Consider the following 138,062-nt stretch of genomic DNA (forward strand, 5'->3'; position numbering starts at 1 on the left):
GCATGAAGCAGCCAGAGCCGTCAGTCTGCCAGGATCAGCCAGTCAGCCAGACTCTTCCAGATCTGCCAGTCAGCCAGACTCTTCCAGATCTGCCAGTCAGCCAGACTCTTCCAGATCTGCCAGTCTGCCAGACTCTTCCAGATCTGCCAGTCAGCCAGACTCTTCCAGATCTGCCAGTCAGCCAGACTCTTCCAGATCTGCCAGTCAGCCAGACTCTTCCAGATCTGCCAGTCAGCCAGACTCTTCCAGATCTGCCAGTCAACCAGACTCTTCCAGATCTGCCAGTCAACCAGACTCTTCCAGATCTGCCAGTCAACCAGACTCTTCCAGATCTGCTAGTCAACCAGACTCTTCCAGATCCGCTAGTCAACCAGACTCTTCCAGATCCGCCAGTCAGCCAGGATCTGCAGGATTCAACTGCCTGGCTGGGCTTCATCTCAGTACTGGGCTTCCTCTCAGTACTGGGCTTCCTCTCAGTGCTGGGCTTTCTCTCAGTACTGGGCTGCCCCTCAGTCCCGAGCTACCCCTCAGTCCCGAGCTGCCCCTCAGTCCCGAGCTGCCCCTCAGTCCCGAGCTGCCCCTCAGTTCCGAGCTTCCCCTCAGTCCCGAGCTGCCTCAGTCCCGAGCTGCCCCTCAGTCACGAGCTGCTCCTCAGTTCAGTGGGGTTCTGGGTGAGGACTATTAGGCCATGGTCGGCGGCGAGAGTGGATCATCCCAGGACACGAAGGGGAGGAACTATGACATTTATGGAGTGGGGTCCACGTCCCGAGCTGGAACCGCCACCATGGACAGACGCCCACCCGGACCCTCCCTATGGTTTTGAGGTGCGTCCGGGAGTCCGCACCTTAGGGGGGTTCTGTCACGCCTTGGTCTTAGTATTTTGTGTTTTCGTTAATTAGTTGGTCAGGCCAGGGTGTGACATGGGTTTATGTTGTTGTATTTCGTAGTGGGGTTTTTTAGTTATTGGGATTGCGGCTGAGTAGGGGTGTTGCATAGGTTTGGCTGCCTGAGGCGGTTCTCATTCAGAGTCAGGTGATTCTCGTTGTCTCTGATTGGGAACCGTATTTAGGTAGCCTGGGTTTCACTTTGTATTTCGTGGGTGATTGTTCCTGTCTCTGTGTAGTTTCACCAGATAGGCTGTATTTATGTTTCACGTTCCGTTTTGTTGTTTTTGTATTTGTCTCAGTGTTTTTATGTAATCGTCATTTTGTTTTCATTAAAAAACATGAGTAACCAACACGCTGCATTTCGGTCCGACTTTCTTGCGACAAACGAAGAACGCCGTTACACTACCGCGCTAGGTTACTCTAATTGACTCAGCAGCTAAGGTAATTTAGTAGTTCTAGCAATGGCAAACCAAATGTCGATCGCTAGGTATTTTTTTTAAAAGACATCTGGAGGAAAAGGAGAGTGTGTCAGAATGTAATTCGGACCAATCTACCGATAGCTTCCAGAATGAGACATTAACAGGTGGTGCCAGGATAGAAACAACCGCAATCGCCATCCCAACCGCCAATGACACGTTGAGCCAGGCATGCTTGCCTACCCTACCGTCTCTTCTCGTTCTTAATGCTGGGGGTGAACCTGCAGTAGGTCCACCGACAGATTTGTCTGCCGTTGATGAACCAGCATGTCAACCAAAGCTAGCAAAGTTCCCTTCAAGTATGATAAATGGCAAATCACGCTGCTTCTCTTCAAGGTGGTATAACCAGTTCGTGTGGATTGAGTTTAGTAAAGTAAAATATGCAATTTATTGTAACTTTTGTAGGCACTTTCCTGGGGCAAATGTCGAATTCAGATTTGTACGAGATGGATTTAAAAACTGGAAACTCACAAGAAATATTTTCTGCAAACACGAGAATAGCAAATGATATGCTCGTGCTCTTGCGAAATGTGAATCCTACAAGGCAACCCATGGGCCTAGACATTGTGGGACTGTGTTGAACAAAATACATGGTGATGCAAACATGGATTTTATAGAATGAAACCGTGCACATGTTAAAGTGGTCATAGATATTGTTCTAATGTGTGCAGAGCAGGATATTCAACTCAGAGGGCATAGCGAAACCGAAGAGGCAACCAACAAAGGTAACTTTTTAGAAATCTTCAACTCAAAGCCTCGCCGTCTGCGCCTTGTGATGTAGGTCAGGCCTTATGATACATCTACTAAAGGTAAGGTACCTTTTTATAGTACTACTGCCCGCCGTGGTATAAACGGTAACATCAAATACAGGCTTGTTTGCCCATCGAGATTAAAGTGCACCTGAAGATGAGTTTTATGTTGTTGGCAACTGCTGGACTAAAGTTACTGTCTTATTTTAATATGCTGGGATTGGTAAATATTTTCTTCTTCTTGAACTGCACTGTTGGTTAAGGGCTTGTAAGTCAGCATTTCACGGTAAAGTACACACTTGTTGTATTTGGCTCATGTGGCAAATAAAGCTTGATTTGATAGTCATTTAGTTTAGTTACCTTTTCTTTCTTGGGCACAGGAACAATGGTGGACATATTGAAGCATGTGGGGACAACAGACTGGGATAGGGAGAGATTGAATATGTCCGTAAACACTTCAGCCAGCTGGTCTGCGCATGCTCTGAGGATGCGGCTAGGGATCTCGTTTGGGCTGGCAGCCTTGCGAGGGTTAACACGTCTTACTTACGTCGGCCATGGAGAAGGAGAGCCCACAGTCCTTTGTAGCGGGCCGCGTTGGTGGCACTGTGTTATCCTCAAAGCAAACGAAGAAGGTGTTTAGCTTGTCCGGTAGCACGACGTCGGTGTCTGCGACGTGGCTGGTATTCCCGTTGTAGTTCGTGATTGTCTGTCAAACCTGCCACATGGGTCTTGTGTCTGAGCTGTTGAACTGTGATTCCACTTTGTCTCTATACTGACGTTTTTCCTGTTTGTTTGCCTTACAGAGGGAATAACTACACAGTTTGTATTCGGCCATATTCCCAGTCACCTTGCAATGGTTAAATGCGGTGGTTCGTGCTTTCAGTTTTGAGGGAATGCTTCCATCTATCCACGATTTCTGGTTAGGGTAGGTTTTAATAGTCACAGTGGGTACAACATCTCCTATAGCCTTCCTGATAACCTCAGTCACTGTATTAGTATATTCGTTTACGTTTCTCTGAGGCCACCCGGAACATATCCCAGTCCGCGTGATCAAAACAATCTTGAAGCGTGGATTCTGATTGGTCAGACCAGCGTTGAATTGTCCTTAGCACGGGTACTTCCTGTTTGAGTCTCTGCTTGTAGGAAGGGAGGAGCAAAATCGAGTGTGATCAGATTTGCAGAAGGGCGCACGGGAGAGGGCCTTGTAGGCATCGCGGAAGTTGGAGTAGCAGTGGTCGAGTATTTTAGCAGCGCGTGTACTATAGTCAATGTGTTGATAAGAATTCGGTAACGTTTTCCTCAAATTTGCTTTGTTAAAATCGCCAGCTACAAGAAATTCTGCCTCAGCATATGTGGTTTCCAGTTTGCATAAAGTCCAGTGAAATTCTTTGAGGGCCGTCGTGGTATCGGCTTGAGGGGCTATATACATGGCTATGACTATAACCGAAGAGAATTCTCTTGGGAGGTAATTCGGTCGGCATTTGATTGTGAGGTATTCTAGGTCAGGTGAACAAAAGGACTTGAGTTCCTGTATGTTATCACAATCACACCATGAGTAGATAATCATGGAACTCACCCCTGCCCTTCTTCCCGGAGAGATATTTATTTCTGTCTGCTCGATGAACTGAGAACCCAACTGGCTGAACAGACTCAGACAGTGTGTCAGCGCCGTGTGTATAGGTGGCAGGGAAGTCAGGCGCAGGAGAGTTGAAATGGAGTGTAAATGGAGTTTTTTAATAAATCTCCACAGAACATGCTCCATAACACTAAAATGTACAGACATGAAAAAAAACATGGGTACGAGGACCAACACAACAACTAAACAACACTAACAATAAAACAATCTCTGACAAAGACATGAGGGGAAACAGAGGGTTAAATACACAACAGGTAATGAATGGGATTGAAAACAGGTGTGTGGGAAGACAAGACAAAACCAATGGAAAATGAAAAATGGATCAATGATGGCTGGAAGACCGGTGACGTCGAACGCCGAGCACCGCCCAAACAAGGAAAGGCAATGACTTCGGCAGAAGTCGTGACACAGTGTATCCGAGTAACAAACATTTCTGGGATCTTTTATTTCAGCCCCTGAAACATGGGGCCAACACTTTACATGCTGCGTTTATATTTTTCTTCAGTGTATAATGACCATTTGCAGTGCTTGAATTACAGCAACTGGTAACCAGTTATGGATGCATTATCTAAATAGTGAGAAAAGAGTGTAGTAGTAGTGGGGGCCACCTCTGGCTTCTGGAGGTCTCAAAAAGTTCCATCATGTTTGATGACACACAGGTCCACATTACTTCCAGAGCCAAGGTTGTTCATGATGCCAGCTGGTTGATGATGCCAGATGTTATGACTTCCCGCACAAACTGCGTGGCCACCTCCTGCTAACAAAATAAACACAGGCACAAAAGGAGTTAGTTGGCCTACATTTGCACTATTAATTTTATTCTACCGTGAATAGATATAGGTAAAGTTACGTTCATATTAGGTTTATAACGATCTTCGAAAACAACCAATACTGCAAGGTCACCAGATCCTGAACTGGAAAAAAATCATACTAACCATACGAACATATCCAGACATGTTCTTTTATCTTTCATCTTCCAAGATGTTCTCACTCTTTCCTCTACAATTGTCTTCATACAAACTCAGACACAGGGAGCGCAGCGGAGGAGGGAATTATGTTTACACACTACATTATGTAAAACACAATACCATCTTCGTGTATCTAACAACTCCTCAATGTCACAGGGAAAGCATACAAATGTATAAAAAAATAGTGAAGATTAATACAAACCCATGGTGGTGAATGGGGCCTTGTTGACTGAGCCAAAGGGGCCCACTGTGAAGATATGTGGGCTGGTGCAGTCTACCCCACCAAAAGCAGCATGGCACTGTTCTGACCGCTGTGCTGGCACTCCAAAATAGACTGACATGGTTAAAAAGCCTAATAGATAAATTGTTTTAACTCTCCTGTTCTTTTAGTGAATGGTAGACAAGGAACCGTGTATCACAGTATATTTTGAACCCAAATACAACATTTTCAACAGCAGCCAGAGGCGTACACTTCTGTAAATGGAAGCTGACTCAAATCAATTAGCAATAAACACTGCATAACAATAACACCCACTGGTGCGTTCAGAGGTCCATTTTGTCCCTTCGCTAATAAGATCAACCTCTGTCAGACAAAACATTATTATGTAGACTAGAAGGTCACCTGAAAGTAAAGTCCCGTAACATGCAGCATCCGTTGATTGCAGAGCCGGATACTGTATCAATTGTCTTCTCTATACCAGCTGCAGTGCCAGTTTCACAGGTCAGTGTGCTGCTAATAGTTACCCTCCCCGCTGTCTAACTGCTGGCTTGAACCAAGGTTCTGCGTCGCAGCACATGTGGCCACCCTGCTTGACAACGTTACCAACTGATTGAGCCACTTAAGATGTCCTTCTTGAGTGGCCCCAGCCGAGACATTTGAAGCGTGCTGTAGAGTGAGCTTTTTTCCCCCTCTGTTACACTAGCTCCACAGCATCTGTGGGAGAGGGAACCTCTCTCTGGGTTTCAGGGACACCAACGGTCACAAACCAACACAACAGAGCAAGACAGGTTCTAAGCTTGCCTTAATTAGGTTCAATCATATACACTGCTGATTTGAAGGTAGGACAGTGATGTATTTCAGTGTGGACTGATGGTAGTCGCAGTCTTCAGCCTCTACTTTTTGCCAACTGAATTGTCTTGAAACGTTTGTGCAAGGGGACTTATGCATGTTGTATGTGTATGCATGGCATGCACCTCCTGTATGTGAGAGAGCATTTCCCTCTTTGTTCCCTCCCTCCCTCTCTCCCTGCTCCCTCCCTCATTGTTGGTACCGATATAGTCAGTTGGTACGTGGATTGTTGTCGATAAGTCACCAAACTTATGAGACAGGTGAGGGGACAACACTGTATCTCTAACTGACAATGCAAACTTGAGAGAATATACATTTTAGATATATATTACATAAAGAATATACTTAACAAAAATATAAACGCAACATGTAAAGTGTTGGTCCCATGTTTCATGAGCTGAAATAAAAGATCCCAGAAGTGTTCCATATGCACAAACAGCTTATTTCTCTCAAGTTTTGTATACAAATTTGTTTACATCCGTGTTAGTGAGCAGTTCTCCTTTGCTAAGATAATACATCCACCTGACAGGTGTGGCATATCAAGAAGCTGATTAAGCAGCATGATCCTTACACATGTGCAAGTTGTGGTGGGGACAATAAAAGGCCACTTTAAAAAGTGCAGTTTTGTCACACAACACAATGCCACAGATGTCTCAAGTTTTGAGGGAGCATGCAAAACTGAGTAGTATTTCTGTCTGTAATAAAGCCCTTCTGATTGGCTGGGCCTGGCTCCCAAATGGGTGGGCATGGCTGCACCTCTGCTCAGTCATGTGAAATCCATAGTTTAAGGCCTAATTTATTTATTTATATTGACTGATTTCCTTATAAGAACAGTAACTCAGTAAAATCGTTGAAATTGATGAATGTGGCTACATCACAGTTATCTCACGAATGTCATGTATCTCATGATTGTTACACTTCCAATATCAATATACTGTATAAGTATTATTGGATATTAAAATGGACTTTGGCTGCTGCATGTACAACAAATTCAGTAAATGGTACAGTCTAGTCTAAGAGTCTAGTCTAATCTGCCTAGTTTGGTTTGGTGTGTGCCACCTCTGTGTCTGCAAACTGGTTACTCTAGTTTCACCTTTCCTAACAGTTTACCTCTGCTATTTGATTATTACCACCAGTATGTTTGATATCCTCTTCTCTGTCAGGTCTACATGGTGACTCACCATCAACATGTGTTACCTAAGGTGATGCTGGCGATGAGGCTAGGAAGTTGTGCTTCATTTGCTAAGACTATTCTCAAATAACTACACCAGAGCAAGTCGGTGTACAACCAGATAAGGTGTCTTTGGTTCAACCAGATAAGCAGTCACAAGACCCGGGGCTTGGCTTGGTTTTTCTTGGTGATGTGTACTAATGTGAAAGAGAAAGCAAAGGCAGAAGGGACTTACAAACGTGGTGTGATTGTAAGCCAACTGATTCGGTATGGAGTGGTTACACAATTGCCACTTCACCCATGTCAGATTTAGATCAAGATGTCGGCCATTTTGGGATGCCAGGAGGTCTTGAGATGAAATTGCTGCTGGTATTTCCCCATTGTGCTCTCCCTCCCTCCTTGGCAGTGGGTAGGTGGATTGTTGTTAATAAGTCACCAACCTAAAGGGACAGGAGAGGAGACAATACTGTATGTCTAACTGACAATTCAAAGACACTAACTAAGTGAATACTTGAAAACACCTGCAAGTGTTTTCCAGATTGGTGTTAAGGATTCTCTAAAGGAAATGTTCAATATTGGTATGAGACTTGACTGTGGCCATTTCGTGGTGATGTGTACTAGTCACAGATCTGTTCATAAAATGGTTGCCAGTATCGCCTAAGGTCTATGTGTTATTAGCCTCTGGTAGGGGGAGGTGGAGTACTGACATCTTGTTGTGGCTTTGACCATGGTGGAGCCAGGCAGACTGCCAAAAACATCTGAAAAAATAAAAAGGGACGGGCCTCTAGGGACTTTCCAAGACTTTGCGCTCTGTGTGGTGAAATAACAAATATTCATCCCATACCACAATAAAATGTGCTTATATACACACTCATGTGGATCAGACAGCCCACAAAAAGAAGACAAAAGCTCATGCACAATAAAAATGCCAGCAAACATTTTATCTCTAAACCAATGCTTAGGTTGCACTTCGCCACAAAATGGCTGCCGGTAAGTCTGTCGCACTGATACTACACTTAGACAAAAGCATTCACAACAATGGATATGGATGTGTACAGGAGTGTCAAATTAAATTAGAGGGGGTTTAGTGAGAGGTTAAAATGTTTAATAGATTACTTCTTCTCTTGGATAGGCAGTATAATAAACCTTTGCTCCAGAACATCATGTTTTCATAACGAGGGTCACTCACTGCCCCTCAATTTATTAATCAAACTTTTTCTTTTCTTTTTTTTTTTACAAAATCAAATAAAGTGAAGGGAAGAAAGAGACAATAAAATGAAATCAAAACAACTCAAAATATCACCAACAGAAGTGCCCATCTTTTATGAAAAAGACAATCTATAACGATATCCAATATTTCCATTGAATTGCAATTTACAGTACATTAGGAGGTAGTGAGTATTGGTCAGAGTGAGAGTGAGAAAATGACATCACTATTTACAGTTCAAACATTAGCATTGTTTTGGGCAATGTGACATGTCGTCTTCCGTGAACAGTCTCTCTCTTAGTTTGTAGTAGCTCCCCTTCCTGTCCATCAACTCCTGGTGAGTGCCCTGCTCCTGGACAGTCCCCTGGTCAATCAGAATGATCTGATCTGCCCTCTCAATGGTCTTCAGCCTATGAGCAATCACCAGCAGGGTCTGGGAGGGGCAGCTAGACAGGGCCTCCTGGACCTGAGAGAGTGAATTGAGTGAAACTGCTAGCTAGCGCTAACCCTATTGAGAATGTAAATGCTAGCTATATCTACGTAGTATGTACGTGAAACCAATAGCACTAACCATATTGAGAGTATGAACGATGGAAGGCTAAAGCTATATGGTTCATGTGAGGAGGGATGCAGTACCATGTGTTCACTCTCCGTGTCCAGTGCACTGGTGACCTCGTCCAGGATGAGGACCTGTGGCTCTCTGATCAGAGCTCTGGCGATGGCGATACGCTGCTTCTCACCGCCGGACAGCTGACCACCCCGCTCTCCTACATCTAATAGATGGACAGACAGACAATACATTTATCGAGTCTCTCCTTGTGGTCATCCAGCAGTGATATACAGTACCAGTCAAAAGTTTGGACACACCTACTCATTTGAGTTTTTCTTATTTTCACTATTTTCTACATTGTATAATAATAGTGAAGACATCAAAACTATGAAATAACACATATGGAATAATGTAGTAACCAAAAAAAGTGTTAAACAAATCTAAATATATTTTATATATGAGATTCTTCAAAGTAGTCACCCTTTGCCTTGAGGACAGCTTTGCACTCTTGGCATTCTCTCAACCAGCTTCATGAGGTAGTCATCTGGAATGCATTTTTTTCAATTCACAGGTGTACCTTGTTAAAAGTTCATTTGTGGGATTTCTTTCCTTGTTAAGTGTTTGAGCCAATCAGTTGTGTTGTGACAAGGTAGGGGTGGTATACAGAAGATAGGCCTATTTGGTAAAGACCCAGTACATATTATGGCAAGAACTGCTCAAATAAGCAAAGTGAAACGACAGTCCGTCATTACTTTAAGACATGAAGGTCAGTCAATCTGGAAAAAGTCAAGAAATTTGAAAGTTTCTTCAATTGCTGTCGCAAAAACCGCCAAGCGCTATGATTAAATTTGTTTTTATGACTGGCTCGCCACAGGAAAGGGAGACCCAGAGTTACCTCTGCTGCAGAGGATAAGGTCATTAGTTGCACCTCAGATTGCAGCCCAAATAAATGCTTCACATAGTTCAAGTAACAGACACATCTCAACATCAACTGTTCAGAGGAGACTGTGTGAACCAGGTCTTCATGGTCAAATTGCTGCAGAGAAACCACTACTAAAGGGCACCAATAAGAAAAAAGAGACTTGCTTGGGACAAGAAACACAAGCAATGGACATTAGACCGGTGGAAATCTGTCCTTTTGGCCTGATGAGTTCAAATTTGAGATTTTTGGTTCCAACCGCTGTGTCTTTGTGAGACGCAGAGTAGGTGAACGGATGATTGCCGCATGTGTGGTTTCCACCGTGAAGAATGGAGGAGGAGGTGTGATGGTGCTTTGCTGGTGACACTAACAGTGATTTATTTAGAATTCAAGGCACATAACCAACATGGCTACCACAGTATTCTGCACCGATCCCATCTGGTTTGCTCTTAGTGGGACTATCATTTGTTTTTCAACAGCACAATTACCCAACACACCTCCTGGCTGTGTAAAGTCTATTTGACCAAGAAGGAGAGTGATGTATCAGATAACCTGGCCTCCACAATCACCCGACCTCAACCCAATTGAGATTGTTTGGGATGAGTTGGACCGCAGAGTGAAGGAAAAGCAGCCAACAACTACTCAGAATATGTAGGAACTAATTTAAGACAGCTGGAAAAGCATTCCAGGTGAAGCTGGTTGAGAGAATGCCAAGAGTGTGCAAAGCTGTCATTAAGGCAAAGGGTGGCTACTTTGAAGAATCTAAAATCTGAAATATATTTTCATTTGTTTAACACCTTTTGGTTACTACATGATTCCATATGTGTTATTTCATAGTTTTGATGTCTTCACTATTATTCTACAATGTACAAAATAGTAAAACAAAGAAAAACCCTTGAATGAATCGGTGTGTCCAAACTTTGACTGGTACTGTATGTAATATTCCTATTTGTCATTGATCATGGACCAGTGTACCTGTGTCGTAACCTTTCTCCAGGTGGCTGATGAAGCTGTGGGCATTGGCTCTGCGAGCCGCTTCCTGTACCCTCTCCAGAGAGCAGTCAGCCAGACCATAGACAATGTTGTCCTTAATGGACCCAGAGAACAGAACAGGTTCCTGGCCCACCATGGCCACCTGGTAAGGCAAAACCAATCACCAACCGGCCAATCAACACAAATGCAGTGTTTCATCTCCTGCAAAAATTCTTGTAAAGTTGGCAGCCATAAAGGCACAGTAAAGTAAGTTATGTTGACTGCTATGCTTTCTCTAGAGATGTAAAAGTGGCTATATCTGTGTAGGTATAGTCTTATGACTTTGCTGTTCAGGTGTGTTGCTAGTGGTGCTGGTTGCTGTCTATATTACCTTCCTGTGTAGGTAGTGGTGCTGGTAACTCTGCAGTGGCAGTCCGTCCAATAGGATCTCTCCCTGCTGAGGCTGGTAGAACCTCTCCAGCAGACTGACACAGGTGCTCTTCCCCCCTCCTGATGGCCCCACCAGAGCAGTCAGCTGACCCGGCCTCAGCTCCAGAGAGAAGCCCTAACACAAGCAGATAGCCAATGACACATTAACTCAGCAATGGCACAAGGAAAGGCAAAAATGTGGTGATGATGAAACTGCCCGGTAGGATTGCCTTGTGTTTTACCCTCCTCCAAGGTGAGCTTTACCTGCAGTACTTTACGTTCCTGGCGAGTGGGGTAGGAGAAGGAGAGGTTGTTGAAGTGGACGTGTCCAGTCAAGGTCTCTGGTTGGAGGGTCCCCTTGGTGCTGACCTGGGGCTCTCTGTCCAGATACTCAAACACCTTACCAGCTGCCCCCACTGAATTCAGCATGTCGCCAAAAATGTAAATCAAAGTCTGAGAGGGCAGAGGGCAGATTTATTGTACATAATTGTGTCATCATAACTCAATACATGTTGGTCTTTGGACTAACAGTTTCTACACTATTAAAAATATGTGTTTTGTATTCCCTAACATTGATATTTCTCATCTCTATTGCAACTTTTACATGATGTACTTAGTAATAAATGCACTGCCATTAAACTTGTAATATTTATTCACCTCTTAATGGTCGATGGAACATTAATGGTTGTTGATAAGACATTTGCCTCGCTGGGGCTGAGACACATAGATAAAGTAGCATTAGCGTACCCTGATATTGTCTGCCAGATCAGACTGGTAGAGGATGAAAGAGACCAGGTTGCCAGTGCTCATCTGACCTCGCTGAATAAACAGTCTGCCATAGTACAGCATGGCCACCTGCATTACCAGCGCTGTTAGCTGTAACACACAAATACACAGTACGCGCACAGAAGATCACAAGAACTGTTGACCGGCAGTTTGCCTTATTCTTGATCAAATAAGAAGCATTTAAGTCTTCTGAGCATAAGGGGACAGGGAGTGATCCCTGCATACTCACTCTTCTCAGGAGCAGGTAGACTGCCATAACGGTGTCCCGCCTGGTCTTGAGATTGTGGGTGTCCATCAACCTGTCGTTATAGCGACCAGCCTCATGCTGCTCAGTTTTGAAGCTTCGTACGGTCCGGATTCCGCCAACTGTTTCCCCCGCTGTCTCGTTCGCCCTGGCTATAGAGTCCTGAACCTCCTTAGAGAGCCTCTGAGAAACAGTCAATCCTCAATAACATTTACTAGACTCTATTTTATACAGTTACCCAGTACATTTAGCAGTCACCATCTCATGTACTTTACCAAAAATGGCAGGGTCTTCTGAATTAGATAATTTCAGCAAATCATTGCAGGGACCAGTATATCATTTCAGGACCTTCTGATTTGGACACAAACAACTCTTAGAGAAAAGGATTCCTAAATGGTTCTTCTGCTGTCCCCGTAGAATAACCCTTTTTGGTTCCAGGTAGAACCCTTTTCAGTTCCAGGTAGAACCTCCGTAGAAAAGGTTCTACCTGGAACCAAAGGTGTTCTAAAAGGAACTAAAAAGGGTTCTTCAAATGGTTCTCCTATGGCAACAGCCGAATAACCCTTTTAGGTTCTAGATACAGTGTACCATACCAGGTAATAGTTGTCATGGACACTTTGCAACAGGCCGGTGACAGGCGTCTCCATCAGCATGAGCAGAGTGAGCTTCCAGGACAGGCTCATCATGAGCGACAGCATACCCACGGTCTTAATGAGGGTCCTCAGTAGGACATTGACATTTAGGGCTACCGCCCGGGCCATCAGAGTTGTGTCTGTGGACAGCCTGGACGTGATGTCACCTACGAGAGTTCAGATATGAAAGTTGCAACTCTATTGAATAACCAAGGCACATAGAATAACAAACAGGTGGGGTCTTCAAGAGACATACAGCCACGCATCAGAGTACAGTCCATTGGACGACAAAAGAAGTTAAATAGAAAGTGCATTTCAATTACAGTAATTTCATGAATAAACAAGGGTGCCACACATTCAAGCAAGACATCAGATTGCATACTAATCATTAGTTACTGTTTGGGATAATAATACACATGTTTCTACCTGTCTTGATGGTCTCAAAAAAGCCAATGTCCTGCTTCACCAGGGCCCCAAACAGTTCTACTTTCATTCGAGAGGTGAAGCTGTTGATGGCACACATGAAGAGGCCTCCTCGACAACCAGCACTGAAAGAGCTGACACAAACATACACCGTAAGCTACAGCAGTGTTTAAATAATGTTAACTTGCAGCAGCGAAATCAGTGTATTCAATAACCTTTACATACATGCATTATACATACTACAATATGCAATGTGCAAAATTGATAAAGACCTTGGCGTAGTGGTGAAAAACAGAAGCTCTCTGTTGTGTCTGCTTACCTTCCCAAAGAGTAAAGCCCCATGAGGATGATAGCTGTGAGAAAGTTATTCCACTTGTACTGGGTACCCAAGATGTCAATCACCTTTCCAGTGTAGAATGGGATGAACATCTCACCTGAAAACACACACCACCACCACCATCATTATCATTGAAATCTTCATAATCACCATCATCATCTTCTTCATACTCACCATCATCATATAATACTCAGTAATTTTCTCAAAACAACAATGAAATACTTACAAAGGACTGCCAGTGACAGGAATATAAATGCCCCAACCAAAAGGAGGATGTCAGGTCTGTAGAAGTGGAGGACTCTCATGAACAGCACTCGTGCCTTCTGCGTCTTCTGTTTCCCGTTACTTTCTCCATTGCTGTCAGGGAAGGTTGTCTCCCAAAATAAGGCTGCTGCAGCTGCTGCCACGGTACACAATGGCCACAAACTTGGACCCCCCAACGATCCACACGCGCTCTCCGGTGAACCTCCATACAGTATCAGTCGCCCTGTCTCATAGACCGGGGCAAGGAAACAGTGCACCGCTAACCAGCGCTTGAATACGAGTTTTATCGATCCTAGTGTGAGTAGCGATAAACCGAGTAGTAGAACTAATCGAATCCCCGATAAAACCCATAGACGCACCACATTTCCGAAAGTATCAAATGTTGTTGGTCCAGTTTTGGAAATAGATTCGCCAAAACCCGGTGCGCAAAATGTGGTTATGTCAATGCATAGACCTACAGCCATAGCGAACGCGCACGTTCGAAGCATCATTTTTATAGTCTAAAATGTGTTTTAACCTATGAATTAAAAAGTTAGAGATGGCAAGTCCCCGAATTCGTGAAGATCCTTTCCGTTTTAGTTTCAGTTTCCGATATGCCCTTTTTTTTAACCTTTATTTAACCAGGAAGTCAGTTAAGAACAAAATCTTATTTTCAATGACGGCCTAGGAACAGTGGGTTAACTGCCTGTTCAGGGGCAGAACAAAAGATTTGTACCTTGTCAGCTCGGGGGTTTGAACTTGCAACCTTCCGGTCACTAGTCCAACGCTCTAACACCTAGGCTACCCTGCCGCCCTAACCATGCTATTCCACGATATTATGCACTTTTCCATTTAGCTTGTATTCTGTGCCATAATAAATGCCAGACAATAATGCTCACACACTTAGCTTTATCCTACACTCTTAAAAAAAAGTGTGATCTATAATCTAAAAGGACTCTCCCCATAGGTGAACCCTTCTAAGAAACTTTTTTGGTTCCAGGTGAAAACATTTTGGGTAGATTGTAGATTCCTTTCCACAGAGGATTTTTCCTGGGACCAAAAAAGGTTATACCTGGAACCAAAAAGGGTTATCCTATGGGAACAACCGAAGAACCCATTTGGAATTAAAAAAATTCTAAGAGTGTATACATGTGGTCTCCTGACAGCTCCCCATTTTGGCGCAATTTGGTGTTCAGGTGAGGTAACAGTTCCCACAGTCCACAGATATATTTGGCCATGTCTGTGACCTGATTAACACCGTAGTTTTGGCTGATATATTGTCTATTATTTGATCTTGACCACTAACTAGGAGACCCTAAGTAGGTTAATGTAGGTCTGTCATAGACGAGACCCTAAATGTCCAATTTTAATGAACACAAAAGTCAACAATGAGTTGATAAATGAATGCTTCTGGCTTCATATCCACTTGGTAACTGATGACTCATGATCACCTAAACTGAATACAATTTGCTACAAATATTTCCATGGCCTTACCTGTGCATGGCTTATATACGGGTAATAACAAATATTACCATAACTTTTGATGATGGCAGAAAACTTCTTGAATAGTTGTTTTGGGATTGAAAAAAACATACGGAGAAATATCCAAGGAAAGTTGAATTGAGAGATGGTTTATTGACTTGTGAATCACCCAAAGACACAGTCCAGCATGAGGTCCCCAGCTACCCAAAATAAAACCAGTGTCTTCAACATAGGGCTTAACTATTATGAATAATTTTGAAATTGTATGTGTAGTGATGTGGGGATGAAAATATTTAACATTGTGCCAGCATGATTCATACCCCTATCCAAACTTTCTATTTCCTGTGTAGATTGAATAGTACTGTTTGTTCGTACGGTGGCCATATGTTCATTCACTGTTTCATAACTACAACAACTTGAGTGTTACTGTTTTCACAACCCAGTTTTCACTGATCATAAAAAGTAGGCAACTCATTGCCCAGAATGCATTTCTCCTCTGCACCCTTTTCATCGATAGTGACAAGGTAGGCCACACCTCCACTGGAACCATCTCGACTCATAGCCAATGAAAGTGCTAAGCGAGAGGAGATATGAAGAAAGAGGGAGAGTATATTATTGACAAATGACACAACATCTTAATAGCGTCTAATTCATGCTGTTTAGGTCATACAGGTATATCAATACATATAAGTATTTTAAAAGTGCAACGTCACTCACTGTTGAGAACAAACTGTTGGCAGTCCTCTTTGCTCATGGCCTTCCGGTACTCTGCATCAACAAACCCATAGACGTAGGAGCTTCCAGAGCCGCCGACCGCAAAGGGTTGTCTGGACAAAAGGCCATTCAGGGTCACATACACCTGGGAGGGGACAATGAGTGGGGAATGCTTGAGCACAGTAACCTTGCCAACTCTGAAGTAGGAAAAATACTATGCAAATTAGTGAACAACTGTGAGTTTGATTATGTACTAATTGTACTAAAAAATAATTTGAGCATACACTCAAAACTATTACAAAATGGTCCATTTAATTCAAAATGACCTCTTCTGAGCTTCAGGGATCAGTTAAAATGTTCCAGATACAAGAGCATTTTCTGAAATAAACACAATACAGAAAGAAATACAGATTTCTTTAAATTGAACCTTTATTTAACTAGGCAAGTAAGAGCAAATTCTTATTTACAATTGACGGCCTACACCCAGACGACGTTGGGCCAATTGTGCACCACCCTACTGGACTCCCAATCACAGCCGGATGTGATTCAGCCTGGATTTGACCCACAGACTCCATTGACACCTCTTGCATACGAGATGCAGTGGCTTAGATCACTGCGCCACTAGTGTTTATAGATGTGGCATTTCTATGTAATGACTGACCTGTCCACCTCCTCTCTTGTCCCACCCGGCAACAATGAGATGCGCTGACAGCTCTTCTTTGTACTTGTATGAGATGTTTTTCACCAGAGTGGCAGCTGAACGAACTTGAGGATCCTCTCCAACCTCAATGCTGAGTTAAAGAGGTCACAAGTCACATAAGCCAAAGCTTAATAGCAGAATTCTTTAACTGCATCTACTGTATAAAGGTAAACCCCCATGAGAACATGAGAAAATGCACAGTGAAGGCCTATTAACCTTTTCCATACATTTAACTCAACTTAATGTGTTATACATAGGACTAGAGCTATTGTCGACCACAATAAATAGCCATGCAGCAGGTAACACGGGTAATACCTGTGCACATCCAGCTGGTAGTTAACCATCTCAGCGATGGTCTGGGCGTCCGCAGCCGAGCCTGACAGGGCGCAGTAGATCTTGTCATGAAGGAGAGAGAGCTTGTTCATCACCCGGTTCACCACAGTCTCCCTGTGAGGGATGGAGAGAAGAGGGAGGATGGAGGAAAAACGGAGGGTTGAGGGAGGACCATCACTTTTTGAATGTTCATCGTAAATGATTGGCTTTCAAAGACTTGGTACAGCGACTTACCCAGCAGACACTCGAGAGTCAGAGCCCAGCACCACCCCTCCATCAAACTCAATGGCAATGATGGTGGTCTGATAGGAAAACAGACACAATTTTGATTAAGCCTTTCCAAACTGTCTTGAGGGCATAATTAAATGACTCAATTGAATGACTTAACACAGCTAAATTCACGTTGAGACTGACTCACGTTTGGAAAAGGCAATAGATTTATATTTATACATTCATAAAAATAAATAAGCAAAAACAGAATGAACACCCCAACATTATAGACTGATATGATTTCCACCTCCATACATGTCATCAAATGATACTCACCCCGGTTTTTACTTGTTCAGATAGCCACCCTGGCTCTGATGATTCATCTAACATCTTGAAGCACTTTATTTTTGCGCTAGATAGATAATAAGTGGCTGGTCGCGTTGATACCTGTTCAGTGCGCACGGTGTTTGAGAAGCCTATTGACTCAACGCGAAATGGAAAGAGAAAGAAAACATGCAATTTAAAACCAAACGACGCCTCATTTAGGACATACGCAAACGAATGCTATTAAACTACAATGTTGTATTAAGAATGAACTACTAAAGATATTTGAGAAAGGAGCCGCCATACCTTTCTGTCTGGTCCACCATTTTCCAGAAGAAAATGAAAATGAAAGTTAGATTGTCAGTGAGAGGCTGAAATCATTTCCCAAGAAACATACAGAGCTCCAAAAGTACAGGGTCAGAGACAATATTTTGTTGTTGTTTTGGCTCTGTACTCCAACACTTTGAAATTGAAATTATACTATGACTATGAGGTTGAAATGTAGACTTTCCGCTTTAATTTAAGGGTATTTTCATCCATATCATGTGAACCATTTAGAAATTACAGCACTTTGTGTACATAGTCCCCCCCACCCATTTTAGGGGACCAGAAGTATTGGGACAGATTTGTAGTAGAGAAGTCTAAAATTAAGTAGTGTGGTCCCATATTCCTAGCACGCAATAACTGCATCAACCTTGTGATTCTACAAACTTGTTGGATGTATTTTGTGTTTGTTTTGGTTGTGTTTCAGATTATTTTGTTCCCAATAGAAATGAATGGTAAATAATGTATTGTGTCATTTTGGAGTCACTTTTATTTTAAATAAGAATAGAATATGTTTCTAAACACTTCTACATTAAATGTGGATTCTACCATGATTACTGATAGTCTTGAATGAATCGTGAATAATGACGAGTGAGAAAGTTACAGAGGCATAAATATAAAACCATAATCTCCCGTTGTTGTAATGGTGAGAGGTTAGCAAATCTTGGGGGTATCATGTTGAGTTATGCGCCTGTAACTTTCTCACTCATATAACAGTTTTAAATTGTACCAATATTTACTAATTGTAATGATATGTATGTTGCTGTCAGGTAAACACAGGTTTAAGTACGCATTAGTTATAACAGGCTCACTTTACCCCTACCTACGTGTACATATTACCTCAATTACCTCGACTAACCTGTAGCTCTGTACATTGACTCGGTACTGGCACCCCCTCGCTATTGTTATTGTATTGTTGCTCTTTTATTTACATTTTTTACACATGTTTATTTAGTAAATATTTTCTTAACTCTTATTTTTCTTAAAACTGCAATGTTGGTTAAAGGCTTGTAAGCATTTCACTGTAAGGTCTACTACACCTGTTGTATTCGGCGCATGTGACAAATAAAATTTGATTTTAACATATTTACTAATCTATTGCCAATGATGCCTCTAAGTAAATGGGGCGTATTCCCTCAGAAATAGCCTAATCAATTATAGTGGGGACTGTCAGATTGGCACATTTCTAATCAAACACACTTACCCACAGTGTAAAGATATTTTTCACTTTGATTTTATTGATTCCATACAAAGGTCATTAGATAAACAGATATATAAAGCACAGAAACAAAAATTAACACAGTGTGGATTAGAAAACACATAGGCAGGAGCAGAGAAGATTCTCACATTGGACTCTTGGAAATCATGAGTGTTTATTTCTAACCACAGTCCTAAAACTGATGTGCATATTTAGGCCTATGAACACCAAATGCTGCATGTACAGTATGAACAACAGTGATTGGTTGGGTGAAGGTTCCAAATTCCTCTCACAGAGTGTTACAGCTGATTGGCTGATTGAAGTGTCACTACTCGTCGTGGAACTTGGGCAGCTTGTCTCCAGGGATGACAATATGCTCCACCCCCTCCTCCGTGATCACTACCAGGTGTGCCACACCCCCGCTGACATTGTCTCTGCCCATAGCCAGGGCAAGAGCTAGGTGGGGTGAAAAGAAAAAGAAGGGGGAGGGAGGGAGGGAAGAGAGGAAAATAGGTCAGATGGCAGCCAGAGATGGGTATGGAACCATATCCTTCCACATTTTCAGGAAACAGGTCTGTTGTGTTCCAGTGCCAATAATCCCATCGCAAACCCATCCTACAATCACTCTCCTGTCCCACTCCACTGGAAGATTTAAAAAAAAATTTAAATAGAAAAATAATTCAATATCTGACGTCTTTTATCCTGTATAAAAACAGTGCCATCCGGATAAAACAAGGAAGCCTAAAGGGAAAATCAACTTTTACCATTTGTAGCAAACTGCAGGCACTCCTCTTTGCTCATGTCAGGTTTGTATTTGGCGTCGGCGTAACCGTAGATGTATGTGCTGCCTGATCCTCCGATGGTGAACGGCTGACTGAGTAACATACCGCCCAGGGCCACTGTGTAAACCTATAGGTGAGATAACAGTCAGAAATGGTGTGTGTGTTCTATTCTTTTGTGTTCCATTCTATTTGTCTGTTTGACTGTTTGTTATGCCCCAGTGCTTCACCTGTGGCCCTTTCTTCCTGTCCCAGCCTGCAGTGATGAACCCGGCCTGCAGCTCCTCCTTGTTGTTGTAGCACAGCTCCTTCAACACGGACGCTGCTGCCTTCACCAGAGGAGGGGACTCCATCTGAATACTTACCACACAGGGCAGACACAGAGAAGACATGGGTGTCATCATTTAGTATCAGGATTATTCCACAGTTTATTTCTATGTCTATTGTAGTTCAAGAGGCAGTAGGCTGCACATTACTACTAGAACCACGTCTAAAATGGAGGTCTCCCTATTGGTAATAATAATTCAAATCAATCAAGCCCAATTAGTTTGATTTAAACCATCATGAGATATGTTGAGCCAGCCAGGACCAGAGGGAAAGGGTGGTCCATACCTGTGGAAGGAGATCTGGAACTTGGCAGCCTTGGTGACGGCCTGAGCGTCTGCCAGGGAGCCGGCGATGCAGCAGAATATCCTGTCATGAACCTGGATCAGCTTGTTGATGGTCTTAGAGGACACGTAGTACCTGTGGGGGAAGTGGAGATAGAGACACATTAGACAGACTCCTGGTGACACGTTCCAATGTACAGTTGAAGTCGGAGGTTTACATGCACCATAGGCAAATACATTTAAACTCAGTTTTTCACAACTCCTGACATTTAATCTTAGTAAAATTCCCTGTCAGGTCAGTTAGCATCACCACTTTATTTTAAGAATGTGAAATGTCAGAATAATAGTAGAGAGAATGATTAATTTCAGCTTTTATTTCTTTCATCACATTCCCAGTGGGTCAGAAGTTTACATACACTCAATTAGTATTTGATAGCATTGCCTTTAAATTGTTTAACTTGGGTCAAACGTTTTGGGTAGCCTTCCACAAGCTTCCCTCAATAAATTGGGTGAATTTTGGCCCATTCCTCCTGACAGAGCTGGTGTAACTGAGTCAGGTTTGTAGGCCTCCTTGCTTGCACAGTTCTGCCCACAACTGTTCTATAGGATTGAGGTAAGGGCTTTGTGATGGTCACTCCAGTACCTTGAATTTGCTGTCCTTAAGCCATTTTTCTACAACTTTAGAAGTATGCTTGGGGTCATTGTCCATTTGGAAGACGCATTTGCGACCAAGCTTTAACTTCCTGACTGGTGTCTTGAGATGTTGCTTCAATATATCCACATAATTCTCCATCCTCATGATGCCATCTATTTTGTGAAGAGCACCAGTTCCTCCTGCAGCAAAGCACCCCCACAACATGATGCTGCCACCCCCATGCTTCACGGTTGGGATGGTGTCTTTGGCTTGCAAGCCTGCCCCTTTTTGCTCCAAACATAATGATGGTCATTATGGCCAAACAGTTCTCTTTTTATTTCATCAGACCAGAGGACATTTCTCCAAAAAGTATGATCTTTGTCCCCGTGTACAGTTGCAAACCGTAGTCTGGCATTTTTTATGGCTTTTTTGGAGCAGTGGCTTCTTCCTTGCTGTGCGGCCTTTCAGGTTATGTCGATATAGGACTCGTTTTACTGTGGATATAGATACTCTTGTCCCTCTTTACTCCAGCATCTTCACAAGGTCTTTTGCTGTTCATCTATAGGAGACAGAACACGTCTCCTTCCTGCGTGGTCCCATGATGTTTATACTTGCATACTATTGTTTGTACAGATCAACGTAGTACCTTCAGGCGTTTGGAAATTGCTCCCAAGGATGAACCAGAGTTGTGGAGGTCTACAAAACATTTTCTGAGGTCTTGGCTGATTTCTTTTGTTTTCCCACGATGTCAAGTAAAGAGGCACTGAGTTTGAAGGTAGGCCTTGAAATAAATCCACAGGTTTTATTGAATTTTTATATCACCTTTATTTAACCAGGTAGGCCAGTTGAGAACAAGTTCTAATTTGCAACTGCGACCTGGCCAAGATAAAGCATAGCAATTCGACACATACAACAACACAGAGTTACACATGGAGTAAACAAAACATACAGTCAATAATACAGTAGAAAAAAATATAACAAAAAGTGCAAATGAGGTAAGATAAGGGAGTTAAGGCAATAAATAGGCCATGGTGGCGAAGTAATTACAATATAGCAATTATACACTGGAATGGTAGATGTGCAGAAGATGAATGTGCAAGTAGAGACACTGGGGTGCAAAGGAGCAAGATAAACAAATAAATACAGCATGGGGATGAGGTAGATAGATGGGCTGTTTACAGATGGGCTATGTATAGGTGCAGTGATCTGTGAGCTGCTCTGACAGATGGTGCTTAAAGCTAGTGAGTCTCCAACTTCAGTGATTTTTGCAGTTCGTTCCAGTCATTGGCAGCAGAGAACTGGAAGGAAAGGCGACCAAAGTAGGAATTGGCTTTGGGGGTGACAAGTGAGATATACCTGCTGGAGCACGTGCTACGAGTGGGTGCAGCTATGGTGACCAGTGAGCTGAGATAAGGCGGGCTTTACCTAGCAGAGACTTGTAGATAACCTGTAGCCGGTGGGTTTGGTGACGAGTATGAAGCGAGGGCCAACCAATGAGAGCGTACAGGTCGCAGTGGTGGGTAGTATATGGGGCTTTGGTGACAAAATGGATGGCATTGTGATAGACTGCATACAATTTGTTGAGTAGAGTGTTGGAGGCTATTTTATAGGTGACATCGCCGAAGTCGAGGATCGGTAGAATGGTCAGTTTAACGAGAGTATGTTTGGCAGCATGAGTGAAGGATACTTTGTTGCGACATAGGAAACCGATTCTAGATTTAATTTTGGATTGGAGATGCTTAATGTGAGTCTGGAAGCAGAGCTTACAGTCTAACCAGACACCTAGGTATTTGTAGTGGTTCATATATTCTAAGTCAGAGCCGTCCAGAGTAGTGATGCTGGACGGGCGGGCAGGTGCGTGCAGTGATTGATTGAATAGCATGCATTTAGTTTTACTTGCATTTAAGAGCAGTTGGAGGCCACGGAAGGAGAGTTGTAATGGCATTGAAGCTCATCTGGAGGTTAGTTAACACAGTGTCCAAAGAGGAGCCAGAAGTATACAGAATGGTGTCGTAGAGGTGGATCAGAGAATCACCAGCAGCCAGAGCGACATCATTAATGTATACAGAGAAGAGAGTCGGTCTGAGAATTGAACTCTGTGGCATCCCCATAGAGACTGCCAGAGGTACGGACAACAGGTCCTCCGATTTGACACACTGAACTCTATCAGAGAAGTAGTTGGTAAACCAGGCGAGGCAATCATTTGAGAAACCAAGGCTGTCGAGTCTGCCAATAAGAATGTGGTGATTGACAGAGTCAAAAGCCTTGGCAAGGTCGATGAATACGGATGCACAGTAATGTCTCTTATCGATGGCAGTTATGATGTCGTTTAGGACCTTGTGCATGGCTGAGGTGCACCCACAACCAGCTCTAAAAACAGATTGCATAGCGGAGAAGGTAAGGTGGGATTCGAAATGGTCGGTAATCTGTTTGTTAACTTGGCTTTTGAAGACCGTATAAAGACAGGGTAGGATAGATATGGGTCTGTAGCAGTTTGGGGCTAGAGTGTCACCCCCTTTGAAGAGGGGGATGACCGCAGCAGCTTTCCAATCTTTGGGAATCTCAGACGATACGAAAGAGAGATGGAACAGGCTAGTAATAGGGGTTGCAACAATTTCGGCAGATCATTTTAGAAAGAGAGGGTCCAAATTGTCTAGCCCGGCTGATTTGTAGGGGTCCAGATTGTGCACCTCTTTCAGAACATCAGCTATCTGGATTTGGGTGAAGGAGAAATGGTGGGGGCTTTGGAGGGTGCCACGGGTTGCTGTGGAGGGTGCCAGGCTGTTGACCGGGGTAGGGGTAGCCAGGTGAAAAACATGGCCAGCCGTAGATAAATGCTTATTGAAATTCTCAATTATAGTGGATTTATCGGTGGTAAGTGTTTCATAGCCTCCCAGCAGTGGGCAGCTGGGAGGAGGTGCTCTTATTCTCCATGGACTTTATAGTGTCCCAGAACTTTTTAGAGTTTGGTACACCTCCAATTGACTCAAATTATGTCAATTAGCCTATCAGAAGCTTCTAAAGCCATGACATAATTTTCTGGAATTTTCCAAGCTGTTTAAAGGCACAGTCAACTTAGTGTATGTAAACTTCTGACCCACTGGAATTGTGATACAGTGAATTATAAGTGAAATAATCTGTCTGTAAACAATTGTTGTAATGACTCCAACCTAAGTGTATGTAAACTTCTGAATTCAACTGTATATATTGCAATAATATTATTTATATATATATATATATTTACCTTTATTTACTATGCAAGTCAGTTAAGAAGAAATTCTTCTACACCTGTATTGTTTGCTGTTTGGGGTTTTAGGCTGGGTTTCTGTACAGCACTTTGAGATATCAGCTGATGTACGAAGGGCTATATAAATACATTTGATTTTAATTGTTTACAATGACGGCCATATATATTGCTATATTGCTGATTTATTTCATATGCTGCGTGTCACAGACTTGTATTTGACAGTAGAACTATCATAAAGACATGTCTAGAGGAAAGAACGGGTAATATGATTAACTTGATTCCAGGTGTTGAAGCTACTCACCCTCCAATGGACGCCCTGGAATCTGAGCCGATGATAACCCCTCCATTGAATGTCACCGCCAAGATGGTGGTCTGTAGGTGATAACATGCAGAGCATCAAAACCTATCAATAAATGTATCATCATTTAAGATAGGGATAGAACAAACAATATAATATATAGCTAATATAATATATTTATATTATAATGCACTTATTACTTTTTTATTATATATTATCTGAGGTCAGTGTTTCCTCCTTATGAATATGGTTGGGATTTGGGGAGGCTAAACTGATTTTGGATCAGTGGCAAAGTGTCTTCTACCCTGAGCTTGAGGTCCACATGAATGACTCGAAAACGAAAGTAAATTCAGCCCTTTGTTCGTAGGAAATGTACGAAGTAAAGTTCTCATTATTAATATCAACTTAAATGTCTAAACGTTTCCCTTAATTTCAGCTCTAGGCTTTAATTCATTAACATCAAGACAGGCTAACGTTATAATTAAAATCAATCACACATTAAATGCAGGTAAATTGGTCGTAAAATGCATTGTCTATCACAGCTTCAATTTAGAAATAAAGTTGTAACAATATCGGGTACAAAATATGAAAAACAAATTACTTACGCCTGTACTAACTCCTTTGATTTGAGAGTCCATAAAACGTTTTTCCATTATTGGAAAACACAGATGACAAAATGAGAGATAAAACTGCGTCCCTCAGTTACAAACATAAGATCAAGAAAATAGCGACCTCAAGCGATTTGAAAGACAGAATCGATGGGAAGTCAAAATCTCACGAGTCCTAAGTAACCGTCTCCAGATATGGCGCTATCAAATGTTGTAGAAACACCTGCATCGGGATTTAATTTTGAGAACGTCTGCAGGTATGATTTTCCTTGAATCTTTTAGCAGAATAATAATGTTGTTATTTCTTGTAAATAGTGAAACTTCGCAATAATTTATCAGTTCTACCAAGCCTATATCGAAAGTGAAAGTAATTCTCTCTCGGAAAGTCTAAATATATAAACTTTTGTCAATGCAGCTATATTGTTTTAAATAGGCTACCTTCATTCAAATGAAAGTATATGTGTTTTTCAGCTGATTGCATTTTTTATTTATCTGTTCTAGTGATGCTGTTAGTACTGACATTGTATTTCAGTGTGTATGATAAATCAATTTAATATGGGCTTTATCACTTAGAAATGTTGCTCTAGGGGGTCTGCTTCAGGGAGGACAGACCAAGGCACCTAAACCGATGAAGACTGGGACCACCATAGCTGGAGTTTTGTGTAAGGTAAAAATTATTCACATTGACGATGGGATAATGGTCTCATTTAATGTATTCTGCTTAAATTTTTATTCAATTGTTATAATTAATATCCGTATTGTGTCTGCAATAATGGGTGAAGTGTATTCTAATTACACTGAACCAAAATATAAATGCAACATGTAAAGTGTTGGTTCCATGTTTTCTTGAACTGAAATAAAAGATCCCATAAATGTCCATATGTGCAAAAAGCTTATTCCTCTCAAATTTTGTGCACAAATTTGTTTGCATCCCTGTTAGTGAGCATTTCTCCTTTGCAAAGATAATCCATACACCTGACAGGTGTGACTTATCAAGAAGCTGATGAAACAGCATGATCATTACACAGGTGCACCTTGTGCTGGAGACAATAGAAGGGCCACTCTAAAAGGTGCAGTTTTGTCACACAACACAATGCCACAGGTGTCTTAAGTTTAATTTCTCTACCATAAGCTGCCTCCAACGTCATTTAGAGAATTTTACAGTACGTCCAACCGGCCTCACAACAACAGACCATGTATGTGTATGGCGGCATGTGGGCAAATGGTTTGCTGATGTCAACGTTGTGAACAGACTGCCTCACGGTGGCGGTGGGGTTATGGTATAGCCAGGCATAAGCTACGGACAATGTACACAATTGCATTTTATTTATGGCAATTTAAATGCACAGAGATACCGTGAACCGATCCTGATAATGCACGGCCCCATGTCGCAAGGATCTGTACACAATTTCTGGAAGCTGAAAATGTTCCAGTTCTTCCACGGCCTGCATACTCACCAGACATGTTATCCATTGAGCATGTTTGGTATGCTCTGGATCAACATGTACGACAGCATGTTCCAGTTCTCGCCAATATCCAGCAACTTCGCACAGCCATTGAAGAGGAGTGGGACAACATTCCACAGGCCACAATTAACAGCCTGATCAACTCTATACTGCATGAGGCAAATGGTCACACCAGATACTGACTGTTTTTGTTATCCATGCCTCGACAGTTTTTTAAAAGTATCTGCGACCAACAGATGCAAATCTGTATTCCCAGTCATGTGAAATCTATAGATTAGGGCCTAATTAATTAATTAAAATTGACTGATTTCCTTATATGAACTGTAACTCAGTAAAATCTTTAAATTGTTGCATGTTGCGTTTATATTATTGTTCAGTATATTTATGTGTATGCTGTTCATTTGTGCAGAATGGAGTGGTACTGGGAGCAGACACACGAGCCACCTCTGGTGAAGTAGTGGCTGATAAGATGTGTGCCAAGATCCACTACATCTCCCCCAATATATAGTGAGTAGGCCTACACCTGTAATGGGTAGTGTGGTGTGGCTTAGTTGTGGAACACAATTGGTTGTAAGAAACAAGTGAATGATAAGTACAAAATTGGGGGCTTTTCCTACAACACAAACTGTCACTTCTATTTGAGATATTCATAGCTGGATCAATTTTCCGTCCTCTCTCCTGCCTACTCCCTCTGTCAGCTGCTGTGGTGCAGGAACTGCAGCGGATACAGAGAAGACAACCGACCTGCTCTCCTCCAACCTCACCATCTTTTCTATGAACAGCGGCAGGAACCCACGTGTCGTGATGGCAGTAAACATACTGCAGGACATGCTTTTCAGGTGTGTGTGGTGACAGAGGATGAATGCATTTTCACTAGCTACATTCTATGGGGAAAATTCATTTGATTCAAAATATGTGGTTATAATGTCTCATATGTCTCTCATAGGTACCGGGGTCAGATAGGGGCCAGTCTAATCCTAGGAGGGGTGGACTGCACTGGTAATCACCTCTACAAAGTGGGGCCCTATGGGAGCATAGACAATGTGCCATACCTTGCAATGGGTGAGTGACTGCTACTGTGTCAAGCATACATAAGCATTCACCATATACTGTTATAGTTTGGACCATTTTAGTCAATAACTCAAATAATTACATAATTACATTTAGTTGATTCCTATTTGTTTTTGACATTGAATTGTGTTTTGTGTAGGGTCTGGTGACTTGGCTGCTTTGGGGATTCTGGAGGACAGGTTCAAACCTAATATGGAGGTAAGAGACTTCCTTAGGCAGGCTATGGGTTGTCATACATTTAGTTTATATGCCTTCGCATCAATAAAGTTCAAGTCTAAAGAGTTAAGTCATTGGACTCCTCATAAAGAAGGCATCATATTTGTTTACATTAAGCTGTATGTGTTGTAGACCTACCTCCCCATCCCAGTCCCTTCACTCACTCCCCATTCCTGTGACCTACTAGATGGAGGAGGCTAAGGAGCTGGTCCGGGATGCCATCCACTCTGGCATCATGAGTGACCTGGGCTCAGGAAACAACATAGATATATGTGTCATCACTAAACAGGGGGTGGACTACATCAGGCCGTACCAGGAGTCAGAGTACAAAGATAAGAGGTAAATTATGTCACCATCTTCAGCTTCTGCTAGTATTAGTCTAGACAGCATATTTTCAAAAATGATTGTTCTTTGACAGAACAGTGATTCATTTATCTTCTCTCTCTCTCTTGTTGTTATTGTCTCTCTCGTTTCTCTTTCTTTCGCTCAGGCAGAGGAGATACAAGTATCGCCCAGGTACAACGTCTATTTTGACAGAGAAAATAGTCCCCCTGGAGCTGGAGGTAGTTCAGGAGACAGTCCAGCGGATGGATACGGCCTGAACCTGACCACTCCCAAACGACAAAGAAACAGTCACACAGAGGCTTATCACAATATTCAGACATAAAATCAATTAATACAATACACTTAATCATGTAAAGACTTGACTACAAGGTGACACTACAATGCAAAGCCATAAAAACCTTGTGACATAAAGATTTTAGTTGAATGAACTGTAGTCAGTGATACATTTTGAACGGGTATAGAAGGCCTAGGCTAGTGGGTGAAATATTGGAAATATGTGATTGATTGAATAAAAAGTCTAATTCTTTTTCATGAACAATGTTTTGAGTTTTCCCTCCTCACTTTCAGCTTTCTCTTTTAACACAGTTTCAGCTCACAGCATCTTCATTTTTAAATATGTTTTTATGTTCTTTCCATGGTTCACCGTGCCTGCTATTACATTCCAGGGGATTTAGATATTTAAAATGTAATCGAGCATAACATTTAGTACTCTCCCTGTGACTCCTTGTGAGTGATTGATCATTGATCATGTGGAACCTCAGCAGGTTAATATCTTCATATTTACTGATGACATAACAAATTATGCTCTGTGATTGGACAAGCGTGTGATAGCTTTTCAGTCAATTTACTGTATATTGTTGTGATAAACTATGTAAAACCTTAATGACTATTAACAATTGTTTATCCATATGATTACGCGTGGCTATGCTATTGTCAAATAGTATTCTGAATGCGTATTTACGCATATAAGAAACAGATGGTTACTTTATCGATCGCAAATGAAAAGTTAGCTTTCCTTATCCAAAGCGATTTACAGTCATGCTGTGCATACATTTTACATATGGGTGGTGCCGGGAATGAAACTTACTACCCTGGCATTACAAGCACCATGCTCTACCATCTAAGCTATAAAGGATCTCTAACATAATACTGTTACTTCTATAACTGCCTACTGTATTGTGAGTACTAAAACAACTCTACAAGTGGTGTTTGTAAGAACATCCATTTTGATGTGATTTACCTTGGAAGGTTGATGTGATCAGCTTTGAGTTGGTCCATTAGAGTTCTGTTCCAGAAGCAGTCGTAGACACTTCTGACACCACCAGATGTAGAATTAATGTCAGTCCCCCAGAGATCTATTGGTATTTATATTTATTAAGGATCCCCCATTAGCTGCCAAGGCAGCAGCTACTCTTCCTGGGGTCCAGCAACATTAAGGCAGTTAATATACAATTTAAAATATTACATGACATTACATTTCATAACACTTTACACAACACATGAAGTGTGTTCCCTCAGGACACTACTCCACTATCACATATTTACAATACAACATCCATGTGTACGTGTGTGTAGAGTGCGTGTCTTATCATGTGTATGTGTGTCTGTGCCTGTGTCTCTTCACAGTCTCGCCGTTCCATAAAGCGTATATCTGTTTTTTAAAATCTGACTCTACTGCTTGCATCAGTTACCTGATGTGGAATAGAGTTCCATGTAGTCATGGCTCTATGTAGTACTGTGCGCCTCCCATAGTCTGTTCTGGACTTGGGGATTGTGAAGAGACGTCTGGTGGCATGTCTTGTGGGGTATGCATGGGTGTCCGAGCTGTGTGCCAGTAGTTTAAAACAGATGCCTCGGTGCATTCAGCATGTCAACACTTCTTACAAAAACAAGTAGCGATGTAGTCAATCTCTCCTCCACTTTGAGCCATGAGAGATTGACATGCCTATAACCAAACATAAAGCAATCATTCTCTAACCCCTTTGCCATGCATTTATCTTTCCATGTAGTGTCAAAGGAGGCTAACAAGGTGATAGAAATCAACCCTTACCTGCTGGGGACCATGTCCAGATGTCTCTGTGGGATTGAGTCCCGCTATACAGTTACATGGTGTTAATATCAAAGTCATCAATGCCTGTCTGTGTAAGTCAGGTTTATGGGAATGGGTTGGATGAAATGAAAATGTACAAATGAGTTTCCTTACACACTAAACAAATGCATGGGACATAAAGTTGTCACCTTAAAACCATATCGGTATCAACCATTGACTTTGTGGTTACCCTCTCCCTATCTTAGTCTTCTTGGTCTGCTTCTAAGCCATATTAATGCCTTGGCCCTTTACGTATCTGGGGTGTTAAAATGTATCTGGAAGTAAACCAGTGTGTTAACAAACGGACTGTCTTGTCTCATACAGTGACTGACCCTCCATCTCTTTGTGTCTCAGGCTGTACAAACTGAGGAACAAGTAAAGGATCTCAGTGTCTGCAGCCTCTAAGCTGCTGTGTAACATGATGCTGGGCTACAGGGGCATGGGCCTCTCCATGGGCAGCATGATCGTTGGCTGGGACAATAAGGTACAGGGTGGGTGGAAGTGAAGAGTGGAATGTGCGTGTATGTGTGGTATGTGCGCGTGTGTGGTATGTGCGTGTGTGTGGTATGTGCGTGTGTGTGTGTGGTACGTGCGTGTGTGCGAGAGCCTGCATGTGTATTAGAAGGCCTCCGTTTTCATCCTTATGGTACCCAACATGTTTGAGTGCCTCCAATTGTCACGTCTGTTGATGAGTTTCAATTTAGTTGTGTCTTGCTGTCCAGGGCCCTGGTTTGTACTATGTGGATGACAAAGCCACACGTCTCTCTGGTCGCATGTTCTCTACTGGTTGTGGTAGCAGCTATGCGTACGGAGTGATTGACAGCGGCTACCGTGAGGACATGACGGAAGAGGAGGCGTACGAGCTGGGCCGCCGCGGTATCACCCACACCACACACAGAGACGCCTACTCCGGAGGAGTGGTCAACCGTGAGTGACCTTGTTCTAAACCTAACCTATACTATGTGACTATTTTGATTTGATTTGACTTGACTTAGTAATTTCTTGTGTGACCATGTGAATCATAAGATAGGTGTTTGTTGTGTAAATTCCAGGTGTGAATTCCATGTAAGAGGGTAGAACTAAATGTTCAATTATAATCTTATCTCATAACCATTTATTATATGCTGAAGCCAAAGGAAAATAAAATGTAAACAATAGCTTTAAATTAATTTATGTATTTTTAAATGCGTGTATATATAAACTGTCTGTGTGTTTGTCCAGTGTACCACATGCAGGAGGACGGCTGGATAAAGGTGTGTAAAGAAGACGTTTCAGAGCTGATCCACCGCTACAGGAAAGGCATGTTCTGATCCCAGATCAGTTTCCACACCCACACAGACACACTGTGTTCTCTCTCAACTGATCCCAACACTGCTCCAAATAAAGACGGTTTTCAAACTGTATACTCTGGCCTCTATTGTTTAACCTGGAGATCTTACATGCCTAACAATGTTTATGTCAAGTAAATTGTCACAGGCCTCTCGAGTGGTGCAGTGGTCTAAGGTACTGCATCTACATCGCAGTGCTGGCTGTGCCACTAGAGATCCTGGTTCAAGTTTTGGCTCTGTCGCAGCTGGCCGTGACCGGGAAACCCATCAGGCGGTGCACAATTGGCCCAGCGTCATCTGGGTTAGGGGAGGGTTTGGCCGGACAGGATGTCCTTGTCCCATCGCGCTCTAGCGAGTCCTGTCGCGGGCTGGGTGCTGACAGAGTTGCCAGATGTAGTGTTTTCTCTGATACATTGGTGTGGCTGGCATCTGGGTTAAGCAGGCAATGTGGCTTGGTTGTGTTTTGGAGGACGCACAGCTCTCGATCTTCGCCTCTCCTGAGTCCGTACGAGAGTTGCAGTGATGGGACAAGACTGTAACTACCAATTGGATATCATGAGATTGGGTAGAAAAAGGTTTTAAAAAAACATTTGGCACAACTTGTTGCATCTGTTACCAGTCTGAGTTGAATGTACAGTATATGACTAGATTTTTTCTGAAGGGGGCTGCAAATTGACCGGACATACTGTATATTTGACTATAACATAATCATTTCAGACCACATACACTGAGTTCAGAAAACATGGCCAGGTGAAAGCTATGATCACTTATTGATGCCATGTGTTGAATCCACTTCAGTGTGGATCAGTGTAGATCCAGTGTAGATGAAGGGGAGGAGACAGGTTAAAGAATCATTTTTAAGCCTTAATACAATTGAGACATGGATTGTGTATGTGCCATTCATAGGGTGAATGGGCAAGACAAAATATTTAGTTGCCTTTGAATGGGGTATGATAGTAGGTGCAAGGCACACCTGTTTGTGTCAACTGCAATGCCGCTGGGATGTTCTTGTTTCCCGTTTGTATCAAGTAGTTCCACCACCCAAAGGACATCCAGGCAACTTGACACAACTGTGGGAAGCATTGGAGTCAACATGGGCCAGCATCCCTGTGGAATTGCTTTCGACACCTTGTAGAGTCCATTCCCCGATGAATAGATTTCTTTTTTTCTTGCAACTCAATATTAGGAAGGTGTTCCTAGATTTTTGTACACTCAGTGTATCTATATTTATGCGTGGGAATACGTTGGAACAAATTTCCCAAATTAGAATCACTTGGAGCTGATTTGCTGGTGTTTTTCAAGTATTTTATGTCCAAAAATCACCCTCGGGCCACCAGTTGGGGAACCCTGGTATATGAGAATCGACCAGTTGTTTCCCAGTGCCAGTCATACAAAGCTGGATTTGTATTTTCTCAGTAGTCTGTTGAGACTTGTGAAATACACGTTAAATAAATTGTGACTTGACAACTTTGTGACTTGAAGAGGTTGAATCAAGTATTTTAGCATGCAAAAGGGTCAAATAACATAACCTCATAACCAACCATTGAAGGAGTCGGATGTGTTCACGCAGTTGCTTTTGGTTGGCACCATTCTGTAAATGTCCACCTTAGTGTAGGAGTACACTGTACAAATCAAACATTACAAACACAATGTGCTATCAAAGGACGCTTTTAATTAATGGAATGAATTTGCCATAACATCTGAAGTAGGCTATTTCTCCCATATTATGTTAATTTTCTCAGCTTGATAAACGAGTCACTGTGGATATGAATAGTGGAATAGTGTGTGCAGTCATTACATGGGGAGTATACTGTAGGTCCCAACATGTTATGATAAAAAGTGAATTACATCCCTTATAGCAACTACATTCCATAAAAGTCTACCAACATGGATGTCATCTGTTGCCAGGCAGGATTCTGTGCAACAGGTCTTGGTGAATACCCTATGATAGGCTACTCAATTTCAGCATGGAAGAGTACAGAAGTACTGCTACAGCTGATATGTTCTCCTTGGCAGTTTATTGATCAATAAATATCATTCATTCATTGGCCAGAGTTCACTTACAGTTGAGGTCGGAAGTTTACATACACCTTAGGCAAATGCATTTAAACTCAGTTTTTCACAATTCCTGACATTTTAATCAGGGTAAAAAGTCCCTGTTTTAGGTCAGTTAGGATCACCACTTTAAGAAGGCTAAATGTCAGAATAATAGTAGAGAGAATGATTTATTTCAGCTTTTATTTATTTCATCACATTCCCAGTGGGTCAGAAGTTTACATACACTCAATTAGTATTTGGTAGCATTGCATTTAAATTTTTTAACTTGGGACGAATGTTTTGGGTAGCCTTTCACAAGCTTCCCACAATAAGTTGGGTGAATTTTGGCCCATTCCTCCTGACAGAGCTGGTGTAATTGAGTTTCGATTGTAGGCCTCCTTGCTTGCACACATTTTTTCAGTTCTGCCCACAAATTTTCTGTGGGATTGTCACGTTCTGACCTTAGTTCCTTTTTTATGTCTTTATTTTAGTTGTCAGGGCGTGAGTTGGGTTGGGCATTCTATGTTGTTTTTCTATGTTTTGTTCTGTTGTTATATTTCTATGTGTTTGGCCTAGTATGGTTCTCAATCAGAGGCAGGTGTCAGTCGTTGTCTCTGATTGGGAGCCATATTTAGGTAGCCTGCTTTCTATTGTGTTTTGTGGGTGGTTGTATCCTGTGTTAGTGTTTTCACCATACGGGACTGTTTTGGTTGTTTGTAATTTTGTTCCGTTTTTTGTTGATTTTTAAATATATCATTATGGACACTATACCACGCTGCACATTGGTCTGATCCTTGCTACTCTTCCTCTGAAGAAGAGGAATTCCGTTACAAGGATTGAGGTCAGGGCTTTGTGATGGCCACTCCGATACCTTGACGTCACAAGAAATTCGATCTCAATGTTCTAAATGAACAATTATATATCTCTTTCTAATTCCTGAAGGTTGTAAATCTCCAGTTCAAAGAAATAGACACCCTCAGCCTGCAATAGATCAATACTTTATTCAGAGAGCGCTCTGCCCCTCAAATGCAGAGCCAGTCTTTTATAGCACACACACACAAATTAACTCACATCAGTAGAAACTCCACCTCTCTTTAGGTGGGCTGTATTTTTCCAAAGTTCACACACATTGTTTATCACACTTCTGCAACATGTATCATCATCTTCACAAGCCTAGCCGTTCTAACAGTTTTTTTCCTCCCGAGGGTGGAGAGTTCTCTTTCCAGTTATTAGTTTCACCGTTATCACAAGTCGACAGTTCAGATGTCCTTGAATGTCTCAACTATACCCTGCTCATATTGTGAAATAGTAACACAATGGTCTAGTCACACACATTATTGGATTATGACTAACACATTTCATACAATTATATGGTTTGAGGGTGGAATACTTTAGTCATTATCTTAAACATACAAAATCTTCTATCACTTGACTTTGTTGTCCGACACAACTTTGTTGACTTTTGACACAACATTGGAAGTATGCTTGGGGTCATTGTCCATTTTGAAGTCCCATTTGCGACCAAGCTTTAACTTCCTGACTGCTGTCTTGAGATGTTGCTTCAATATATCCACATAATTTTCATACCTCATGATGCCATCTATTCTGTGAAGTGCACCAGTCCCTGCTGCAGCAAAGCACCCCCACAAAATGATGCTGCCACCCCCGTGCTTCACAGTTGGGATGGTGTGCTTCGGTTTGCAAGCCTCCCCCTTTTTCCTCCGAACATAACGATGGCCATTATGGCCAAACAGTTCTATTTTTGCTTCATCATACCAGAGGACAAAGATCGTACTATTTTGGAGAAATGTCCTCTGGTCTAATGAAGCAAAAATAGATACCAGGCCAAACACAGAAATCCCAAATTATAGAAAAAAGAACATAGACTGCCCACCCAACTCACGCCCTGACCATACTAAAACAAAGATGAAACAAAGGAACTAAGGTCAGAACGTGACAGTTTGTGCTATCAGAGGATGTCTTCGAATAAGGCACTTTAATTATTGGAATGAATTTGCCTTAAAACCTGAAGTAGCCTGGTTCTCCCATATTATGTGCATTTTCTCAGGTTGATAAATGAGTCACTGTGGATATGAATATTGTGTGCAGTAGTTACATGGGGAGTATAGTATAGGTCCCAGTGTGTTATACAGTAGTTACATGGGGAGTATAGTACAGTATAGGTCCCAGTGTGTTATATAGTAGTGACATGGGGAGTATAGTATAGTATAGTATAGTATAGGTTCCAGTGTGTTATACAGTAGTTACATGGGGAGTATAGTATAGGTCCCAGTGTGTTATACAGTAGTTACATGGGGAGTATAGTATAGTATAGGTCCCAGTGCATTATACAGTAGTTACTTGGGGAGTATAGTACAGTATATGTCCCAGTGTGGTATACAGTAGTTACATGGGGAGTATAGTATAGGTCCCAGTGTGTTATATAGTAGTTGCATGGGGAGTATAGTATAGGTCCCAGTGTGTTATACAGTAGTTACATGGGGAGTATAGAATAGGTCCCAGTGTGTTATACAGTAGTTCCATGGGGAGTATAGTATAGTATAGGTCCCAGTGTGTTATACAGTAGTTACATGGAGAGTATAGTATAGGTCCCAGTGTGTTATACAGTAGTTCCATGGGGAGTATAGTATAGGTCCCAGTGTGTTATACAGTAGTTACATGGGGAGTATAGTATAGCATAGGTCCCAGTGTGTTATACAGTAGTTACATGGAGAGTATAGTATAGGTCCCAGTGTGTTATACAGTAGTTACACGGAGAGTATAGTATAGGTCCCAGTGTGTTATACAGTCGTTACATGGGGAGTATAGGATAGGTCCCAGTGTGTTATATAGTAGTTACATGGGGAGTATAGTATAGGTCCCAGTGTGTTATACAGTAGTTACATGGGGAGTATAGTATAGGTCCCAGTGTGTTATACAGTCGTTACATGGGGAGTATAGTATAGGTCCCAGTGTGTTATACCGTCGTTACATGGGGAGTATAGTATAGTATAGGTCCCAGTGTATTATACAGTAGTTACATGGAGAGTATAGTATAGGTCCCAGTGTATTATACAGTAGTTACATGGAGAGTATAGTATAGGTCCCAGTGTGTTATACCGTCGTTACATGGGGAGTATAGTATAGTATAGGTCCCAGTGTATTATACAGTAGTTACATGGAGAGTATAATATAGGTCCCAGTGTGTTATACAGTAGTTACATGGGGAGTATAGTATAGGTCCCAGTGTGTTATACAGTAGTTACATGGGGAGTATAGTATAGGTCCCAGTGTGTTATACAGTAGTTACATGGGGAGTATAGTATAGTATAGGTCCCAGTGTATTATACAGTAGTTACATGGGGAGTATAGTACAGTATATGTCCCAGTGTGGTATACAGTAGTTACATGGGGAGTATAGTATAGTATAGGTCCCAGTGTGTTATACAGTAGTTACATGGGGAGTATAGTATAGGTCCCAGTGTGTTATACAGTAGTTACATGGAGAGTATAGTATAGGTCCCAGTGTATTATACAGTAGTTACATGGAGAGTATAGTATAGGTCCCAGTGTGTTATACCGTCGTTACATGGGGAGTATAGTATAGTATAGGTCCCAGTGTATTATACAGTAGTTACATGGAGAGTATAATATAGGTCCCAGTGTGTTATACAGTAGTTACATGGGGAGTATAGTATAGGTCCCAGTGTGTTATACAGTAGTTACATGGGGAGTATAGTACAGGTCCCAGTGTGTTATACAGTACTTACATGGGGAGTATAGTATAGTATAGGTCCCAGTGTGTTATACAGTAGTTACATGGGGAGTATAGTATAGGACGCAGTGTGTTATACAGTAGTTACATGGGGAGTATAGTACAGTATAGGTCCCAGTGTGTTATATAGTAGTGACATGGGGAGTATAGTATAGTATAGTATAGGTTCCAGTGTGTTATACAGTAGTTACATGGGGAGTATAGTATAGGTCCCAGTGTGTTATACAGTAGTTACATGGGGAGTATAGTATAGTATAGGTCCCAGTGCATTATACAGTAGTTACTTGGGGAGTATAGTACAGTATATGTCCCAGTGTGGTATACAGTAGTTACATGGGGAGTATAGTATAGGTCCCAGTGTGTTATATAGTAGTTACATGGGGAGTATAGTATAGGTCCCAGTGTGTTATACAGTAGTTACATGGGGAGTATAGTATAGGTCCCAGTGTGTTATACAGTAGTTCCATGGGGAGTATAGTATAGTATAGGTCCCAGTGTGTTATACAGTAGTTACATGGAGAGTATAGTATAGGTCCCAGTGTGTTATACAGTAGTTCCATGGGGAGTATAGTATAGGTCCCAGTGTGTTATACAGTAGTTACATGGGGAGTATAGTATAGCATAGGTCCCAGTGTGTTATACAGTAGTTACATGGAGAGTATAGTATAGGTCCCAGTGTGTTATACAGTAGTTCCATGGTGAGTATAGTATAGGTCCCAGTGTGTTATACAGTAGTTACATGGGGAGTATAGTATAGTATAGGTCCCAGTGTGTTATACAGTAGTTACATGGAGAGTATAGTATAGGTCCCAGTGTGTTATACAGTAGTTACATGGAGAGTATAGTATAGGTCCCAGTGTGTTATACAGTCGTTACATGGGGAGTATAGTATAGGTCCCAGTGTGTTATATAGTAGTTACATGGGGAGTATAGTATAGGTCCCAGTGTGTTATACAGTAGTTACATGGGGAGTATAGTATAGGTCCCAGTGTGTTATACAGTCGTTACATGGGGAGTATAGTATAGGTCCCAGTGTGTTATACCGTCGTTACATGGGGAGTATAGTATAGTATAGGTCCCAGTGTATTATACAGTAGTTACATGGAGAGTATAGTATAGGTCCCAGTGTATTATACAGTAGTTACATGGAGAGTATAGTATAGGTCCCAGTGTGTTATACCGTCGTTACATGGGGAGTATAGTATAGTATAGGTCCCAGTGTATTATACAGTAGTTACATGGAGAGTATAATATAGGTCCCAGTGTGTTATACAGTAGTTACATGGGGAGTATAGTATAGGTCCCAGTGTGTTATACAGTAGTTACATGGGGAGTATAGTATAGGTCCCAGTGTGTTATACAGTAGTTACATGGGGAGTATAGTATAGTATAGGTCCCAGTGTATTATACAGTAGTTACATGGGGAGTATAGTACAGTATATGTCCCAGTGTGGTATACAGTAGTTACATGGGGAGTATAGTATAGTATAGGTCCCAGTGTGTTATACAGTAGTTACATGGGGAGTATAGTATAGGTCCCAGTGTGTTATACAGTAGTTACATGGAGAGTATAGTAGAGGTCCCAGTGTATTATACAGTAGTTACATGGAGAGTATAGTATAGGTCCCAGTGTGTTATACCGTCGTTACATGGGGAGTATAGTATAGTATAGGTCCCAGTGTATTATACAGTAGTTACATGGAGAGTATAATATAGGTCCCAGTGTGTTATACAGTAGTTACATGGGGAGTATAGTATAGGTCCCAGTGTGTTATACAGTAGTTACATGGGGAGTATAGTATAGGTCCCAGTGTGTTATACAGTAGTTACATGGGGAGTATAGTATAGTATACTATAGGTCCCAGTGTATTATACAGTAGTTACATGGGGAGTATAGTACAGTATATGTCCCAGTGTGGTATACAGTAGTTACATGGGGAGTATAGTATAGTATAGGTCCCAGTGTGTTATACAGTAGTTACATGGGGAGTATAGTATAGGTCCCAGTGTGTTATACAGTAGTTACATGGGGAGTATAGTACAGGTCCCAGTGTGTTATACAGTACTTACATGGGGAGTATAGTATAGTATAGGTCCCAGTGTGTTATACAGTAGTTACATGGGGAGTATAGTATAGGACGCAGTGTGTTATACAGTAGTTACATGGGGAGTATAGTATAGGTCCCAGTGTGTTATACAGTAGTTACATGGGGAGTATAGTACAGGTCCCAGTGTGTTATACAGTACTTACATGGGGAGTATAGTATAGGTCCCAGTGTGTTATACAGTAGTTACATGGGGAGTATAGTATAGGTCCCAGTGTGTTATACAGTAGTTACATGGGGAGTATAGTATAGTATAGTATAGGTCCCAGTGTATTATACAGTAGTTACATGGGGAGTATAGTACAGTATATGTCCCAGTGTGGTATACAGTAGTTACATGGGGAGTATAGTATAGTATAGGTCCCAGTGTGTTATACAGTAGTTACATGGGGAGTATAGTATAGGTCCCAGTGTGTTATACAGTAGTTACATGGGGAGTATAGTACAGGTCCCAGTGTGTTATACAGTACTTACATGGGGAGTATAGTATAGTATAGGTCCCAGTGTGTTATACAGTAGTTACATGGGGAGTATAGTATAGGTCCCAGTGTGTTATACAGTAGTTACATGGGGAGTATAGTATAGTATAGGTCCCGGTGTGTTATACAGTAGTTACATGGGGAGTATAGTGTAGGTACCAGTGTGTTATATAGTAGTTACATGGGGAGTATAGTATAGGTCCCAGTGTGTTATACAGTAGTTACATGGGGAGTATAGTATAGGTCCCAGTGTGTTATACAGTAGTTACATGGGGAGTATAGTATAGGTCCCAGTGTGTTATACAGTACTTATATGGGGAGTATAGTATAGTGTAGGTCCCAGTGTGTTATACAGTAGTTACATGGGGAGTATAGTATAGGTCCCAGTGTGTTATACAGTAGTTACACGGGGAGTATAGTATAGTATAGGTCCCGGTGTGTTATACAGTAGTTACATGGGGAGTATAGTATAGGTCCCAGTGTGTTATATAGTAGTTACATGGGGAGTATAGTATAGGTCCCAGTGTGTTATACAGTAGTTACATGGGGAGTATATTATAGGTCCCAGTGTGTTATACAGTAGTTACATGGAGAGTATAGTATAGGTCCCAGTGTGTTATACAGTAGTTACATGGGGAGTATAGTATAGTATAGGTCCCAGTGTGTTATACAGTAGTTCCATGGGGAGTATAGTATAGGTCCCAGTGTGTTATACAGTAGTTACATGGGGAGTATAGTATAGTATAGGTCCCGGTGTGTTATACAGTAGTTACATGGGGAGTATAGTATAGGTCCCAGTGTGTTATATAGTAGTTACATGGGGAGTATAGTATAGGTCCCAGTGTGTTATACAGTAGTTACATGGGGAGTATAGTACAGGTCCCAGTGTGTTATACAGTACTTACATGGGGAGTATAGTATAGTGTAGGTCCCAGTGTGTTATACAGTAGTTACATGGGGAGTATAGTATAGGTCCCAGTGTGTTATACAGTAGTTACATGGGGAGTATAGTACAGGTCCCAGTGTGTTATACAGTAGTTACATGGGGAGTATAGTATAGGTCCCAGTGTGTTATATAGTAGTTACATGGGGAGTATAGTATAGTATAGGTCCCGGTGTGTTATACAGTAGTTACATGGGGAGTATAGTATAGGTCCCAGTGTGTTATACAGTAGTTACATGGGGAGTATAGTATAGGTCCCAGTGTGTTATACAGTACTTACATGGGGAGTATAGTATAGTGTAGGTCCCAGTGTGTTATACAGTAGTTACATGGGGAGTATAGTATAGGTCCCAGTGTGTTATACAGTAGTTACACGGGGAGTATAGTATAGTATAGGTCCCAGTGTGTTATACAGTAGTTACATGGGGAGTATAGTATAGGTCCCAGTGTGTTATATAGTAGTTACATGGGGAGTATAGTATAGGTCCCAGTGTGTTATACAGTAGTTACATGGGGAGTATAGTATAGGTCCCAGTGTGTTATACAGTAGTTACATGGAGAGTATAGTATAGGTCCCAGTGTGTTATACAGTAGTTACATGGGGAGTATAGTATAGTATAGGTCCCAGTGTGTTATACAGTAGTTCCATGGGGAGTATAGTATAGGTCCCAGTGTGTTATACAGTAGTTACATGGGGAGTATAGTATAGTATAGGTCCCGGTGTGTTATACAGTAGTTACATGGGGAGTATAGTATAGGTCCCAGTGTGTTATATAGTTGTTACATGGGGAGTATAGTATAGGTCCCAGTGTGTTATACAGTAGTTACATGGGGAGTATAGTATAGGTCCCAGTGTGTTATACAGTACTTACATGGGGAGTATAGTATAGTGTAGGCCCCAGTGTGTTATACATTAGTTACATGGGGAGTATAGTATAGGTCCCAGTGTGTTATACAGTAGTTACATGGAGAGTATAGTATAGGTCCCAGTGTGTTATACAGTTGTTACATGGGGAGTATAGTATAGGTCCCAGTGTGTTATATAGTAGTTACATGGGGAGTATAGTATAGGTCCCAGTGTGTTATACAGTAGTTACATGGGGAGTATAGTATAGGTCCCAGTGTGTTATACAGTCGTTACATGGGGAGTATAGTATAGGTCCCAGTGTGTTATACCGTCGTTACATGGGGAGTATAGTATAGTATAGGTCCCAGTGTATTATACAGTAGTTACATGGGGAGTATAGTATAGGTCCCAGTGTGTTATACAGTAGTTACATGGAGAGTATAGTATAGGTCCCAGTGTGTTATACAGTAGTTACATGGAGAGTATAGTATAGGTCCCAGTGTGTTATACAGTAGTTACATGGGGAGTATAGTATAGTATAGGTCCCAGTGTATTATACAGTAGTTACATGGGGAGTATAGTACAGTATATGTCCCAGTGTGGTATACAGTAGTTACATGGGGAGTATAGTATAGTATAGGTCCCAGTGTGTTATACAGTAGTTACATGGGGAGTATAGTATAGGTCCCAGTGTGTTATACAGTAGTTACATGGAGAGTATAGTATAGGTCCCAGTGTATTATACAGTAGTTACATGGAGAGTATAGTATAGGTCCCAGTGTGTTATACCGTCGTTACATGGGGAGTATAGTATAGTATAGGTCCCAGTGTATTATACAGTAGTTACATGGAGAGTATAATATAGGTCCCAGTGTGTTATACAGTAGTTACATGGGGAGTATAGTATAGGTCCCAGTGTGTTATACAGTAGTTACATGGGGAGTATAGTATAGGTCCCAGTGTGTTATACAGTAGTTACATGGGGAGTATAGTATAGTATAGGTCCCAGTGTGTTATACAGTAGTTACATGGGGAGTATAGTATAGGTCCCAGTGTGTTATACAGTAGTTACATGGGGAGTATAGTATAGGTCCCAGTGTGTTATACAGTAGTTACATGGGGAGTATAGTATAGGTCCCAGTGTGTTATACAGTAGTTACATGGGGAGTATAGTATAGGTCCCAGTGTGTTATACAGTAGTTACATAGGGAGTATAGTATAGTATAGTATAGGTCCCAGTGTATTATACAGTAGTTACATGGGGAGTATAGTATAGTATAGGTCCCAGTGTGTTATACAGTAGTTACATGGGGAGTATAGTATAGGTCCCAGTGTGTTATACAGTAGTTACATGGGGAGTATAGTACAGGTCCCAGTGTGTTATACAGTACTTACATGGGGAGTATAGTATAGTATAGGTCCCAGTGTGTTATACAGTAGTTACATGGGGAGTATAGTATAGGTCCCAGTGTGTTATACAGTAGTTACATGGGGAGTATAGTATAGGTCCCAGTGTGTTATACAGTAGTTACATGGGGAGTATAGTATAGGTCCCAGTGTGTTATACAGTAGTTACATGGGGAGTATAGTATAGGTCCCAGTGTGTTATACAGTAGTTACATAGGGAGTATAGTATAGTATAGTATAGGTCCCAGTGTATTATACAGTAGTTACATGGGGAGTATAGTACAGTATATGTCCCAGTGTGGTATACAGTAGTTACATGGGGAGTATAGTACAGGTCCCAGTGTGTTATACAGTACTTACATGGGGAGTATGGTATAGTATAGGTCCCAGTGTGTTATACAGTAGTTACATGGGGAGTATAGTATAGGAGATGTCCTGCTTCTCTGTCTGGCTGTTTATTGATCAATACATATCACTGATTCAATGGCCAAAGTTCACTCACCTGGTTTTCCAGGTCTGACCCAGTCCCTGATCAGAAGATAATGAAGAGAATGAAAACCAGCAGTGATTTATCCTAATCTGTACCATATGGTAATGTTCAGGACAAAATAAACAGTGTTGATTATCCCCCTTTTTTAAGAAGTATTTTATTCAAACATTTATATTTGACATTTTAGTCATCAGATGCTGTTACCCAGAGCAATTTACAGGAGCAATAGGGGTTAAGTGTCTTGCTCAAGGGCAGACAGATTTTTACCTAGTCGGCTAGTGGCCCAACACTCTTCACCACTAGCCTACCTGCCACCCCATCATCTTTCATACAGATCATCAAAATATATATTACTTCTTCTTAAACCCATATACAAAATGATATTTGTTTCACTTCAAATCCTTTGCTGTTTAGAACATATCTTACTCCAAACATTATTAAAAGGCAGAGTATGACACTTTGATTAAAATTTTGTAGACTTTATTGAAAAGTGTAAGAGCATTATGACAGAACGCATGAATTTGGTCTCTAATTTGTGGTTTCACTGCTTCATTATCTATCTCTTAAATGGATCAAATTTGCCATGCTGTTTTCTGGACTTGCATTAGATTTGGTCGATCATTGCTTTGTGTGGAGCATCCATCATGTACAAAGCACAAACATTTGCAATAAAATAATTGTTCAACTTGCCCCATCACCAACTTATTTCTACAGAACTAACTACACCCCCCCCCAAAAAAATATCAGAAATCAAACGTATCATAAAAACTACAGCAATAAAGCCACTTTCGTTAAAAGAGAAACATTTACAAATGGAACATGTTGATGATAAGCCTTGTCTGATTTATGGCCATACAATTAAACAAGACAGGGAGCAAAGTTCGAATATGTCGCACAATTACTCTGTTATCCCACTAAAACCTACACATGTGCAGCTACACACACAAAGTCATTTATTTTTTTCCGGTTTACAGCAATGTCTTTTAAATGTGGTTGTTTTGATGGCTTCGGTTAAAAGAAAATCAAACAAATGTGTGTTTTATCTGTAGAACAATTTAAGTTCAAATCTTAATTTAACACCTCACAACAATGATTCTAGTATACCTGTAAGAATGAGATCACAGTGGCAATATAACATTTAACAATGAAAAACACATAACAATACATAACAAAGCCAAACCATAGATTAAATGAAAGTAGAACTGTTCAAATGAAAATCACCAAATAATATTTTTGACAGCAGATTTTTGTCGTTGATGTATGGATCTGTGTTTACAGTGTGTGTGTCACAGGAGGCTTCTGAAGGGGAGGACAGCTCATAACAATGGCTGGAACGGAGTAGATCAAACCATGTGTTTGATGTATTTGGTACCATTCCACTCTAGCAATTACCACAAGCCCGCTCTACCCAATTAAGGTGACACCAACCTCCTGTGTTGTGTGTGCGTGTGTGTGCGTGCAAGTATAAGTGTGTTATGTTCTTGAGAAGTTCCTCTTCAGCACCTTCCTGAAACACATAAGAAGAGAGAAGTCACACAAACACAGTATACACAGTCAGACTGTACCAGTGTGGTAATGGTGGTATCAGTTTGCTCATTAATACGAGGGGACCTTAAGTGACTTACTCTGGTGTTACAGAAGTGCAGAGGTCTCTCAAATCTGCGGGGCAGCTCTCCCAGAGTTTTCAGAGTCCGTTTCGGAAGCTAAAACAGAAATTAAACCCCAATATTAGAAAAAAAGACTGATTGAAAGATCATCCATGAGTTCAGGTTCATTCACAAGATCCTAACAGATCCTAACTTATTTCTATTGCTTTTTAATCTTTTTAATGAATTTATCTTATTAACACTTTGTTCCAGCTAGCTATTTGTGTAGGTAGCTATCAAGTAAACACAATGCTAGTATAGTATAGTAAATGCAGCCATATTAACTAGGTAGCTACATCAATTGACATCTAAGTTTGAACCAGCATTAGAATCTACATGGAAAAAACAGCCATACTCTAAAATGGATATCATACAGTCCAACACAACACAAATCAGTGATCTTTTCAAAATAGAAAACAACATGAAGGAAGGCACTTACTGCTGGCCGGAACAAAGCCTGAAACACAGAGATGAACGTGACGTTATTATTGACTCTGACAGCTTAGTTTGGTGGAATAAGAGAGCATCAGTTTGAGAATATTCTGAATCCTGTATTTCTACTGCATATCCTACCTGCAGACACCACATACAACATTCCTCTTTATTTACATGAATCCAATTCAATCAAACATTCCTCTACCATCACTAACTACAACACTTGACTGTAAACTACTTCTAAGCTAACTAAAACACTGCTGATAATATCTAAGATGACAATGTCGCCTACATAGGAAAATAGAAAGGGTCGTTCTCTCCTCACTCACCTTTCTTGCTCCTCTTCTTCCAAACGACGACCCCAACGACAACAGCAACGACGACCAGGAGGAGAGCTACCATCCCTCCAATGATGGGGACAACGTTGGCGGCATCTGTAATCATCAGAACAGAGCATTCAGACTATAGTACTAGATGGTACATTTGTCAAAAATGAACTGTAAGCAGCATCCTTGTCAATGTCAATAAAAGGTCAGGAGGTCAAGGAGAACATGCAGTCAGAAAGGCAGCGCCCCTAAACATATGAGTGAACTTAGAAATTAAGAATATTGGGCACATTCCGTAGGAAGGTTGGGTATAGCGTATATTTGAATCTCTCCCTCTTACCCAGGTCAGGCAGAACCTCGATGAAGTCCTCCTGGATACCCTTGACTTGAACCACACACTGATACTTGTTGTTCTTCCTGTCCTCAGGTGTCACTGTCAGGTGGGAGCTTTTCTGGAAGGTTCCATCATCGTTTTGGAGGATCTCTCCGTACTCCACATCCTCATGGTGATCTTGTCCGTCTTTCTGCCAGGACACCATGACATCCCTGGGGTAGAAACCTGTCGCGTGGCAGGTCACTGGAGAGGAGGAGGTCTTCTGGAACAGAGACATTGACGGAGGGACTGGAGAGAAGGGGATGGGGAGGGAATAAATAGAGGGAATAGTCAGACACATGGAGATGGAGAGAGAAAATGACAGAGCGGGTGGCAGAAAAAAAGAGGGAATATGAGTTAAAAAGAAGAGGGTGGAAGAGAAAGAGAGAGAGCGTAGTGTTAGAAATGGAGAGGGGAATAGACAGACGGGAGAGAAAAGAGATGGGAGAGAAAATAACAGAGATCATTGTGGACGCAAGGTTAATGACAAAAAAACGATTAAATTACAAAATGATTAAGATAATAATTTTGTTCTTCAAAAGTACAATTTGATATGACTTAAATACAAAACATTATGATATTATATCCTGCAACATCACAGAGTTACATCATGTCATGTGTCTCTGTACCTGTCCTCATCAGAGTGCTCTTCCCATAGTCCACATACTTCTTCAGCCAATCAATGCACTCCTGGGTGTAGTAGTTTTTCATCTGCTCATTTCGAGCTGTGTTACTGTCCCACTTGTGTTTGGTGATGACTGCCTGTGGCGTTGGAGCGATCCATTTCGTTGTTTTCAGGTCAAATGCTATGAAATCCTCTCCATCATATCCATACTGTTCAAACCCCTCTGTGGCTCCATTCTCATCATCCCACTCACAACCGTACATCACCTGGAAAACGTGCACACCTGAGAAAGAGTGGAAGAGAGAGAGACAGAGAATGATCAACTCTGTGCATTCTTCTGGCTGCTCTCCAGATTCAGTCTGACGGTGAGACCTCCGTTATCATTTATTATTAGTTCTTTAAACAGAAAACAAAACGATTTAACCAGACCTTAATAAAAACAGAAAGAGAACCAGCTCAGAACCCTACTGTGTGATGATGTCACACCTTCACCACCGAGACAGAGGAAGTTACAGTAATGGGCGGCAGATCGCCTACAGTGCGGCAGGTTAAGAGTGTTGGGCCAGGAACCGAAAGATTGCTAGTTCAAAACCCTGAGCTGACCGGGTGAAAAATCTGTCTATCTGCTCTTGAGCAAGACACTTAACCCTAATTGCTCCAGGATAGCTGTCAATGGCTGATCCCTGGCTCTAACTCAGGGGGAGTGTAAAAAACATACTTCCAGTTCACAAATATAAGCACCACATTTGACTATTTAATGTGGAGACTTGGTGTGTGTATATTTTTTATTTTACCTTTATTTAACTAGGCAAGTCAGTTAAGAAAAAATTCTTATTTTCAATGATGGCCAAGGAACAGTGGGTTAACTGCCTGTTCAGGGGCAGAACGACAGATTTTGTACCTTGTCAGCTTGGGGGTTTGAACTTGCAACCTTCCGGTTACTAGTCCAACGCTCTAACCACTAGGCTACCCTGCCACCCCAAGTATCTAGTCTACACCAGCTTATGTTGGGTAGTGTAACACTAGATAAAATATATATTTCTTTAGTTTACGGCACCTGGTATTCCCAGGTGGTCTCCCGTCCCAGTAATAACCAGGCCTGACCCTCAACAGTGGGCTTGGAAGAGGCAAAGGCTGAGTCATGCACCCTCAGAAAACATGGCACGCCTACGTCTTACCCCGGACGTCAGCCGCACCAATGTGTCGGAGGAAACACTGTTCGACTGACACACGACGTCAGCTTGCACTGGGCCAATTGTGCGCTGTCCTATGGGGCTCCCGGTCACGGCCGGTTGTGACACAGCCTGGGATCGAACCCAAGGCTGTAGTGGCGCCTCAGACTGTCCTCTAGTGATGATGCCAGAGATAGAGGAAGTGAGAGAGGATCCTCTGTTCAGTCAGGAACAGAAGAGAGATGGAGAGACTCACATGAGGAAGATTATCTCAATAATGTCAGCCTATTGGAGCTATATGTGTGTGTGATCCCAGATCCTGAGGGTGACAGGTGAGTGTATAGAGTTCCCCATAGAGGCCTGATCAGCTCCAGCAGCAGAGTCCACAGGGAGTCACTGGGAGCTTTGGTCCATTAGAGCAGAGAAGACCATACCCACATCACCATCGTCATCACTATCACCATCATCATCACTATCCTCATCATGTTCTGCTCCTCTGCTTCTCTCTACTGTCCCATCAGATCAGAGAGTCACTCAGGGAGGCTGAGGAGACTACAGCTCTACTGTGGGGGACAGAGGGGGAGCACATAGCTGGGCAGTGTGGATAACACACACACACACACACACACACACACACACACACACACACACACACACACACACACACACACACACACACACACACACACACACACACACACACACACAGTAAATCAATGGCTCCATCTGTCCTCCAGATTCAGTCTGCCAGTGGGATCTATATCATCATGTGTTACTTGTTCAACCAGACTGGAATAAAACAGATCAGCTCAGACCTCTACAGTGTGATGATGATGTCACACATTCACCACGGAGACTGAGAGAGTTGATGAGGAGACTCAGAGAGTGTGGATCTATTCTACACCAGCTGATGTTGGCTTGGTTCTATCTACTGTGTTGAAGATGCACGTCGTGTTCAGTACAGTAGTGTTATTCTAACTAATGGATGTTGTTGTATAAGACTGTAGATTTCAGTGAGGTGTGTCAATGAATAAAACCCTGTTGATAAATGAAGACTGTCCTCTAGTGATGATGTCAGAGATAAATAGAGGAAGTGAGAGAGGATCCTCTGTTCAGTCAGGAACAACAGGAGAGAGAGATGGAGAGACTCACATGAGGAAGATTAACGGTTACTAATTCCCTGCTGGTGACTGTTATCAGCACCTCACAACCTGGAGCTGCACACTCCTCTACCCATCCCCCCAGGACTGGAGCCTGACAGTCTAGAGCAGTGGTCCTGAACTGGGGGGTCGTGACCCCCATGGGAAGATTAAGGGGTCGTGAGACTTATTATGCAAGAGTATAATAAAATAAGAAAACATTATTTTGAAAGGTAACCGCCGCACCAAAAGCTTTATTTTGAAAGGTAACCGCTGCACCAAAAGCTTTATTTTGAAAGGTAACCGCTGCACCAAAAGCTTTATTTTGAAAGGTAACCGCTGCACCAAAAGCTTTATTTTGACAGGATACCGCTGCACCGCTTATTGTTGCTGACTTAACAGACGCAGTGCGTCCACAGTGGTGAAACTGTGACTCAGAGGGTTTTCGCGCTGCACTCACTCACTGACCAATACAATAACGTTCTCGCCCCACACACACTGATCCAATGAAATTACAGATTTCTCAACGCACACACGCACAAGCATTTCGCTACACGCCCAATAACATCTGCTAAATACGTGTATGTGACCAATAAACATTTGACTTGACACACTGATCCAATAAAAATGTCATTCTGCAACATTGTTTAGTTTTAAATGTGACCCGTCCAATCAGATAATACTGATCTGTGTTCTGCAGGCATTGCACATGTGGATAGTCAGCTGTCATTCAACTCATGTCGGCTTGCTGTCAGAGTAACATTTTAAAAACGCGCAGCTCTCCTCTTCATCTACTGCTGCTTCCAACGTCAACCAACAAGGCAGACAACACCGGTCCCCGTCAGAAGAGAGAACGCCGCCCCCGACTTCATCAAATATGGTTTTACATATATAGAAGACAGTCAGGGTGAGTGTAGACCGCAGATGATCCTATGCAAACAGCTGTTAGCTAATGAGAGCATGAAACCCTCCAAAATGAAAAGGCATCTGCGCACCAAGATAAAAGCCACAAAGATAAGACAGCTGACTTTTTTTTTTTTAAAGGAAATGTCAGTATCCGGAGCCTTGAACACGATTCATTGAACAACGTCTGAACGGTAGAAGAAAAGCCACTTTGCACCTTCATACCTTGTCGTCCAGCGTATTGCTAAGTGCAACAAAAAACCCACACCAGCGCAGAGGATCTCATTCTCCCTGCTGCGATTGATATGTGCACTGAACCCTTAGGAGTGTCAGCCGCCAACACACTTCAAACCACACCCCCTATCCAATGACACCGCGAGGAGGAGAATCCTGGACGTGTATGAGGACAAAACACGCCAGACATCAGAGAGCATCAGTGCAAATGGCCATTACGCACTGCAGACGGATGAATCCACAGATGTGGCTAACCGTGCCATTCTAATGGTCTATGTCAGACCAGTTCCTTTTTAGTGCTGATTTGCCCACCACCACCACCACTGCAGAGGCTGTCTTTAGCACAGTGGACATGTACCTGGGCTCCGTGGGACTGGCCAGAGGCTGTCTTTAACACAGTGGACATGTACCTGGGCTCCGTGGGACTGGCCAGAGGCTGTCTTTAGCACAGTGGACATGTACCTGGGCTCCGTGGGACTGGCCAGAGGCTGTCTTTAGCACAGTGGACATGTACCTGGGCTCCGTGGGACTGGCCAGAGGCTGTCTTTAACACAGTGGACATGTACCTGGGCTCCGTGGGACTGGCCAGAGGCTGTCTTTAACACAGTGGACATGTACCTGGGCTCCGTGGGACTGGCCAGAGGCTGTCTTTAACACAGTGGACATGTACCTGGGCTCCGTGGGACTGGCCAGAGGCTGTCTTTAACACAGTGGATATGTACCTGGGCTCCGTGGGACTGGCCAGAGGCTGTCTTTAGCACAGTGGACATGTACTTGGGCTCCGTGGGACTGGGCTGGGATGGGTGCGTAGTTGTAACCACTGATGGGGCAGCTGCCATGACGGGACAGCACTCCGGGGTAGTAAAGCGGATCCTGGACAGAGCACCGAGTGAGATGTTTAACCACTGCTTCCTACACAGGGAGGCTTTGGCAGCGAAGGACATGGTGCCTGAGCTCCACACCACCCTCCACAATGTGATCAAGTGTGTCAACTATATCAAAAAGAGTTCCAGGTTAAGAAGGTGTTTCCAGGCCTTCTGCAGGGATATGAGGAGCGAGCACCAGCAGGTGCTTTATCATGCAGGGGTCCGCTGGCCCTCCAGGGGTAAACTGTTGAGTTGCTTTTATGAGCTTCGGACATTTCCATTGTGAGGAACATTTCCATTGTGAGGAACGGCTCGCGCAGGTCGCCTGCCTGGCGGATATTTCTGATCATCTGAATTCTCTCAACGTGTCAATGCAAGGGAGGGGGCGCAATCGATTTGAACAGAGGAACAAAGTGGATGCCTTCAAGATGAAGCTTACCGTTTGGGCAAATCATGTTTCCCAATGCTGATGTAGAGATTCAGAATCCGATCAACATAGCGCACCGCGTCACACTGAAGAAAAACCCTTAAACATCATCTTGATCAAGCTGCTGGGAAAGTTTTGCGACCACTTCCCGGAGGAGAGTGACCACTTCCCGTAGGAGAACAGGGGACTAGATGACTGGACAGGTAACCCCTTTCGAGTGGAGATGGGAAGCGTCACGTTGCCAGGCAACGAAAATGATCTGCTGATGGTGCTGTCATTTGATGGAGGACCGAGCATGCGCTTCCCGGGAAATGACACCGCCACAGTTCTGCTGCAGCGTAATGGGAGAGTATCCTGCTCTCGCCTGTCATGAGTCATGCTACCGTTCAGCACTACCTGTCTGTGTGAAAGTGGCTCCTCTGCTATGGCCGTGCTGAAAACTAAAAGCAGAAACAAACTGGGCAGCAGGCATGACCTCCAAGTTGGCCAGTCAACCATCTCCTCAGACTTCAGTGAACTTATCAAACTGCAGAACCCCCCCCCCCCCCCGATAGGTCTCGGACACACAATAAACAAACAGATGAATTAGTTGTTGTTCACTATGTTAATTATTATGGTTAATAAGCTCTGACATTCATATGACATTTTATTGAACGGGTTAAAAACTTACACCTTTAAAAAGACATTTCACGCTTGTGAAACTATTCCCATGGTAATTGAGGATTAGGAATTCCTAATGATTGTTGTTTTCTCTACTTTAAACACTGGTATGTGTTACTGTTCATTGACATTATTGAACTGGTTTTGATGTTCTGAGTCTGATCATGTATTACACCCCACTCCTGAACTGGCCTCCTAATTAAATGACTGTCTCTTAACTGATAATAAATGTCTTCCTTAACATGGCTGTGTAATGACTTTCTTTACCACCATAACTGAGACAGAGTCTATTTTGCAAGTAAAGCTTTCCCAGGAAGGCAGCTGCAACACAACATTACAAAAGGTAATCATCGACAGTCCATAATTGTCATGTCTTGTTATGTCTGTTCCTGTCCTTTCTCTTCATTCTCTCTCTCTGCTGGTCTTTTTAGGTTACCTTCTCTGTCTCTCATTCTTCAGCTGTTCTACATCTCCTCTAACTAGCTCATTCACTCTTTCACACCTGTTCTCTCTTCCCCCTCTGATTAGGTCTCTATTTCTTTCTCTGTTCCTGCTACTTTCAGTGTCTGATTCTTGTTTGTGTTTTTTGATGCCAGAAGCAAGCTGTCGTCTCGTTTGCTTCCACCTTGTCCTGTCCTGTCGGAGTCTGCCTGGCAGGAGCATCCTGCACTATACTAACGTTCTTTTTGTTCCGCTGACAACGTTGGAAGAGGATTTATGCCATTCCTGTATTTTCATTAAAGAACTCTGTTTTCTGTTAAGACCGCTTTTGGGTCTTCACTCAAGTTCATAACAGAAGAATCAGACCAAGAATGGACCCAGCGGCTCCGGACCCTTTTCACTCCGCCGTCGAGATCCAGGGAGCGATGCTAGGCAGACACGAGGAGGAATTGTCTGCTGCTCAACATGCCGTTGAGACCCTGGCCGTCCAAGTCTCCGACCTCACAAGACAGGTTCACCAACTCCACCTCGATCCACCGCCCACTTCCAGGGTTTCCGAGTCTCCGGAGCCCAGGATCAACAACCCGCCGTGTTACTCTGGGGAGCCCACTGAGTGCCGCTCATTCCTCACTCAGTGTGATGTGGTGTTCTCTCTCCAGCCCAACACTTACTCCAGGAGCGCAGCCCGCATCGCCTACGTCATTTCTCTCCTTACCGGACGGGCGCGTGAGTGGGGCACGGCAGTCTGGGAGGCGAGGGCTGAGTGTATTAACCAGTATCAGGACTTTAAGGAGGAGATGATACGGGTTTTTGACCGTTCTGTTTTTGGCGAGGAGGCTTCCAGGGCCCTGTCTTCCCTATGTCAGGGGAATAGATCCATAACGGATTATTCTATTGAGTTTCGCACTCTCGCTGCCTCTAGTGACTGGAACGAGCCGGCTTTGCTCGCTCGTTTTCTGGAGGGTCTCCACGTCGAGGTTAAGGATGAGATCCTCTCCCGGGAGGTTCCTTCCAGTCTGGACTCCTTAATAGCTCTCGCTATTCGCATAGAGCGACGGTTTGATCTTCGTCGCCGAGCTCGTGGAAAGGAGCTCACGTTCTCCGTTGCTCCCCTCTCCACATCACTGCCGCCACCTGCCGCATCACTGCCACCCTCCTCCGCCGGCTCGGATGCTGAGCCTATGCAGCTGGGGGTATTCGCATCTCGGCCAAGGAGAGGGAACGGAGAATCACCAATCGCCTCTGTCTCTACTGCGGCTCCGCTGGTCATTTTGTCACCTCATGTCCAGTAAAAGCCAGAGCTCATCAGTAAGAGGAGGGCTACTGGTGAGCGCAACTACTCAGGCCTCTCCTTCTGGATCACGCACTACCTTTCCGGTCCATCTCCGCTGGCCCGGTTCATCTGCTTCCTGCAGTGCCTTGATAGACTCTGGGGCGGAGGGCTGTTTTATGGACGAGACCTGGGCTCGGGAACATGACATTCCTCTCAGACAGTTAGGGGAGCCCAGGGCCTTGTTCGCTTTAGATGGTAGTTCTCTCCCCAAGATTCAGCGTGAGACGCTGCCTTTAACCCTCACTGTCTCTGGTAATCATAGCGAAACCATTTCTTTTTTAATTTTTCGTTCACCTTTTACACCTGTTGTTTTGGGTCATCCCTGGCTAGTGCGCCATAACCCTTCTATTAATTGGTCTAGTAATACTATCCTATCCTGGAATGTTTCTTGTCATGTAACCTGTTTAATGTCTGCTATCCCTCCTGTTTCCTCTGTCTCTTCTTCACAGGAGGAGCCTGGCGATTTGACAGGGGTGCCGGAGGAGTATCACGATCTGCGCACGGTGTTCAGTCGTTCCAAGGCCACTTCTCTCCCTCCACACCGGTCGTATGACTGTAGTATTGATCTCCTTCCGGGAACTACTCCCCCCGGGGTAGATTATACTCTCTGTCGGCTCCCGAACGTAAGGCTCTCGAGGATTATTTGTCGGTTTCGCTCGACGCCGGTACCATAGTCTCCTCCTCCTCCCCCGCCGGAGCGGGGGTTTTTTTGTTCAGAAGAAGGACGGGTCCCTGCGCCCATGCGTGGATTATCGAGGGCTGAATGACATAACAGTTAAGAATCGTTATCCGCTTCCTCTTATGTCTTCAGCCTTCGAGATCCTGCAGGGAGCCAGGTTTTTCACCAAATTGGACCTTCGTAACGCCTACCATCTCGTGCGCATCAGGGAGGGGGACGAGTGGAAGACGGCGTTTAACACTCCGTTAGGGCACTTTGAATACCGGGTTCTTCCTTTCGGCCTCGTTAACGCTCCAGCTGTTTTTCAGGCACTAGTTAACGACGTCCTGAGAGACATGCTGAACATTTTTGTTTTCGTTTACATGGACGATATCCTGATTTTTTCACCGTCTCTCTCGATTCATGTTCAGCACGTGCGACGCGTCCTCCAGCGCCTTTTGGAGAACTGTCTTTATGTGAAGGCTGAGAAGTGCACTTTTCATGCCGCCTCTGTCCCTTTTCTCGGTTCCGTTATTTCCGCTGAGGGCATTAAGATGGATCCCGCTAAGGTCCAGGCTGTCATTGATTGGCCCGTTCCTAAGTCACGCGTCGAGCTGCAGCGCTTTCTGGGCTTCGCTAATTTCTACCGTCGTTTCATCCGTAATTTCGGTCAGGTGGCAGCTCCTCTCACAGCCCTTACTTCTGTTAAGACGTGCTTTAAGTGGTCCGTTTCCGCCCAGGGAGCTTTTGATCTTCTTAAGAATCGTTTTACATCCGCACCTATTCTTGTTACACCTGACATCTCTAGACAGTTTGTTGTTGAGGTTGACGCGTCAGAGGTGGGCGTGGGAGCCATTCTTTCTCAGCGCTCTCTCTCTGACGGCAAGGTCCATCCTTGCGCGTTTTTCTCTCATCGCTTATCGCCGTCAGAACGTAACTATGATGTTGGTAATCGCGAACTGCTCGCCATCCGCTTAGCCCTAGGCGAATGGCGACAGTGGTTGGAGGGGGCGACCGTTCCTTTTGTCGTTTGGACTGACCATAGGAACCTTGAGTACATCCGTTCAGCCAAACGACTTAATGCGCGTCAGGCTCGTTGGGCTCTGTTTTTCGCTCGTTTCGAGTTTGTTATTTCTTATCGTCCGGGCTCAAAGAACACCAAACCTGATGCTTTATCTCGTCTCTTCAGTTCTTCTGAGGTCTCCACCAACCCCGATGGGATTCTCCCTGAGGGGCGTGTTGTCGGGTTGACTGTCTGGGGAATTGAGAGGCAGGTAAAGCAAGCACTCGCTCACACTCCGTCGCCGCGAGCTTGTCCTAGGAACCTTCTGTTCGTTCCCGTTCCTACTCGTCCGGCCGTTCTTCAGTGGGCCCACTCTGCCAAGTTAGCCGGCCACCCCGGCGTTCGGGTACGCTCGCTTCCATTCGCCAGCGTTTCTGGTGGCCCACTCGGGAACGTGACGCGCGTCGATTTGTCGCCGCTTGTTCGGTCTGCGCGCAGACTAAATCTGGGAACTCTCCTCCTGCCGGCCGTCTCAGACCGCTTCCCATTCCCTCTCGACCGTGGTCTCACATCGCTTTAGATTTTATCACCGGACTGCCTTCATCAGCGGGGAAGACAGTTATTCTTACGGTTGTCGATAGATTCTCTAAGGCGGCTCATTTCATTCCTCTCGATAAGCTCCCTTCTGCTAAGGAGACGGCTCAGATCATTATCGAGAATGTTTTCCGAATTCATGGCCTTCCGTCTGACGTCGTTTCCGACAGAGGCCCGCAGTTCACGTCTCAATTTTGGAGGGAGTTTTGCCGTTTGATTGGGGCTTCCGTCAGTCTCTCGTCCGGCTTTCATCCCCAGTCTAACGGTCAAGCCGAACGGGCCAATCAGACTGTTGGTCGCATTTTACGCAGTCTTTCTTTTCGTAACCCTGCGTCTTGGTCAGAACAGCTCCCCTGGGCAGAGTACGCCCACAACTCGCTTCCCTCGTCTGCTACCGGTCTATCCCCTTTTCAGTGTAGCCTCGGGTACCAGCCTCCGCTGTTCTCATCTCAGCTCGCGGAGTCCTGCGTCCCCTCCGCTCAGGCTTTTGTCCAGCGTTGCGAGCGCACCTGGAAGGGGGTCAGGTCGGCACTTTGCCGTAATAGGGCGCAGACTGTGAGGGCCGCTAATAAGCGTAGGACCAAGAGTCCTAGATATTGTTGCGGTCAGAGAGTATGGCTCTCCACTCAGAACCTTCCCCTTAAGACAGCTTCTCGCAAGTTGGCCCCGCGGTTCATTGGTCCGTTCCGTATTTCCCAGGTCATTAATCCTGTCGCAGTGCGACTTCTTCTCCCGCGCTATCTTCGTCGCGTTCACCCGGTCTTCCATGTCTCCTGTGTTAAGCCCGTTCTTCGCGCCCCCGCTCGTCCCTCCCCCCCCCATCCTTGTCGAGGGCGCACCCATCTACAGGGTTCGTAAGATTTTGGACATGCGCCCTCGGGGCCGTGGTCATCAGTACCTAGTGGATTGGGAGGGGTACGGTCCTGAGGAGAGGAGTTGGGTTCCCTCTCGGGACGTGCTGGACCGTTCGCTGATCGATGATTTCCTCCGTTGCCGCCAGGTTTCCTCCTCGAGTGCGCCAGGAGGCGCTCGGTGAGTGGGGGGGTACTGTCATGTCTTGTTATGTCTGTTCCTGTCCTTTCTCTTCATTCTCTCTCTCTGCTGGTCTTTTTAGGTTACCTTCTCTGTCTCTCATTCTTCAGCTGTTCTACATCTCCTCTAACTAGCTCATTCACTCTTTCACACCTGTTCTCTCTTCCCCCTCTGATTAGGTCTCTATTTCTTTCTCTGTTCCTGCTACTTTCAGTGTCTGATTCTTGTTTGTGTTTTTTGATGCCAGAAGCAAGCTGTCGTCTCGTTTGCTTCCACCTTGTCCTGTCCTGTCGGAGTCTGCCTGGCAGGAGCATCCTGCACTATACTAACGTTCTTTTTGTTCCGCTGACAACGTTGGAAGAGGATTTATGCCATTCCTGTATTTTCATTAAAGAACTCTGTTTTCTGTTAAGACCGCTTTTGGGTCTTCACTCAAGTTCATAACACATAATATTGGGTCGCGACTCAATTGCCATTGTCAACTTTGGGTCCGCAGGCAAAACCAGCTGAGAAACACTGATCGAGAGGGTACCATAAACCTGCCTCTCAAACTCTCTCCGACCTGAATGACCTGTTCCCTGACAGGTTGCTAGGGAGGTTACTAGGGGGCTGGACATCTCCCCGTCCTCTTGACTCTGCAGGTCACACAATACTGTCAGTCTCCCTCAAGCAGTGGCAGAGCGCAACATCTCTGTTTCTGCCCGTCAACAACTGGACTCACTCATATCTCTGGATGGGTTGGAGTGCTGCCCGAAGTGAGTTGTGACGTGTGTATATTGTTCTTCATGGTTAGTTACTACTGTTGTCTATTTATTGCATGTTGCCCCTCGTGAGTTTACTGTGTGGTGTAATACTCTGCAGGTGGCATACGCAATCTATACAGTCATTACTGCTGTATTCTGTAACATTCTGTATCTCTGCCTTTGTGCCCTGCTGCAGTCATTGGGTATGTGTGTATTCATTCCCTCTGTTTCTGTCCATTACAGAACCACTACCGTTCCCACATTTCACCCCCGTGTTCATGTTCTCTTGTGTGTGAATGAAGTTCCCATGTGGTAACTCTTGGGACTGCTCCCAGTGACTCCCTGTGGGATCGGCTGCTGGAGCTGATCAGGCCTCTCAGGGAAACTCTCTACAACACTCCCCCCCCCCGTCGTCACCCTCGGCTATCCCCTATTCCCCTCGAACCGTGGGGCAGAGTCGGTGAGTCACAAACTAGTCAAATACATAGAGCCGGGTCGCTTTTTTTCATTCTCTCTCATGGGAATAGGCTCTAGTGTCAGCCTACTGGAGCTGTACGTGTGTGTGACCCCCAGGTCCTGAGGGTGACAGGTGAGTGTGTAGAGGGTTGATTATTTCATCAACCTATAGCATGTTATGTCAAAGTTATCCCTGTGAAGCACATGCAGAAGCGATTTGGAGTTGTTGAACGGGAGAGACAAAATTATTACAATTGAATTACAATATTACAATTGAATTTGAGTGAACTGAATGATGAGGACGAAGAAGAAGAGTGATTGAATTTAAAAACAACAGCGTAAGAATTCCTCTTCCTCTGTCCCACGCGAGCACACTAAAAAAAAATACACTTTTCTTTGTTTCTACTTTGTCAGAAGAAGCTGTAACTGGACGATGTAACACAGGAGTCTGACGATAGAGTTTGCTAGAATAGCACTGTCCGTGACCGTAATCCCCCCAAGTCTAATAGTATTTTGGAAACGTTTCCATTCCTCCTGAAAGCCCAAAATCGGCTGACTTCACTGAATAGAGATCCTGGTCTTGATGCTACATTATGTGTTACAGCATCATCCCAGTGAGGACAGTGGGAGGTCTGCTGTAGACTGATGGCCTATCGTAACCTAGAGTCACACCTTTCCAGTACTCCTCACCCCGCCCCAAACTCCACCCTTAACACAGTTACCATTCAAAAACCATCTGTTTACCTCAGAATTGTTTCATTGCGACCAAAGAGAACAGACCGAATGGACAGTTTTCAGCGAGCCAGCTTCTTTCTGTGGTGCTACCCGTTCCAGGGTTTAGGACCGTAACCACCAGAGGACTTGAAAATGAGCCGGAGCTGAGAGGATCACTGAAACTAAAAAGGTATTTTGATTTCAGTGCATTTTCTATACAAGAAAATAACCTATCAATGTGTAGGCATAATGTGTAATAAAATCGATAATTGTGCACTTACAAACGTGAAACGTGTGTTTGCAGAGCATACAAACATGCCGACAACCGTCCCGTGGAGATCAGTGGACAAAGGGCTGAACAACGGGGCGCACCCCAAAAACACATGGTTGCCAAGAAAGAGGTGCGTTTTACTAGATTCTTAAAATGTGTTTCTGTACACAGCATTTGTGTGTCGGAGTAGAAATCAGCGAGTGTTTATCGCCACTTGTAATTCATCATTGCCCTGCTGTTTCTACCATAGCCCACTGTAATGACGGGGGCTCAGGGCGGTACCACTCCGCTCCTCTGATGAAGGTGCACACGGATTAGACTCAAACTTTGAAGACGGAGAACGAGTCATCGAAGGCAGACCAGCAGAGAAGAGAAACATACTTGGAGGGCAGAGACACGGGCCACAGCTGACGCATTGGTCCAGAGCCAGGCGGCATTGACAGAGAATGAGGCGTTGAAGAGGGCGAGGAACGAGATGGGAGTCACAATGCCAGGCACACCAGTGAGCTCTGGAAGACCACCTCAGACAGGCAGAGGCAACAATCCATCCACCCACGATGGGCTATTAGCAGGACGTCTCTTGCCAAGTTGATTTCTATTTTTAGGGACTTGAGTTGTATTAATGGATGTTTATCTACTAATGATAATGACGTGAAGACGGAGATCAAGGACGGTAGGAGGAGCAAGCTCTGCCTGCTCATTACAGAACACATGATTCATCTGTTCTCCGAGCATTTCTAACTGTGGAAACGCAACAAACACAAGAATAACTGACTAACAAATTAGAATCAATCCCATATGGTCTATTCGAACAGAAAAGGTTTTAAAGTCTTTAGCACAGCCAAGATTATTAACAGTTGAATTTGTTCCTGGTTTAGCCGATATGTTGCCGGTTGATTTACCGTGTCATTATCCACGGCTCCTTTTCTCTTCTCGGTGCTGGAGTTCTTTTAACAACTTGATGGTGTAGCAATATCCTCATAAACGAGACATTAACATGAATCTTCTCTCTTCATTTCACCTCCATTAAGATAAATATCAATAAAGACTGAACATGATACTAAGAATATTTATTTAAAAAAGAACAGAATAGCGTAGATGTATTTCTGTGCTGTAGTAGCTGAGGCTATGGGTTGCTTCATGTCAAGGAAATTCATTACGTTATTATGCTCTTTCAGATAGGGTATAGGAATCAAACTGTCTGACCTGCATGGACCTCTGATAGGGTATAGGAATCAAACTGTCTGGCCTGCATGGACCTCTGATAGGGTATAGGAATCAAAACGTCTGGCCTGCATGGACCTCTGATAGGGTATAGGAATCAAAACGTCTGACCTGCATGGACCTCTGATAGGGTATAGGAATCAAACTGTCTGGCCTGCATGGACCTCTGATAGGGTATAGGAATCAAACTGTCTGGCCTGCATGGACCTCTGATAGGGTATAGGAATCAAAACGTCTGGCCTGCATGGACCTCTGATAGGGTATAGGAATCAAAACGTCTGGCCTGCATGGACCTCTGATTGGGTATAGGAATCAAACTGTCTGGCCTGCATGGACCTCTGATAGGGTATAGGAATCAAAACGTCTGGCCTGCATGGACCTCTGATAGGGTATAGGAATCAAACTGTCTGGCCTGCATGGACCTCTGATAGGGTATAGGAATCAAACTGTCTGGCCTGCATGGACCTCTGATAGGGTATAGGAATCAAACTGTCTGGCCTGCATGGACCTCTGATAGGGTATAGGAATCAAAACGTCTGGCCTGCATGGACCTCTGATTGGGTATAGGAATCAAACTGTCTGGCCTGCATGGACCTCTGATAGGGTATAGGAATCAAAACGTCTGGCCTGCATGGACCTCTGATTGGGTATAGGAATCAAACTGTCTGGCCTGCATGGACCTCTGATAGGGTATAGGAATCAAAACGTCTGGCCTGCATGGACCTCTGATAGGGTATAGGAATCAAAACATCTGGCCTGCATGGACCTCTGATAGGGTATAGGAATCAAACTGTCTGACCTGCATGGACCTCTGATAGGGTATAGGAATCAAAACGTCTGGCCTGCATGGACCTCTGATAGGGTATAGGAATCAAACTGTCTGGCCTGCATGGACCTCTGATAGGGTATAGGAATCAAAACGTCTGGCCTGCATGGACCTCTGATAGGGTATAGGAATCAAACTGTCTGGCCTGCATGGACCTCTGATAGGGTATAGGAATCAAAACGTCTGGCCTGCATGGACCTCTGATAGGGTATAGGAATCAAACTGTCTGGCCTGCATGGACCTCTGATAGGGTATAGGAATCAAAACATCTGGCCTGCATGGACCTCTGATAGGGTATAGGAATCAAACTGTCTGACCTGCATGGACCTCTGATAGGGTATAGGAATCAAAACGTCTGGCCTGCATGGACCTCTGATAGGGTATAGGAATCAAACTGTCTGGCCTGCATGGACCTCTGATAGGGTATAGGAATCAAAACGTCTGGCCTGCATGGACCTCTGATAGGGTATAGGAATCAAACTGTCTGGCCTGCATGGACCTCTGATAGGGTATAGGAATCAAAACGTCTGGCCTGCATGGACCTTTGTAGGATTACTTGGGGAAGTAAGCAAAGCTTTATGAAGACGCCCGCTGGAGGTTTCAAAGACGCCCGCTGGAGGTTTCAAAGACGCCCGCTGGAGGTTTCAACGAGCATTAACGGCAACAACGGCTGACAGCAGAATACTCTGACGTCAAGCACTGTGACATGCTGTACCGTACCCCAGCACCCTGCAAGCTGTGCTGCAGTATGACACTACTTTTAAACGAGGAACCACTGTAGGGGGCGCACACAGCTGGGCCGTGTGGATAACACACACACACAAACACCAACACAGTAAATCAATGGCTCCATCTGTCCTCCAGATTCAGTCTGCCAGTGGGATCTATATCATCATGTGTTAGTTGTTCGACCAGACTGGAATAAAACAGATCAGCTCAGACCTCTACAGTGTGATGATGATGTCACACCTTCACCACGGAGACAGAGAGAGTTAATGAGGAGACTCAGGAGAGTGTGGATCTATTCTACACCAGCTGATGTTGGCTTGGTTCTATCTACTGTGTTGAAGATGCACGTCGTGTTCAGTACAGTAGTGTTATTCTAACTAATGGATGTTATATAAGACTGTAGTTTTCAGTGAGGTGTGTCAATGAATAAAACCCTGTTGATAAATGGAGACTGTCCTCTAGTGATGATGTCAGAGATAAATAGAGGAAGTGAGAGAGGATCCTCTGTTCAGTCAGGAACAACAGGAGAGAGAGATGGAGAGACTCACATGAGGAAGATGATCTGTCAATTATGTGAGTCTACTGGACCAATACAGTGTGTGTGTGTGTGTGTGTGATCCCCAGATCCTGAGTGTGTGTGTGTGTGTGTGTGTGTGTAGAGTAGGACTGCCCCCTGACAAAACAAAATCTTGGTCGACCGAGAGTCGTCTGTTCTTTGTCAAAACGTGTATATTTTTCTATATATAGACTGTTTGATGAAATACTGAAGACAAACAAATGACTCAGGAGGACTACGCTGGCTGTGTTAAAAATGACAGCGAGTGCCTGTGACTGGCGCACGTTGTCGCTCTCTCCTCCCTGCTGCAGCGAACAGGCACCACCGCACAGCAAGTGTTTATCGCCGCTGTCCGCGCTGAAGCTTCACAATTACAGCCGTGTAGTTTCTAACTTGTTTCTCAGACGGGGAGAAGTTGAAACCGAAATCCCTTAATTTGTTTAGGAAAAACATTCCCTGTTCCCTCAACCCTCGCTCTCTTAACGTGACGCGTGTACGCATCGCATGCACGTGACCAATAGAGCCGGATCTATAGCCTTTCATAATCACACACTGGTTAGAACAAACACCCAACACCGCAACACAACTAAAAGGACGCGGAGGACGGAAAAAAATAAACTGGAAACGGGGGAATGTTTACCGGTTGCTCAGGAGGGAAACGGGAAGTCAGATGGGTGGAAACTACTGGAGATCACATAAAAGGAGGGTCTAGGAGAAAGCACTGTGTGAGAATGATGGGTGACAAACAGGTGCTGTTACATTACAATATCATGTTTTCTGATCATGTGGAACAGTGTAAACAACACTAAATAACTGATAAGTGTACCAGAGAGTCTGTTCTAATGAATAAAACAGAAAATATATATAAAGCCTTTATTACAGCTGTAGGAGCTGTTTTGTCCTGTTTATGTGTTGTGTGTAGGTTGTCTGTCAAGGGCTATTTTAACCTGTTTTGTTCAATAGAGGGGACTATATGTTGGGGTCATGGGTCACTGGTCACATGTGTATAGCTAGGACAGGTGACCAGGAAGGGTTAGTACAGGAGAGAGTAGACAACATACAGTTGTTACCGTATCACAGACACAGCTGATAGAAGCATCTCTCTGCACCTTTTCTACAGGAACATGTGTATTCAAACTACTTATATTAGATATGAACAATAAATAGGAACTTCACCCTAGAAGAGTAACGTTTGGGAAAGCTGATTCTCGTGGACGCGTGGTGTACAGCTCTCTCCTGTGTCAGAGGCTGATCATAGGGAATCGCCACTACAACAGTAAGAACTTAACTCTCGTTGTAAACTGGACTAATGGATCTTTGCATGCAGCATGTCAGATTATTGGAATCACTCCTGCTGTGCCTACGACAATCAACAAGGGTCGTGGCAAACATTTCCCGGAGAAACGAGAAGAATCCAGGAGCCAAATCCTCTGCGCCGTCGTTCACCAAAAGGATATTGGTACTTGCGCTTCACTCTTGTGCTGCGCGGTGCGAGTTGAACACTGTTTTGTCAATTGTAGCGTTGTGGAATAGGAAGTGGGGCCAGTGTTTCATAGGGAAATGCTATCCGATATGTCGACGCTTCATTTCTGAACATTAGAACAGAGTATTGGGCTCTGTATTATCTTAACACTGGTGAACCAAAGGCAAAGAGTGGCGTCATGTCATTGAATAAACATTCTGCTGAATGGGCTGCGTGAGATGAAGATGGATAGGAAAGGACGTGGAGAACAACGTTCTCTCCCAGAACAACTGCTCTGAGAAGATGTTTACTGAAGATATCCGCAGAACATTTAAGATATTGACAGATGTATAATGAAAAACAAATTGTGGACTGTGTGAAACAGGGGCTGTCTGACTATGTACAGCAGGTTCGTATTTGGGCCAGCGTGGAGATGCTGATTGGCAGCGATGCTTCCCAGGTCATGGCCCCTGCTGATGACGACAGTGTTGGAGATGGACCCCACACACCGCTGGGACCCGATTGGTGTGGGTCTCCGGCGGTCCCTTAGGATAAGGTGGTGACAACCCGGGACAGATTGGTTGCCCTGCTGTTACTGCCCACCCCATCTACATGAAACACGCAGGAAAGACACGCTCCGTGCTACAGGATGCTGCCTTGGACAACTTCAGAGCTGACCTTGTTATAGGCTGAGATGGGGCTAAGCGACTACAGAGCTGTACTTGTTATAGGCTGAGATGGGGCTAAGCGACTACAGAGCTGTACTTGTTATAGGCTGAGATGGGGCTAAGCGACTAGAGCTGTACTTGTTATAGGCTGAGATGGGGCTAAGTACTAGAGCTGTACTTGTTATAGGCTGAGATGGGGCTAAGCGACTACAGAGCTGTACTTGTTATAGGCTGAGATGGGGCTAAGTGACTACAGAGCTGTACTTGTTATAGGCTGAGATGGGGCTAAGTGACTACAGAGCTGTACTTGTTATAGGCTGAGATGGGGCTAAGTGACTATAGAGCTGTACTTGTTATAGGCTGAGATGGGGCTACGTGACTACAGAGCTGTACTTGTTATAGGCTGAGATTGTCAGGATTTGGCCAGGGTTGTTCCGGGTTTTTGTCAGTAGATGTCCCCATTGTGCTTTTTGTCCCTGTGTTTTTCCCTTGATCCCCATTATTGTTTGCACCTGTGTCTCGTTTCCCCTGATTGTATTTAAACCCTTTGTTTCCCTCAGTTCTGTGCTCTGTGTTTGTATGTTAGCACCCTGCCCTAGTGTTCTGTGTGCTCTTGTCGATTCCGGGTGAAGTTCTTGTGGTATTCTGTTTTTTGTTTTTGTTTATTTTTTGGTGAGTTTCTTTTGAGGTCTTTTTGTGTTTTTCCTACCACCTTTTGGATTTGCCATTTTTTGTATTTTAGGATTTTTTCTTTATTAAATACACCGTCTTAAGTACTGCTGTGTCTGCCTCATCTTCTGGGTTCTGCTGACTATTCGTGGCTCAGTTGGTTAAGTGACTGTTTCTCACTCCGGAGACCCAGGTTCGAAACCGGGTCCTGACAGAAACACAGAGCCAAAGATGAACCCAGAGGCAGCCAGTTCCCAGGACCTTTTTGCCACGCTGTCCCACCACCAGGAGACTGTCCAACGCCACGAAGCCGCCCTGGTTCAGCAAGAGGCCTTAATGGCTAGACATTCTCATCTTCTGTCGGAGATGCTGACTTCCATAAAGCAGATATCTGATCGACTTACCCCGGCAACGGTTCCCGTCCCAGTACCTCAGGTTCACGTACCCATGGCAGTTAACCCCCTGGCTGAACCTCGTCTTCCACCTCCCCAACGGTTCTCAGGTGATCCAAGTGCTTGTAAAGGCTTTCTCACTCAATGTTCTCTCTCCTTTGAGCTGCAACCTTCGTCGTTTCCCACCGACCGGTCTAAGATCGCATATATCATTACCCTGCTGTCGGAAAAAGCCCTGGCCTGGGCTACTGCTGTGTGGGATGCCCATAGTTCCTGCTGTGCCAGCTACTCTGCCTTTGCTGAGGAATTCAAACGAGTGTTTCAAGGCCCAAGCAGTGGTTCTGACTCAGCCAAACAGCTCCTGACTCTCCATCAAGGTTGGCGCAGCGTGACGGACTATGCCATCCAGTTCCGCACGGTGGCAGCAGCGAGTGGCTGGAACAACGAGGCGCTCACGGTGTGCTTTCTGAAAGGCCTTTCCGACACTATCCAAGATGAACTGGCCACTCGGGAACCACCGGACAATCTCGAGTCCCTGATCAAGTTGGCCTCACGCATTGACCAGCGTCTGAGAGAGAGAGAACTCAACCGTAGACCTCTAGCCCCTATCAGTCCCAGCTCCGAGTCCCCACCTTTATCATCGCTGGCTCCACCGGAACCCATGCAGATTGGACGCATCTCCCAGGCTGAGAGAGACCGCCGGATGAGGGAGCGACGCTGTCTATATTGCGGCAAACCGGGCCATTTCCGTTCCACGTGTCCCGGGCTCCAGGGAAACGCCCTGTCCCGTACAGACCGGGGGAACTGTAACGGGAAACATAACCTCCTCCCATCCGTCCAACTCCCGTCTGCTCATTCCAGTCACCCTCTCCTGGGACAACCACAAGCTTCACCTTCAAGCCTTGGTAGACTCTGGAGCCGCAGGTAACTTCATGGATGGTGTCTGGGCGAAGGAGAATGGCGTTCCCTCTGAACCTCTAAGTGACCCCATGAGGGTTACTACATTGGATGGAAGCCCTTTGGGATCTGGACTTGTCACTCATGTCACTACCTCCTTGAGACTTTCAGTTTCACAACACCAGGAATTGATGAACTTTCATTTGATCTCCTGTTCCGAGTTCCCTCTCGTCCTTGGATACCCCTGGCTTCACAGCCATACCCCTCACATCGACTGGTCTGTGGGCACTATCAAGCAGTGGGGTCCTACGTGCCAAGCTACTTGTATTTTCCAGAATTCCCGAGTTCTACTCCCGAGTCTTTAGAATCCATCGACCTGACCCGAGTTCCCGAGTGTTACCATGACCTCAAACTGGTGTTTAGCAAACAGAGGGCCACCATGCTACCACCCCATAGATCTTACGATTGCCCCATCGACCTGTTTCCGGGCACTTGCCCCCCCAGGGGTCGGATCTTTTCCCTATCTCCACCCGAACGAGCTGCTATGGATACCTACATCAAGGACTCTCTGGAAGCAGGCCTCATGCGTCCATCAACCTCCCCGGCGGGAGCAGGTTTTTTCTTTGTGGCCAAGAAAGATGGTGGATTACGTCCTTGCATCGACTACCGGGGACTCAATGACATAACCGTCCGTAACCGTTACCCGCTACCCCTTATGGCCACAGCCTTCGAGCTGCTCCAGGAAGCAGTTGTTTTCACTAAGCTTGACCTGCGGAACGCATACCATCTTGTGCGGATCAGACCTGGTGACGAGTGGAAGACCGCTTTCAACACGCCTACTGGTCACTATGAATACTTGGTGATGCCCTTCGGCCTGACCAACGCCCCAGCGGTGTTCCAAGCGCTCATAAACGATGTGCTTAGGGATATGCTTAACATATTTGTGTTCGTTTACTTGGATGACATCCTCATCTTTTCGAGCTCCCTTCAAGAACACACTAAGCATGTCAGACAAGTACTCAAACGCCTCCTGGACAGCCATCTGTACGTTAAGCCGGAAAAATGTGAATTCCATTCATCCCGAGTACAATTCCTGGGATTTGTAGTGGAACCCGGTCGAGTCCAAATGGACCCTAGGAAGGTAGGGGCGGTAGCGGATTGGCCCACCCCCAAATCCGCTAAGGATGTTCAGCGTTTCCTGGGCTTCGCAAACTTTTACCGCAAGTTCATCAAGAACTTCAGTTTGGTGGCAGCTCCTCTCTCAGCTTTAACCAAAGGTGGCAATGCAAGGTTTGTGTGGGGAAGAGAAGCTGAGACGGCCTTCCAAGGACTCAAGCAGCACGTCCTCTCTGCTCCCATCCTGATACTACCGACTACGGATGAACCATTTGTGGTGGAGGTAGACGCATCAGAGGTTGGTGTTGGAGCTGTCCTGTCTCAGAGGGGTGAAGACAAGAAGCTTCATCCGTGCGCTTTCTTCTCACACCGGCTTACCCCGACTGAGAGGAACTACGATGTGGGGGATCGTGAACTCCTAGCGGTTAAGATGGCATTGAAGGAATGGAGACACTGGCTCGAGGGGGCTTCTCACCCGTTTCAAGTGCTTACGGACCACAAAAATCTGGAGTATATCCAGCAGGCGAAGCGATTGAACTCTAGACAAGCTAGATGGTCTCTTTTCTTCAATCGATTCCAGTTTATCCTCACCTATCGGCCCGGGTCGAAGAATCTCAAACCGGATGCCCTGTCCCGAGTCTACGCTCCTGCCATTCGAGATGACACGGACATGCCTGTCCTTCCTGCTGCTAAGATTGTGGCTCCGATCTCGTGGCAAGTTGAGGATACTGTGAGACGTGCTCAAGCTAGCGAACCGGACCCTAAAGGAGGCCCTGCCAATCGGTTGTTTGTCCCCAAGGCAGTGAGGACTCAGGTCCTTCTGTGGGGGCACTCCTCTCGCCTCACCTGTCATCCGGGCGTAGGTCGCACCTTGGAGTTCATCCAGCGTAAGTTCTGGTGGCCTACCATAAGAGAAGACGTTGCCACTTTCGTCAATGCCTGCCCCGTGTGCTGCCAGGGCAAATCTTCTCACCTCCGCCCTCAAGGACTCCTTCACCCTTTACCTGTTCCCCACAGACCCTGGTCCCATATCTCATTGGACTTTATTACTGGACTTCCTCCATCCCATGGCAATACTACTATCCTAGTCATAATCGACAGGTTTTCAAAGGCGGCCAGGTTCGTCCCTCTGACTAAGTTACCTTCTGCCAAGGAAACGGCTGAGTTGGTAATTAATCATGTGTTCCGAGTCTTCGGCATTCCTCAAGATGTGGTTTCTGACAGAGGTCCCCAGTTCGCCTCAAGGTTTTGGAAGGCCTTCTGCCAACTCATGGGGGCTTCTGCCAGTCTATCTTCAGGGTACCATCCGGAGTCCAACGGCCAAACAGAGAGGATGAATCAAGAGCTGGAAACCACCCTCCGATGTATGACTCGTGACAACCCGTCCACATGGTCATCCTTTATTGTTTGGGCCGAATACGCGCACAACACCTTGCGCTCCTCCTCCACTGGTATGTCCCCGCACGAGTGTCAGTTTGGCTATGCTCCTCCATTGTTCCCGGACCAGGAGGCAGAAGTCAGAGTGCCTTCAGCCTTGAGGTTCGTCAGACGCTGTCGGCTTATGTGGAGGAAGACCCGTCTTAATCTGATGCGTTCCTCACAGAGGTATCAACAACAAGCCAACAGACGTCGCCGTCCCGGGCCTACCCTGCGCCCGGCCAGAGAGTCTGGCTTTCCACAAGAGACTTACCTCTACGGGTGGAGTCTCGCAAGCTGTCCCAAAAATACATCGGTCCCTTCAAGGTTGCCAGGAGAGTTAACCCAGTTTCTTATCGCCTACACTTACCCAGATCCCTTAAGATTAATCCCACATTTCATGTGTCATTGTTAAAACCTGTTGTTTTTTCTCCCCTTGTCCCGGCAGACAGACCTCCCCTCCGCCTCGTGTCATTGGAGGCCAGCCGGCTTATACCGTCCACCGGATACTGGATTCCCGCCGGGTGCAGCGGTCCTGGCAGTATCTGGTGGACTGGGAAGGCTACGGTCCTGAGGAGCGCTCCTGGGTTCCTGCCAAAGACATCCTGGACCCTGACCTCATTCGTCAGTTCAGGGTCCTCCACCCTGAGAGAGCTGGTAGGAACGTCAGGAGCCGTTCCTAGGGGGGATTCTGTCAGGATTTGGCCAGGGTTGTTCCGGGTTTTTGTCAGTAGATGTCCCCATTGTGCTTTTTGTCCCTGTGTTTTTCCCTTGATCCCCATTATTGTTTGCACCTGTGTCTCGTTTCCCCTGATTGTATTTAAACCCTTTGTTTCCCTCAGTTCTGTGCTCTGTGTTTGTATGTTAGCACCCTGCCCTAGTGTTCTGTGTGCTCTTGTCGATTCCGGGTGAAGTTCTTGTGGTATTCTGTTTTTTGTTTTTGTTTATTTTTTGGTGAGTTTCTTTTGAGGTCTTTTTGTGTTTTTCCTACCACCTTTTGGATTTGCCATTTTTTGTATTTTAGGATTTTTTCTTTATTAAATACACCGTCTTAAGTACTGCTGTGTCTGCCTCATCTTCTGGGTTCTGCTGACTATTCGTGGCTCAGTTGGTTAAGTGACTGTTTCTCACTCCGGAGACCCAGGTTCGAAACCGGGTCCTGACAGAGATGGGGCTAAGCGACTACAGAGCTGTACTTGTTATAGGCTGAGATGGGGCTAAGTGACTACAGAGCTGTACTTGTTATAGGCTGAGATGGGGCTAAGTGACTACAGAGCTGTACTTGTTATAGGCTGAGATGGGGCTAAGCGACTACAGAGCTGTACTTGTTATAGGCTGAGATGGGGCTAAGCGACTACAGAGCTGTACTTGTTATAGGCTGAGATGGGGCTAAGCGACTAGAGCTGTACTTGTTATAGGCTGAGATGGGGCTAAGCGACTACAGAGCTGTACTTGTTATAGGCTGAGATGGGGCTAAGTGACTACAGAGATGTACTTGTTATAGGCTGAGATGGGGCTAAGCGACTACAGAGCTGTACTTGTTATAGGCTGAGATGGGGCTAAGTGACTACAGAGCTGTACTTGTTATAGGCTGAGATGGGGCTAAGTGACTACAGAGCTGTACTTGTTATAGGCTGAGATGGGGCTAAGTGACTACAGAGCTGTACTTGTTATAGGCTGAGATGGGGCTAAGCGACTAGAGCTGTACTTGTTATAGGCTGAGATGGGGCTAAGCGACTACAGAGCTGTACTTGTTATAGGCTGAGATGGGGCTAAGCGACTAGAGCTGTACTTGTTATAGGCTGAGATGGGGCTAAGTGACTACAGAGCTGTACTTGTTATAGGCTGAGATGGGGCTAAGCGACTAGAGCTGTACTTGTTATAGGCTGAGATGGGGCTAAGTACTAGAGCTGTACTTGTTATAGGCTGAGATGGGGCTAAGCGACTACAGAGCTGTACTTGTTATAGGCTGAGATGGGGCTAAGCGACTACAGAGCTGTACTTGTTATAGGCTGAGATGGGGCTAAGCGACTACAGAGCTGTACTTGTTATAGGCTGAGTTGGGGCTAAGCGACTACAGAGCTGTACTTGTTATAGGCTGAGATGGGGCTAAGTACTAGAGCTGTACTTGTTATAGGCTGAGATGGGGCTAAGTACTAGAGCTGTACTTGTTATAGGCTGAGATGGGGCTAAGTACTAGAGCTGTACTTGTTATAGGCTGAGTTGGGGCTAAGCAACTACAGAGCTGTACTTGTTATAGGCTGAGATGGGGCTAAGCGACTACAGAGCTGTACTTGTTATAGGCTGAGATGGGGCTAAGCGACTACAGAGCTGTACTTGTTATAGGCTGAGATGGGGCTAAGCGACTACAGAGCTGTACTTGTTATAGGCTGAGATGGGGCTAAGCGACTACAGAGCTGTACTTGTTATAGGCTGAGATGGGGCTAAGTGACTACAGAGCTGTACTTGTTATAGGCTGAGTTGGGGCTAAGCGACTACAGAGCTGTACTTGTTATAGGCTGAGATGGGGCTAAGTACTAGAGCTGTACTTGTTATAGGCTGAGATGGGGCTAAGTACTAGAGCTGTACTTGTTATAGGCTGAGATGGGGCTAAGTACTAGAGCTGTACTTGTTATAGGCTGAGATGGGGCTAAGCGACTACAGAGCTGTACTTGTTATAGGCTGAGATGGGGCTAAGTACTAGAGCTGTACTTGTTATAGGCTGAGATGGGGCTAAGTACTAGAGCTGTACTTGTTATAGGCTGAGATGGGGCTAAGTACTAGAGCTGTACTTGTTATAGGCTGAGTTGGGGCTAAGCAACTACAGAGCTGTACTTGTTATAGGCTGAGATGGGGCTAAGCGACTACAGAGCTGTACTTGTTATAGGCTGAGATGGGGCTAAGCGACTACAGAGCTGTACTTGTTATAGGCTGAGATGGGGCTAAGTGACTACAGAGCTGTACTTGTTATAGGCTGAGATGGGGCTAAGTACTAGAGCTGTACTTGTTATAGGCTGAGATGGGGCTAAGTGACTACAGAGCTGTACTTGTTATAGGCTGAGTTGGGGCTAAGCGACTACAGAGCTGTACTTGTTATAGGCTGAGATGGGGCTAAGTACTAGAGCTGTACTTGTTATAGGCTGAGATGGGGCTAAGTACTAGCATCCTCTGGTCCTGCAGATCATCCCTCCATGAACACACAAACATTGTTGGCTCCTTTTTTTGCATTTGTATCATTGTTTCTTGCTTAAGTCAGAGAACAATTGGGGGCCTGTGTGTAGGAGCCGTTTATGTCGTGTGCATGTTGTCTGTCAAGGGTTATTTTAACCTTGTTTTGTACACTAGAGTTGGGGTCATGGGTCACTGGTCACGTGTGTGTGTGTGTGTGTGTGTGTGTGTGTGTGTGTGTGTGTGTGTGTGTGTGTAGCGAGCACAGGTGAGCAGGAAGGGTTAGTACAGGAGAGAGGAGACTACATACAGTTGTTACCGTATCACAGATACAGCTGATAGAAGCATCTCTGCACCTTTTCTACAGAAACATGTTTTAGAGCTACTTATATTAGATAAGCGCAATAAATAGGAACTTCACCCTAAAAGAGTAACATTTGGGAAAGCTGATTTTAGTGGAAGCGTTGTGGACAGCTCTCTCCTCTACCAGGGCCTGTTCATAGGGAATTGCCACAATAGCACAGACTAAAACCAGCTGCATGCATTCGTGGATTGTGGTTCATTCATTGTTTAGGCTAATTATTCAAGGCTCCCTTCGTTATTTAGTTTTAAAACTAAAATGCTTGATTGCATTTCAATGCATGAATGACTGGTCTGTGTGATGACATGAACGAATGATTGATCGATTGATACAGTAGTCTGTCTATATTGAAATACTGGCCAGTAAGTAAGTTACGGTACTAAGAATAAACAAGAGGCGCTCAGCCTTCAGCTCAATGCCGGTTATACAAGACTCTACGAAGCCTACGAATGATAACAACATGACTTATTATTATAATGATCATAATAACAGTAAGGAGATGATCAAGATAAAGGAGGGTATAGGCGTGAGAGCTGCGTGCATATTGTGTGACAAAAACAGATGCTGTTAGATTACAATAGAATTTTTCTGCCCGTTTGGAACAGAGTAAACAACACTAAATCAAGTATAAGTAATACCATAGTCTTTTCTAACGGAAAAAATAGTAATGCCTTTATTACAGCTTAGCAAATATTAAAAACATCCGCATTTGTGAAACCGTTTTATCCGACATGTTGCAGTTGCACGACGCTTGGAATCAGTAGGCTATTAAACACTCAACCAGGCAACACAAGCAGGATCTGTCTTATTTTTGGAGATATATATGGATGATTTACAAAGCCAGGAACGTTTAACAGTTGGGCTGTTGATTACGGACCTTATTAAATTAGGGTTTCCTCTCTCCTCACCTTTCTTTCACAATAAGTCAAGGGCTGTTTCCTCGTCACCTCACTTCTATGCTGCCTCCGCCACATTGTTCTCAACACCAATACGCTGGTTAACTTTTATTATGCACATAGCAACAAATAGGGAAAGGCGCCAATTCAATGGCGCATTGTAGATCATCTTTCAGGACCGCGGACAGCGACAACTACCAACGTGGGTGAAAGCGCATTTGAAAAAAATAATATAACTTTTATTAGTGTTGCACCGTTATTCTTATATAATAGAAACATATCCAATTTCAGTAGCATGTCTTTGAAGGACTGTGCCATCATCACCTTAATGGATTAGTCTACTGAGACAGGAGCCAATCAGATAGGTGGCATGTGCACGTGCAAAAAAACTGATCAGAGCGACACTCAGGGAGGCTGAGGAGACAACAGCTCTACAGTCCCATCAGATCAGAGACACTCAGGGAGGCTGAGGAGACTACAGCTCTACAGTCCCATCAGATCAGAAACTCAGGGAGGCTGAGGAGACTACAGCTCTACAGTCCCATCAGATCAGACACTCAGGGAGGCTGAGGAGACTACAGCTCTACAGTCCCATCAGATCAGAGACACTCAGGGAGGCTGAGGAGACTACAGCTCTACAGTCCCATCAGATCAGACACTCAGGGAGGCTGAGGAGACTACAGCTCTACAGTCCCATCAGATCAGACACTCAGGGAGGCTGAGGAGACTACAGCTCTACAGTCCCATCAGATCAGAGCGACACATTCAGGGAGGCTGATGAGACTACAGCTCTACAGTCCCATCAGATCAGAGCGACACTCAGGGAGGCTGAGGAGACTACAGCTCTACAGTCCCATCAGATCAGAGACACTCAGGGAGGCTGAGGAGACTACAGCTCTACAGTCCCATCAGATCAGAGACACTCAGGGAGGCTGAGGAGACTACAGCTCTACAGTCCCATCAGATCAGAGACACTCAGGGAGGCTGAGGAGACTACAGCTCTACAGTCCCAACAGATCAGAGCGACACTCAGGGAGGCTGAGGAGACTACAGCTCTACAGTCCCATCAGATCAGAGACACTCAGGGAGGCTGAGGAGACTACAGCTCTACAGTCCCATCAGATCAGAGACACTCAGGGAGGCTGAGGAGACTACAGCTCTACAGTCCCATCAGATCAGAGACACTCAGGGAGGCTGAGGAGACTACAGCTCTACAGTCCCATCAGATCAGAGAGACACTCAGGGAGGCTGAGGAGACTACAGCTCTACAGTCCCATCAGATCAGATACACTCAGGGAGGCTGAGGAGAATACAGCTCTTCAGTCCCATCAGATCAGAGACACTCAGGGAGGCTGAGGAGACTACAGCTCTACAGTCCCATCAGATCAGAGAGACTCAGGGAGGCTGAGGAGACTACAGCTCTACAGTCCCATCAGATCAGAGAGACTCAGGGAGGCTGAGGAGACTACAGCTCTACAGTCCCATCAGATCAGAGACACTCAGGGAGGCTGAGGAGACTACAGCTCTACAGTCCCATCAGATCAGAGAGACACTCAGGGAGGCTGAGGAGACTACAGCTCTACAGTCCCATCAGATCAGAGAGACACTCAGGGAGGCTGAGGAGACTACAGCTCTACAGTCCCATCAGATCAGAGACACTCAGGGAGGCTGAGGAGACTACAGCTCTACAGTCCCATCAGATCAGAGACACTCAGGGAGGCTGAGGAGACTACAGGTCTACAGTCCCATCAGATCAGAGACACTCAGGGAGGCTGAGGAGACTACAGCTCTACAGTCCCATCAGATCAGAGAGACACTCAGGGAGGCTGAGGAGACTACAGCTCTACAGTCCCATCAGATCAGAGACACTCAGGGAGGCTGAGGAGACTACAGCTCTACAGTCCCATCAGATCAGAGAGACTCAGGGAGGCTGAGGAGACTACAGCTCTACAGTCCCATCAGATCAGAGACACTCAGGGAGGCTGAGGAGACTACAGCTATACTGTGGGGGACACAGACTGGGAGCGCACAGCTGGGTACACACACACACACGCACACACACACACACACACACACACACACACACACACACACACACACACACACACACACACACACACAGTACATACACTGCATTAAGCCCCACAGATCAGTCATTACTTCAGCGAGTCTGACAAATTATCAAAGTATCTCAAAGAGAAATCACATTGAGATCTGACATTCACCAACCTGCCACTCAGGTGATTGGAGAGTGACCTTACCAATGCCATACAAGCATAAAGATGGCATGCTTATAGTTCGATGCCATTTACAGTAGTGGTATGGTCATTGTCCTCTGTACCTCACGCACTTAAAACAGTACACAGTAGCAATAAAATGAATGCTGTGCTGGTGTCCAGGAGAAAGAATTGGGACCATACATACAGTAAACATAAGCAGAGAAACAAAGGAGACCATGTTAGATGCTTTGAAATACTGATATCAGCAAATGATGCTGTGTGGTAAGTGTGTGGAGAAAACAGAAACAGGACGGGAGGAGCAGATCTGTACATCCCTGATATTCTAGAGCTGTAACTTTAGCGATCACTTCTCTAATCCTGTGTAATTCTTGTCTCCTAGAATAAGGAAGTGCCCGTTTTGATAGTTTAGAAGTACAAACACAAGTGTAACTGATCAGATGAAGTAAAGATGAAAGATTTACCTCCACTTTGGTTAAAACGCTGCTTTGCAATATCGATGTTGGCTTTGAAATTCTGCTGGGCACCCTTGGAAATCCCTGTCTCCGTCTCCCAGTACTGTGGCCGTGTTTCTGTTGCCTTGTTCATCCAGTCCTGTTTGGGCACCGCTCTCTGGCTGTTGCTGTCATAGTGCACCATCTGAACACCATCCACCATCGCCACAACCACGAACTCTGGGAAGTTGGGAACTTCAGATGATCCGGTGTAGAAATACTTCAGGGAGTGAGTCACTAGAGGAAAAAAAAAAGACAATGTTAATGTTGAGTTCTGAACAGACAATCATTTTTCAAAGCCATATACGCAAAACTGAGGTTTACATTTTCTCTATATTCACGATTTTAGTTTCCTCCACACTACTGTTAAATAAACTGGTTGTTTATTACATATGACTTTGAACACTTACTTTTTTACCAAAACAGGTGTTTTTGTTATACTGCAGGATGACATTTTTAAAAGGAAAGTTGCTAAGACACCATGTAACACCAAGATATTACACGTGCTGTGTATCAGACAATAACGTTTTATCAAGATAATTATCTGGAATCAGTGTCTGATATATAGATGGAGACACTGAACATTAAGAGAAGTACTCTGAAATGGAACAATGTGACATTCACAGCAGATATTTCTGTGGATTCATTACCTGTGATATACTCAAGTGAAAGCACGGTATCCCTTCCAAATGTACAGTATGTGTGTTCATGTTCGGAACGAATGTGTCAGACTTACACTGATAATAACTCAGGCCCAAGACCACTATCACTGTAAGACTAATAGATAAGATGGCACTACTTTTTAGCACATTTACATTCAACCTTATACTGTATTCATCCCCTGATAGGAACTACCAAGTGATCTATACTATTTGATTCAGTGCAGACTCAGCTAAATGTAATACGGCATCAAAATAGACTTCTATGATAGACTATTAGCGGATTATATTTAATTAAAGGGAGAAAACCGCAAAAACACATGAACATTTTCTTGATTTTTGTAGTCCAGGGGAAATACCTGTCAATGGTCACAGTACTGTGGGGTGACACTGACATCATATTCAGAGAGAAAGGTAAATGGTCAATTCTGTTTCTCAAAGCTGGCAGAATTGACTGTTTAGCCTCTTTCTGATTATGTCAGTAGCACCCCACTGTTGTCACTGAGCAAGCTATAGGCCGATGTGATTAAGACTTTTAAACAGGTTAACACTCACAAGGTGTCCTGTGTGATTTTAAGTATGAGCTCTCTCTAATTCTCTCTTTCTTTCTTTCTCTCTCTCTCTCTCTCTCTCTCGGAGGACCATGCCTCAGGACTACCTGGCCTGATGACTCCTTGCTGTCCCCAGTCCACCTGGCCGTGCTGCTGCTCCAGTTTCAACTGTTTTGTCTTTGGCTATGGAACCCTGACCTGTTCACCGGACGTGCTACCTGTCCCAGACCTGCTGTTTTCAACTCTCTAGAGACAGCAGGAGCGGTAGAGATGACTCTCAATGATCGGCTATGAAAAGCCAACTGACATTTACTCCTGTTGCACCCTCGACAACCACTGTGATTATTATTATTTGACCCTGCTGGTCATCTATGAACATTTGAACATCTTGGCCATGTTCTGTTATTATCTTCACCCGGAAGAGGACTGGCCACCCCTCATAGCCTGGTTCCTCTCTAGGTTTCTTCCTAGGTTCTGGCCTTTCTAGGGAGTTTTTTCAATCACCACCTTCCGGAGACACCTGAAACCCCACCTCTTTAAGGAATAACTAGGATAGGATAAAGTAATCCTTCTCACCCCCCCCCCCCCTTAAATAATTTAGATGCACTATTGTAAAGTGGCTGTTCCACTGGATGTCATAAGGTGAATTCACCAATTTGTAAGTCGCTCTGGATAAGAGCGTCTGCCAAATGACTTAAATGTAAATGTAAATGTTTTTCCTAGCCATCGTAGTTCTACACCTGCATTGCTTGATGTTTGGGGTTTTAGGCTGGGTTTCTGTACAGCACTTTGTGGCATCAGCTGATGTAAGAAGGGCTTTATAAATACATTTGATTGTTTGATTGAAGGCTGCTGGGCCAGACGGAATACCAGGGCACATTCTCAGAGCATGCGCAGACTAACTGGCAAGGGTCTTCGCAGACATTTTCAACTTCTCCTTGTCCCAGTCTGTAATCCCAACATGTTTCAAGCTGACAACCATTATCCCTGTTCTCCAGAAACTCCAAGGAACCTTAAATTACTATCGTCCCGTGTCTCAGTACATCACAGGGGCCAAACTCCCTGCCATCCAGGACCTCTATATCAGGCGATGTCAGTGGAAGGCCCAAAAAGACTTCAGCCACCTAAGCCATAGAATGTTCTCTCTGCTACAGACCAGCAAGCAGTACAGGATCATCGGTTCTCTGACCAACAGGCTCCAAGAGAGCTTCAAATCTTTACCTGGTCTATCTGCATTGACCCTATCTTGCACGGACTCTATGCACACTCACAAGTCTCTACCCACCCACACATGCTGTACTAACACTTCCTGGTCACCTGTGCTCGCTATACACACACACACACACACACACACACACACACACACACACACACACACACACACACACACACACCAAATAAATATATATATATTTCTTTCAAATAACTTGCATATATTCAAATAGTTTGCTGAGAGGTATTGAAAATACTATCAGATATTAGTTTTTTTTCCTGAGACATGTATTTGAATATCTATGAAAATAGTTGCCTTTTAGTTGAAACTATATAAAGTATAGTTGACAACCTTGAGTATTTTAGAAGTTTTCAAATAAACTACCAAATAAAACAATTTTCTGCCCAGGTCTGACCAATTACATTTTACTAGGCAAGTCAGTTAAGAACAAATTCTTATTTACAACGATGTCCTAGGAACAGTGGGTTAACTGTCTTGTTCAAGAAAATAATGAAATATTTGTACCTTCTCAGCTCAGGGATTTGAGCCACCAAACTTTAGGGCTCATGGCCCATAGCTCTAACCACTTGTCTACCTGCCAACACACAACCACCCACCTTCATGTTCACTTTCATGTTGGTGTGGTTAGAGCATTGGACAAGTAACAGTAAAGGTTGCAAGTTCAAATCCCCAAGCTGCCAAGGTACAAAATCTGTCATTCTACCCCTGAACAGGCAGTTAACCCACTGTTCCTAGGCCGTCATTGAAAATAAGATTTTGTTCTTAACTGACTTGCCTAGTAAAATAAAGGTTAAAAAAAAATAAAAAAATATGCCAACGCTACTATTTAAATATATATATACTAATATATAATCTATAATCTATCCTGATGTCACGTTACCCTGCCTATAATCGCGGTAGAGCATGGCGCTTGCAACGCCAAGCGTCGTGGGTTCGTTTCCCACTGGGGCCACCCATATGCAAAAGTAGTGGCCCCAGCCGACTTGTAAGTCGCTTTGGACAAAAGCGTCTGCTAAATGGGATATATTATTATTATTATTATTATATGTCACGTTACCCTGCCTACTTCGTACCTCTCTCTGTACATCGACATGGTACTGGTACTCCCTGTATATAGACTTATTCTTGTGTATTTCATTCCTCTTGTGTTTTATTTAAAATGTTCATATCTAACTTGTATTATTATTCTAATCTAACTCTGCATCGTTGGGAAAGGGCTCTTTAATAAGCATTTCACGCTAAAGTCTACAACTGTTGAATTCGGCGCATGTGACAAATTTGATTTGAGAGGCAAAGGGATGCTTGCTTCTATAAGAGACAGCAGAGTAACTTTATTTCTGGTATTATACTGCCACCTTGAGGATGTTACTGCAAAATAACATGCCAAACTTATTTTCCTTGCAAGCCAAATTGATGTACTTTCACATTATCCTACATCTTCACCTTCATCACAAAAATATTGGAACTGAAACTGAACATACTGTAACTTAAAAATATAAAAAATACAGTACACATTCCCGGGCCGTGATTGCACCCTCATACGCTTATTACATTCAGGTGAACACTTTATCTAGTACCAACCCCACTATCATCTGGTCAGTTAGGTGAGGGAACAGTCATATCAAGGTATTACTTGGCAGGACAGGGGGAGTCACGTAACTTAAAGGGACATCAAATCTTCAGGGTTTCCATTCCCCTAAATTCAACACTATTCAACAAAGAAGCTCGAGTGGCGCAGCGGCATAAGGCACTTCATCTCAGTGCAAGTAGTGGTCACTACAGAGCATGGTTCGAATCCCGCTTGTATCGCAATTGGCCGGGATTCCCACAGGCCGGAGAACAATTATCCCAGCTTCCATAGGGGAGGATTTTGCCGGGGTATGTCGTCATTTTAAATATGAGTTTTGTTCTTAACTAACTTGCCAAGTTAAATAAAAGGTTCAAAAAAAATAATCAATTTTGGTGGCAGCCCCAAAAGTGATTTTGAATATCCAAAACTCCTACAGATCTACATTTAATTTAATTTATAATTACCATATTGCATAAATCCATCAATCATATTTTTTTGTATCGAAATAAAGAACGTAGACCTAGGCTATAGTATGTCTCTGCATCCAGTACGAATGAAGTTAGAATGAAGGTAGTTTTGCGAGCTAACAAGCGTTAGTTAGCGCAATGCTATCTGGAGCCATTGACTTCCACTCATTGCGCTAACTAACGCTAGTTAGCAACGTCCTTCAAACTGCATGCAGACATAAAAATGATATCTACGAGTTCATCTGGCTCTGAGGAAGTATATACAAGACTTCATTGCTAAAATCCAGTATAATTAATGTCCGCATAACGATAGGCCTTAAATAAATTACCTACATAAACGAAATATATTTATGTAAAATCTAAAATAACTTTATACTGACCAGCAGATGCTGTATGAAGAAGGCCTATTCCGAGCACCAGCCTGATAATACCATTCATGTTGACGAAGTATGTGTTATCTCCAATAGATATTATATTCAGATTCTCTCTAACTGCGTTACCCACTTCAGTAGTATGGAACGACTGTGGTGACGTTTTTTTTCTTATCAATTTATATTGCGCTTGTATGTCGTTTTTTGAGCCAATGATAATTTAGCCAGCTCAAGCATCAATAGAATCCGGTCGGAACAGAGCAGCAAAGGTTCACTTACGAAACTGAAAGTAAGTTGTGTGTTGTCAGTAAACCATTCAGCCAATAATAGTGCTCTCATTGGGCCTGGGGCTGGGGGGTCTATATATTTTTACGATTAACTTTGATGGTTTACTGCAACTCAAGATAATGTACACTACCGGTCAAAAGTTTAGAACGCCTACTCATTCAAGGCTTTTTCTTTATTTTTACTAGTTTTTACATTGTAGAATAATAGTGAAGACATCAACACTATGAAATAATACATGGAATCATGTAGTAACCAAAAAAGTGTTAAACAAATCAAAAATATATTTTATAATTGAGGTTCTTCAAAGTAGCCACCCTTTGCATTGATGACAGCTTTGCACATTCTTGGCATTCCCTCAGCCATCTTCATGAGGTTGGTGTGCCTTGTTAAAAGTTAATTTGTGGAATTTCTTACCTTCTTAATGTGTGTGTGGGGGGGGTTCTTCAAGTGCAGTCGCAACAACCATCAAGTGCTATGGTGAAACTGTCTCTCATGAGGACCGCCACAGGAAAGGAAGATCCAGAGTTACCTCTGCTGCAGAGGATAAGTTCATTAGAGTTACCAGCCTCAGAAATTGCAGCCCAAATAAATGCTTCACAGAATTCAAGTAACAGGCACATTTCAACATCAACTGTTCAGAGGAGACCGTGTGAATCAGGCCTTCATGGTCGAATTGCTGCAAGGAAACCACTACTAAGGAACACCAATAAGAAGAAGAGACTTGCTTCGGCCAAGAAACACAAGCAAAAAAGATCACAAAAGATATAAATAAGCTCTCCACAATGAATTTCTATCGAACAAGCATTTCAGAGCTGGCGACAATTTAAATGTCATCCCCCTGAAAAAAATAGACCAAATATTACAACAAATATTATGGCTGAACTCAAATGTGTTGGTTGATAAAACACCTGTATTTATGGGAAAGATGTTTGAAAAGGGTATTTTGTTCTTAAATGACATTGTAAATTGGAATGGTAGAGTTATGTCCTTCATGGAGTTATCAGAATTGTACGGAAAGGTCTGCTCAATCCAAGAGTACAACCAATTGATTACAGCATTGGGGGGTTCTTTGGGGTGGGGAATGGAAATAATTGTATTTTTTATTATTATTTTTTCTTCCTGGGGGGGACTGTGGAAGGGGTCTCGAATGGTTGAGGGACAGCTTTGAGGAACTGTGAGGGGATCTTGGAGGGTTCGGGTTCAAGTTTTTTGGCCTGGTGGTAGAGCGGTCAATGTACCCTTGAGCAGGGCATTCACTGCAAGTCTATTGTATCTTTCCAATATTCAATTAAAAAAGTAAAAAAATTAAATAAAAGAAACACAAACAATGGACATTAGACTGGTGGAAATGTGTTCTTTGGTCTGGAGTCCAAATTGGAGATTTTTGGTTCCAACCACACTTAACCGACATGGCTACCACAGCATTCTGCAGTGATACACCATCCCATCTGGTTTGGACTTAGTGGGACTATCATTTGTTTTTCAACAGAACATTGATCCAACACACCTCCAGCCTGTGTAAGGGCTATTTGACCAAGAAGGAGGGTGATGGAGTGCTGCATCAGATGACCTAACCTCCACAATCTCCCAACCTTAACCCAATTGAGATGGTTTGGGATGAGTCGGACCGTAGAGTGAAGGAAAAGCAGCCAACAAGTGCTCAACATGTGTGGGAACTCCTTCAAGACTGTTGAAAAAGCATTCCAGCTGAAGCTGAGAGAATGCCAAGACTGTGCAAAGCTGCCATCAAGGCAAAGGGTGGCTAGTTGAAGAATTTCAAATATAAAATATATTTTGATTTGTTTCACACTTTTCTGGTTACTACATGATTCCATATGTGTTATTTCATAGTTTTTGGTGTCTTCACTATTATTCTACAATGTAGAAAATAGTAAAAATAAAGTAAAACCCTTGAATGAGTAGGTGTTCTAAAACTTTTGACCGGTAGTGTATGAATCCAGAGAGTGTGTTCAGGTTCAAATACAGTGAGAAACAAAAGGTCTATGAATGAAAAACATACACATTTTTTCTTTCATCTTTCTCATTGACTATATATAAAAAAAATACATTTGTCATCGCAGATGTTTTTGATTACACAGTATACTTTCAATGTAATTTTACTGAAATTATGCAATCATCGATATTCCAGTGCATAAAGGACATCAAAGATTTTTGTCAACTTTTAACTTGACCTCCCTTGCCTCTTGAAATGGAGTCTCTAGAGAGTGATGCAGATCAGTTTTCATGGTTAGTTAGTCAAAGCACTAGAGCTTGAGGCTCTTCTTCATCTCTGTTCTGTTCGTGCTGTATCTCTCTGTTACACTGAGATCATGTAAAAACAGAACATGGTCCTAACCAGCATCACTGCTAACACACCTAATCGACTCAGTAAGAAGTCCTAGCCCTTTGCTAGAATGACCCTGTATTATTTATGACTAGACTTATAAATGCAAAGACAGCTTGATCGTTGACAGGTTATTGTAGATGTACAGTTGAAGTCAGACATACACTTAGGTTGGAGTCATTAAAACTAATTTTTCAACCACTCCACAAATTTCTTGTTAACAAACTATAGTTTTGGCAAGTCGGTCAGGACATCTACTTTGTGCATGACACAAGTCATTTTTCCAACAATTGTTTACAGACAGATTATTTCACTTATAATTCACTGTATCACAATTCCAGTTGGTCAGAAGTTTACATACACTAAGTTGACTGTGCCTTTAAATAGCATGGAAAATTCCAGAAAATTATGTCATTGTTTTAGAAGCTTCTGAGGCTAATTGACATAATTTGAGTCAAGTGGAAGTGTATCTGTGGATGTATTTCAAGGCCGACCTTCAAACTCAGTGCCTCTTTGCTTGACATCATGGAAAAATCTAAAGAAATCAGCCAAGACCTCAGAAGAAAATGTGTAGACCTCCACAAGTATGGTTCATCCTTGGGAGCAATTTCCAAATACCTGAGGGTACCACGTTCATCTGTACAAACAATAGTACGCAAGTATAAACACCATGGGACTACGCAGCCGTCATACCGCTGGAAGGAGACATGTTCTGTCTCTTAGAGATGAACGTACTTTGGTGAGAAAAGTGCAAATCAATCCCAGAACAACAGCAAAGGACCTTGTGAAGATGCTGGAGGAACCAGGTACAAATGTATCTATATCCACAGTAAAACAAGTCCTATATTGACATAACCTGAAAGGCCGCACAGCAAGGAAGAAGGCACTGCTACAAAACTGCCATAAAAAAGCCAGAGTACGGTTTGCAACTGCACATGGGGACAAAGATCGTACTTTTTGGAGAAATGTCCTCTGGTCTGATGAAACACAAATGGAACTGTTTGGCCATAATGACCATCGTTATGTTTGGAGGAAAAAGGGGGAGGCTTGCAAGTCGAAGAACAGCATCCCACTCGTGAAACACGGGGGTGGCAGCATCATGTTGTGGTGGTGCTTTGCTGCAGGAGGGACTGGTGCACTTCACAAAATAGATGGCATCATGAGGGAGGAAAATTGTGGATATATTGAAGCAACATCTCAAGACTTCAGTCAGGAAGTTAAAGCTTGGTTGCAAATGGGTCTTCCAAATGGACAATGACGCCAAGCATACTTCCAAAGTTGTGGCAAAATGGCTAAAGGACAACAAAGTCAAGGTATTGGAGTGGCCATCACAAAGCCCTGACCTCAATCCTATAGAAACTTTGTAGGGAGAACTGAAAAAGCGTGTGCGAGCAAGGAGGCCTACAAACCCGACTCAGTTACACCGGCTCAAAATTCACCCAATTTATTGTGGGAAGCTTGTGGAAGGCTACCTGAAACGTTTAACCCAAGTTAAACAATTTAAAGACAATGCTACCAAATACTTCTGACCCACTGGGAATGTGATGAAATAAATAAAAGCTGAAATAAATCATTCTCTCTACTATTATTCTGACATTTCATATTCTTAAAATGAAGTGGTGATCCTAACTGACCTAAGACAGGTATTTTTACTAGGATTAAATGTCAGGATTTGTGAAAAACTGAGTTTAAATGTATTTGGCTAAGGTGTGTGTAAATTTCCGACTTCAGCTGTAATTCCCCACCTCTGAAATTTGACATGTCCTTCTTTAGCAAACAGTATGTCAGGTGTATTTGGATAATAGAAAAATAAAATCTCAGTGTCTCTGACAATTGACACCAAACTGACAATAAATAATTTTAAGACAAGCCAGTCTAGATACTGCAAGCATATTGTGGTAGGCCGACATACAGGGAGGTCTGGCAGCAACCTACTGCTGTAGGCCTAGTTCTTACAATGGTCTTGAGTCAAATCAATAACATGCTTTGATGCTAAAGAGGAAAAACCTATGCCTATAGCCTGTGTAAAGTATTCTCAATGGGCTGTGTGTGGTTTGGAAGGATGACACAATAGAGCTATCTCAGGGTAAGGTCTATGGAGGTTTATTTGGCATACTTTATGTGACCCATTGAAGGATGTACATTGTGTTAGATCTAGTTCCATTTGATAGGAAATGGTTTTATATCATCACATTGAAAAACACAGCAATAAAATAATACAGCATTGAATTGCAATGGTAAGTACCTTTTATATACAATGGAAAGTGGAGTCAAACAGTGTTGAGGTAAGTCCCACACCCTTTCCCGTAAGTACGTCAGTATGCAGCCATCTTGTGTCTGTCTATCCTCAATCCTGAGATGGCCGACACACTGAAGCATCATGGTTTAACATAATCAAACTGCTGAGTGAGATGCTTTACTTTGAAACATTCTTTGCTTGTTAGCTTACATTATTTTCATTTAAAAAGTGCTTTTGTCTCACAATGGGCTGCTGATTTTCTTTTAAACAGAGCCAGTGTATACTAGCTGAAAACTCATTGATCATAACTACAGTAACTACAGGTCCAACCAAGTCATCTTTGATCATATTTTCACATTTTCTCTCCCCAATGAAAATATGTTCTGGAATTGTTTAACACTACCACAGTGTGTTCTGGTATGTATGTGGAGGGGATAACCAAATCAAGTTCAGTTAGTTAATAAGTCTGTGAATGGAAAGTCCCTGATAAGATTCATAAAAGGGATCAAACCACATGCCACAGTGAAGGATAAACAATGCCACAGTGAAGGATAAACAATGCCACAGTGAAGGATAAACAATGCCACAGTGAAGGATAAACAATGCCACAGTGAAGGATAAACAATGCCACAGTGAAGGATAAACAATGCCACAGTGAAGGATAAACAATGCCACAGTGAAGGATAAACAATGCCACAGTGAAGGATAAACAATGCCACAGTGAAGGATAAACAATGCCACAGTGCCATCTATAGGTAGACTGTAACTCTCCTCACTACTGTTTCAAAGAAATCACCTGATGAGTCACTTGACTTTTGATTGTCTTTGTCCCTCCAGGGCAAAGATTCCTCTAGGAACAGATCGAGGATCCGCTTCCCCTCCCCCAAATGCAAAACTGACCCAAGATCAGCATCTTAGGGCAACTTCCCCCTACTCCGTCTCAGTCATGCTCAATGTAGGAGTTGCCTCTCATCACAAATCTTGGATCAGATTACCCTACTTCCAATCCTAACATAAAAAATGGGTGGTGAAAGAAATATGGGGTAAAGTGGTTGGGGTAAACTTCTATCGACATGCACCAGGATGTAAGATCATCAGAGTAGAAGCCAAAGCTTATTAATCAGATGAAAGTATCAGGTCATGGAATCCTTTTCGTTACCTTGTTTCTCTGCATTCTGCAAACAGTCAGTATATTCTGTGACATTCCGACTTGGGAGGACTGAAACATGAGATATTTTCTATTCAAAAGTTAGCTGATTTAATCTGTTGAATGGATGTATAAAACATATTAGGCAATATTTGAATGGCATTAGAAGTTGAATAGGATCTTTTTCATTATAACAAAAAACATGTTTTAGCAATAAAGTCGTTATGGTTAAAATGCTTGCTGTGGTGTTATGGATGTTATTTCACACATAAAAAAGAAAACATCATGGAATAATGAGTGACTGCTGGGTATGATGATGTAGGTGATATGAAAACACACCAGTGGGGGAATTATGATCCAATGGGAGATGAAAGAATTACAATGTCATCAGGCACCAGGCAGAACGGAGAAACATAAGTTGAAAAAGAAAGTGCAAGTAAATGTCATTGATTAGTGAGATGTTTTAATGGTGATACAGATGAATAAATAACATATATTGTTTATAGTTATATACAATAAATATCTTGTGTGATATACAGTATATCACAAAAGTGAGTACACCCCTCACATTTTTGTAAATATTTGAGTATATCTTTTCATGTGACAACACTGAAGAAATGACACTTTGCTACAATGTAAAGTAGTGAGTGTACAGCTTGTATAACAGTGTACATTTGCTGTCCCCTCAAAATTACTCAACACACAGCCATTAATGTCTTAAACCACTGGCAACAAAAGTGAGTACACCCCCTAAGTGAAAATGTCCAAATTGGGCCCAAAGTGTCAATATTTTGTGTGGCCACCATCATTTTCTAGCACTGCCTTAACCCTCTTGGGCATGGAGTTCACCAGAGCTTCACAGGTTGCCACTGGAGTCCTCTTCCACTCCTCCATGACGACATCACGGAGCTGGTGGATGTTAGAGACCTTGCACTCCTCCACCTTCCGTTTGAGGATGCCCCACAGATGCTCAATAGGGTTTAGGTCTGGAGACATGCTTGGCCAGTCCATCACTGCTACTTAATATAATGTTTACATACCCTACATTATTCATCTCATATGTATACGTATATACTGTACTCTATATCATCTACTGCATCTTTATGTAATACATGTATCACTAGCCACTTTAAACTATGCCACTTTGTTTACATACCCTACATTACTCATCTCACATGTATATACTGTACTCGATACCATCTGCTGCATCTTGCCTATGCCGCTCTGTACCATCACTCATTCATATATATCTATGTACATATTCTTTATCCCTTTACACTTGTGTGTATAAAGTAGCAGTTTTGGAATTGTTAGTTAGATTACTCGTTGGTTATTACTGCATTGTCGGAACTAGAAGCACAAGCATATCGCTACACTCGCATTAACATCTGCTAACCATGTGTATGTGACAAATAAATTTGATTTGATTTGACCTTTACTCTCAGCTTCTTTAGCAAGGCAGTGGTCGTCTTGGAGGTGTGTTTGGGGTCGTTATCATGTTGGAATACTGCCCTGCGGCCCAGTGTCCAAAGGGAGGGGATCATGCTCTGCTTCAGTATGCCACAGTACATGTTGGCATTCATGGTTCCCTCAATGAACTGTAGCTCCCCAGTTACATTAACCAGTGTTATTCCATTAACCAGTGTTATTCCATTAACCAGTGTTATTACATTAACCAGTGTTATTACATTAACCAGTGTTATTACATTAACCAGTGTTATTACATTAACCAGTGTTATTCCATTAACCAGTGTTATTACATTAACCAGTGTTATTACATTAACCAGTGTTATTACATTAACCAGTGTTATTACATTAACCAGTGTTATTCCATTAACCGTTGTTACAAGGCCTATTCCCAGCACCAGAAGGATAAAACCCTTCATTTCAACGTTGGCCCCTGAATTCCTGATGTGTTTTCTCTGCCAATCTTTCCCTCTTGAGGCATCAGGCACAAATTATCAGAAAAAAAACAATATTAGCTTGTATATCATTTTTCAACCAATTCCAATTGAGCTAGCTCAAGCACCAGTAGCCTAAAATCTGGGTGGAACCAACCGGCAGAGCTTGATTTAAATAAAATACAATGTTTTACGAAGCTGAAAGTAAGTGGTATGAATTTCAATCCACCATTAGGCCCAAAACAGTGTCTCCAGAGAGTGCATGTAGGTTCAGACATAGTGGCAAACTAAAGACCTATAAATGACCAAATGACATATTATTTATGTCAATATCTATGTCATAACCTCACATGCCCCTTGGAAGTCTAGATTAGAGTATGCTGATTCATTGTCATGGTCATCAGCACTAGTGTTTGAGGCTGTTGTTCATCTCTGTTCTATTCCTCCTTCTGTTAGACTGAGATCATGTATATTAACAAAGCAGTGTCCCAAACAGCATCACTCCAGCACGGATATGAGTTCGTAGGTTTCAGTGTCAGCTTGTCATGAAAACACAGCACGTGTTGCAGGGGGAAATGAGGACAGACAAGCAAACTACTGTAAAACTGTATTTGATCTGAATCAGAAGAAAAGGCCTGACAGTCATAATGTAATTAAGTCTGTGATAGTTCAACGGATGTAATACAGATACATACACTAAAAGGTCACCACATCAATGCGAGGACCTAACACTTTTTATAATGACCTGTATTACGGTCCGACTTGGGAATGAGAAGCCATATCTTGATCTTTGCCAGGTTCATGTAGTTATACAGTAGGTCCCCAGCTCTAAAATGTACCACAACGCGTTGACAGGTCATTCTTTGGCGTATGTCAGATGTATTGGGATAAAAGAAATAGACAAATAGTCTGTGACAATTGACAATAAAGTAATATATTTCTCATCTAAGACAAGCCAGTCTAGATAACCTGCAAGCATATGGTGGTAGGCCTACATACAGGGAGGTCTTATAGCAATCTACTGCTGTAGGTTTAGTTCTTACAATGGCCGTGACTCAAATCAATAACATGGGAGGAGGATGACTTTGATGTGAAAGAGGAGAAACAATGTATTTTTCCTACAGTGTTCTCCGAGGGCTTGTGGTTTGGGAGGATGACACAATAGAGCTATCTCAGGTCGTGTCTACACTTGACACTTACATGCAACTTCTGCTATCAGAATAGATCACATTGAAAAGACAGGTCTAGAATCACAAAAGTCGCTTTGTGGTCGAAACAGTAGTTGCATGTGTTAGCTGGCCTCATAAATGCTAGCCAGCAAGCTGATATTTAGAAGAAGAAAAAACTTTTTTGTTTGGCTAGAGTTATCCTAACCCGTTTGCAATCCCTTTAGCATTGCTTGCTAGCTTGCTGGCTAGTTAGCTACAGTAGTTAGCTATTGCCATAAGTTGTTGTTGTGTTATTATCATATTTAACCTATTCCACTGTTTGTACAATGTATACTGTAATTTGAATATGGTGCAGGGAAAGGGTAAGAGGACACACTGTGGACACGGTAGACACATTTAAATATGATACGTTCGGAATTCCATGATCAGAACTCTATGATCAGAATAAAAGCTGCATGAACTGTCAAGTCTAGACACGGCCTCAGGCTGTGGTCTATGGAGGTTTATTTGGCATAATTATGTGACCCATTGAAGGAGGTGCATTGTGTTGGATCTAGCTCCATTTGATAGGAAATGGTTTTATATTATCACATTGAAAAACACAGCAAAATGTGTTAAAAAAAAAGAAAGAATACAACATAGAAATGCAATGGTAAATACCTTGTACATACAGAGGTGGGAGGACTCAAAAGTGTTGAGGTAATCCCACACCCTTTCCAGTAGAGCGTCAGCATGCAGCCATCTTGTGTCTATCTATCCTCAATCATGAGATGGCCGACACACTGAAGCATCATCTAGTTCTAGTAGCCTATACATGGTTGTTCATTTCCATACTGCTGAGTGGGATGCTTTGCATTGATGAATATGATTTGTTTGTTATTGTCATGAATATACAATCTCGCTATTCAACCATGGTTTTTTGTCTCACTCTGTGTAAATACGTATATACTAAATTAAATACAGTGGCAGGAGATAATAGATGTAAACTTTTTGACCATGTTGTAAAGTAACTACAGCATTAACCAGGTTTCATCTTATTGTTCACCAATAATTACACATTCTCTACCAGACGGAACCATGTTCTGGAAATCTTGCCCACTCCCACAGTGTGTTCTGGTATGTGCGTGACGGGAATAACCAAAGCAAGTTCAGTTTGTGAATGGAAAGTCCCTGAAATGAACAATAAGAGACAAACCAGCCGTTGCACAGGCTACAGTGAAGGATAAACAATGCCACAGTGCCATCTATAGGTAGACTGTAACTCTCCTCACTACTGTTTCAAAGAAATCACATGATGAGTCATTTTAAATGTTGGTGTCTGTCAGGTGAAGTTTCCCCTAGTTTCCCCTACTTATTAGGCATCTGATTTCTTCTGTTAATTGGATGTATAAAAATATTTCAGCAAGATTACATTTTGAATGACATTAGAAGCTTAATAGGATCACTTAATTATATATATTGTATAATTACTATTTTTTGCCAATACAGTCACCAAATGTTTGCTATGGTGTTATGTTTATTTCATACATAAAAAATAAAAATGAGTGACTGTTGGGTATGATGCAGTAGATGACATGAAAACACACCAGTGGAGGAATTATGATCCAATAGGAGATGAAAGAATGACAATGTCATCAGGCACCAGGCAGAACTGAGAAACATAAGTTGAAAGAGAAAGTGCAAGTAAATGTCATTGACTACTGAGATGTTTTAATGGTGATACTGATGAATGTGTTTAATTATAGGGGTTCCTGGAGAGAGGTTTGAGAACCACTGATATGGAGGCATCAATAATGCTTACATAATCTACACCAGTTCACTAGTCTTTCTCCAGTAGACAACTGGTCATTCAGATGCTTTCTATGACATAGATCTGCCTTGTCTGCCATGTTGCTTCCCATGGGTGAACTATAATGAGGGTTGTAGGTGTGTGTTTTCTTTTCATACATGTCTGATTAGTGATAACAGTAACTGTGTCTTAACAGCCATGTTGATGTCTGGCCTGAGGGGTCAAAGGTCAAGTAACTAGATGAGCTGTGAGGGCAACAGTATAGCCTGTGTACCAGAGAATGAAGGGGACAGTATCTGAGTTGTGATGTCATCAGATAGTAAATCAACCGTATATACACATTTATGATTGTAATCCTCAACCTAACAGTTACATAGAAAAATAAATCACACAAAATATATTTTTTAAATAGCCTGGGTACTGTTTCTGCTCTCTTACCAACTCTTTGGCATGATAGCACAAACCTACTGGCACTCAGGCCACCCCCAATGTGTCTGTTATAAAACTGTAATGATATGAGAAGATCATTTGTACAGAATTGTTAAGAATAATGGCTCCGATGCTCGTCTTATGTGGCAGGGCTTGCAAACTATTACAGACTACAAAGGGAAGCACAGCCGCGAGCTGACCAGTGACACGAGCCTACCAGAAGAGCTAAATCACTTCTATGCTTGCTTCGAGGCAAGCAACACTGAGGCATGCATGAGAGCATCAGCTGTTCCAGACGACTGTGTTATCACGCTCTCCGTAGCCAACGTGAGTAAGACCTTTATTAAACAGGTCAACATACACAAGGCTGCGGGGCCAGACGGATTACCAGGACGTGTGCTCCGGGCATGTGCTGATCAACTGGCAGGTGTCTTCACTGACATTTTCAACATGTCCCTGGTTGAGTCTGTAGTACCAACATGTTTCAAGCAGACCACCATAGTCCCTGTGCCCAAAAACACAAAGCCAACCTGCCTAAATGACTACAGACCCGTAGCACTCACGTCCGTAGCCATGAAGTGCTTTGAAAGGTTGGTAATGACTCACATCAACACCATTATCCCAGAAACCCTAGACCCACTGCAATTTGCATACCGCCCAAACAAATCCACAGATGATGCAGTCTCTATTGCACTCTACACTGCCCTTTCCCACATGGACAAAAGGAACAATTATTATTTTCCACCATAATTTGCAAATAAATTCATTAAAAATTCTACAATGTGATTTTCTGGAATTTCTTTTCTACTTCTGTCTGTCATAGTTGAAGTGTACCTATGATGAAAATTACAGGCCTCTCTCATTTTTTTTAGTGGGTTAACTTGCACAATTGGTGGCTGTCTAAATACTTTTTTGCCCCACTGTACATCCACAGTAAAACGAGTCCTATATCGACAAAACCTGAAAGGCCGCTCAGCAAGGAAGAAGCCACTGCTCCAAAACCACCATAAAAAAGCCAGACTACAGTGTGCAACTGCACATGGGGACAAAGATCATACTTTCTGGAGAAATGTCCTCTGGTCTGATGAAACAAAAATAGAACTGTTTGGCCATAATGACCACTGTTATGTTCGGAGGAAAAAGGGGGTAGAACCTCATCCCAACCGTGAAGCACGGGGGTGGCAGCATCCTGTTGGGGGTGCTTTGCTGCAGGAGGGACTGGTGCACTTCAAAAAATAGATGACATCATGAGGTTGGAAAATTATGTGGGTATATTGAAGCAACATCTCAAGACATCAGTCAAGAAGTTGAACCTTGGTTGCAAATGGGTCTTCCAAATGGACAATGACCCCAGGCATACTTTCAAAGTTGTGGCAAAATGGCTTAAGGACAACAAAGTCAAGGTATTGGAGTAGCCATCACAAAGCCCTGACCTTAATCCTATAGAAGATTTGTGGGCAGAACTGAAAAAGCGTGTGCGAGCAAGGAAGCCTACAAACCTGACTCTGTCAGGAGGAATGGGCCAAAATTCCCCCAACTTATTGAGGAAAGCTTGTGGAAGGCTATCCGAAACGCTTGACCACAGTTAAACAATTTAAAGGCAATGCTACCAAATACTAATTGAGTGTATGTAAACTTCTGAACCAATGGGAATGTGATGAAAGAAATAAAAGCTTAAATAAATAATTATCTCTACTATTATTCTGACATTTCACATTCTTAAAATAAAGTGGTGATCCTAAGACAGGGAATTTTAAATGTCAAGAATTTTGAATGTATTTGGCTATGGTGTATGAAAAGTTTCGACTTCAACTGTATACTCAAATGTACTACTGTGATGATGACTATTAGAATTTTACTTCACAGTAAGTCTTTTTAAAAATCTGATAATGACAAGATCAGAGATGTACTGTATGTAACAAATCACGTCAAAGTTTATTGGTTGGGTACACAGATTAATGGATGTTACCGCAGGTACAGCGAAATGCTTGTGTTTCTAGCTCCTACAGTGTAGTAATAGAATATCAATACAATACCAATATGCAAATTATTCAGAAAGTCCAAAACAAGAAAGAAATGCATCCCTTATACAGTAAACATGTATCCAAAACAAAGTTGTAGGGCTCTTTTTGATGGGGGGGTTCACACTGCTTTAACAAGATTCCAATGGCCGATACAGTACTGTAATACCAAAATATATGCCAGTACTATGACTACGGCTAACTACACTGAGCAAAACTATGAATTCATCATGCAACAATTTCAAAGATTTTACTGAGGAAATCAGTCAATTGAAATAAATTCATTAGGCCCTAATCTGTGGATTTCACATGACTGGGAATACAGATATGCATCTGTTGGTCACAGATACCTTAAAAAAAGGTAGGGGCGTGGATCAGAAAACCTGCCAGTATCTGGTGTGACAACCATTTATTTGCATCATGCAGCACGACATCTCTTTCACATAGAGTTGATCAGGCTGTTGATTGTGGCTTGTGAAATGTTGCCCCACTTTCCAATGGCTGTGCGAAGTTGCTGGATATTGGCAGGAACTGGAACATGCTGTGGTACACGTCGATCCAGAGCATCCCAAACATGATCAATGGGTGAAATGTCTGGTGAGTATGCAGGCCATGGAAGAACTGGGACATTTTCAGCTTCCAGGAATCGTGTACAAATCCTTGCAACATGGGGCCGTGCATTATCATGCTGAAACATGAGGTGATGGCTGCAGATGAATGGCACGAAAATGGGCCTCAGGATCTCGTCACGGTATCTCTGTGCATTCAAATTGCCATCGATAAAATGCAATTATGTTCGTTGTCCGTAGCGTATGCCTGCCCATACATAACCCCGCCACCATGTCAGATGTTCTTTACCATTCGGCCATCAGATTTGCCACCAATGCTCCTTATAGGACACATCACCTCACTCAATACTCCTCTGTAAACTGGTCATCTCTGTATACAGGTCACAAGACTCACTGGTTGATGCTTATTTAATAAACCCTCTTAGGCCTCACTCCCCCCTATCTGAGATACCTACTGCAGCCTTCATCCTCCACATATACTGTGACATGCACATCCCAAAGCACACACATCCCTGGGTCGCTCCTCTATTCAGTTCGCTGCTGCTAGCGACTGGAACGAGCTGCAAAAAAACAAACAAACTGGACAGTTTTATCTTCATCTCTTCATTCAAAGACTCAATCATGGACACTCTTACTGACAGTTGTGGCTGCTTCGGGTGCTGTATTGTTGTCTATACCTTTGTTGATGGAGTTTATATGAATGACTAGAATATTCCACCCTGAAGCCATACAATATGTCTGAGTATGAAATTGATTAGAATTATGTATATCCATAGGCTGTTCAATATGTCTATAATAGTATCTGAATAACAGACAGACTGTCTGAGCAAGATTCAATGCCGACCTTGGCTGGGGCCTCTGGGAGTACCTCCCAGCATCTCCCTGTCTTGAGGGAGGACGGGGAGTAAGTCTCACGGGGTCCCCTAATCTTTGTCGGCTGGGTAGCAGGACATTGTGTGCTAATGTTAGTGTGAATGTGTGTGCGTATGTTAGTGTGAATGTGTGTGCGTATGTTTTTGTGAATGTGTGTGCGTGAGAAGCCATTATAAAATGAATTGTTTTGTACAACAGAGCAGCGAGCTCATCGTGAATAAACATTATTGACTCTTTTAGCTGGGCCTCCGTCTGCTCATTTCAATCAGTATCTTACAAATCCTGATTTAGCAGACGGAGTAGTTTAATTGAATTGGTTTCTGAACATTGAGAACATAATTCTCGTAACAACCTTCTTGCCTTATAAGCTGTTGTCTGTGCCCAATAAGGTTTGTACCATGTTGTTCTACTGCCATGTTGTGTTGCTACCATGTTGTGTTGTCATGTGTTGCTGCCATGCTATGTTGTTGTCTCAGGTCTCTCTTTGTGTAGTGTTGTGGTGTCTCTCTTGTCATGATGTGTGTTTTGTCCTATATTTCCCAAAAAAATATCCCGTCCCCACAGGAGACCTTTTGCCTTTTGGTAGGCCGTTATTGTCAATAAGAATTTGTTCTTAACTGACTTGCCTAGTTAAATAAAGGTTAAATAAATAAAATAAAACCTCCAACATTGGGCACTCTGTTCACAACGTTGACATCAGCAAACTGCTCACCTACACAACCTCATACCCTCTCTGCCATCTGTCCAGTACAGTTGAAACTGGGATTCATCTGTGAAGAGCACACTTCTCCAGCATGCCAGTGGCCATCGAAGGTGAGCATTTTCCCACTGAAGTCGGTTACAACACTGAACAGCAGTCAGTTCAAGACCCTGGGGAGAACGATGAGCACACAGATTAGATGGCTTTTGACAGTTTGTGCAGAAATTCTTCAATTATATAAACCCTGAGTTTCATCAGCTGTCCAGGTGGCAGGTCATTGATGATCCCGCAGGTGAACAAGCCAGATGTGGAGGTCCTTGACTGGCGTGGTTACACGTGGGGCCGGTTGGACGTACTGCCAAAATCTGTAAAACGATTGACCATGTAACATCATACAGTATGGAGCGCTTACAGTTTTTCCCAATTGTTTACACACTAAAATTGGAACTTGAAATGCAATCACCGAAACCTGAAACTCATGTACCAAATCCCTAAACCAAGTCTGTTAAATTGCAAGCACAATTCCTGCTTTACACTCAGTTTTCAATTCTATTTCACACTTTTTGCAAAACACGACACACAGTTCTCTACATTAGGCACAACATTCAAAACTAAAATCTCTTTAGTCCCTTTGGAAAGCAACACCAAACACAATGCCAAGCTCTATACACCAATTGGCAACACCCACTCCTCACAGGTGTAGCGCTAGTTGCTGAATGGTTCACTTAGAAATCAGAGCTTTAACACTATAAAAGGCCACAGATGAGCTCTCCGGTTTTGGAGGAAAATGGAAGTCAATGGTGAAGCAAGAGCTACAGGTGAAGGAATGAGAGTGAGAGTAAGAGGATGAGGACGGGGATGAGGAAGGACAGTTGTCTCAGGTGAGATCAGGGCCATATTGGTTGACCATGTGCCTAACCATGGATTGAGTATGAGGGAGGCTGGGCAGAGAGTTCAGCCCCACCGCTACACGGTTACATCTATCATCCATACATTCAGAAATGACAACCGGTAGGTTACCTACCATCTACACTATGCTCTTTCTTTTTGTATACTGTAGTATACTGCAGTCCAACATATCAGTAGGCCTATGTTACTCAGTGATTGTTGGCCAATGTTACAGTAATGTAATTTCATATTGAAAGAAAATAGATTATCTTAGCTTACTGTAACCAATCATATCATATTTGTGGATCTTCTGCAGAACTGAGAGACGGCCAGGCCGTGGTGGGAGACACCGGCTGTTCACACCAGAACAGGAGACCGCTATTGTGAACATGGTGGTGGCAAACAATACTATTAGACTACGAGAAAAATCCAGAACCACATAATTGCAGACAACACAATATTCAATAACATTCACCAGGTGGGCTTGGACTGTGTATTACAGCGCAACCGAAACCAGTTAAAACAGGTCTATAAGTTGCCATTTGAGCGAAACTCAGAGAGGGTTAAAGAACAGCACTATGAATATGTGCAAGTCAGTACTATACTGTGAATTTACTATCATATCAGCACTGTATAGACACATTACAGCACTGTGATCCAGTGTATTGTGCCTCACCATATTGACTGCTCTAGGTCTATGTCACACATTGTCTTGTCTGTTACAGAGAGTCTTGGAGCTGGATGCCACTGCAATTCAGCACGTTTAATATTTTCATTGATGAGTCTGGCTTCTACCTAGCCAAAAGAAAGGGACGGGGATGGAACATTATTGGCCATTGTGAATGTCCCTGGACAGCGTGGAGGGAATATCACCGTGTGCAGCCGTTAGCCAGCAAGGTGTCCTCCATCATCATGCCAACCTTGGTCCCTACAACACCGCCCTTCTCATCACATTCCTGGACACACTACATGGCATCCTCATTCCAGCCGAGCAGAGGGGTGGACCAGAGCGAAGCAGGTATGTTGTCATCTGGGACAATGTGAGTTTCCACCGGGCTGCTCTGGTCCGCAACTTGGTCATCAACCACCCACAATTTATTGTTCTATACCTCCCACCATATTCCCCATTTCTAAACCCAATTGCATAGTTTTTTTCGGCATGGCGATGGAAGGTCTATGACCGCCATCCCCTCACACACTGCCTCTTCTCCAGGCAATGGAGGATGGATGAGGTGAAGTTGATGTGGGGGCTTTCGACGGCTGGATCCATCACTCCAGAATATTCTTTACCCGCTGTTTAGCCAGGAAGAACATCGCTTGTGATGTAGATGAGGTGCTGTGACCAGACCACAATAGGCGGTAGGACGCAGCCTAGTGTCTTTCTTACATTTTGCATGTGTTTTTGTCTTTGTTTTTAGAGTTTTGAAAGAATGAGCCACTCTCATTTTTGTACAGAAAACCCTTTATCTTACTGAATGTTTTTCCTGGTTTTCTCCTGTTGGGTATGGAAAGTGTTACATACAAAACACAAGTGTTGTCACGACTGTCTTCCTGGAAAGGACCAAGGTGCAGTGTGGTGAGCGTACATTTTACTTTATTATTGTAAATGTCACCAACAAAACGACCATGAAGCTTACTAGGGCTATAGTGCCACTAACAAAGACAACTACCCACAATAACAAAAGGGAAAAAAGGCTGCCTAAGTATGATTCCCAATCAGAGACAACGATAGACAGCTGTCCCTGATTGAGAACCATACCCGGCCAAAACATAGAAACAGAAAACATAGAAATAAAGAAACTAGAATGCCCACCCTAGTCACACCCTGGCCTACCCAAAATAGAGAATAAAAGCCTCTCTATGGCCAGGGCGTGACAAGTGTTCGGCCTATGCGATAATAAGCACATCTTCATAGTGGACTTTATTGTAGGTGCAAGGATGCAACAGGTGCAACTATCTGCTTAGGCTCTAAATCTATAGGCTACTACTGGACATTGACCTACATCTATATGTCAACATACACTTATTTGCATGGTTTTAATATAGGCTATGTTCTAACATGTATGGTGCTAGGCTGCTTGCATCATATGGAGCTGCAGCATATAGGCAATTTATGCGGGTGAAAAACGTGACCTTCTGCTTGAGCCCTACTTGTCCTTGGCAAACGTCATCAAAAGTTAGAACACATATCATGGCAATTCAGTGGATCAATGGATCTAGGCAATTCAGTGGATCTATGGTAATATGCCTGTATAGGCTATAGGGGGTTCAATGGCTACACATATAATATAATACAGAAATCATGTATTTTTGTTAGTTTGTCGATATAATTTTGGTTTTATATTTACATTTAAATACTTGTTTGACCTATTATTCAGCTTTTGGCGCAGTAATACCCTATGTGTTTATCAAGCCAGGTCTGGTCATGTTTGCAAAAACAGACTTTCTTGTATTTTGTAGCTCAGACTTGGGGTTTGGCACAAATACATCTTTGGGATGATTCTGGGATAATTTTCCAAGCCCATAACTCTGGGGAACATGTGGAGCTCAGTGGTGCAACCCAAAGGTACATTTTAACCACACTTTAATGATTTGTAAATCATGAATAGATTGACATATCATAGTGTGGCTGTACATGAAGGTTCACTACGGGACAGTTATTAAATCATGTCGGCCCCACATTTCAAGCTTGAATTTAATGACAAATTTTTTTAAATAAAGTGCACCACTTAAAACCCTGAAATTGCATGTGCTGATGCGGTAAAATTGTATTTAGGTATTAATGAAGGTACATTTCATGTTACACGTCAATTGTAATGATATTGGTGAAAAATATTGATAAAGAAGATCAACCGAGCTAGTGTTAGGAAAGAAAACTACAAAACGGCGCCATATTTGTAGTTCACGCCGTAACAATGTCAGTTGTTAGCCTATTTGTTACATAAATTATTTAAAACAATCCAACGTCGTAATACCAAAACGTAGTGGTGATTTTGGGCTTTCGGGTGGAGCAGTGGTCTAAGTCACTGCATCTCATTGCAAGAGGCGTCACTACAGTCCCTGGTTTGAATCCAGGCTGTATCACTTCCAGCCGTGATTGGCTGTCCCATAGGGCGGCGCACAGTTGGCCCAGCATCGTCTGGATTTGGCTGGGGTTTGTAAATTGTAAATAAGAATTTGCTCTTAACTGACTTGCCTAGTTAAATAAAGATTATGATGAACGATGGAGCAACTAGAATTGATTAATCAGAAAATGCAGACAGAACCGCAGCTGAGACATAGGCGATAGAAATAAATAGGTCATTTCAGATTGAGCTGACATATGCAGCGTTTACTGTGAAAGCGAGTGTCTTCTCAGCCCTCTCCTGTACTCCCTGTTCACCCACGACTGCGTGGTCATGCACGCCTCCAACTCAATCATCAAGTTTGCAGACGACACTACAGCGGTAGGCTTGATTACCAACAACGACGAGACGGCCTACAGGGAGGAGGTGAGGGCCCTCGGAGTGTGGTGTCAGGAAAATAACCTCACGATCAACGTCAACAAAACAAAGGAGATGATCGTGGACTTCAGGAAACAGCAGAGGGAGCACCCCCCTATCCACATTGACGGGACAGTAGTGGAGAAGGTGGAAAGTTTTAAGTTCCTTGGCGTACACATCACGGACAAACGAAAATGGTCCACCCACACAGACAGCGAAGCTGAAGAAATTTGGCTTGTCACCAAAAACACTCACAAACTTTTCCAGATGCACAATCGAGAGCATCCTGTCGGGCTGTATCACTGCCTGGTACGGGAACTTCTCTGCCCACAACCGTAAGGCTCTCCAGAGGGTAGCGAGGTCTGCACAACGCATCACCGGGGGCAAACTACCTGCCATCCAGGACATCTACACCACTCAATGTCACTCAATGTCACAGGAAGGCCAAAAAGATCATCAAGGACAACAACCACCCGAGCCACTGCCTGTTCACCCCGCTATCATCCAGAAGGCGAGGTCAGTACAGGTGCATCAAAGCTGGGACCGAGAGACGGAAAAACAGCTTCTATCTCAAGGCCATCAGACTGTTAAACAGCCACCACTAACATTGAGTGGCTGCTGCCAACATACAGACTCAATCTCTAGCCACTTTAATAATTGGATGTAATAAATGTATCACTAGTCACAAACAATGCCACTTTATATAATGTTTACATACCCTACATTACTCATCTCATATGTATGTACTGTACTCTATACCATCTACTGCATCTTGCCTATGCCGTCCGGCCATCGCTCATCCATATATTTATATGTACATATTCTTAATCATTCCTTTACACTTGTGTGCATAAGGTAGTTGTTGTGAAATTGTCAGATTACTTGTTGGTTATTACTGCATTGTCGGAACTAGAAGCACAAGCATTTCGCTACACTCTCATTAACATCTGCTAACCACGTGTGTGACCAATAAAATTTGATTTGGGAACATTTTCTTTCAATTTCAGTCACGCTGTAAAGCTGAACTTCAGCGATGCGGATTGAATAACCTTAAACCTGTTTCATCATCAGCGGGTACAGTAGGAGAGTCAGAAGGGAGTTCAGTATGACCATTTGAACTCTATCTAGGGTCACTCAGGCACGCAGCAGTTAGCTTCAAGTGAGAGCCCAGAGCCTGTTGGCTTGACATGAGGGTATATAACCCCTCTGATCAATCAAATATGTGCATATTCTTATCATTAAACGTCTCGAGTTGTACAATCAAGCTGTTTCCCAAGTTTACTGAGGAGTATGTTATGCCCTAGACAAAAGCCTATAGGCCTGTTTATAAAAAATAAAGTTCACCACTATAAGTCCTAGATTGTAGTGAGAACATTATGTAATATGTTTAAGGGGTGTTCCATGATTGGGATTCCAAAACCAAAAATGTCACAATGTTTCAGTGCTTAGGAAGTATAATGGTTCAAATACACCTATGCTCTCTGTGAACTACAACTCCCTGTTTCACGTCGCATTGAGTCCAGCGGCGACGACCGGAAATGGAGCCGAAATTGTAGTTCTAACCCCTTCTGCCGTTTGTTTAAACATAGCGTACAATTATTTTTAGCCACAGCTTTTGACACCCAACTGTAGATGGAAATGCCATGCTATTAATTTTGTACTATGCCCTTACATCTAAGATGTAGGATTAACATGCTCTTGCTTCTTGCATGTTGAAATTAGGCCTTAAAACAGGGGTGGGCAACTCCAGTCCTCAAGGGCCTGATTGGTGTCACACTTTTTCTCCATCCCTAGCAAACACAGCTAATTAATCAAATTGCATTCCAAACTGAAGCTCATGATTAGTTGATTGTTGGAGTCAGGTGTGTTAGCTGGAGCTGCAGCAAAACTGTGACACCAATCAGGCCCTCAAGGAATTGCCCAATAAATGCATGTACCCAGAATAATGATTTATTACATTTCAACCATACCATGGCCTCGTGTCTCCTCTCTCCAGTAAATACAATTTATCAGAAGACTACATCTCTATTTTTTTTCTCTACACACTTAACCCTTAAAGCAAGAATCCTTAGTTGCTAAATCCATTTTTGGACAGTTAAATGTTGCAGGAGGCAGGTAGGATCAGGTGTAGAAGTAATTATTTTATTTAAAGATGACAATGGTGATATAGATGTTCAAATGACAATATTTACAAAATTATCTTAATTGATATACAAACTCCACAACAAACAGGTCAATGAAAATACAATACCTTGGAAGAAGCAAACCTGTCTATTCCATTCGACTCAGGTTGGGGTATACCAGGCTCACATCTAACAATTACACAGAAATGTCCACAGATACTTACATTTTAAACAAATGACAGGAATACAATGACATACATTAAAACAGAATGGACATGTTCAATAAACAAGAAACACACAACAAATAGACAAAGGCAAAACATTGAAAAATGACAAGGGCTGCTATACAATTACTCTATTACCATCCGACAATAGACCATTACCAACCGAAACAAGTTCAGAAACAGCAAAGAATAAAATGTATTATTGTGTTTGCCCACCGAGAAATATCATAGAACTGATGAGTTGAAGCGACTGCTGGTGGAGCACCATCGATGGGGGATGCTGTTCTTCCTCTCCACGCCTTTTCGGTCATCGGAAAGGTTCTAAATACTTTTACCAGGGAGATGAATTATATTCATTGATCTAACAATATTGCACTGTTACAAACTGAGAAAGTACCTATTGATCTGCACAAGCTGACCAACAACAGTTCCATCACCACTTTCCTGCTATGCCCTGAAAAAAAATGAATGAGACAGGGCATACAATTATGCCTGTAAAAAAATAACAACTTTGTTCAGTCATCTGAAATGAATTACATACATTGCAATTGTATGTTGCTGGAGAATTGCAACATATTGCCTCTCAAGTGTGACACTGACATTTCTGACACAATCTGTAATGGTATCCAGTGTTTCTAAAACATAAAAACATTGACAGATGTGACAACAAATTCGAATCAATACTGACATTCTATGCTTCGAGAATTGATACAATGGTGTACCTGTTAGACTGTGCAATTTCGGCCATTTCCCTTTCAGCCTCTGTTGCAACTTCTGTTGCTTGGGGAAGCCTCTGTGGCAGAGAGTCCACTAAAACAGAACAGGAAATGTTAGGAGCATCACTAGTAGAAGGCTGGACACATGACATTTTTAACAACGCTTTTTTCTGATAAAAGATAGTTCATTACATCCACCGTGGAGCCCAGTTTCATAATATGACCATATTTCCCAGTTGCTTGACGTCGAGTTTTGGAGTGATCACGAAAAAACAGGCCTTATTTTAGGGGGCGTTTTTCACCCTGCCAGCTCCTAATAGTTCTATTGAGGTACTGTGTCACCAACTCACCTTATGAAAAATCTATTCCCAGATTGTTCTACGTCACAATACCTGCTTCGCTATTGTTGACAATCAGACCTGCTCACGTTGTTTATAGTTAAATGTAAACAACAAAAAATCACTCATGGAACTCTGTGGTTGTCCTCAGAGAGAGCGAGAGAGAGAGAGAGAGAGAGAGAGAGAGAGAGAGAGAGAGAGAGAGAGAGGGAAATATTTCCTCAATGAAAACAATGTACTGAGCAAATGTCAAATTGGCTTTTTACCAAATTACCATACGACAGACCTCGTATTCACCCTCACTAATTGACAAACAAACAAACTAAAAGGCACAGTCTTCTCATTCTTTGTTGATTTCAAAAAAGCATTTGACTCAATTTGGCATGAGGGTCTGCTATACAAATTGATGGAAAGTGGTGTTGATGGAAAAACATATGACGTTATAAAATCCATGTACACAAACAACAAGTGTGCGGTAAAATAAAAAATAAAAAACACATTTCTTTCCAATGGGCTTTCGGGTGAGACAGGGATGCAGCTTAAGCCCCATCCTCTTCAACATATATATCAACAAATTGGCAAGGGCACTAGAACAGTCTGCAGCACCTGGCCTCACCTTACTAGAATCTGAAGTAAAAATGTCTACTGTTTGCTGATGATCTGGTGCTTCTGTCACCAACCAAGGAGGGCCTACAGCAGCACCTAGATCTTCTGCACAGATTCAGCCAGACAGAAAATCTCAGTAAGACCAAAAATAATGGTGTTCCAAAAAAAGTCCTGTCACCAGGACGACAAATAAATATTCCATCTAGACACCGTTGTCCTAGAGCGCACAAAGAACTATACCATGGCCTAAACATCAGCACTACAGGTACCTTCAACAAAGCTGTGAATGAGCTGAGAGACAAGGCAAGAAGGGCCTTCTATGCCATCAAAAGGAACATAAAATTCGACATACCAATTAGGATCTGGCTAAAAATACTTGAATCAGTTATAGAACCCATTGCCCTTTAAGGTTGTGAGGTCTGGGGTCCGCACCAACCAAGAATTCACAAAATGGGACAAACACCAAATTGAGACACTGCATGTAGAATTCTGCAAAAATATCCTCAGTGTACAACGTAAAACACCAAATAATGCATGCAGAGCAGAATTAGGCCGATACCCGCTAATTATCAAAATCCAGAAAAGAGACGTTAAATTATACAACCACCTAAAAGGAAGCGATTCCCAAACCTATCCATAACAAAGCCATCACCTACAGAGAGATGAACCTGGAGAAGAGTTGCCTAAGCAAGCTGGTCCTGGGTCTCTGTTCACAAACACAAACAGACCCCACAGAGCCCCAGGACAGCAACACAATTAGACTCAACCAAATCATAAGAAAACAATAAGTTAATTACTTGACACATTGGAAAGAATTAACAAAAAAACAGAGCAAACTTGAATGCTATTTGGCCCTAAACAGAGAGTACACAGCGGCAGAATACCTGACCACTGTGACTGACCCAAACTTAAGGAAAGCTTTGACTATATACAGACTCAGTGAGCATAGCCTTGCTATTGTGAAAGGCCGCCATAGGCAAACCTGGCTCAAGAGAAGACAGGTTATGTGCACACTGGCCACAAAATGAGGTGGAAACTGAGCTGCACTTCCTAACATGCCAAATCTATGACCATATTAGAGACACATATTTCCCTCAGATTACACAGATCCACAAAGAATTTTAAAAGAAACCCAATTTTGAGAACTCCCATATCTACTGGGTGAAATACCAGTGTGCCATCACAGCGCAAGATGTGTGACCTTTTGCCACAACCACAAGAAAAGGTCAACCAGTGAAGAACAATCACCATTGTAAATACAACCCATATTTATGTTTATTTATTTTCCCTTTTGTACTTTTTATTGTTTATTTCACTTTTGTTTATGATCTATTTCACTTTATTTGGAAATGTTAGTATATGTTCCCCATGCCAATAACGTCCTCGAATTGAATTGAGAGAGGGGGGTGATGAAAGAAAATATAAAATAATAAAATCAAATTCTCATAATAACATTCTTATAGTAAATAATCACAATTCACTGGCACCCATACACACACACGCACTCACACTTGCATACTCATGTCCATACCCCCATACCTAGCCGAACCCAAAGGTCTTTTGATCATAACCACACACACACAGAGAAAGAGAGAGAGTGAGAGAGCGAGACAGACAGACAGAAAGAGAGAAAGAGAGAGAGCGAGAGACAGACAGACAGACAGACAGACAGACAGACAGACAGACAGACAGACAGAGCGAGAGACAGACAGACAGAAAGAGAGAGAAAGAAACAGAGATAAAGAGAGTGTTTGTGTGTGTGTGTGTGTGTGTGACTGTGCATGTGTACATTTCAACGTGTGCTTGTGGTGTTATTACATTAACCAGTGTTGTTACATTAACCGGTGTTATTACATTAACCAGTGTTATTACATTAACCGGTGTTGTTACATTAACCAGTGTTGTTACATTAACCAGTGTTATTACATTAACCGGTGTTGTTACATTAACCGGTGTTGTTACATTAACCAGTGTTGTTACATTAACCAGTGTTGTTACATTAACCGGTGTTATTACATTAACCAGTGTTATTACATTAACCGGTGTTGTTACATTAACCAGTGTTGTTACATTAACCAGTGTTATTACATTAACCGGTGTTGTTACATTAACCGGTGTTGTTACATTAACCAGTGTTGTTACATTAACCAGTGTTGTTACATTAACCGGTGTTATTACATTAACCGGTGTTGTTACATTAACCGGTGTTGTTACATTAACCAGTGTTGTTACATTAACCGGTGTTGTTACATTAACCGGTGTTATTACATTAACCAGTGTTATTACATTAACCAGTGTTATTACATTAACCCGTGTTATTACATTAACCCGTGTTATTACATTAACCCGTGTTATTACATTAACCAGTGTTATTACATTAACCGGTGTTATTCCATTAACCGGTGTTATTACATTAACCGGTGTTATTCCATTAACCGGTGTTATTCCATTAACCGGTGTTATTACATTAACCGGTGTTATTACATTAACCGGTGTTATTACATTAACCAGTGTTATTCCATTAACCAGTGTTATTACATTAACCAGTGTTATTACATTAACCAGTGTTATTCCATTAACCAGTGTTATTACATTAACCAGTGTTATTACATTAACCCGTGTTATTACATTAACCAGTGTTATTACATTAACCAGTGTTATTACATTAACCAGTGTTATTCCATTAACCAGTGTTATTCCATTAACCAGTGTTATTCCATTAACCAGTGTTATTACATTAACCAGTGTTATTACATTAACCCGTGTTATTACATTAACCAGTGTTATTACATTAACCCGTGTTATTACATTAACCAGTGTTATTCCATTAACCGTTGTTACATTAACCAGTGTTATTACATTAACCAGTGTTATTCCATTAACCGTTGTTACAAGGCCTATTCCCAGCACCAGAAGGATAAAACCCTTCATTTTAACGTTGGCCCCTGAATTCCTGATGTGTTTTCTCTGGTAATCTTCCCTCTTCAGGCATCAGGCACAAATTATCTGGAAAAACTATTCGCACCAAGATATTAGCTTGTACATCGTTTTTGAGCCGATGAGAATGTAGTAGCATAAAATACAGGTGGAACCAACCAGCAGAGGTGAATTTGATTTATTTATTTACAAAACTGAAAGTAAGTTATATGAATGTCAATCAACCATTAGGTCCAAAACAGTGCTCTCCTTGGAGCCTGGGGATCTGGATATTTTCACTGACTTTGATGGCTTAGTTGCAACTCTTGCAAATATGGACAGACAGAAAGCCAGCCGTAAGATTGAGACAAGCAGACTAATGTAAAACTGTATTTGATCTGAAACAGAAGAAAAGGTCTGATGACAGTCATAATGTCATTAAGTCTGTGATAGTTTAAATGGGTTTCATGCAGAAACATAGAGTAAAAGGCCACCACCTCAATGAGAAGCCATATCTTGATCTTTACCAGGTTCATGTAGTTGCAGTTTTCCCATCACTGAAATTCACCTCAAAGTGTTGACAGTTCATTCTCTGGCATACAGTGACTGCAGAAAGTATTCATACCACTTGACTTATTCCACATTTTGTTGTTGCAGCCTGAATTCAAAATGGGTTAAATATTTTTTTTTCTACACATTTTAGACAATAATGACAAGGTGAAATGTTTTCAGACATCTTTGCAAATATATTGAAAATGAAATACAGAAATATCTCATTTACATAAGCATTCCCGCCCCTGAGTCAATACCTGTTAGAATCACCTTTGGCAGCGATTACAACCGTGAGTCTTTCTGGGTACGTCTCTATGAGTTTTGCACACCTGGATTGTACAATATTTTCTTTTAAAAATTCTTAAAGCTTTGTAAAATTGGTTGTTGATCATTGCTAGACAACCACACATTGTATTCAGGACATAAAGTTCATTTCTTCGACACATTTTCTGCAGTTTTACGTTAGTGCCTGATTACGAACAGGATGCATGTTTTGGAATATTTTAGTCTGTACAGGCTTCCTACTTTTCACTCTGTTATTTAGGTTATTATTGTGGAGTAATTACAATGTGGTTGAGCCATCCTCAGTGTTCTCCTATCACAGCCATTCAACTCTAATTGTTTTAAAGTCACCATTGGCCTCGTGGTGAAATCACTGAGTGGTTTCCTTCCTCTCCGACAACTGAGTTAGGAAGGATGCCTGTATCTTTGTAGTGACTGGGTGTATTAATACACCATCCAAAGTGTAACTAATAACTTCACAATGCCCAAAGGGATACTCAATGTCTGCTTTATTTATCCTTCTACCAATAGGTGCCCTTCTTTGCGAAGGATTGGAAAACCTCTCTGGGCTTTGTGGTTGAATATATGTTTGAAATTCACTGCTAGACTAAGGCACCTTACAGATAATTGTATGTGTGGGGAACAGAGAAGAGTTGGTCATTAAAAAATCTTGTTAAACTCTATAATTACACACAGAATGTGTCCATGCAACATATGTGACTTGTTAAACACATCTTTCTTTCTGAACTTATTTTGGCGTTCCATAACAAAGGGGTTTGGCCTCCCGAGTGGTGCTGCAGTCTAAGGCACTGCACCGTAGTGCTAGAGGCGTCACTACAGATCCGAGTTCGATCCCGGGCTGTGGCACAGCCTGGAAGACCCATGAGGTGGAACACAATTGGCCCAGCATTGTCCGGGTTAGGGGAGGGTTTTGCCGGCTGGGATGTCCTTGTCCCATCGCGTTGTAGCGAATCCTAGTGGCTCATAAACATCCCCACGGCATGATGCTGCCACTACCATGCTTTCCAGTAGGGATGGTGCCAGGTTTTCTCCAGACGTCACACTTGGCATTCAAGCCAAAGAGTTCCATCTTGGTTTCATCAGACCAGAGATGTGTGTCATGTGCCTTTTACTGAGGAGTGGCCATAAAAGCTTGATTGGTGGAGTGCTGTAGAGATGGTTGTCCTTCTGGAAGGTTCTCACATCTCTACAGATGATCTCTGGAGTTCTGTCAGAGTGACCATTGTGTTCTTGGTCACCTCCCTGGCCAAGGCTATTCCCCTGATTACTCAGTTTGGTCGGGCGGCCAGCTCTAGGAAGAGTCTTGGTGGTCCAAACTTCTTCCATTTAAGAATGATGGAGGCCACTGTGTTCTTGGGGACCTTCAATGCTGCAGAAATGTGGTGATAACCTTTCCCCAAATCTGTGCCTTGGCACAATCCTGTCTCTGAGCTCTACGGACAATTCCTTCGACCTCATGGCTTGGTTTTTGCTCTGACATACACTGTCAACTGTGGGACCTTATAAAGACAATTGTGTGCCTTTTCAAATCATGTCCAACCAATTGAATTTGGACTCCAAACAAGTTGTAGAAACATCAAGGATGATCAATGGAAGCAGGATGCACCTGCGCTCAATTTCGAGTCTCATAGCAAATGGTCTTAATACTTAGGTAAATAAGGTATTTCTGTTTTTAATTTTAATAGATTTGCTAAAATGTAAAAAAATCAATTTTCCCTTTGTCATTATGGGGTATTGTGTGTAGATTGATGAATATTTGTATTTATTTAATCCATTTTAAAACAAGGCTGTAACGTAAAATTTGGAAAAGGTCAAGGGGTCTGAATACTTTCCGAATGCACTTTTTCTCATCTAAAACAATCTAGATAACCTGCAAGCGTATTGTGGTAGGCCTACATACAGGGAGGTCTTCCAGCAATCTACTGCTGTAGGTTTAGTTCTTACAATGGCCGTGACACAAATCAATAACATGGGAGGATGATGTGAAAGAGGAGAAACAATGTATTCTTCCAATAGTATTCTCAGAGGGCTTGTGGTTTGGGAGGATGACACAAAAGAGCTATCTCAGGCTAAGGTCAATGGACGTTTATTTGGCATACTGGATGGGTGCCATTGAAGGACGTACATTGTGTTGGATCTAGCTCCATTTGATAGGAAATGGTTTGAAATAAAACAGCAATAAAATCAGATAGTATAGAAATGCAATGGAAAGTGGAGTCAAACAGTGTTGAGGTAAGTCCCACACCCTTTCCAATAAGCGTGTCAGTATGCAGCCATCTTGTGTCTATCTATCCTCAATCATAAGATGGCCGACACACTGAAGCATCATCTAGTTCTAGTAGCCTATACATGGTTGTTCATATTTATACTGCTGAGTGGGATGTAGGACTATTACATTGACACGTTCTTTTCAATTAAAAAGTGTTTTTGTTTCACTAAGACTATAGGCTACTGAAAGAACTAAAAACAGAGCCAGTGTATACCAGCTGAAAACGTGTTGACCATAACTCCAGTAACAAGCCTACACATCCAACCAAGTCATCTGATCATATTTTCACATTTTCTCTCCCCAATGAAAATGTGTTCTGGAATTCTTGCCCACTCCCAGTGTGTTCTGGTATGTGAGTGACGGGAATAACCAAAGCAAGTTCAGTTTGTGAATGGAAAATCCCTGAAATAAACAATAAAAGAGTCAAAAACCAGCCGTCGCACAGGCTACAGTGAAGGATAAACAATGCCACAGTGCCATCTATATGTAGACTGTAACTCTCCTCACTACTGTTTCAAAGAAATCACATGATGAGTCACTTGACTTTTGGGTATCTGTCGCTCTGGGGTAAAGATTCCTCTAGGAACAGATATGGGATCAGCTTCCCCTCGTCCATTGCAAACCTTAACCATTAGTTGGGAAAATGCAAATCTGACCCAAGATCAGCGTTTTAGGGCAACTTCACCCTACTCCGTCATCAGTATGTCGAGAGACGGAGTAGGGTGAAGTTGCCCTAAAACGCTGATCTCGACATCAAAGTAGAAGTTGCCTCACCACAAACAAATCTTGGATCAGATTACCCTATTCCTTCTTGACATCTTGTTTCTCTGCATTCTGAAAACAATCAGGCAGCTTTGTGACATTCCAATTCAGGAAGAATTAAAAACAAGCTATTTAAATGTTATATTTAAAAGGTGGCAGATTTCACCTGTTGACTGGAAATACAAGACAGACAGGGGCTAACTCTTTCATAAAATAATGACCTATCATGTATTAATTAATGCCACTGTACCGAAATCCATATGACATTTGTAATTTCGAACAGAAGCAGCCAGCCAGGTATAAACTCCAATGGTGTGCATGTTCCCAGATTCCAGTTTCAAAGAAATCAAGTGACCTTGACCACGCTGGGGCACGTTTGAAAGTAACGTCAGTGTTGGTGCACCATCTAGTGTTGAGTGTGCATTCTGCAATGTGTGACGTCGTCGTATTTCTTTGCGGGGCAAATCATGTTGTGCACGAAGCTCTCTTGAGTTTGTAAAACAGTATATTTTTCACAACATGTTCATGCAATTTGCGCCTCATAAAACCAGTGTATTGACTTAACCTAATATTGGACACCGTGATGGTTTATCGTTATCTATGCCTCGTCTAGCTATGCACATATCGGAGTGAAAAATGAAAGTGAAAGCAGTTTCTGCAGGCCACGGGGGAAGTCCGAAGACAAAATCATATTTCTCCATGATTTAACAACTCCAAACTACACCAGAACAGTCGATAACACTGTCGAAGACAAACCATGGCCAATATTTCAACAATTTACAAGCTATCGTTTCTCGCCTTTACTTACTTCATACAAGGTAAAATGATCGACTTTTCTTCGTGTATTTCCTTACAACTATCCGGCATCTGTGGTGTAGCTTTTAAATATATATATATATTGAAGAATATTGAACATGACTTAATATATGATACAATTTGAAACAACTGCTGCTACCGTATCTACTTAATCTACATTGATCTGTGATACTTTTTACTTAGTCGCTTGTATATGCATTTCACTTGGTTGATTAATTTAGATCATTGTGTGAAATGACAAGCACACATTAACAGCCTTACAGCAAATATGCATTCATACGAATGCAATTGCTTTTTAAAATGTATTACAGTTCCATAATAGAGATTTACAGTAATAGGGACTTACAATATTTTTTGTTTTCACTGTCTGAATACTAAGCATCTCCATTTTCTCTTTTGATTGCCTTTTCATATCTATTCTTACCAAGCTAATCTACAGTAGTTTTATCTTCTCACCTGTCCACATTGACGGTCTCACATATTCACACAACTTTCTCGTCCTTCTCTCTTCCAGTCTATGGGACCAGCTGTCCAGTTCTGGAGTGCTGGTTTGTCCAGGAGAAACCAGGTCGAGGTGGGGGATTCCCTGCTGCAATGATTCAGGAGAAGTCACTGCTGTATATCAGTACAGAGAGTGAACAAACCAAGTCACAGCAGGGACCATCTGCAGACATCAGCCATGATAGAGTCTACTACATCACTGGTCAGTACTTATACATTGTACATTACGTAGGACAATCTCTTTAGAAATTATGTAGTATTTGAATGACAAACCAGTCGCTGTTAAGTGCACTCCGTCAATTTGGTGTTACAGCTCAACAATTCGCCATCCTCTAACACCAAGCCTCTCATTTAAGTTATACAAGACTACAAGAGTGTTGTCGTTTTAGGCAGAGCGTTTCAGAAAAATAAATGTTATTTCATTGAAAGGACCACCTCTACAGACAAATCTCCCTCTCTCTCATCAGATCCAGCAGCCATCCTCTGCAGTTCCTCTCTGCACCCACCAGAGGGCTCAGTCCATAAACCACAGTGTGAGATAAACCCCTTCATGCCCCAGCCCTCCACCGTTCAATGGGCAGTCCCGCTCACTGACTCTGCCCACAGTCCTATCTACCTGCAAGCTGACTGGTACTCTGCAGCCTTGCAGGGCCTGGACGGACAGCTGGCCCTATCCAGTGTCATGCGTGCTCCCACGGCAACCAAGGAACCCACTGGTAAAGTGCCCTATGATTGAAAAAGAATTACATTCTTCTTGAGCAAGTGTTGTTAAAGTCAGATTGTTGTATTTAACCATTACAAGTGTTAAAGATGGACTTCGAATCAAAATTGTATACAGTTACCAACACCACAGTGATAATGACTTATTATTAACTGGGGCTCCCGAGTGGCGCAGTGGTCTAAGTCACTGCATCTCAGTGCTAGAGGCATCACTACATCTCAGTGCTAGAGGCGTCACTACAGACACCCTGGTTCGAATCCAGGCCATGATTAGGAGTCCCATAGGCCGGTGCACAATTGGCCCAGCGTCGTCCGGGTTTGGCCGGTGTAGGCCGTCATTGTAAATAAGAATTTGTTCTTAACTGACTTGTAAAATATTGAAAAGAAAGTAATTTAAATGAATTTGTCGTATGCCATGAAGAAGTATAGAATCCAGTGATGTTTATTACTACGCAATGTCACAGATAAAGCAGTGTGAAAGTTTAATGTCTCTCTCCTACCCCTCTCTCTCCCAGTGGTGCTCAGTGTGTCCAGTCGAACCCCCTTGGTCCATTCCAGACTCGGGGAACCGGTGGTTCTAGACTGTGGGTTCTGGGCGGAAGCCTCTTCTCCTCTCTCTGGCTCGGGCTTCGCCGTGGAGTGGCGCTACCAGTTCAGGGGCGATGGCCGTCTGGTCCTGGCCTACGACGGCAAGACTGACCGATTTGCCGAGACCAAGGAAAAGGGAGCGGGGCTAGACTTCACGGCTCTGCATGAGACAGGAAATGCCTCACTGATCCTGCAGGAAGCTGAAGTGCGCCACACAGGGACCTACATCTGCACGGCGTACTTGCCCTATCTCCTGGCTCAGGTGGCAGTGGAGCTGGAGATTGTAGGTGAGGAGAGATGAATACGCTTGATTAGTCTGCCAATACTAAAGCGTTGCAATGTTTGTTTTAGACCTGTAGAATTTCAACCACTATGTATAGTATATTCACTGTAATAACTACTGTAACTCCATATACAGTACATTAGAAAACATGGCATTTATATGTATCCTCCTCTTACCTCATTCTCTCACTCCTATTTCTCCCTCTATCTCTCCCAGAGCCTCCGTCCCTCTCCATCTTCCCCTCCCCGCTCCCTCTCTCCGTGCCCGGACAGGTGGTGAAGGTGCAATGCGAGGCGTCAGGATTCTTCCCCCTCTCCCTGGAGTTCTACTGGGAGTTAACAGGGCCTGACGGTAAGGTCAGGCCCCTGGGTCAGGGCAGCGTGACAGGCCACAGGCAGGGCCCAGACAACACCTACAGCCAGACCACCCGTCTGGATTTAGACTCAGCCAAGCTGGACCTTGGCCGTGGAGGGGAGGTCACCTGTGTGGCCGTCCATCCTGGAGGCACCCGGCGGGCCAGCGTCACCCTCAATGTCATCGGTGAGAGATAATTTAATAGAGCTGCATTGAGTTGATGGATGTTGCTCCTGGGTTCACTGATTCAGAGCCTGATATTTGTATCCCTGTAGAGGTAAAGGTTAGGATTGGGATAAGGGAATCAATCTGTGGTTAGGGGCAATTTCTACCTCAAGCAATGTTCTTTACATTCCATACATGGGTCCATATAGCATAGTCTCTAGGCCTACCAGTATAATAAAGCAATAAGGCCCTAGGGGGTGTGGTATATGGCCAACATACCATTGCTAAGTGCTGTTCTTTGCACGACACAACGCCACCTGCCTGGATACAGCCCTTAGCCGTGGTAGATTGGCCATTTACCACAAACCCCAGAGGTTCCTTATTGCTAATATAAACTGGTTACCAATGTAATTAGAGCAATAAAAATGTATATTTTGTCATACCTGTGGTATACCTACTGATATACCACGGCTGTCAGCCAATCAGCATTCAGGGCTTGAACAGCCCAGGTTATAATTTCTGATATGCAATTACATTGATCTGAAAAGTCAAATACATTTGACTTGACACGTCACAACTTATCCTGAGTATGTCTTAAATGTACTCTCTATCTCTTCATCCCAATCAGGTGTTAATGGTCCCTCCATTGAAGACTCCATGGCGATGGTTGCCGTGGCCCTGGGGCTCTATGGTTTGATCAAGATCGTCTCCTGGACATTTAGCTCTGGTAACTATAATCGGTTTGAACAAAGATACACAAAAAAAAGATGTTGAAGCCGTGAAGCTACAGTGTGAATTTGGATCTTTCGAATTCATTTGGATCTTGTGTGTCAATCTAATGCTTGACCTTGTCTTGCCTTTATAGGGTCCGATGATACTAACTCACAAGAGAAGGTAATTGCGCTTTCGTAAATGTCGTCAGACATATTTTGTAGTTAAGTGTAACTACTATGTGTCTATGTATATTTCCCAGCTAACACTGTCTTGCCCAAATTGGTTCTATCTCAAGCTGTATCCCTCTAGTTAAAACTCCAGCCCCTGGATTGTCAATCAATCAAATGTATTTACTATGGATTACTATGTAATATGATGACATTATCTGTTATGTAGGCCCTTGGATTTCTCCCATTGTCTTTTTTTGTTAGTTTACACACTTTGGGCTCATCCTTATCCTCTCTCAATTACAGAAAGTGAAGTAAATGTGGAAACACCTGGGATGAGTGTGAGTGTGTAATGGAACCAACAAAGCTGGAATTTCAGGAATAAAAGTGCACCGTTTTGTGGAAGGTGGTACACGGAAAGAAGATATTGAGTTTCTGACAGCAGTTGAAAATGAACGATCTAACAAGTGGTCGGGAGAATAAAAATATTTGATTGGGTGACTGATTTAAATATTGACATATTTAAATACGTTTATACAACTGTGAATTCCTCTGTAGAAGAACTCAAGAGACTTGTGCACATGAGCGTATGTACATATGGATGTAGATAGTTGTGTGTTGTGTTATTAGTGGTTCTATTGGGTTAATTGACCCTGGAATTAAAGATTGAACCCTATCATTATTGGCTCTTCTATTGATTCTGAAGGTGAACATAAGACAAAATCCTTTCAATTGGAATTAGTAATTCGCTGGAAGTGTGTTTATATATTGTTTTCATTTAGTTTGTTTAGGGTTTTATTTCATTTTATCTTGCCTTGTATAGACGGTATATAGGCTATAGTGATGTTTTGTTTTTTGCTATTGATGTTGCTACCACCACAACAGAATTGTTAGATTAGTGTATTTGCCAGGAATGAGCAACAACTTTGAGCAAATGAGGACTATTTGTGATGGGATGTAATAACTTCTTAATCTTCAAAGCATTTTCCCCGTTGTTGAATTTGTGTTATTGGTCATAAGTAGATAAGAAGTACTTATCATATGAAAGTCCTAGGATCTTTTGTTTAGGGGTGCTTCTGCTTCCACACAATTTGACTCACGGATGTGAATACTCAATGTTTTCCTTGGTCATAACCTAGCTGACTAAACTCAACTCCACGATTTAGAATGGAGTTGAGCGGCGACGAGTTTGTGCATCAAGTCTCAGTCAGTGGATTCTTGTAAAAATGTACATTCTTCCCACCCTGTACATGTTTGTCCTGTGTCTCTGTTATTTTTTGTGTGTGTTTTAATTTATCGTTTTTGATTAAAGTACCGTTTAATGTGATGTCTGTCAAACTGCACCCGTATCCACTGTTTTTCAATGGAGTAGGAAGTTACTTTATGCACTACCACTCTATACTCTTTTATATATATAGATATATATATATGATTGAAAAACACGCAGATACACAGGACAAACACAGTCTCAAGGTAGGCATTAAAGAATGGCCTTTTTTTTTTAGACTGACAAGTGTATTCAGTCCAAACTCGTCGCTGCTGGATTTGGCCTAGTTTTAACCATATGGTTGTACTGTCAGTTGCAAGGAGCGCAACTGTATTCGCCTAATCACTTAATCCAAATGAAATACACATTCTTCTTATTTGTTTATGTTAATGCTATCAATATTTATCGTACGAGTCTCAGAAAAACAAAATAACGAATTTGTTTAGGTAAATGCACTATGCAGAAATCGCTCCGCCATTTCATGGTTGCTAAAATTCTCATAGTTTCAGTTTATGTGATAAAACAAGCAAGTATAATGTAGAAAATCATTTTACCAATATATTCTAAACCCGTTGTGAAATATAGTATTTAACAAAAATATTGTGTTTTCAGCTGTTTGAAGCTGGTGTACAAAAACGAAAGTAAAAGACTAAAAAACTTAAGAACAAGAAGCATAGAAATAGCGCACATAGAACAATTCTAGCACTTCTTAAACGTGCTTTCAATGAAGAATGACAGATCCATAACACACATTTATATGTGAATTTGTTCGGGTCGACCAAAAAGTGACTTATACAGCTTTAAACAAGTTGACGGGCAAATGTAGACAATTTGGACAAAACACCTGACGTGAAACTGGAGTAAAGTGAATAGCCAATGATCGATGATGTTACTGAGCGACAACCAACCAACAACCAATGGTAGGCTTGAATGTTCCCGAGCTCTTCGGGGCGAGACATTTCGGTATCAAGCGGGTAAGTTGACTATCATTGTTTTGTCCATAGCTAACCATGGTCTTAAAACAGTAGCTTTATTATATACATCTGCATTTCATACATAAAGCTAGTAAAATTATTTGTTTACATGTTGTCTTTGTCATACCCCTACCATTTTACCCGGAGAGATTGGCGCTTTCCTGAGCAGCCAGCTAACATTAGCTTGTTGCTAACTGAGGTTAGCGAGCTAGCCAGCCAGCCAACAAGGAAATAACAAACACAACAGTGGTGTTTGGAGTGTTTTTGCAGTGAACTTGTTTTTTTCCTGACAGAAGTTTCAACCAGCTCAAATCTAGTTTAATCAAAAAAATACTTAGTAATTAACTACTTAGCAAGAGTCCTCGACGTTAGCCTAGCATGCTAGCTCACGTTACTGGCGGTCAGTGTCTGTTTTCGTTGTAGATAAGCCTACAAAATATAAAGAATGTTTGTTGTTATAACATTTGTTTTAAATCGTGCTGGTGAAAAGGGACAGGGTGGGATTTACAATGGATAATAGGTAGCAGTGATGTTTGTGCCTGATCCTGTGTAATTTTCGTATTGTAAAAATGGTTGACCATTAATTGTATTGGATAGACTCACTAAACCAGATGGCATGACAGTGGTATGGTACTTTTGAATTTGCCCAAGGCATCATTTTAACACAGTTGTTTTTGCCGTCCCTCAGCAAAGAATAGTCCCTATCTGATGGCGGTTGCCTCAGCAGTAGTGATGGACAGCATTGTAATCCTTGATGATGATGAGGAAGAGGAGAGGCCTCGACCCTCTTCCTCCACCTCCTCTAAACCCTCAGCCAATCATCGTACTCCCCCAAAACTCCAACAGCCCGCTCCAACTCACATCACCCAATCTCCTTTTGCCACAGTGAAGAAAGAAAGCCATGTTCTTAAAGCAGAAAACCAGAAGCTATTTACTGAGGTAAGAGGGTACATGGATGGATGGTGGAGATGTTTGGTGCAGTCACATTACAAATATGTCAGTGGAGCTGCAACACTGGAAAGCACAACTACGGCTGTGGCTTTGAGTCTTTGCAGGCTATTAGTCCATCACGATCATGTCCGATCACGGAAGTCATAACGAATTTGTGCGTGATCCTTTCGAATTTTGGCCTTCCCACATCACTCTTAATCAGTGTTTTTTTTTTTCAAATCCCATAGTTTTGCAGGCTTTTGCTCAATCCCAGCACTAACACACCTGATTATAACTCATCTTTAAGCCCATGTATTGAGCAGGAACAAAGGTCTGCACCAACCCTGTGTGTCCCCCAGTGGAAAGATTGAACAACATTCTTCTAAACCCTTCTCCCTCGTTCACTCCCCTCCCTCGCTTTGTTCAGTTTGTAGAGTACTGCTCGGCCCACACACAGGACTGCCCTGAGGTCATGACTTTCCTGCACGCCAAGCACTCAAAGGCCTCGCCCAACTTCCTGGCCTCGGTGGAGTTCCGCAACACGCTGGGCCGCTGCCTGACGCGCGCCCAGGCCCGCCGCACCAAGACCTTTGTCTACATCAACGAGCTGTGCACCGTCCTCAAACAGCACTCGGACAAGAGGAGGCAGACTGTCGTGAAGGTGGAGCCTACCGCCGGGGAAAAGGAGATGAAAGAGGAGGCACCGACAGAGGAGCTACCGTCTACCTCGGGGCAGCAGGAAGAGAAGAACGAGGAGGAGGAGGAGGATAGGAAGACGAAGAAGGCTTCCCGGAGACAGGTCAGCAGCTCCAAGAATGGACAGAGTCCATGACTTCTCTATAGCTTTATTCCTATTCTGCCCAAAGTGTGCACTTGGTCACCCTCAAGGGTTTAAAAGCATTGATTTGGTGTAGATTACTATAATGTTTTGCATCTGATAGTTCATCATAAGGAGCAATGTGCCAGGCATATCTTCATATCTCGCTCTCTCTCTCTCTCTCGCTCTCTCAGATTGCGTACCTGGAGAACCTGCTGAAGATGTACAATGATGAGATCCGGCGGCTGCAGGAGAAGGAGCTGAGTGTCAACGAGCTAGAAGAGGAGGACTCCAGCTACATCCAGGAGCACAAGCTCAAGCGCAAGGTCAGATCACAGAGGCCTATTGGTTCCAATGGCTCAGTTGGTTGGAGTGTGAGGCTTGTAACGCCAGGGCTGTGGGTTTGATTCCTGCTTGAGCCACATACTAAATGTGTTAACTGTACATGACTTTGATAGATAGAAGCCACTGAAGTCCTCTCTCTCCTCTCAGATGATGAAGATCTATGATAAGCTTTGTGAGCTGAAGGGGTGCAGCAGTCTGACAGGCAGAGTGATCGAGCAGAGGATCCAATACAAAGGGACACGCTACCCTGAGGTCAACAGAAAGGTAACCAACATTGTTTATTGACAACCCAATGCTTTTTGACCACTGCTAATTTATGTTATATAGACTATGGATGAATATCAGATTTAAAACTAACCCCAGTATGAGATAATATCAAGGAATAAAAATAAATGCATGAAAACAATAACCATTTAAATTTTATTGGTCGCATGCAGATGTTATTGCGGGTGTAGCGAAATGCTTGTGTTCCTAGCAATTGATTTTGCTGTCCTTAGTGTTTGCTCATGGCGATACAGTACACTCTGACCCCTCCTCATCCTGCTCTTCCCAACCCCACTTGCAGATTGAGCGTTTCATCAACAGTCCCGAGGCCCAGCTGAATCCTCCCGACTACACAGACATCCTGCAACATATCCGCCGGGCCAACGAGCGCCACGGCCTTAACCTCAGCAAGAAGCAGCTGACCCAGATCGCTCAGGACGCCTTCCGCGAGACCGGCAACCGCCTGCAGGAGAGACGCCACCTCGACATGGTCTACAACTTCGGCTCGCACCTCACAGACCTCTACAAGCCCGGTAAGAGAGCTGTATGTTTCCGTCTGTGTGATGTCTGTAAGAATAAAGGGAATTACACACTAGGCTGGAAATTACGATACGATATTATCACTATACTTATGTGCCGATTTAAAATATGTATTGGGATTCTCATGATTCTATATGTATTGCGATTCGATACTGTGATTTTTATTGCGATTCGATGTTTCCAAACATATTGCTCACCATGGGTGTGTTTGTAAATTCGCTCTGGCTATCTACTCAGATTTCTGCTCACTCTCGTTTGAGCATGCCAGAGCGCAGAATAACTGATGAATTCACGAACGTCGGCAAAAACGCATAATTATATTGTTGCCAGCAGCGCAGTTACAGTCATCAACACTCTGGATAACATGAAAACAGCCTAACCAGCTCTGCTAGGGCGAGTAAAATGGTCAGTGAGCTGTTCCCACGTTTGTGTCTGGAAGTAGCTAGCCAACGTTAGCCAGTTAGCGTGGGTGCTTGACTGGCATTGTGAGGTCAGAACGCTCAGATCAACCCTACTCCTCGGCCAGAGTGTCCAGTGTGCTCTCTGAACGCTATGAATTTACAAACGGACAATCTGACAACGCTCTGAATTTACGAACGCCCTGAGGGCACTCTGGCACTCAAAATTGAATTGACAAACACACCCCCATACACATTAGGGCGGCAGGTAGCCTAGTGGATTATTGCATTGGGCCAGTAACCGAAAGGTTGCGACATCGAATCCCCGAGCTGACAAGGTAAAAATCTGTTGTTTTGCCCATGAACAAGTCAGTTAACCCACTGTTCCTAGGCTGTCATTGTAAATAAGAATTTGTTCTTAACTGACTTGCCTAGTTACATAAATGTTTTAAAAAATATATATGTATGTATGTATGTGTGTCTGCTGCAGAGAGACAAGAGCCATAAATGAGAAACATTGTGTGTGAAACTGTGAACCTGGTAGTTGACACAAAATTACAGAAAGAGTGACAACAGTATGCTGCTTTGTGGATATCAGGTTGGATGTGTGGGAACTATTTAAGAAGATGGACTACAAGGTCACTAACTCCTCTCACCCCCCCCCCTTTTTCATTTTGCCCACTCTTACCAGCCACTGACCCTGCCCTGTTGGACCCCACGTTGGCCCGCAAGCTGCGCTCTAACCGGGAGGTGGCTCTCTCCAGCCTGGAGCAGGTCATCTCCAAATACGCCCTGAAGCAGGACGACACAGAGGAGGAGGAGAGGGCTAAACGGATAGAGAGAGAGAGGCAGAAGAAAGAGGTAGGAGGAGGAGAAAGGTGTTGGAGACCAATTTACATTTTAGAAATGACTGGAGGTGACATTTTAAAAATGCTTTGTAATTCTGACCTGTTGTAGTCAGCCAACGCTTTTCCACATCTGCTTTGAAAATACATGGTATTTATTTACATAAATTACTATATCTGTCACCACTCACTGTCTGTCTTTTCTGTTTGTGTCAACGGAAGGGTCAGTCATCGGCGCTGGAGGCCACCACAGCCGATGACAATCCCCTGAAGAAGGGAGAGGGTGGTGAGGAGCAAGCTGAGGAGGAGGATGATGATGAAGACGACGAGTCGTCTGATCCAGACATCGAGGAGGAGATCCAGGCCAGCAAATCACAAGCAGGGCCAGGTGATGAGGATGATCATTTGTATTTACACGGCACCTTTCTCAAATTCAGTGTTTTAACCCGGTTTATCCTGGGGTTTGGCAACAACATGGAGAAATCAAATTTAAAAAAAATCTGTTTTCAACTGATCTGGGTTTTCTTTTTTTCAGAGGATGATGAGGAGGAGGACAATGAAGTAGAGGCAGCAAACGAGAGTGAGAACGAGGTGGATGGTGGGAGTGACAGAGACCAGGATGGAGAGGATGAAGAGAACGCTGAGGTGGACAAAGACTCCGTGATGAGCGGAATCAGCCCCATTTCTCAGGTTGACACCCCACGGATCTCCTCCTTAGTCGACGAATCCCCCACAGACAGCCCCAGCCAATCAGAGGCGATGGAGGTAGACAAGGAGAACGAATCATCCAATACCAACCTGACAAAGGAGGACATTGTTTCCTCCAATCACGTTTCAGCTGTGTCAATAAGCACTAGTGTGGAAACGAAGGACTCCTCAGCTTCCCCCATGGCGGCGAATCAGGTCTCTTTGCCACCGTCACCGGTGCTAATTTCGACCAATGAGGACTCCTGCACGGTCATCACTGAGACGAGGTCAGCGAATTGCAGCCCCAGGCCACCCAGTCCCAAAGACACCTGCAGAGGCAGGAAGAGAAAGAGGAAAGAGGATGAGGTGAAATCCAGGAAGTCTTTCAACGGGGTTCTAAGGCACCACAATGGGAGGTAAGGCTGTAGCACCAAAATGAATGGTGGGATAAAAAGAAAATCCATGGAGAATACCTATCCATTTTCAAATGTGGGGACTTGAATGAATGAATTTTCTCTGTCTGTGTGCAGTGACCGTGACCTCCCTCTGGACATGGATGTGGTGACCAGTAGCCCCCTGCAGGCGGACTCCACCAGGGAAGACTCTCCCACCCGGGAGATGGTCACCAGCTCCCAGTCCACCCCGCCTCCCAAGAAAAACAAGGTGAGGGTAAATGATGATTGCTGATGTTTAAATATCATGACACGACACATTTTTTTCCCACGTATGCTCAGCATATCAAACATACAGTGCATTCGGAAAGTTTTCAGACCCCTTGACTATTTCCACATTTTGTTACGTTACAGCCTTATTCTAAAACGGATTCATGTATCCCCCCCCCCCCCCCCCCCATCAATCTACTCACAATACCCCATAATGACAAAGCGAAAAACAGGTTTAATTTAAATAGAATAAAAGCGAGCCGCACACTCTAGGAGCTCAGATGCAAAAATGTAATACCAACGTTGGTATTATATTTTTGCATCTGAGCTCCTAGAGTGTGCGCCTCTCTTTTATTTTCAAGTTTCTACTCCGCTAGCCAGCACCTCGTCTTAATAGGTGTGCGTATTCTTTTTCTTAATTTAAATAGAATACCTTATTTACATAATTATTCAGACCCTTTGCTATGAGACTCAAAATTGAACTCATGTGCATCCTGTTTTCATTGGTCAACCTTGAGATGTTTCTCCAACTTGATTGGAGTCCACCTGTGGTAAGTTAAATTGATTGGACTTGATTTCAAAAGGCACACACCTGTCTATATAAGGTCCCACAGTTGACAGTGTATGTCCAGTGTTTCTCCTTTTTGCTGTGGTGCTTGCGCCGCAGCAAAATAATTTCCGCCACACAACAACAAAAATATGGAACATGAACAAATATTTCTGCTGAGGCGCATTTTGAGGATGCTAGAACAGTCCACATGTACTTTTCCTCTGCAAACAAAACGTGTAATTCATAGGAAAATCAAACAACCCCATAGAACAGCTTATATTACACACACATACCTAAATATTCCTCTTGTGGCGCATTCATGTTACAAGTGCTATAGGGAGGGAAACATGCATTCTATGCTGCTGCTACTCTGTTATTATCTATACATAGTCACTTTAACTCTACCTACATGTACATATTACTTCGACACCTTACTTCGACACCGGTGCCCCTTGACATTGACTCTGTACCGGTACCCCTTGTATATAGCCTCGCTATTATTTACTGCTGCTAATTATTTGTTATTCTTATCTTACTTTTTGGGGGGTGTTTTCTTAACTGCATTAAGTTGAAAGCATTTCACAGCGTGTGTGACAAATACAATTTGATTGAACTCTTTGGCATGAATGCCAAGCCTCACGTCTGGAGGAAACCTGGCACCATCTCTACGGTGAAGCGTGGTGGTAGCATCATACTGTGGGGATGGTTTTCAGCTGCAGGGACTGGGAGACTAGTCGGTATCGAGGGAGAGATGAACAGAGCAAAGTACAGAGAGATCCTTGATTGAAAACCTGCTCCAGACCTCTCAGAACCTCAGACTGGGGTGAAGGTTCACCTTCCAACAAGACAACGACCCTAAGCACGCAGACAAGACAAAGCAGGAGTGGTTTTGGGACAAGTCTCTGAATGACCTAGAGTGGCCCAGCCAGAGCCCAGACTTGAACCCTATCTAACATCTCTGGAGAGACCTGAAAATAGCTGTGCAGCAACGCTCCCCATCCAACCTAACAGAGCTTGAGAGGCTCTGCAGAGAAGAATGGGAGAAACTCCCCAAATACAGGTGTGCCAAGCTTGTAGCATCATACCCAAGAAGACTCGAGGCTGTAATAGCTGCCAAAGGTTCTTCAACAAAATACTGAGTAAAGGGTCTGAATACTTATGTAAATGTAATATTTGTTTACTTTTCATAAATTTGCAAACAATTCTAAACGTGTTTTTCTTTGTCATTATGGGGTATTGTGTGTCGATTGAGGGGGACAATTTAATCAATTTTAGAATAAGGTTGTAACAAAATGTGGAAAAAGTCAATGGATCTGAATACTTTGAATGCAGTGTGTGTGTGTGTCGTGCTCTAACTCCACTGCCGTGACGTCACTCGTGTACACTATACAAACCTCTTAACAATCTCCACTTTGTGTCATTTTCAGGTCAACGTGGCCACTCAATGTGACCCGGACGAAGTGATCGTCCTATCGGACTCGGAATGACCTCTGCCCCAACCCTACTGGGTGTTCAGACTTCCCATTGCTAGCCTGGAACCAGGTCTGTTTATGCCGCACAAACAGATCTGGGACCAGGCCATCCCATTACTGCCTCTTGACTTCCAAACCAGTGCCTGCTAATGTGAACTCTTGAAAATGCACACATTTTCAGATGGGAGAGAGCAAACTTTTCATTACAAATTGAAACTGGCAATGGACGTGGTAGTTTACCACCAGTGTTTACATTTTGTATTTATATGCCAATTTTTGCCCAGCGTCTGGATTGTGTGAGGGAGCAGTATCACGTCAGGTTATTTTTGTATTTTAGCTGTAAAAATGAGTTCAATTAGATATTATTTTACCCGTTTTTATATGTTTCTTTTGTCAATCCATTTAGGTGAGTGAATGAATGGGTGTCTGTTCGTATTCTAGAATGCCGGCAATAGAAGATGAACCAGCGGAACACCGAAGTACTGTATCTTAGATTTTATACAGAGCCAATACACAATCTACACGTCCAACTGTCAGCGTAATCATGGATCATTTGCTGTGTGGTTGCTGTGTCCACGTAGTGCAACCTAATGGCCTGAACAACGCTATTTCTCTCAAGTAGTTACAAGAGCAACTTGGTGGCAGATTGGCCATTTGTGTTCAAGGTGCCAAATGAACATAATTGAGCAGATGCATTGACGTAAACTGCCAGGTACAGCTTTGCGTTAACGTGAAATGTAGTGCAGTGTCTTACTTTATGCAGGCATAACCCCCCCCCCCCCCCTGAAGAAATGTTCACATTGACTTCGCAGAAATAGCTGTGTTCATGCTGATGGGTGTTGTTGTAGGGGAAGTTCATCTCGGCATGTAGTAAGCAGGTAGGAGTTTAGGTTGATTTGCATCAAAGGAACGTTCATAACGCCTCTTGCTTGAGACTGCAAATGGTGGTAATGATTTAATCAGACTCATTCTTTTTCAAACCTCCCTAAGACACTGATTGGATGCTGTTGTTTTGACCAATTCAAGAGGGTTACGGGGAAGGTCACTTATTTGTTATCTAATTTTCCTTTCAGTACACTGAGAAGCAAATAACACATTTCCTTTTAAATAAACTTTGATAAATGAAAGTGCTTTGTGGTAACTCATTTAAAGCAATTAGGTAAGTTGTCCTTGCAAACAAAGCGCCACATTGTTGCCCAAAGTTGTTGAACATGGCAGATAGATTTTCCGTGAATAAAGCCGACGTGGAATTAGTAATCACATGTCAGAAATGCGTGTTTGTTCTACATACCATATTTCTATCTGAACGTTCCAAAACGTCCCACTAAACACTCCACAGGTGTTTTGTGGGTAAAGGCATAGAAAAATGTGAATTGTACATTTGGAAATGCGATAATTTCTGTAATCTGTTATCTTTATACTTATTATTTAACTTGGCAAGTCTATTAAGAACAATGTGTGCTTTGGGGACCTAGATCCAACCCTTTTTGTGGGGGGGGGGGGGTCATTTTTGCAAAAAATGACACCCAAATTCAACAGAATGTGACTGGTAGAACGGGTGCTGTATGTGGAGGATGAGGGTTTACAGTAGGTGTCTCAGAGGGGAGTGAGACTTGAGGGTTTTATAAATAAGCATCAGTGATGTGTTCTATAAGGAGCCTTGGTGGCAAATCGGATGGCCAAATGGTAAAGAACGGGAGCACCTTTACCTGACGATCTATAAATTACATCTTCCTAATCTAGCATGGATAGGATGGTCACCCAAATCGGGGTTAGTTTGTCAGCTGGGGTGAAAGAGGTGCGATTACAATAGAGGAAACCAAGTCTCGATTGAACCTTAGCCTGCAGCTTGGACATGTGCTGGGATAAGGATGGTGTACTGTCTAGACATACTCCCAAGTATGAGGTGACTACCTCAAGCTCTAAACCCTCAGAGGTAGTAATCACACCTGTGGGGAGAGGGGCATTTTTACCCGAACCACACAACCTTTGTTTTGGAGGTGTTCAGAACAAGGTTAAGGGCAGAGTAAGCTTGCTGGACACAAAGCATTGTTGTAGAGCGTTCAACATAAAATCTGTGGTGGGGGCAGTTTAGTACAAGACCGTATAAAGACAAATGAAGGCCTTTAAAAAAAGTTGTTTCTTTTGTAACATAGATCGCACATGGGAACAAGGCACAGCTTGCTAAATTACACCAGGTATTTTATTTAGCCTTTTGATAAAGATCACATTGATGTACTTGGCCTAAAGTAACAATGTCTAAGAAAGACTTGCGCCTCGCTCACACCGACTGCGTCATTGTGTTTTGGTACGCCAGAAGTACATTCATTTCCAATGGAACACATCGTTTGCCTTGCAACATGGCAGTTGCAGTGCGTTCTGTGTGGTGCATACGTTGGATTTATCGAACGTATGCATAAAATGGTATGCGTAGAAGGCTTGACAGACCTTATAGGTGAATGTTGAACTTTTGTTGCACACAGACGATGCTGCGCAGTGACGCTGTAGGTGTGATCGAAGGCATTAGGCAACAGCTCCGGTTCCACACGCATGTGCAACAACAATCGTATTCAATATCAAATATGTAACCCAAAATATGCACTATTCAGAAGTTAAACAGTATATTTCAGACCTAGTGTACAGTAGCAACAAGCTTTCTATATTTTAACTTCACAATTTTTCCCTTTACGAAAAAAAGGTATTCCTGCCATAAAGATAAACTGGATACTGGCTGTTAAGTGTCATACAATAGTACAGACTTTAAGATCAACTGATAAACGTTACATGAAGTTGAATCCTTTTATGTGATGTAAATGCTATGAAATGAAGCCAGGCAAGTTATTGAACAGTCCTCTATTGAAACCATACTGTAAAGTCTTGAAACAGTCCATGGAATTCCTTTTCAATCTCACAAATAGCAGCCAACTTGAGAATTAAGAGGGAGTCAATACGAAACTCACTATTGACCAAAAGCACTCTCTATAAACAGTGGGATTTGAAATTGACACCCTTGATCATGAGAAAAATTACTAAAATATTTCAAATACAATGCTAAGAGAAATCCATTTTGTTTAATTTTTTTCCCTCAAAAGGTAGGGGTAAAAATGGACACCCCTGTTTTTGATACCTCACCTTGTGAGGATAATGACATTGAGCCTTTTTAAACATGTTTTATGAGATTGGAGAACACATTGGGAGGGATCTTAGACCATTCCTCCATACAGAATCTTTCCAGATCCTTAGTCTGCGCTTATGGACTGCCCTTTTCTGTCTGAAGACAGATGGCCATTTCTTTGTGGATCTTTATGTGTGCTTGGGGTTATTGTCTCACTGGAAGATCCAGTTGTGGCGAAGTTTCCTCCTCCTGGCCAAAATGTCCTGGTACTGGGTCAAGCTCAACTCTCAGTCTCCGGATTTGAAACCCAATTGAAGAGGGCAGTCCATAAGCGCAGACAAAGGATATGAAGGATGTGGAAGAGTTTTGAATTGAGGAATGTTCCAAAAATCCCTCCCAAAGTGTTCAACAACTCATAAAACATTTTAGAAAAAAGGCTCTGTGCAGTTATCCTCACAAGGTGGGGTATTGAAAAAAGGGGTGTCAGGAGTAAAATGATTGAGACTTTTAAGACAATCTTTCTCTGAGCAATTGTATTAGTATAAAATAATATTTCCAATTTTCTTTTGCATACAATATAGCTCAGTAACATTTATACTCATTTTTATCAAGGGTGTCTATTTTCAGACCCTACACCCACTGTGTGTTATAGTAAGGCAGTCAAATGAAGCATATAAATTAGTGTTAAATAGTTCAATATTCCCTATTTGATAAATCTAAACATGTCTTTCATTATAAACACTTAGTTTACGCTCACTTCAAATGCAATTTCCTCAACTGCTGCAATCATGACATTTTACCACATGATTTAACAGATAAGCACACAGACTACAAGCAACAAGTTTTTCTCCTGAATAAAAACAGCCACAACCTTCATAGAAGGTAAAACCAGAATCCTGGTGGATACAGCTTTGTTGAGTCTGCCTACTGTTAATAGTACTCAATGTCTCTCGAGGCATACATTGGAATTTGGCAGTTTGAGTAAGGAATGATCCGTAAGTAACCCAAGTGTCAGACTGTAATGATTTGTTGTCTACGATCAATATTAAATGAGGATGACTTGTAAACACACTATACACTTTATAGTTTTGCACCTATCATAATGGGAGCAGATTTGCAAGTGATGTAATACTGTACCGTAACACTGGAATTGGACATTGAACACATCACCCATGTGGAAGGGCATCCTATGAAACAAGACCGCAGTACTGCAAGGGTCTTCTTCACAGACACTTACTTGAAATGCACTCATTCCCTGGCAGAACAAAGCGTAGAATATTGTAGAACACATCACTTGCAACTTTCCTCTCGATTTCTAGTTTAGACTTTGCCAAAAGTAGTGTTGGTGAGTCATTATCTCTTTTGATTTTCTTACTGGCATGTGCCACAAAACAGTCATACAGAGAATAACCTTGACATGTCCAGTACACTGAACTGTACAATGGTCCCTAGCCATTTTCCAAGGAGGGGCACTTTCCAGGGGTCATTGGAATACCTCTCCAAAGCCCCTTGTGTTAAACACACAAATGGTGTTCACCCGTTTGGTCAAGTGACACTATCATTATCACCAACCTCAGACACTTCCTCCTCACACCCACCTTGGCTGACCCCCAGACCAAACACAGAACCTTGACCCTGCAACACGCTTGGAGAGTTGACCCCTAAGTGCGCTCCTGCACTGGCCATGGTCAGGCAAGAGACGACATTGTTGCTGCTACCTGTACTGGAATGATGTGGCGACAAGACAGAGATCCCAGTCCTGCCACCAACGACATCTTGACTGGCCGAGAGGGGGAGATGAGAGAGGTGCTGAGGGGAGACGCCATCAGTGCGGTCGGACCCTCCCCCATCCTCGCGCCTGCCAGCCGCCCCGCCACGTCTCTCGCAGTGGGAGCGGTGCCGCATGTAGCTGTCGCGCCACATGAACTTCTTGCCGCAGCCGTGGCAGTCGTAGGGCTTGAGCCCTGTGTGGGTCTTCATGTGCTCCGTCAGGTGGTGCTTCATCTTGAACTTCTTGGCGCAGACGGGGCAGTTGAAGGGACGCAGGTCCAGGTGCATGTTGATGTGGCGGTCGCGCATGCTCTTGTGGGTGAAGGTCTTTCCACAGTGGCACATGAACACCTTCCCTGAACCCCCGCCACCACCCCCATCCAGTCCATCTATGCCACCGCCCAAACCCCCCTGTGCTGACAAATGGACCGCTCCATGCTCTAAGTTTGCCCCTTTAAATGGTGCCCCAGCCATGCCTATTCCTATGGGTTGAGAGGAGTCTAAAGAGGATTGGCTGTACATGAGGATCTGGTTGCCTTGCATGTCTATGGGAAAGAGCTGAGCTCTAGCAGCAGACTGGACTTGGCCGAGTAGGGCAGAAACAGCTCTGCCACCACTCTGACCAGCACTGTCGTGAAGGTGCTGTGGGGGAGTCTGGTCCATCAAACCACTGTCAAACTTGAGGTAGTCTTCAGAAGATTGGCAGTAATCCATCTATGAGAAAAACTGATTCAGTTTGGTAATGATCCAAAAATACAGAAACTGACAGTTGTCCTCCTGATAAGTTAGAATGGTAAGTAGCCACATACATAGACAAACATTTCGCATCAAGGGTTTGACTAACCTGTGTCTCCATCTCATGGTCCGCTCTGCTCCTCAGCTCTCCAGACAGAGTCCTGACATTGGATATGTTGAACGTCCTCTCCCTCAACATCTCCAACTCTCTCTCCTCTTCCTCATCTGGCCCTTCCTCCCCCGACACCACAATCAGGTCATCGTCCTGTGGTCTCTCCGTCTTCACCACCAACCACTGCTTCCGGGGCATGATGCTGGGCTGGCTGTAGGTGGGTCGCTTCTGGAGAGGGGAGGCGTCCCCGTCTTGGTAGGACGACACTCCGAAGCTGTCGCTGACTCCAACCTCTTGGTCCGAGACAGAGGTTGTCCGTTTCCTCCTGCTGCTCCCTTGCTTCCTATGGTACAGGAGCTCTTCTTCATCATCCTCTTCGATCAGGAAGGCCTCCTCGGCCCCAGAAGGGGTGCAGTAGCTGGGAGTGGCGTTCACGCCTTCCTGCCCTGCAGCTCCAGCTGCCCCCCCTCCGAAGTTGACATCTCTGGGGCTGAAGTAGTTGGTGCTGCTGGGAGACTGGCTCTCACTCAGGGATGGGCGGCTGGGAGGGTGAGGGGCTACCTGGGTGTTGCTTCCACCTGTTTGGGCACTCCCAGCCCCTAGGGAGCTTTCACTGCTACTGCATCCAGGGTTTCCCTGCACTCCCCCAATGACCCCCTGGGATGCGCTACCCACCACCCGCCCCTCTTTGAGGAGCTCTGTGCACTTGTCCACGATGTGCCACATCTGCAGCACGCTGCCCACGGTGAGGTAGTTGACGATGTCTTCGCGGAGCATGCGCAGCTGGCCCGTGTAGGCGCAGCTCAGGACGCTCTCGAACGCCAGCGGGTCCATGACGGCAGGGATGGAGACAGTGGACATGTTCTTCAAGAGCACCTGGGGGGGGGGGGGGGGGAGACAGTTAATGATGGCTGCCCGACATCCCAATGCACAGAATCAAAGTTATCGTAAGCTCTCACTTTAGTGCAGCAAGTTGCATAGTGCCATAGGCCTTGGACGAAAACTATCTACATGAGGCACTATCAGAGGCTGTTAGAGCTACACTAAGTTCAGTCTGGCTCTGCAACGCACCAGCAAGCAGAACAAGACACACACCTGGTCGTGAAAGTAGGGTGAGGATGCAGCTAGCACACAGCGGTGGGCCTTGAACACCTTCCCCTGGACCTGGATGGAGAGGTCACAGAGCTGGCCCTCCTCACGCTGCCGATTCAGGCTGTCCAGTACAGACGCCTGGGAGCTGGGGAAGCACACCTGAACCACCGAGCCAGAGGGGGCACCTGAGCTGCTACAGCCCTGCCCCATTGACAGAGAATGCATCTAAGCTTTTGAAGAGATGGAAAGTTAAGTTTGTGACAGAATAATTCAAAGGCCACGTTATATCAAGTGGTGGATGAATGTTTTATATCCTTTCATTTACCTACAAGTAGGCAGTTTTCCTAAGATTGACCCTTTATTAGTGCTTATTAATGCCTACCACAAAACATTGTTCGACCACATTCCCGAAACAGTAATATGAAATTGCACTAGGTGGTCAATCAACCAATCAAAACGAATGTAATGTAAGCTAAGCTTTAAAGATCACAACCGATTCTTTCTTGTAATACATTGACTCAAATTTCTCTGAATGACAGACACTACCTTGAGACTCAAAAACATTTATTAACATTTTGATGGGGTTAATGTTACAGCCTACAGATTGGTTCTATAAATCAAAGTTGTCAGATGCATAGCAAAATAACAGATAGCAATGCAATTAGTTAGCACAGGCTTGCAGGCAGTCAATTATTCTAACCAGCTAGTATTTGTAGCCAATCTAGCTAGCTAGTAGTAAAGCATGCTGGTGTGTCAACAGTCTGCGCCGGTGGACATGCGTTGAAAAGGCAGTGTTTGGAGTTTCTCTCGTTACAAAGCATAGTAATTTTCAAGCTCTTAATCGTGAGAGCATCATTTAGCTACAACTAAAAACTGCCTTCAATATCTATCTACTGGTAGTTAGCTAACATTGGCTTGTTAAAACGTATCTAGCTAGCAAGCTAAACACAACTTACCGTTTCAGAAAATGTGCACCTTTGAAACAATAATGTCAAGCCAGACTCTACACCGACAAGCTACCCTCTCTCCGGTGTTTACATATACATTTCCAATGGTATGATTTGTTTTCCATCGTGTTTGGCATACAACCCATCATGCGCCGCCTTTGAAGAAATGCCAGACGACTAAAAAAGTAGCAGGGTTGTCTCGATTACCGACTAGACACTGGAGGTAGCATAGCAACCAAGCTAATTCAACCTCTTGTGGCGTTTAGTGAAAGTGGTAAAACAAAGAAGAGGTTAGTTAATTAAACCAGATGTATACTGGACAAAAATATAAACGCAACAATTTCAAAGACTTTACTGAGTTACTGTTCAAGGAAATCAGTCTAATTAATTAATTAGGCCCTAATCTATAGATTTCACATGACTGGGAATACAGATACGCATCTGTTGGTCACAGTTACTTAAAAAAAACTAGAGGCGTGGATCAGAAAAACAGTCAGTATCTGGTGTGACCATTTGCCTCGATCAGGCTGTTGCTTATTGTCACACTCCTCTTCAATGGCTATGCGAAATTGCTGCATATTGGCGGGAACTGGAACACACTGTCGTACACGTCAACCCAGGGAATCCCAAACATGCTCTATGGGTAACATGTCTAGTGACCCCTCAAGTGGATGGATTATTTTGGCAAAGGAGAAATTAACAGGGATGTAAACACATTTGTGCCCAACATTTTAGAGAAATCATCTTTTTGTTACAAATGGAACATTTCTAAGATGTGAAACATGGGACCAACACTTTACATGTTGCGTTTATATTTTTGTGGATATAATGAGATGCTCATATCTCCGCCCTAGGCGGTCTGCATATTAAACCCATAGAAACACATTGGGATTATTTTGAACATATTTAGTGGCGAGTGAACGCTCTCACTTCGCCTCTTCCTCTCTGAATAAATTGTATTTCAGTTTAACCTCTCTGAAACAGATCTGGAAGGTAACATCATCAGACGAAATAACCATTCTGCTTAGCGGGGGGAGATTTTAGCATGTAAATCTTGGTGGGGCAAACAATAAATGTTTATGCATGCCAGCAAAGCCACAGCACTAAACAATACATTCATTGCGCTACAACCGTGACAAAACAGTGCCGACAAACTGTTGGGACAGCTTTATGTAGGCCCTAACAGTAGAGCTTTCTTTTCAGCACCATGGAGTGAATCCTTACACCATGGAGTGAATCCTTACACCTACATCAGCAGAGCCTTGTCTGGCAGCGAAACAGTTAATTCAGCCTCATTTACTGCCTTTTTGAAAAACAAAGCTGATATGGCTGACTTGATTAAACAAATGTGGTTTCTACTGACAGTTGAGATGTACAGACTATGGTATAAGGGGACGACGAGCGGATAAGAGGCGATCCGTAATTTCGATTAAGACTTAATGCTAGGACAGACGTAGTCAATATAACTATTTGTTCAGCTTTTGAAATCTACAGCGACAGAATTCAGAACATGGTTCATCCTTACAGTATTCTCCCTGTACACCAAGCCAGAACCGTAGGATAAATGGGGGCATATAAACAGACTAGGAAAGCTTTTACAATACTCAATGATTACATTTCTCTAAAACAGGCTATAGGCTACATCTGCAACATCAAGTCAGAACAGTAGGCTAAATTATTAGGGTGATGCACATGGGCTACTGACAGCTTACTACACAACATACACATATTACTTTCTTGGCTATAGTATACATATCTCCTTGACATATTACATAATTTATGCAGCAGCATACACAACATTTTTGGACTCACCTTGTTGTGCTATGCTCACTTGAACATGAAGGTGGCGCAGCGGTCCTAATTGTGGGCTCTAGAAAGAGGCCCGAAATCCCGAGTTGGCATTCCAAGTTGGATGACCGTTAAATTATATTCCCAGTCGGAGCTAGTTTTATCCGAGGTCCCAGTAGTCTTGAACTCATTTAAGTTTGAGATTTCCCAGTTCTGAGGTTCCATTGTTTTTTGAACACGGCAGAAGTCATGCTGAATTGACAGCTTGGCCAATGTATTCAAACTTATGGCCCATAGCGATATCCAATTGGTAGTTCCAATTTTGTCTCATCGCTGCAATTCCCCTATGGACTTGGCAAAGGTGGAGATCCAAGCCGCACTGCTTCTTGACACACTGCTTGCTTAACCCATGTCAGAGGAAACACTGTCGAACTGACGATTAAAGTCAGCCTGCAGGTGCCCGACCCGCCACAAGGAGTCGCTAGAGCACAATGAGACATGGACATTCCTGCCAGCCAAATCCTCTCCTAACCCAATCGTGCGCTTCACAGCCTGGGATCAAACCTCAGGCTGCAGCAATGCCTTAGCACTCATTGTTGAATTTGCGATTTTCAGCTTGAAATGTTTACATTCAATGGCCAATACGTTTTATCTATAATTTCTGACAAGGTTTGCCAGTAGATTGCTGACTTGATGCATGATGACTGCTTATCTAGCTTGATAAGATTTTGAAAGTATGGATGTTGACATCAGTCCAATCAAAGCTACTGTAGATATAACTTGATTTGACCTGTGGCTAATTACCTTTAGACTTTCTGTATGGTCAATTCTAATATAAGTCTATTGCAGCACCCAAGATCTCTACATGTAGATTTAAGGCGTGGTACAGTGGTGTTCCCATGAGTGACAGAACACTGAGCCAATTATGGCGAAACTAAAATTACCAACCCCTACACTCCATATTTTCCACTGGCTGCCCCTGTGACAGGTTAAAGGAAATATTCATAGCCTGTTATACATTAAAAAGTATTAGTAAATTCATAGTATGTGAGGATCTTAAAACATCTCAGGTTAAAAAGATGCATTCAGTATTAGTTGATAGAGATTGATAACATTCATATAATTGTGTTAAAGTTCAAATCTGTCAAAGGGTACGAATTGTGAGAGTAATGTGTAAACGTTATATTGCTTACTTTATTTTGTGGTGCCTAAAAGTGTTAATCTGTGATCTAAGAAACGCTCTTAATCTATGAGCCGGAGATCGATTGCTCTGGTCTCCACCCATATTCCTGGGGAAAATCGCGGTCTTTTCTCGTTGAATTTAAAATTGAATTGAGAATACAACACCCTATCACTCTCGTGATTATTTCTCCCCTGTTTTCAGGGGTGTAACATTTTTGGAGGCTCCGCTGAGATAGCTGCTCAGATGTCCAGTTTCCACATCCTGGTCGCTGAATTCCGAGCCAGCTAAATCTCCACATAACTCAGGCAGGCTGCAGTGAGGAAAGTGTTGCTGTTCGAGGGAAGCTGGAAGTTAGTGGTTAAGTACGTGTCAACTGAGGCCATTGATCGACCATCGGAGACAGTAAGGACCATCTAATTCAACTCCTGCACAGTAAAAGTTTCTCCTGTTCTGTCAACATGACAAGCGCCTTGGAAGAACTACAGGAAGAGGTAGTAGGAGAATTGCACACCCTGACTAAAGACAAATTACTAGGGATATGTGATTTCCTTGAAATATCAGGCGAACAGAGAAGAGATGTTAAAAACAAATCCCGCATCACTGATGACTCACATTATGTTCCTTGAAAGAGAGGAAGTTGCAGAGTTAGAAGATGGTGGCATGTCAGAATTGTTGCTACTTAGAGACAAAATGACAGAGATGATCAGTGGCATAGATAACAAAACAGGGCAAATTGACCATGATATTGAACCAGCCGGAACACATCACAGAATAGAGGAACTGAGAACTGTAACCCCACAACAAGGGGTGGGAACTGAGCAGATTACTGCAGTCAAAGCCAGTG

General features: G+C 43.2%; 9 protein-coding genes and 1 long non-coding RNA gene across 13 annotated transcripts; 4 read left to right on the top strand and 6 right to left on the bottom strand.

Moving 5' to 3' along the window:
- Nucleotides 1-8,255: 8,255 nt before the first annotated feature.
- Nucleotides 8,256-14,493, bottom strand: LOC135552222 (antigen peptide transporter 2-like). The gene is made up of 11 exons (XM_064983721.1): nt 13,682-14,493; nt 13,438-13,552; nt 13,122-13,252; nt 12,657-12,862; nt 12,049-12,246; nt 11,781-11,909; nt 11,298-11,486; nt 10,996-11,169; nt 10,608-10,767; nt 8,800-8,936; nt 8,256-8,629 (listed from the first exon to the last, which is right to left on the bottom strand). Exons 1-11 carry the CDS (start codon nt 14,208-14,210, stop codon nt 8,408-8,410), a joined length of 2,190 nt encoding a protein of 729 aa, XP_064839793.1. The 5' UTR covers nt 14,211-14,493; the 3' UTR covers nt 8,256-8,407.
- An 815-nt stretch (nt 14,494-15,308) lies between these two features.
- Nucleotides 15,309-17,859, bottom strand: psmb9a (proteasome 20S subunit beta 9a). Of its 2 annotated transcripts, XM_064983723.1 has the most exons (7): nt 17,768-17,859; nt 17,474-17,613; nt 17,162-17,229; nt 16,910-17,041; nt 16,556-16,685; nt 15,898-16,039; nt 15,309-15,754 (listed from the first exon to the last, which is right to left on the bottom strand). In XM_064983723.1, exons 2-7 carry the CDS (start codon nt 17,525-17,527, stop codon nt 15,627-15,629), a joined length of 654 nt encoding a protein of 217 aa, XP_064839795.1. In that variant the 5' UTR covers nt 17,528-17,613; nt 17,768-17,859; the 3' UTR covers nt 15,309-15,626. The 2 variants fall into 2 exon arrangements, with proteins under 2 accessions (XP_064839795.1, XP_064839794.1); XM_064983722.1 differs by lacking the exon at nt 17,768-17,859 and having other exon boundaries at nt 17,474-17,740.
- A 1,138-nt stretch (nt 17,860-18,997) lies between these two features.
- On the bottom strand, nt 18,998-25,295 carry psmb12 (proteasome 20S subunit beta 12). The gene is made up of 6 exons (XM_064983725.1): nt 25,155-25,295; nt 24,553-24,623; nt 20,375-20,506; nt 19,993-20,122; nt 19,748-19,892; nt 18,998-19,439 (listed from the first exon to the last, which is right to left on the bottom strand). Exons 1-6 carry the CDS (start codon nt 25,200-25,202, stop codon nt 19,312-19,314), a joined length of 654 nt encoding a protein of 217 aa, XP_064839797.1. The 5' UTR covers nt 25,203-25,295; the 3' UTR covers nt 18,998-19,311.
- LOC135552224 (proteasome subunit beta type-7-like) lies at nt 25,283-28,793 on the top strand. Its single transcript, XM_064983724.1, has 8 exons — nt 25,283-25,414; nt 25,731-25,824; nt 27,033-27,130; nt 27,322-27,462; nt 27,570-27,685; nt 27,834-27,892; nt 28,098-28,249; nt 28,401-28,793. Exons 1-8 carry the CDS (start codon nt 25,353-25,355, stop codon nt 28,510-28,512), a joined length of 834 nt encoding a protein of 277 aa, XP_064839796.1. The 5' UTR covers nt 25,283-25,352; the 3' UTR covers nt 28,513-28,793.
- A 1,908-nt stretch (nt 28,794-30,701) lies between these two features.
- LOC135552226 (proteasome subunit beta type-8-like) lies at nt 30,702-31,747 on the top strand. Its single transcript, XM_064983726.1, has 3 exons — nt 30,702-30,828; nt 31,067-31,271; nt 31,566-31,747. Exons 1-3 carry the CDS (start codon nt 30,763-30,765, stop codon nt 31,652-31,654), a joined length of 360 nt encoding a protein of 119 aa, XP_064839798.1. The 5' UTR covers nt 30,702-30,762; the 3' UTR covers nt 31,655-31,747.
- Nucleotides 31,748-44,213: 12,466 nt separating this feature from the next.
- Nucleotides 44,214-81,933, bottom strand: LOC135552227 (class I histocompatibility antigen, F10 alpha chain). The gene is made up of 8 exons (XM_064983727.1): nt 81,779-81,933; nt 76,888-77,154; nt 47,165-47,443; nt 46,503-46,784; nt 46,166-46,270; nt 45,841-45,858; nt 45,381-45,458; nt 44,214-45,262 (listed from the first exon to the last, which is right to left on the bottom strand). The coding sequence occupies exons 1-7, from the start codon at nt 81,834-81,836 to the stop codon at nt 45,409-45,411; spliced, it is 1,059 nt and encodes a 352-aa protein (XP_064839799.1). The 5' UTR covers nt 81,837-81,933; the 3' UTR covers nt 44,214-45,262; nt 45,381-45,408.
- A 21,807-nt stretch (nt 81,934-103,740) lies between these two features.
- Nucleotides 103,741-113,765, bottom strand: LOC135552229 (uncharacterized). Its single transcript, XR_010457413.1, has 3 exons — nt 113,690-113,765; nt 104,678-104,765; nt 103,741-104,409 (listed from the first exon to the last, which is right to left on the bottom strand). It is a non-coding gene; the product is annotated as an uncharacterized LOC135552229 (long non-coding RNA).
- On the top strand, nt 112,858-118,052 carry tapbp.1 (TAP binding protein (tapasin), tandem duplicate 1). Its single transcript, XM_064983728.1, has 8 exons — nt 112,858-113,235; nt 113,748-113,936; nt 114,202-114,450; nt 114,970-115,329; nt 115,542-115,865; nt 116,473-116,571; nt 116,710-116,738; nt 117,032-118,052. The coding sequence occupies exons 1-8, from the start codon at nt 113,175-113,177 to the stop codon at nt 117,041-117,043; spliced, it is 1,323 nt and encodes a 440-aa protein (XP_064839800.1). The 5' UTR covers nt 112,858-113,174; the 3' UTR covers nt 117,044-118,052.
- Nucleotides 118,053-118,860: 808 nt separating this feature from the next.
- Nucleotides 118,861-127,603, top strand: daxx (death-domain associated protein). Of its 2 annotated transcripts, XR_010457414.1 has the most exons (12): nt 118,861-118,966; nt 119,655-119,905; nt 120,324-120,695; nt 120,908-121,039; nt 121,206-121,322; nt 121,624-121,855; nt 122,952-123,121; nt 123,328-123,493; nt 123,641-124,208; nt 124,323-124,455; nt 126,432-126,546; nt 126,883-127,603. XR_010457414.1 is itself a non-coding variant. In XM_064983729.1 (11 exons), exons 1-11 carry the CDS (start codon nt 118,876-118,878, stop codon nt 126,489-126,491), a joined length of 2,292 nt encoding a protein of 763 aa, XP_064839801.1. In that variant the 5' UTR covers nt 118,861-118,875; the 3' UTR covers nt 126,492-127,603. The 2 variants fall into 2 exon arrangements, 1 of the variants encoding a protein (XP_064839801.1); XM_064983729.1 differs by having other exon boundaries at nt 126,432-127,603.
- A 1,067-nt stretch (nt 127,604-128,670) lies between these two features.
- On the bottom strand, nt 128,671-134,538 carry LOC135552232 (zinc finger and BTB domain-containing protein 22-like). 2 transcript variants are annotated; one of them, XM_064983731.1, is made up of 4 exons: nt 134,257-134,538; nt 133,304-133,525; nt 132,206-133,084; nt 128,671-132,075 (listed from the first exon to the last, which is right to left on the bottom strand). In XM_064983731.1, the coding sequence occupies exons 2-4, from the start codon at nt 133,523-133,525 to the stop codon at nt 131,137-131,139; spliced, it is 2,040 nt and encodes a 679-aa protein (XP_064839803.1). In that variant the 5' UTR covers nt 134,257-134,538; the 3' UTR covers nt 128,671-131,136. The 2 variants fall into 2 exon arrangements, with proteins under 2 accessions (XP_064839803.1, XP_064839802.1); XM_064983730.1 differs by having other exon boundaries at nt 133,304-133,530.
- Between the last annotated feature and the right edge of the window lie 3,524 nt (nt 134,539-138,062).

This window comes from Oncorhynchus masou, chromosome 13, assembly GCF_036934945.1.
Source record: "Oncorhynchus masou masou isolate Uvic2021 chromosome 13, UVic_Omas_1.1, whole genome shotgun sequence".
Taxonomy (NCBI): Eukaryota; Metazoa; Chordata; class Actinopteri; order Salmoniformes; family Salmonidae; genus Oncorhynchus; species Oncorhynchus masou.

What these genes read in the sequence shown, in the direction of transcription:
- LOC135552224 (XM_064983724.1), top strand. Translation starts at nt 25,353, where the DNA reads ATGGCGCTATCAAATGTTGTAGAAACACCTGCATCGGGATTTAATTTT. An exon ending in TAGCTGGAGTTTTGTGTAAG is followed by an intron (nt 25,825 to 27,032) that starts GTAAAAATTATT and finishes TCATTTGTGCAG; the next exon opens with AATGGAGTGGTACTGGGAGC. An exon ending in CTGCAGGACATGCTTTTCAG is followed by an intron (nt 27,463 to 27,569) that starts GTGTGTGTGGTG and finishes TGTCTCTCATAG; the next exon opens with GTACCGGGGTCAGATAGGGG.
- LOC135552222 (XM_064983721.1), bottom strand. Translation starts at nt 14,210, where the DNA reads ATGATGCTTCGAACGTGCGCGTTCGCTATGGCTGTAGGTCTATGCATT. An exon ending in TCTACCTGCTCCTGAGAAGA is followed by an intron (nt 11,910 to 12,048) that starts GTGAGTATGCAG and finishes TGTGTGTTACAG; the next exon opens with CTAACAGCGCTGGTAATGCA. An exon ending in GGAGAAAGGTTACGACACAG is followed by an intron (nt 8,937 to 10,607) that starts GTACACTGGTCC and finishes TCCATCTATTAG; the next exon opens with ATGTAGGAGAGCGGGGTGGT.
- LOC135552226 (XM_064983726.1), top strand. Translation starts at nt 30,763, where the DNA reads ATGATGCTGGGCTACAGGGGCATGGGCCTCTCCATGGGCAGCATGATC. An exon ending in TCGTTGGCTGGGACAATAAG is followed by an intron (nt 30,829 to 31,066) that starts GTACAGGGTGGG and finishes CTTGCTGTCCAG; the next exon opens with GGCCCTGGTTTGTACTATGT. An exon ending in CTCCGGAGGAGTGGTCAACC is followed by an intron (nt 31,272 to 31,565) that starts GTGAGTGACCTT and finishes GTGTTTGTCCAG; the next exon opens with TGTACCACATGCAGGAGGAC.
- psmb9a (XM_064983723.1), bottom strand. Translation starts at nt 17,527, where the DNA reads ATGTTAGATGAATCATCAGAGCCAGGGTGGCTATCTGAACAAGTAAAA. An exon ending in CTGAACAAGTAAAAACCGGG is followed by an intron (nt 17,230 to 17,473) that starts GTGAGTATCATT and finishes TTTTCCTATCAG; the next exon opens with ACCACCATCATTGCCATTGA. An exon ending in CCAACAGTTTGTTCTCAACA is followed by an intron (nt 15,755 to 15,897) that starts GTGAGTGACGTT and finishes CCTCTCGCTTAG; the next exon opens with CACTTTCATTGGCTATGAGT.
- daxx (XM_064983729.1), top strand. Translation starts at nt 118,876, where the DNA reads ATGATGTTACTGAGCGACAACCAACCAACAACCAATGGTAGGCTTGAA. An exon ending in AGAAGGCTTCCCGGAGACAG is followed by an intron (nt 120,696 to 120,907) that starts GTCAGCAGCTCC and finishes TCGCTCTCTCAG; the next exon opens with ATTGCGTACCTGGAGAACCT. An exon ending in AGCACAAGCTCAAGCGCAAG is followed by an intron (nt 121,040 to 121,205) that starts GTCAGATCACAG and finishes CTCTCCTCTCAG; the next exon opens with ATGATGAAGATCTATGATAA.
- LOC135552227 (XM_064983727.1), bottom strand. Translation starts at nt 81,836, where the DNA reads ATGAATGGTATTATCAGGCTGGTGCTCGGAATAGGCCTTCTTCATACA. An exon ending in TCTTCATACAGCATCTGCTG is followed by an intron (nt 77,155 to 81,778) that starts GTCAGTATAAAG and finishes TTTTTCCTCTAG; the next exon opens with TGACTCACTCCCTGAAGTAT. An exon ending in CGAGGTTCTGCCTGACCTGG is followed by an intron (nt 46,271 to 46,502) that starts GTAAGAGGGAGA and finishes TGATGATTACAG; the next exon opens with ATGCCGCCAACGTTGTCCCC.
- psmb12 (XM_064983725.1), bottom strand. Translation starts at nt 25,202, where the DNA reads ATGGAAAAACGTTTTATGGACTCTCAAATCAAAGGAGTTAGTACAGGC. An exon ending in TTCCAGATCTCCTTCCACAG is followed by an intron (nt 20,123 to 20,374) that starts GTATGGACCACC and finishes CTGTGTGGTAAG; the next exon opens with TATTCAGATGGAGTCCCCTC. An exon ending in CCTGCAGTTTGCTACAAATG is followed by an intron (nt 19,440 to 19,747) that starts GTAAAAGTTGAT and finishes CACCCCACCTAG; the next exon opens with CTCTTGCCCTGGCTATGGGC.
- LOC135552232 (XM_064983731.1), bottom strand. Translation starts at nt 133,525, where the DNA reads ATGCATTCTCTGTCAATGGGGCAGGGCTGTAGCAGCTCAGGTGCCCCC. An exon ending in CACCCTACTTTCACGACCAG is followed by an intron (nt 133,085 to 133,303) that starts GTGTGTGTCTTG and finishes CCCCCCCCCCAG; the next exon opens with GTGCTCTTGAAGAACATGTC. An exon ending in ACCATGAGATGGAGACACAG is followed by an intron (nt 132,076 to 132,205) that starts GTTAGTCAAACC and finishes TTTTTCTCATAG; the next exon opens with ATGGATTACTGCCAATCTTC.
- tapbp.1 (XM_064983728.1), top strand. Translation starts at nt 113,175, where the DNA reads ATGGCCAATATTTCAACAATTTACAAGCTATCGTTTCTCGCCTTTACT. An exon ending in CTTTACTTACTTCATACAAG is followed by an intron (nt 113,236 to 113,747) that starts GTAAAATGATCG and finishes TCTCTCTTCCAG; the next exon opens with TCTATGGGACCAGCTGTCCA. An exon ending in AGTGGAGCTGGAGATTGTAG is followed by an intron (nt 115,330 to 115,541) that starts GTGAGGAGAGAT and finishes TATCTCTCCCAG; the next exon opens with AGCCTCCGTCCCTCTCCATC.